The sequence below is a fragment of the Antechinus flavipes genome, chromosome 3, assembly GCF_016432865.1.
Source record: "Antechinus flavipes isolate AdamAnt ecotype Samford, QLD, Australia chromosome 3, AdamAnt_v2, whole genome shotgun sequence".
Lineage (NCBI taxonomy): Eukaryota > Metazoa > Chordata > Mammalia > Dasyuromorphia > Dasyuridae > Antechinus > Antechinus flavipes.
In genome coordinates, this window is record NC_067400.1 from 556,506,138 (window position 1) to 556,613,143 (window position 107,006).

The window sequence follows — 107,006 nt, forward strand, 5'->3', positions numbered from 1 at the left end:
ACTTGAGTTAAAGAAAACACAACAGCACAATAATGGTGCTGATGGTAGAATATACCTTGATCAAGAAATAGGAAATATAAACGTTTAGAAATAGACATAATTTTTACAAATGTATTTATTTGCTTATATAAGTACAAATATGAATAGATGTATAGATATATGCATATATACACATATTTTTCTATACCATGAGCAGGTATATGTTTGAATGTTGAAAGAAAATTAGATTGCCTTCAAGGCCTGAATCAGAAACATTAGGCAGAAGTTATACAATGGGAATATCAATCTGATGACTTCCCCTTAAATTTTATGGAATTGCAGACATACAGTTGCAGTGGAGAATGTCTCTGGTAATTTACAGTGATTGGCAATTGAGTAACGATAGTAATCAGAAAAAATGACGCCTCTATAGTCTATGAGAGTGAGTTGTGAAATGGTTACCCTCTTTTGAATTGTTTCCTTTAATAGGTTGTTTCCACCTTCACCTTCCAGTTTATAGTACATAAGGATGTGCTTCCTACCTCAGGAGCAAAAAGGGTGACTTGTAGGAGATTAGGACATGAAACTTTTATTTGCTTCAAGGAGTCTGAAATTTACATTCCTGAGATTTTTATCCAAGCACTACCAACTTTCTTTTTTCCCCTTCAGTTCTCTTTTCTGAGTATGGTCAAAAAACAAACAATCTTGAAAATGAACATTTCCAGTCTTGGATTTAACTTGTAGCTAAACCCACATTCAAGAGTTCCAGAGACTAAATGTTCCTGTGTTCTATTCAGGAAGATTTCCTTAATAGAGTGATCGTCAGAAAAGAAAAGGACAACCAATAGGAGGATCTTATATTTGGATGATTAATTCATTCCTTAAGGAGGCTTTTCTGATATCATTGTGAAAGACTTGGTCAGAACAGGTCCATCATGGATGGAAAATATTTGTGTAGAAATTTCATAATGTGTCTTTAACTCTTAAGGGAAGGATAGTAAGCAAAATTGTTCTTTGTATGTTAAAATATTTGTATAGTGGATAAAATAAAAAGAATCTTATAGCTGATACTCAGATCGGACTTGAGTGCTTTTACAACAATTGAGGAGTTTAGTATCTTCTTTGGATGAAATATTAATCAGAAGTTATAACTAAATTTTGCTTCAGAAATTTTCTAGAAGACCAATTCTTAAATTATAGTCTGGAAACCTCTTGGGATCTCTGAATTCCTCTCAGGTGAGCTGGGAGGTGAAAACAACAACAAAAATAATCTCAACAATAATTTTCAGTTAGGGTTAGTATCACAGAAATCATCTACTTGTTCTGCTTGGTCCCAGAGGGTATAAGTGCATATAAATGATCCTATGCTAAAAAGTTATATTTGGATCAATATAAAGAAGAAAAAAATAATAATTAGCAGTTTCCAAAAATGATAAAATCTACCACGAAGAATCAAAATTCTCTCTGACTAGAGGTTGCCATATGGAAGCTGTGAAATCACTGGATGGAAATTTTGTAGAGGAAGTTCACACATTAGGAATGATATGGAGTAGATGATTTCTGTGATACTAACCCTAACCCTAAATTGGCGCTTCAGGTTCTACTTCCCTCTCACAACAGGGAATTCTTTCCTTGCTTACAATGCATCTTGTTTACTCCTCAAAAACTCAACAAACATACCAGTGACTCATTGTAAGATGGTTCATCTACAATCTCAAAGTTGTCTTCTCAGAGACAACTGTAAATTATCCCCTAAAAGACATACCAACTGTCCCTCCCTTCTCTCTAGGTAAGATTTCCGTGACTCAGAATTATTTATTCCCTCCAAGTAGCTTAGAACTAATCATAGACTCATCCATGCAGTTTGAAGTGAATCTTAGGGCTCATCTAGTACATTGGTACCTGAGGAAGAAGGCCTAAATACTTTTGAAAATATTTAATTTGGCTGCTGTTGTTTCAAAACTACAACTGCAGCTGCCTCTTTTCTCTCTCCCACAGTCACATAGGAAAAATCAGGGCCTCCCAACATAGTCTCTCCTTTTAATCCTATTTATCAGTCTCCTATTTTTTATGTTATTATTTATAACCTATCTTTTTACAACATGTATAAATTTCTACCTATCTACTTATGATCTATTTAGGTCTGTAAGTTTGTGTCAGAGTGGAAGATTTAGAGTTAAGGTCTTTCTATCAGGATGAGATTCATTCAACAGATTGAATATATGTTCCTATATTGGGAGCATCAGGCAACCTCTTCACGTCTTTATCTTATGTGACAGCTAGCAGGACAAATCCAGCAGTAGGACATCAACACTGACTGAGGGAAAGAAGAGAAATGGGAGGGGCTAAAGGAAAAAGTGAGAAATATTAAATAATTGATCATTGGTTGGAGTGGGACGGGATTGGAGATTATAGTTTGTGAAATGAGAGAGGATTAATAAAGGTAAAGGGAGAAAATGAGAAAATGTGTATCTGTGTGTTCATATACCTGTAAATCATGTGATGTGCATACCCTAGTGGATTAAAAAACTTGGGCTAAGGGCAGACAATTCCCCACAGAAGAAACAAGAGACCAAAATATCCAGAAAAAGGAAATATCTTTCCTTAGTTCTCTAGACCCATCATGGGATGGAATATCTATAAGAAGGATGGGTATGATCCAAAGGACTTCTTAGAGGCAGGAGTTGGGACTAGCTTCCCTTCCAAGAGCTCTAAGGCATACTTAACTAGAGCTGCTTGTGAGGTGTTCCTTCCCCATATCCCCAACCTGATATTATACTGCACCTCCCACCCAACCCCCATCCCTTTCATTTACCTAAGAAGTAAGGGCAGCAGAGCAATCTCTGGGATCTGAGAAAGAAATAAAAAAGAAGGGTTTCAAGGATCTGGTGAAACAAATACCTTGAAATATGTGGCAAATGTATACCTCTTGTTCTTTATCTTAGTTTGTCCTCTTAGTTTCTCAAATTGTTTTTCTCCATTATCTCTGGTTCTCCCAACTCCTATATTTCTAGATCTTTTCTCTCCCCTCCAATTCTCCTTTTCCATTCCCTCTTATTTCTTTAATGACCCCAAAGAGAAAGGAAAGAAAGCTACAAGAGACACGGTGGACTGAATGCAGTTTATATATGGGCTATACTTTTAGAGCCCAATCCCTTTCGTTCCTTGTACAGAAGATAGACAGCATGGAACACAGTGGACTCAGCAGGCTGAAAACTCCAAGATGCACAGGGGATTAATGGTACTATTGGGCCAGGGCACTGGTCACTGCTTTGAGCTTCTGCCAGGCAATCCTAACCTCAGGCTTTTGCCAAAGTACTCAGTCAGGCAGCTTACAAGGACCCCCAGGAGATGTGGAAAAAATAGGCAGAAGGATACAATGAATCTTTGAGAAGAGCCACTTCCTAGACAACACATCTATATTCCATCTCATGCTATATCCAGTCTTAATTCTTAGACCATATTCCAATAATGGGTTTTGAATTCTCCACCTTTGTCCTTTTCTTTACAATGCCCCACTAAATACCCTATATCTACCATTGTTTACCTGCTCCTGATCTTTCTTTTTACTGTTCTGCAGATGTTACTTTGCCATTAGACTATTTAGAGGTATTTTTTTCTCTCCATAAGTTTTCCTATCACTCTCCCCCTTTTATTCTGCATCATTTATAAAAAAGCAGTGAAACTTTTGAAAACCTCATAAATTCCAATGGGGAGAGATGAAGGATTGAAGAGTAAACTAAAGAATCTGGTAAACCTAATGAACTAACCAAGGAAAAGGAAATTAGCGAAACAGAGGAAGAGGGAAGGGAAGGAAACAGAGAGAGATTTGATGAGACAGAGAAGTTAAAATTAAAGACAAAAGGAAATTAATTAGAGAATGAGAAATGAAGCAGGGGGAGAGAAGTTGAACAGAATGAAATACAAGGAAAAGAGTACATATAAAGGACTTTGGAAAGAAGGCATCAAGGGAAAGTGAATGGAAGGATTGTGAGAGAGTAAGAATGCAAGATCTGGAGAACTATCTGCAAATCAATGATAATATTATAGCACAAATTTTGGAGACAATCTAAATGAAACCTTTTTTATTTTGTATGTTAAAACAAATCCATAAGTTCTAGAGCTACAAAAAGACATTGCAACTTGTTGTTCCCTATCTAGCATCAGCAGGTCAAGCAAATTCTTTTTCACTTACCATCAAGAAGGAAAAGAAACAAAAGTCCAATGGAGAAGACAGATAACTTTATTATATATACTCAGTTCTCAGAAACTCAAAATTCATCAGTGTCCCAGCCAAAAAGCTATTTGTCACTCTCTAGTATCAACACTTTAGTCACCCATGTTTGGAAATAGTTCCCTCAAGCTAGCACATTAGATTGGTTGCAGCTAAGAAATATTTACATATGCTCTATATAACCCACCAAGAAAGGGAAGATTTGAGCATGCTCTAAGAATTCATTAGCCAAGCCTTCATTATAATTACTTTACTTCATTTTACAAAACAAGCAGAACAAATCTCCAAAAAGACAACAGATTTGTTCAACATCATGGAGTTGATTACGTGGTAGCAGAGCTGGGATTTACAGCTAAGTGATGATGCCATGATTTTCAAAATTTTTTATTGCATTAAATAAGAGTATTCTATACTTTTTGATCTTTTTATTTTTGTCTCAATAGGACAAGACTAAGTAGTCCCTTTGCATGTCTATGAAGTACCTAGTGTCCTCTATTGTTCTGCTTCTTTAAATACAGGTAGGCAGCTTTCAAGACTCCTTGCCACCAAAAAGTTTTCCCTTTTCTGGAATAAGATCTCTAATTGAAATGGCAATAATGGCTTAGTTTTCCATTTCCTTTTTTTTTTAATTTTAAAAATGTAAACTTAATTATCAATAACAAAAAATAAACATTATAATGCAGAAATAAGAATTTCATCACTTTCTTTCTGTGTATATATATATATCTGAAAATTTTAAATTGTTATTTATAGTTCAGTTACAATTATGCGAATATGGGGGAAGCTAGTTATTGTAGTGGATAGAACACCAGCCCTGAAGTCAGGAAAAACTGAGTTCACATTTGGCCTGAGACACTTAACACTTACTAGCTATATGACCTTGGGCAAATCACTTAACCCCAATTGCCTCAGCAAAAAAAAAAAAAAATGCCAATATGGCAACAGCTTTGTAGCATAGTAGATATAGTACCAGTCCTGGAGTCAGGAGAACCGGAGTTCAAATATAGGCTTCAGCACATGATATATAACTAGTTATGTGATTGTGGACAAATCCAAGTCCAATTGCCTTCTCTCACTGTTTCCTTCCCCACTATGATGAAAACTTTAGTAACATTTGAATTTTCCTGAAGACCTTAAAAATTATTGGTAAATCATATGATAGAATTATCTTGTAAAGTGGGAATGAGAGTACTTAATCTCCCTGAACAATTATGAATCTTCGATTTCATAATTTAGTTGCACCATTTGATATTTCAATGAACACTATTCAGTGTCAGACCTTAATCACAAAGGAGTGGGGTTGAGCTTCCAAGGCTTCATTTCTAAGGAACTGAGGACATTATATACAACACAACTAAACTGTGCTGATGCATCTGGAGTGTTTTGTTCACTCCTAGAGACCAAATTTTATGAAGAATGTGGATAAGCTGTGGAGCAGAACTTGGAAATTGAACAAAGGGGATTGAGTCTATGCCATAGGAGTATTTGTCGAAGAACAGGGTGTTCAGCCTGGAGATAAGAATCTGGAAAGCAGTATATGGAGAAGAGGAGAGATTTATCTTGCTTAGCTCTAGAAAGTAGATAGAGAAACAGTAGATAGGAAATGCAAAATGAAAAAAATTTTGTTACACTTAACAATTAGATCTTTCCTCCACAACTCTACAAAAGAAAGGGGAAAAAAAGCATGATCTGTCTTACACCTTAATGAATTCTCCCTCACAGAATAAACTGGAGGGAGAGTAACCATTTGTGGTCACTATCAGGTAACTCCTGTTCAATATCTATATGACTTTTAAGTTCATTTCCAAACCTAATATTTTGTGATTCTATAGAGCTCATAGTTCACTGAAATTTCATGGCATCTTAGAGCATCTAGTTTAAGCGCAGCTTCCAGGTTCATAAATGGAATCCCTGTAATAAAAAAAAAAGATAAATAAGACAATTTTGGAAGTTTTGGTCAGCCCTTCCTCATCTAACCCCTGGCATAGAAAAATTCCAAAATCATATCCTTATCCTCTTAACCTGAAGTTTGACTTCCTAGATTTAGGTCATCCCTATCACTAACATCATCACCATCCACATTTCTGCTATCATCATCATTATCATTAATAAATTGCATAGCACTTTTAGATTAAAGCAAACTGATACCATACATTATCTCTTTTTGGCCCTCACAACAACCCTCTTTCTCTTCCCTATCTCTGATAGGCCTACCAAGGCTAATAAGACTAGCCCTTCCTACAATACACACTTACTTATACACATACTTTTTACAGGCTGAGCTCTGAAGATAATCCACTAGTGAGAGAAACAAATTCCTAAATTTAGGGAAGGGAATAACTTGAATAAAGTACAGAGAATGGAAGGCTGGTGATGACTTGAAAGCTTTGAGGAATAATTGTGGTGCAAAACATTAACAGACACTTTGTATCAGCTAGAACCTGCTTTTATGTAACAGCAGGAGAGACTGAAGTGAGAAATTACAATGAATTTCCTTATTGCAAAAGGTGTGAAAGTCTTTCAGGTTTATAAGCTCTATCTGTTAGATAAAGATGAACCTTTGACCTCAACTCTTACTGTTCCTCAAATGATACAGGGAATTCTGTAGCAGCTGAGACAATGACTGGGTGGTGATGGGAATAAATGAAGTGGAAATTGCTTTAGGTCTCTCTACCTCATTCCTCATCTTATCCCTATTTTGTGACATAGATAACATACAGTTTACAAAGTAAAATATATATTTTCTTACTGTATCCTCACAACAATCCAATGAGGCAGGGCCATAATTATCTACATTTTACAAATGAGGTAACTCAGGATGAGAGTAGTTAAGTCACTTGTCTAAGACTGAAATTCAGCTAGTAAGGGTCTGGGAAACAATTTTAATGCAGGGCTTCCTAAGCCAGGACCTATCCAGTAAACCACCCAGTTGCCTTTTGATAGTTTCAAATTGAGCCAGATCAAACAAAACCAGCTAAAAATGGGTTGTAGTGAGAATCAGTGTGTTGCCCTCTTGGCACTTTGAAAGGTAGCCATTGTTTAGGAAAGAGGGGAAACAAGCAATGTGGACCACTGAGAGAATCAGAGGAGGTCAGAACCTCTTCTTAAACCTCTCCCCTGACACTCCTATATACTAGAAACTCAGTGCCTGTGATGAAAATAAGAAAAGTTTTCTCCTGGGAGCAAAACTAGTCACAGAGCACTCTTAGATAAATATTCCCTATTGTTCTTCAGGTAGACATCTCTTCCATTCTAACCACAAAGCAGGAAAGGATGCTGCCCAGGAATCTCAGTGAGTTTTCTGATTAGTCAGTATTTTTAAAAATCAATTCCACTTTAATAAGCTGCCTTAGATCTTTGTTTAGATAGCTCTCTTGCCTTTCTCTGTCTTTGTTGCAAGCACTAAAAGCCTACTACACTGAGGCTTAAGGGTCAAGTATAGAAATTTGATGAAAAGTGGATTTTTGAAGATGGTTCAAAATAAAAAGCAGCAAGATAATTTCAGACTGCATAAAAAACACTCCAAAACAATGTAGCTAATAATAAGTCTGGGAACACAGTGGTGTGCTGAATGTTTCCTTTTGCACTCTCTAAATGTGTTTAATTTTCCATTTTTTTCATAATAGCATGAAAAAAAATTGACACCTCTCTTTGTCTCTGTCTCTGTCTCTTTCTCTGTCTCTCTCTGTCTCTGTCTCTCTCTCTCTCTCTCTTTCTCTCTCTCTCTCTCTCTCTCTCTCTCTCTCTCTCTCTCTCTCTCTTTCTCTCTCTAAGTGTGTGTGTGTGTGTGTGTGTGTGTGTGTGTATATATCTGTCTGTCTGTCTGTCTGTCTCTGTTCCTCCCTATTTTAAATCTTTTTTGCGATATGTAGTATTGGTATTTTTTGATCAAAGGGAATCTATTGCCCTTTGAATATAATTCCAAAATGCTTAACAGAATAGTGATGCTGTCAAGTGCTAACCTAGTTCTATGTATGTCTACCCTATCTGAAATTCTGGGACTTTTGTGGCTTAATCTTTTTGACATCTACTTCTTTGAATCCTGTTTTCATTCCAAATAGTAATGCTTATATGCAATTTGGAGAAGACTAAGAAGAAAACTTTTATCCTGTTTCTTTCCCCTTAAAAATCAATCAATAATCAATCACAGTCTGGTCTCTTTCAGTGGTCTCACTACATAAAACTGTTAAGCAGCAAAATAATAAAACTAATTCCCTAGGTCATTCCAGTGTAAAAGTCTTTCCAAGTCCATTCTTCCTAATTCTAGCAAATCAACAAGTTCTATATCTTATCCAGTTTTGTGATTATATGACCCACTTTTTTTTTCATCTTCCCAAAACTATTAGGAAAAAGTATAAAATGCCTTGTTAAAATTTGGATTAGCTACATCTACAGGAATTCTCTAATGCCTCAATTTTGAAACCTGGCCACAAAACAAAGACTTACATTAGTAATCTGGTATGGCCCTTTCTTGAGACAGACACACTGGTTATTTTTGATTAATGTTTTCTTTTCCTGTTGCTGCTGTTACTACTGTTGCTATTGTTGTTGTTTTTGTTATTTATCTTTCATTCTTGAAGAGGACCATGACATTAGGGAAGGGATGCCATGATTTGCAATTGATTTGGATTTAAGTGAGAAAAGGCTATGCAAGATTACCTGCCTTACTTTCCCTTCCAGGGCAATCTGAGATCAGTGGCCACATATGATCAAGACAGCTGAAGATGGTTCTTGCTTACTTTTCTAGAAGTTCTCTAATCATTCTTTTATTAATACATTTTAGAATTTTGCAAAAATCAAAGTCAAGATCACTGGTGCATGGCATATGGATTCTGATTTTGAAAATGAAGTAATTTGCCAAATTCATTCATTTTTACAATTCCCATTTATAATCAACTTTTAAAAAACTACTGGGAGGTAGTCACAAAGCACTTGCATTTATCCAATCATTAAGAACCAATATATATATATATATATATATATATATATATATAATATATATATATATATATATATATATAGCATTTCCAGTATCAGATAGCAAGATACTCTTTTATTCTTTTTTTGTATTTATCTGAAAATCATATCATTTTATCCATATTTGTTCAACCCCTTCCTGTTTTTTTTTTAATTCCAATTGAAAATTTCTTTCTTGTCTTCAGAACTTTTAACTATTTCAGCATTCTGGGTTATAGTTTGTCTTGTCCTATTGAGATGGTGCTCCTTTACTCTCTTTCTCTTAATCTTAGATTTCAAACTGCCAAGTTTCTTAATGCCTGGTTTGGTACATATTTTCTACTATATTATTTTTCCTTTTCTAGATCATGGCAGAGAAAATCAAGTACCCATATTTGTATTTTTTTCCAGATTTTAACAGTTAAAGTCATATCAAATGAAATTCTACCACTTCGGGACATCTGGGAAATTAATTGAAATCTGTGATTGCAGTCCCTAAAAATAACCACAAATTACACATTTCTCATTTGAAACTTTTTCTGAAGACAGCCTATCCCACTGAAGTCAGTGGCATATATAGCTCAATTTTCTTCCCCCCTCCACTTAATAGTATTTTATTTTTCCCAATTGCATGTTAACATAGTTTTAAACATTCATTTTTACAATATTTTTAATTCCAAATTTTTCTCCCTAACATCCTTACCTCCTCCCTCTGCAAGATAGCAAGCATTCTTATGTAGGTTATACAAGTACTATCACTTTAAACATACTTCCATATCACTCATGTTGTGAAAGAAAAATCAGAACTAAAAGGAAAAACCACAAGAAAAAAAGTTACTTTTTATTGAAAGTAGTATGCCTTGATCTGCATTCAGTCTCCATAGTACATCCTTTGAATGTAGATAGCATTTTCCATCACAGATGAAGATGAGAACTGCCTGTATCTGTAGCAGAGTTAACTTTGCATCTTCATTTTGTTGTCAGGAAGTATACCTCCAGGATTCCAATCATTTAATTTTTTAAGAACTTTTACTTGACCTCTGCTTTATTTCACTTCTATTAGAAGTATTAAAGTTTTGATAAAATGTTCATTTACCTTAAAGAAATTGAAGTTTTATAATGGATATAAAAATGGGCTTATTCTTCTTGACCTCAGAATAGTATTGAATTATTGTATTGCTGAAAAGACTTAAATCTATTACAGTTGATCATCCCACAATCCTTGCTGTTATTCTGTACAATACTCTCCTGGTTCTTTTCATTCCACTCAGCATCAGTTCATGTAAGTGTTTCTAGGTTTTTCCAAAATCTTACTGCTCAGTATATCTCAAAGAATAATAGTTTAGAAATGTATTTCATTACTGAGCTTTTGTACCTCCTTTTCCTTTTGGCCAATTCAAATTTTGAAAGAGTCCTTTTCTTCAGTGAGCTTTTGTATATTCTTTTTCATTTGGCCATTTCCCCTGGAAGGGTAAGGCAAGACTATGACCCAGATCTGCATACAGGCAATGCAACAAAGTCCTTCACCCAATACCAGCAAATGGACCCTTGTAATCTCCTTGTGACCAGTACTCTGAGCCCATCTGTGGGCTGAGAACTTTGGAAACCAAGATGCAGTTTTAGGTCACGCATCCCCAATGCCTGCTGCTGGTTTTCTGGGAGAAGACCTGTTCTGGTGCAGCCTATGCTCTACTACTCTCTAGAGGGACAGATTTTTCCTACATATGTTTTAAGAGCCCTGGGCTTAAAAATTGTTTCATTCAATCCTATTGTGCCTTTGGACTCTCTAGAATTTCTTTCAAGGTTTTATTTTAAAATTATTTGGAAGAGAATTTCGGAAAACTCAGTCAAGTTCTTACCTTTACTCAGCCATCTTGGCTCCCAAAGAATATTTTTGAAGGAGAGTAGTAAAACTAAGTTCAATTGCCAAGGCTTAATTGATTTTGCACAATGGTAATAAGGTAAAGAATGGCTTGGCAAAGGGAATTTACTTCATGTAAGACAACACAAGAGGGCATAAGCTAAAGTTTTGCAAAAAATAAAAGTACAAATCTATCTCTCTTCCAACAGGAGCTTGTTCTGAGAAGGACTTGCTGATAGACTCCAATTAGAAGAGGGTGTTAAATTGGATGAATTTTCTATGAGAGCTGCATGTCCTGTCCTTCAATTCATCAAGACAGTGGCTGTAGACATGCTTCCTTTCATCACTTCCTAGTCTAAATTTCCCCCCATATTTTTCAAAGAAACTTCATGGATTCTGTGTCTCAGATCTCTTTTATGACAAATTTTCATGCTTAAATTCTTCCCTTTGGGTCTCTGGATTAATGGAACTGCATTACCACTCCATGGACAAATAGATTTAACTTTGAGTCTTGTGTTAAAAAAAAAAAAGACTGAAGAGAAAAGAGACAACAATATTACTTTGTGTGGAATTGCGATATATGGCATTGCAAGTATGAAGTGGCTCTTGACTAGCAATTTCATAAATAGGCATAAATAGCAAAGTCCATAGCCCCAACTTTTTTATATCCAATCCAGTCAAGGTACTACACCAATATCTCTGTAATTCTTACTCTTCATGTAGCTGTGACTACTGCCTCCATACCACTGTAGTCTCAGGGACATCGGTAGGGAGCAGGAAGATGAAGATGAGAACAGACAGTATCTGTAGCAGAGTTAACTTTACATCTTCATTTTGGTGTCAGGAACTTTTCCTTCAGGATTCCAGTCATTTAATTTTTTAAGCACTTTTACTTCACCTCTACTTTACTTCACTTCTATTAAAAGTATTAAGTCAGAGAAATCATTCTTTTGAAAAAAATGTTCATTTACCTTCAAGTATTTGAAGGATTGTAATGGGTATAAACATTGGATTTATTCTTCCTAACCTCAAAGGTTAGAACAAGGAGTTAAAGATAGAAATTGCAGGGAGACAAGTTTCATTTTCATACAGGATGAATTGGCTAACAAGAACGGTCGTCTAAACATGGAAGAAACTGCTTCAGAGAGTAGTAGGTTCACGTGAGGGCTCTATAAGAGGTTGGACAGTCATTTGTCACATACACAATAGAAATCATACTGCTGTGGTGGAAGAGGTTGAATGACCTCTTTAAAGGTAAAAAAAGTTCTCTTAATTCTGAATTAGTCTACCTTTTGTTAGCAAGTGGATATGTGCACATTTCCTCTACAATTCTAACATCATGTCCATTGCACTGGTTATCAATTCGAGTTCTAACTTTCTGCTGACAGGTTTCCCTGGCCTGGAGTGGGCCCACCACTGGATCTCTATCCCAGTCTTCTCAGTTTACCTGGCTGCCATATTGGGCAATGCCACAATCCTTCACATTGTCCGCACTGACCCCTCCCTGCATCAGCCAATGTATTACTTCCTGGCAATGCTGGCAAGTACAGACCTAGGCCTGTGTGTGTCTACCATGCCCACGGTACTGGGGGTTCTGTGGCTTGATCTCCGTGGCATCCACCTCTATGCCTGTGTCCTTCAGCTCTACATTGTGCACTCCTTCTCCTACATGGAATCAGCCATGCTTTTTGCCATGGCCTATGATCGTTTTGTTGCCATCACCAACCCACTGAGGTATCCCACCAAGCTCACCAGCTCCCGGGTGGTGAAAATCACAGTAATACTTGGGCTCCGGAGCACCATGATTATCATACCTCCAGTTGCACGACTGCTCTGGCTCTCCTACTGCCGCCATAACACTCTCTCCCACTCTTATTGTTTGCATCAGGATATGATCCGCCTTTCCTGTTCCAATACAAAATTTAACAATTTTTACGCCTTGATTGTGATCTTTCTCTCCATGGGCTCAGACTTCCTCTTCATTCTGCTCTCCTATGCCATGATCTTTCGCTCAGTTTTGGCCATTGCTTCCCATAAGGGACAGCTCAAGGCCATTAACACATGTGTGTCTCACATCCTGGCTGTCCTGTGTTTCTATGTCCCGGTGTTGGGCCTGTCCATCGTGCACCGGTTTGCTAAGCATTCCTCACCCATAATACACATTGTGATGGGAAATGTGTACATCCTCTTCCCACCACTAATGAATCCTATCATCTATAGCATCAAGACCCAACAAATTCGCAGGGCAATTATCAAGGTGATTTCTCTGAGACAGGCCAGATAATTATATATATTCCCTTCAGCTCTGAGAATAACATTCAAAACAGTTATTTGGTGAATTATCATAGGAATAAAATAAGAGAAACTATGTCTTATCAGCCATTCTCATTCTTCCACAAATATAGAAAGTAGATGAGAGAAAGAGCGACATAAATGCCCTGAAAAACTACAAAGCAGTAGTCAAGGTATACAGTGAGAAGTGCTGGGCACATGAATAGATACAAAATTCTCATTTCTCACATAGCAGAGCAACTGACTGAGGTCTTCTAGTGACCTCATTGAATTGCTATCTTGTTGGTGTGTTCCCTCTGTGTCATTGCTTTGTATTTTGACTATAGTTGCAATTCAGCTATCCTATTATTTTCAGGTATGTCTAACATGCCATCCAATTTCCACCAGTCCTATTCATATTAGTAGGTCACTCTTTTGTAGAAAAAAAAATGTTAAACTGTTAATCTGTTAATGGATCTTTTAATCAGCTAGTTCAACCTCTTCATTCACTGAGGAGTCCAGTTTTTTGTTTATTATTTTAGCATACTTTTGCCCTTCAAGGAAGAATCTCAGTTCTTTTCTTTAAGATCTTTTAGTTTCTTATTATACCTAAGCTACATCTTTAACTGCAGTGAGGTTTTGAACACCACCTGCTATTCTGTCCTTTTACCCACTGTGGAATGTTATGGTTAATAAGCCTTTTCACATTGAGAGGAAGAAAACATATCTCTTTAATCACTTCCTGTAACCAATAACTAATGACATTCAGACTAAGATCACATCCTATTGTTTTTTAACTCTTCCTTGAATTGTTTTCTACTGTTTCCTTTGACTTCCTCAATTCTATTCCATTCTGACTGTTGGGAACTCTTTTTCCTTATTAGACCTTCTCATATGCACTTATAAGGATCTGGATGCAATTGATAAGGAACTGCTTTTTACCTTCCTCATGATGGTCTTTTTTCCCCATCCAAATGGCAATGCTTGTGCAAGTTGAAGAAGTTTGAAAAGAAGAATTTCACAGTTTTCCTCCAGGGGAAAAAAAATAACATTCTACACTCTCTGTATATAAAAGTGTTAAGAAGTAAAACATTTAGAACAACTTCCTGTCTTACTCCAATGTAGAACCTTTTTCATTTTGACTCTTCCTAATTGAAGTTAGTCAAGTAGTTCTGTATCTTAATCTTCCTAAAATTACAAGAAAAAAACTTTTAAATGTTTCATTAAAATCTAGATCAAATACATACACAGCAATCTACCAATTCCTCTATCATGTAACCTAGTCTAAAATCAAAAACTAACATTGTTAGTAATAGTAATAAAATGCAGCACTTTTTGAGTCAGATGGTTAAATACTCTTTCATTCTTTTTTGACTCATTTTTTCTTACTCAACTTATCAACTTATTTTTATCCATATTTGTTCAATCCTGTCTTATACAAAGATAATGCTACTTGATTAAAAAAATGCAATCCAAGATCTGAATGAAGAGGTTTTTGCTTGTTAATAATCAGTTTCATTCAATTAGAATGATTGCTTATTTAGAAGCATTCAATATGTCTATCTATCTAACATCTACCTATTCATCCATTCCATTTATCTATCATCCATCATCCATCAATGCTTCTGTCCATCCATCCATCCATCTATCAATTTATCTATCGATCTATCTATCTATAAGTAGATAGATAGATAGATAGTCTAACTCTTTGTGTATCTATCTATCCCCTGCCATTTTGCTGTTCTTGGCATTTCTTTCTAGCTTCAGCTACCTCACTATAAACTTTCTATATTCTGATAATATTCTTCCAGCATCATATCATATTTTTGTGTTTATCTACTGTCACCTGCTTATATTAGCTATGCAAGAATCTTAATAAGCTGATTATTGATTCGCTAATGCAGATTTTCTCTTTCAATATCAAACAGGTTAGATAATCCTTTTTTCTTTCCTTTTTTGCCTCTTGAAAACTTCTCTATTTTTGTTTCTTTATTCTTAGGAGTTTTACTCCTCGTTCAACTTTCTCCAAGTTTGTCTATTGGATCTGCATTAAACTAAAGATAAGTCATTAGTGGAGTGACTCAAGGTTTTGAGCATTACTCTATTTAATGCATTATTTTCCACAGTGAATTAGATGGAAGTATAATGACTAACTTATAAAACATACAGGTGCCACAATGCTTCAAAGAACATTTAAAATGACAAATTACAGATTTTTTCAAACAAGTCATTTCTTATAGCAACAAAAGTTTTGGGCTCAGAGAAAAGTAATCTCTATTGTCATTCATTTGCCACATGTTCATTGAAAAATTGCTTAATTTTCCTTACTCAATTGTCTCATAATTAAATAAGATGCTAACAAAACCCTATGACAACTCACAGGGTTGTTGTATGACTCATATAAGATTCTGTATATTAAATTCTTCATAAATTTTAAAGTATTAAATAAATACCAATATTATTAGTTTTTTATTATTGCCACTATTTTATTATTATCATTAACTTAAATGAAATCATTTTTAATTGATTAATTTTGAGTTATTAATTAAATTTGAGTTGATTTGAAATAAATGTGAAATTCTTCACTTGAGTTAAAGAAAACACAACAGCAAAATAATGATTCTGATGATGGAATATACTTTGATCAAGAAACAGGAAATATAAACATTTAGAAATAGAAATAATTTTACAAATATGTTTATTTGCTTATATAAATATAAATATGAATAGATGTATACTTTTATACATATACAAAATTATTTTTATATATGAACACACCCATAAGCAGGTATGTGTTTATAAGTTGAAGGAAACTACCTTAAAGGCCAGAATCAGAAACATGAGGCAGAAATTACACAAGGGGAATAACAATCTGATGACTTCCTCTTTCAATTTCATGGAATTGCAGGACATACAGCTACAGTGGAGAATAAATATCTCTGGTCATTTACAGTGGCTGGGAATTGAGGATGGACAGTAGTCAGACAAAATTACTCCTCTATTGTCTATCAAAGTGATCTGTGAAATGGCCAGCCTCTTTTGATTTTTTTCCTTTCAAAGATTCTTTCCACATTTGCCTTCCTGTTCATAGTACATAAGTGTGTGCTTCCTACTTTAGGAGCAAAAAGGGTGACTTATAGGAGATTAGGACATGAAACTTATACAAACTTGATGAGTCTGAGATTTACATTCCTGAGATTTTTTTCCAATAACTACTAACTTTCTTTTTCCCTTTCAGTTCTCTTTTCTGAACATAAGTCAAAACACTAACAACCTTGAAAATGAACATTTCCAGTCTTGGATTTACCTTGTAGACAAACCCACATTCAGGAGTTCCAGAGACTGAATGTTTCTGAGTTTTATTCTATAAGAAGATTTCCTTAATAGAGTGATCCTCAGAATAGGATAAATCAATGGGAGGATCCTATATGTGGATGTTTAAATTCATTAAATAAAGAGGCTTCTCTGATATCATTGTGAAAGACTTGGTCAGAACAGGTCCATCATAGATGGAAAATATTTGTATAGAAATTTCACAATGTGTCTTTAACTCTTAAGGGAAACATAGTAAGTATAATTGTTTATATGTTATAATGTTTGTATAGTGGATAAAATAAAAAGAATCTTATACCTGATACTCATATCATATTTGAGTGCTTTTATAACAATTGAGGAGTTTAGTATCTCCTTTGGATGAAATCTTAATCAGGAGTTATAACTAAATTTTGTTTCAGAAATTTTCTAGAACACCAATTCTCAAATTATAGTCTGGAAACCCCTTAGGATCTCTGAATTTCTCTCAGGTGAGCTAGGAGATGAAAACAACAAAAATAACCTCAACAATAATAATGAAAATGATAACCTTCAATTTCTATTATAATAAATGTTGCCAGATCTAAACCATATTTGAAAAGGCTTTATTTAGGCATACTCATTAAACTTTAAGAGTATTAGGCAACCTAAAATGAAAAAGTTTGAGAATTAATGTTTTAGAACAGACCTGTAGGGATATAATGAAAGAAGGACTGATCCCACCTTGATATCAGGTCCCCAGAGTCAAATCTGGTCTAGGTAAATCCAGAGTCATGGTCAGGGAAAGAATAGCAAACTGGCCAATCCAGTGACAAACAGGCAAATGTATTCTCTTTACAAAGGGAACAAGTAACGATTTCCCAAAGGAGAATAGGCTGCCTCAGGAAGCAATGGCATTTTTGATCATTTGTGATTTCCATTCAAATGTTAGAAGAGCATTTGTTTTATGTATTTGTGGAAGGAATACTTTTTCCCTTGAGGAACAATGAGGCAGACAGGATTAGCTAGCTTCTGCAATCCCTGCTACTTAAGAAAGTCTTGAATTCTATGATATTTAGAGAAACATGCCTAGAGAGCATTGTTGAAATTGTGATTTAAATGCAATTTGGGATTAAATAAATAAAAAACATAATATCAAGAGAAGAAATGATAGTCATGTTATATTGCTCCCTGTTCAAACTACATTCGGAGTGGGCTGACCACTCTTGAGTATCATATTTAAGAAGGATATTAACTGAAAAGTGTGTAGAGTCATAATAATATGAGGTCATAACAATAAGAATTTAAGATTATTTCAGTAAAGGGAATAAAGAATATTGTTCTGAAGAAATGGACAAAAATAGAAAAGACAGTTTTTTTTCATCTATAAGAAGGATTGACATGTAAAGATGAGATTATATTTGTTCTGCTTGGTCCTAGAGTGTATAAGTAGGATCATTTATGTGCAAAGAAGCTATATCTGGATTAATACCTAGAAGAAAAACTGTAATAATAAGCAGTTTTTAAAAATGATAAAATCTATCATGGAGAATCAAGAATTCTCTCTGACTAGAGGTTGCCATATGGAAGCTCTGTAATCACCAGACAAAAATTTTGTAGTAGAAGTTCATATATTAGGAATGACATGGACTAAATGACTTCTGTGATACCTTCTAAGTCCACTATCATCTTTCTATTATGTTTCATGTTCTACTTCCCTCTCACAACATGGAATTCTTTTCCTGCTCACAACCCATCTTCTTTACTCCTCAAAAACTCAAGAAACATCTCAGTGGCTCATTGTATGATGGTTCATTACAATCTCAAAGTTTTTCCTTAGAGACAACTGTTAACTATCCCCTAAAAGACATACCCACTGTCCTTCCCTTCCCTCTAGGTAAGATTTCCTGACTCAGAATAATTTAGCCCCTCCAAGAAGCCTAGAACTAATCATAGACTGATCCATGTATTTTGAAGGGAATTTTAGGGCTTATCTAATACAATTGTTGTCTGACCAAGAATGCCCTAAATACATTTGAAAATATGTAATGTGGTTGTTGTTTGAAAACTACAACTGCAGCTGCCTCTTTTCTCTCTCCCACACCCAGATAGGAAAAATCAGAGCCTCCCAGCATAGTCTCTCTTTTTAATCATATTTATCAGCCTCCTATTTTTATGTTATTGTTTATTGGCTACCTTTTTTCATCTTGGATAAATTTGCTACATATCTACTTACTATCTATTAGGGTTGTACATTTGTGTCATAGTAGAAGGCTTAGAGTCAAGGTCTTTATATCAGGATGAGATTAATTCAATAGATGGAATATATGCCCATAATGGGAGTATGAGGCAACCTCTTCAGGCCTTTATTTTATATGACAGCTGGCAGGATAAATCCAGCAATAAAACATCTGCACTGAATAAAGGAGAAAAGAGAAATGGAATTTTGAGTGGGGTCTAGGGAGGGAAAAAAGTGAGAGATATTAAATAATTGATCATTGGTTGGAGTGGGGAGAAGGTAGAGATTGTAGCTTATGGAATGAGAGAGGATTTGTAAAGATAAATGGAGAAAAGGAGAAAATGTATATCTGCGTGTTCATATACCTGCAAACCATATGATGTACATATCCCAGTGGATAAAAATCTTGGGCAAAGGGCAGGCAGTTCCCCACAGAAGAAACAAGAGGATAAAATATCCAGAAAAATGAAATACATTTTCTTAGTTCTCTGAAAAAGAAATAAAAAATAAGGGGTTCAAGGATATGGTGAAACAAGCACTTTGAAATATATGGCAAATGTATCTCTTGTGCTTTCTCTTAGTATGTTTTCTTTGTTTCTCAAGTTTTTTTCCCCCATTACCTCTGAACCTCCCATCTCCTATATTTCTAGATCTTTTCTCTCCACTCCAATTTGCCTTTCCCACTCCCTCTTATTTCTTTAATGACCCCAAAGAGAAAGGAAAGAAAGCTATATGAGGCTCAGTGGACTGAATGCAATTTATTTTCAGTTGCTATGCCCATAAAGCCAGACCCCATTCTTTCCATGTGCAGAAGATGGACAGCATGGAACACAGTGGACTCAGCAAGCTGAAAGCTCCCAGATGTGTAGGGGATTAGTAGTACTATTGGGCCAGGCATTGGCCACACCAACTTTGAGTTTCTGCCGGGCAACCTTAACTTCAGGGATGAAATCCTTGACAAAGTGCTCAGTCAGGCAGATGACAAGAACGTTCCCCAGGAGCTGTGGAAGAGATAGGCAGAAGGATACAATGAATCTTTGAGAAGAGCAACTTGCTAGATAACCCATCTGTATTCCATCTCATCCTAATCCAGTATTAATTCCTAAATCATATTCCAATAATGGGCTTTGAATTCCCCACATTTGTCCTTTTCTTTACAATACTCCATTAAATACCCTACATCCACCACTGCCCACCTGCTCCTGATCTTTCTTTTTACTGTTCTCCAGATGTTACTCTGTCATTAGACTATTTAGAAGTATCTTTTTTTCTCCATAAGTTTTCCTATTTCTCTCTCCCCCCTTTATTCTTTATCCCTTAGCAAAAGGCATTGAAGCTTTTAAGAACCTCATTAATTTCAATGGGGAGAGATGAAGAATTAAAAAGTAAACTAAATAACCTGGTAAACCTAATCAACTAGCCAGGGAAAGGAAAATTAGGGAAATAGAGGAAGAGGGAAGGGAGGGAAACATAGAGAAAGACTTGATGATACAGAGAAGCCAACGTTAAAGAGAAAAATAACTTAATTAGGAAACAGAGAGAAAGATTTGATGAGACAGTCAAAATTTGATGAGAAGTCAAAATTAAAGAGAAAAGAAACTTAATTAGAGAATGAGAAATGAAGGAGGGGAGAGAAATTGAAAAGAATGAAATACAAGGAAAAGAGTATATAAAGCACTTTGGAAAGAAGGCAGCAAGGAAACATGAATGGAAGGATTGTGAGAAAATAGGAATGCAAGATTTGGAGAGCTATCTGAAAATCAACAACAACAGAGCACAAAATGAACTTTGGAGACAATCTAAATGAAACTTTTTTTTTTTAACTTTGTATGGTAGAACAAATCTATGATCCCTAGAGCTACAGAAAGACATGGCAACTTATTGGGAGAAAACTTGGTTACCTATATACCATCAGCAGCTCTTTCTCATTTACCACAAGGAAGGAAAAGAAACAAAGTTCTAATGGAGAAGATAGATCACTCTATTATATACACTCAATTCTCCTGCTCAGAAACTCAAAATTCATCAGTGTCCCAGCCAAAAAGGTGTTTGTCACCCTCTGGTTTCAACACTTTAGTCACTCATGATTAGAAGTAGTTCCCCCAAGCCAAGATTGGTTGCAGCTAATAAATATTTACATATGGAGGGTGGAGCCAAGATGGCGGAGAGAACACATGTGTTTTTCTGCGCTCTCCTCTACACCCAAACTATTTTACAAAACTCAGCCTCTGAATTAGTGCTTGACTGTCAGAAACCACAAATATTGGGAGTACAACACATTACCAACAGAAGATAATCTTTAAATTTGCTAGAAAAGGTCTGTTTTTGCTCATGCACAGGGATGAAATGGGGCTAGGTCAGGAGCATACTCAGACAGGCAGTGAGAACACAGAGAACAGCTCACACTGAGGAAACAGGAAGGGGGGTGGGTGGTGGGTGGTGTTCTCTGCTGGTAGAAAACCTGCTGTGAGAACTCTACCAAATTGTTGGCTACTCTTTTCTGGTAGCAAACCAGTAGATCAGCAGAGAAGCTATAAACACAAAGGGTAAAGAGTATAATCCCAAAACACTAGAGTCTCTAGGGACCTGGCCACACCCACCCAACACTGGGAGGGGGATTCAGCATGATCTTCTCAAAACCACTAAATTCAGCACAGCCACTGCTGTCCTACTGCCAATTCACTGCTACTTCCTGTTGTCTATAGAGGTAGCTTGGAAATACCTCACTGCCCCATAAGCAGACTGCAGCATTGTTTTTTTGTTTCATTTTGTTTTTGTTTTCTTTGTGTTCCAAATGGATAAAAAGGCAAAGTGGGCTCTAAGTATAGATAGCTTCTATACTAAAAGAGATCAGATTTCAAACCATGAGGAGACTAAAAACAGTTTATATCTAGATGAAAAACCAAAGGTGGATATGATCTGATCCCTACCACACAAAGCTCTCATAGAAGAAATTAAAAAGAATCTTTAAAGAGACCTAGAAGAAAAATGTTGCAAGGGGTCTGGATAAGGCATATCACTCATTAAAAGATAGAGTGGAAACAGAAAACAACTCCCTGAAAAACAAAATTTCTGAATTGGAAAAAAGAAAATAACACCTTAAAAAATAAAATTGGCAAAATGAAACAAAAAAACCCATAGAACAAAACAATTCATTTAAAAAAGTAATTGGACAAATACAAAAAGAAATAAAAAAAGTAAATGAAAATAATTCATTAAAAATCAAAATTGAACAAATGGAAATGAACGACTCGAGGAGACATCAAGAATCGGTCAAGCAAAAGCAAAAAGATGAAAAAATAGAAAAAATACATTAAATATTACTTGGAAAAACAACAGAATTGGAAAATAGAACTAGGAGAGATAATCTAAGGATTATTGTACTCCCTGAAAATCATGATGAAAAAAAAAAGAGCCTAGACATTTATGGTTAAAACTACTAATTCTGTATTTCCTGCCATCTTGTTATCCCCAGATTATGCTTTTCTCTTTCCTTTCTCCCTTACTCCCTTCCCCAGTATTAAATCATCAAATCATCATCAGGAAATCATCAAAGAGAACTGCCCAGATGTCATAGAATCAGTAGGTAAAATATACATTGAAAGAATTCATTTATCTCCTACTGAAAGAGATCCCAAAATTAAAATTTCAAGAAATATTGTGGCTAAATTCCAGAACTATCAGACCAAGGAAAAAATATTACAAGAAGCTAGAGGAAAAAAATCAAATACTGAGGAGCCACAATAAGGATCACTCAGGATCTAGCAGCATCCATATTAAAGATCAAAGGGCCTGGAATATGATATTCCAAAAGGCAAAGAAACTTGGTATACAGCCAATAATAACTTACCCAGCCAAATTGAGCATTTTCTTCCAGGGAAGAAAATGGACACTCAATGAAATAGGTGAATTCAATTTATTTCTGATGAAAAAGCCAGAGCTAAACATAAAATTTGACTTCCAAATATAGGAATCAAGAGAAGCATAAAAAGGTTAAAAGAACTTGTGAGCACTGGATTTCTGTTATGGGTATACATAAAGAGTAAATGTATAATTTGGTTTTACTGTTATAATATAAAAAAAGATCTAGTAGAGGAAAGGAAATTGTACCAGAAAAAGGGAAATGTGAAGGTACAACATCTCACAAAGAGGCAAAGGAAAACTATTATATTTGAAAGAAAGAAGGGAGGAATATGAACACAGTGTAAATATTAATCTCATCAGAACTGGCTCAAAGAGAAAATATTAGACATATTCGATTTAGAGAGATACTTCTCCTACCTCATTGAAAAGTGGGAGGGGGAAAGTGAAAAGGAAAAGGTTAGGCTAAATAAAAGGAAATACAGAAATTGTAAGGGAAAGGTTTAAGAAAAGGGGAAGGACTCTAAGGGGAGGGATGGATGTCTAAAGAGAGAGAGCTGTGTGAGGCAAGTGGTGCTCACAAGTTTAATACTGGGGAGGGGAGTAAGAGAGAAAGGAAAGAGAAAAGCATAATCTGTGGATAACAAGATGGCAAGAAATACAGAATTAGTAGTTTTAACCATAAATGTGAATGGTGTAAACTCCTGCATAAAACAGAGGTGGATAGCAGACTGGATTAAAAATCAGAATCCTACAATATGTTGTTTACAGGAAACATACTTGAAGCAGGGTGATACATACACAGTAAAAGTAAAAGGCTGGCACAGAATCTACTATGCTTTAGGTTAAGTCAAAAAATCAGGGGTAGCTATCCTGATCTCAGATCAAGCAAAAATTAATCTAATTAGAAGACATAAGGAAAGGCACTATACCTTGCTAAATGGTAGCATAGATAATGAAGCAATATCAATACTAAACATATATGTACCAAGTAGTATGTCATCTAAATTCCTAAAGGAGAAGTTGAGAGCTGCAAGAAGAAATAGACAGCAAAGCTATAATAGTGTGAGATCTCAAGCTTCCACTCTCAGAACTAGATAAAGCAAACAACAAAATGAATAAGAAGTTAAAGAGGTAAATAGAGCACTAGAAAAGTTAGGTATGATAGATCTTAGGAGAAAACTAAATGGAGACAGAAAGAAGTACACTTTCTTCTCGGCAGTTCATGGAATCTATACAAAATTTGACCACATATTAGGACATAAAGACCTCAAATTCAAATACAGAAAGGCAGAAATAGTAAATGTATCTTTTTCAGATCACAATATAATAACAATTACATTCAATAAAAAGCCAAGGGAAAATAGACCAAAAAGTAATTGGAACTATATTATCTCATCCTAAAGAATGAATGGGTGAGAGAGTAAATCATAGACACAATTAATAATTTCACCCAAAAGAATAACAATGATGAGATGATATACCAAACTGTGTGGGATGCATTAAATAGAGAAAGAGAAAATCAATGAATTAGGCTTGCAATTAAAAAACCTAGAAAAAGAGCAAATTAAGAACCCCCAATCAAACACTAAACTTGAAATTCCAAAAATAAAAAGAGAGATTCATAGAATAAAAAGTAAAAAAATACTTTTGAATTAATAAATAAAACTAAAAGTTGGTTCTATGGAAAAAACCAACAAAATAGGTAAACCCTTGGTAAATTTGATTAGAAAAAGGAAAGAGGAAAATCAAATTATTAGTCTTAAAAATAAAAAGGGAAAACTTTCCATTAATGAAGAGGAAATTAGAGTAATAATTAGGAGTTACTTTGCCCAACTTTATGCCAATAAATTTGATAACTTAAATGAAATGGATGAATACCTTCAAAAATATAGCTTGCTTAGATTAACAAAAAAGGAAGTAAGTAAGTTGGAGTAAGGAAGAAGTAAATTGGTTAAATAGTCCCATTTTAGAAAAAGAAATAGAACAAGCTATTAATCAATTCCCTAAGAAAAAATTTAGTGGGGTGGAGCCAAGATGGCAGAGGGGACACACACTTCATTCTGGGCTCCCTTCTCCTCTCACTACTGATTACCAAATTCAGCCTCTGAAATAGTGCTTGACTGGTAGAATCCATGAATATTAGGAGTAAAACAAATTACCAGCCAAAGATAACTTGGAAGATTGCCGGAAAAGGTCTGTGTTGATTGGTGGGAGGAGGCTAGCTCAGGCTAGCCTCCATGTTCTGCCTCCTTGCCAGTGTTGGCTGAGCTTAGGCTGAGCAGAGGGAGTGAGGGGGATAGGATGTGGTCTCCACTGGTGGAGAATTTGCAGGGAGGACTCTACCACAGGTTGGCTATTCTGCTTTGGTTGCAAAGCAGTAGATCAGCACAAAAGTCACAAACACAAAAGGCAGAGTGTACCCCAAAACACCAGAGTTTTACAGGACCTGGTCATACCCAGCACTGGGAGTGATTCAGCATTACCACAGTACAGGTGCAAAGCCATTCTGTAGCACAGGGTTCTGACCAGCACAGTCACACTTCAGCATAGCAGGGATCTTCCCAGGGTAGCAGCACTCCTGCAGCTCGTCCTCTCTTTGCAGCCCATTCACAGGAAAGCTATTGTCCATCTGTCCCTGTTCTGTAGAGGAAGCTGGAAACCTACTTGCCCTGAAGGCAAACCACAAGGGCTTTTTAAAAAATGAGTAAAAAAGCAAAGTGAGCTCTAACTATAGATAGCGTCTGTACAGAAACAAAGCAATTCCCAACCCTGAGGAGACTAATAGCAGACAGTCTCCAGAAAAAAAACACAAAAGGGGATATAATCTGGACCCCATCACACAAGGCTTTCCTAGAAGTAATTATAAAAGATCTTAAAAGAGAACTAGAAGAAAAATGAGGAAAGGAAAGAGAAGTTCTGCAAGAGAGTGTGGAAAAGGCATAAAATTCACTAAAATAAAAATTAGAAAAAGAAGACAACTCTCTGAAAAATGAAATGAAAAAGGTAAAAAAAACTCCCAGGGAAACAAAACTTGTGAATTGGAAAAAAATAAAGAATTCCCAGGAAAGTAGGATTTGGGAATTGGAAAAAGAAAATAACTCATTAAAAAAATCAGTGAAATGGAAGAAAAATTCCATAGAGCAAAACAACTCATATAAAACCTCAACTGGACATATACAAAAAGAAGTAAAAAAAAAAAAGTTAATGATTAAAATAGCTCATTAAAAATCAGAATGGAACAGATGGAAATGAATGATTTGTTGAGACAGCAAGAATCAGTCATGCAAAACCAAAAAAAAAAAATTTTGGAAAAAATGTTAAATATCTACTTGGAAAAACAACAGACCTGGAAAACAGATGTAGGAGAGATAACTTAAAGATTATTGGGCTCCCCAAAAACCATGATGAAAAAAAAAGAGCCTAGACACTATTTTTCAGGATATCATCAAAGAGAACTGCCCAAATATAATAGAATCAGAAGGTAAAATAGGCATTGAAAGAATTCATGAAACACCATCTGAAAGACCCCAAAATAAAAACTCCAAGGCATATTGTGGCTGAATTTCAGAACTATAAGACTAAGGAAAAAATATTAAAAGCAGCCAGAAAAAAAAATTCAAATACCGAGGAGCCACAACAAGGATCACTCAGGGTCTAGCAGCTTCCACATTAAAGGACTGAAGGGCCTAGAATCTGATATTCTGAAAGGCAAAAAACTTGGAATGCAGCCCAGAATGAACTACCCAGCTAAGCTGAGCATTTTCTTCCAGGAAAGAAGATGGACATTCAATAAAATAGGTGAATTCCATTTATTTCTGATGAAAAAGCCAGAGCTAAAAAAAAAAAAAAATTGACCTTCAGATATAGGATTCAAGAGAAGCATAAAAAGGTAAAAAGAATTCTTAAGAACTGTATTTCTGTTACAGGTATATATAAAGAGCATGCATATAACTTAATTTTACTGTTATAATACCAAAAAAAAAGGGAATTAGAAGTGGAAAGGGGATTGTATCAGAAAAAAAGGGGGAAATGGAGGTAAAAAGAGGGAAATTACATCTCACAAAGAGACAAAGGAAACTTATCATATCTGAGGGATTAAGACAGGGGAAGAACATTGTGTGAATCTTATTCTCATCAAATTTGGCTCAAGAGAAAATATTAGACATTTGTTTTACAGACTAACTTCTCTTACCTCATTAAAAAGCTGGAGAGGAAGAGGGAAAAGGAAAAGAATAGAATAAATAGAAGGGAATACAGAAAAAATTAAGGGAAAAGTATAAGGAAGGGGGAGGGACTCAAGGAGGGTGGGAAGGATCCTAAAGAGGGAGAGCTGCATGAGGCAAGTGGTGCCCATAAGTTGAATACTGGGGAGGAGATGGGGGGGGGGGGGAGAAAAAGAAAAGTACAATCTCAGGATAATAAGATGGCAGGAAATACAGAATTAGTAGTTTTATCTGTAAATGTAAATGGGATGAACTATCCCATAAAATGGAGGCAGGTAACAGACTGGATCTTAAGCCAGAATCCTATAATATATTGTTTACAGGAAACACATTTAAAGCAGGGTAATACGTACAGAGTAAAGGTAAAAGGCTGGATCAAAATCTATTATGCTTCGTGTGAAGTAAAAAAAAAGCAGGAGTAGCCATCTTTATCTCAGACCAAGCAAAATAAAGTAGGATTTATAACAGAAATGCAGGGCTGCTTCAATATTAGGAAAACTATTAGCATAACTGACTATATTAATAACAAAATTAACAAAAAATATGATCATCTCAATAGATGCGGAAAAAGCATCTGATAAAATCCAACACCCATTCCTATTAAGAATATAAGTATATTGAGAGTATAAGAATAAATGGACTTTCCCTTAAAATAGTCAGTAGAATCTATTTAAAACCATCAATAAGCATCATATGTAATGGGGATAAACTTGAACCATTCCCAGTAAGATCAGGAGTGAAACAAGGTTGCCCACTATCACTATTACTATCCAATATTGTATTAGAAATGCTAGCTTCAGTAATAAGAATTGAGAAAGAAATGAAAGGAATTAGAGTAGGTAATGAGGAAACCAAATTATTACTTTTTGCAGATTATATGATGAATCCCAGAGATTCTACTAAAAAGCAATTAGAAATAATCCACAACTTTAGCAAAGTTGCAGGATACAAAAAAATCCACATAAATCATCAGCATTCTTATACATCACTAACAAAATCCAACAGTTAGTGATATAGAGATATAAAGAGAAATTCCATTTAAAGTAACTGCAAATAGTATAAAATATTTGGGAATTGATCTGCCAAGGGAAAATCAAGAACTATGTGAGCAAAACTACAAAATACTTTCCACACAAATAAAGTCAAATCTAAACAATTGGAAAAATATTAAGTGCTCTTGGATAGGTCAATCGAATATAATAAGGATGACAATACTACCTAAACTGATCTATTTATTTAGTGCTATACCAATCAGACTTCCAAGAAACTAATTAATAACCTAGAAAAAATGATAAAAAAAATTCATCTGGAAGAACAAAAAAATCAAGAATTTTGAGGGAATTAATGAGAAAAAAAAATCAAATGAAGGTGGCCTAGCTGTACTTGATCTAAAATTGTATTATAAAGTAGCAGTCACCAAAACCATTTGGTATTGGCTATGAAATAGACTAGTTGATCACTGGAATAGGTTAGGTTCACAGGACAAAATAGTCAATAACTATCACAATCTAGTGTTTGACAAACCCAAAGACCCCAACTTTTGGGATGAGAATTCACTATTTGACAAAAACTATTGGGAAAATTGGAAATTAGTATGGCAGAAACTAGGCATTGACCCATACTTAACACTGTACACCAAGATAAGACCAAAATGGGTTCATGATCTAGGCATAAAGATTGAGATTATAAATAAATTAAAAGAACATAGGATAGTTTAACTCTCAGACCTGTGGAAGAGGAAGGAATTTATAACCAAAGAGGAACTAGAGATCATTATTGATCACAAAATAGAAAATTTTGATTATATCATATTGAAAAGTTTTTATACAAACAAAACTAATGCAGACAAGATTAGAAGAGAAGCAATAAACTGGGAAAACATTTTTACAGTTAAAGGTTCTGATAAAGACACCATTTCCAAAATACATAGAGAATTGACTTTAATTTATAAGAAATCAATTCATTCTCCAATTGGCAAATGATCAAAGGATATGAAGAGACAATTTTCAGATTAAGTAATTGAAATTATTTCTACTCATGTGAAAAGCTGTTCAAAATCATTATCAATGAAATACAAATTAAGTCAACTTTGAGATATCACTACCCAGCTGTCAGATTGACTAAGATGACAGGAAAAGATAATGACAAATCTTGGAGGTGATGTGGGAAACCTGGAACACTGATGCATTGTTGGTGAAGTTGTGAATGGATCCAACCATTCTGGAAAGGAATTTTGAACTATAGTTAAAAAGTTATCAAATTATGCATACCCTTTGATCCAGAAATGTTATTACTGGCCTTATATCTCTAAGAGATATTAATGAAGGGAAAGGGACCTGTATGTGCAAAAATATTTGTGGCAGCCCCTTTTGTAGTGGCTAGAAACTGGAAATTGAATGGATGCCCATCAATTGGTGAATCGCTGAGTAAATTGTGGTATATGAATGTCATGGGATATTATTGTTCTGTAAGAAATTACCAGCAGGATGAATACACAGAGGCTTGGAAAGACTTACATGACCTGATGCTAAGTGAAAGGAGCAGTATCAGGAGATCATTATATACTTCAACAACAATACTCACTTTATGCGGATCAATTCTGATGTAAGTAGATATCTTCAACAATAAGAGGATCCAAATCAGTTCCAATTGATCAGTGATGAACAGAACCAGCTACATCCAGCAAAAGAACACTGGGAAGTGAGTGTGGACCACAATATAGCATTTCCACTTTTTTTGTTGTTGTTTATTTGCATTTTTATGTTTATTCTCAGAAGTTTTTTTTAACCTTCTTTCTAAATCCAATTTTTTGGGAGCAGCAAGATAAGTGTATAAATATGTACACATATGTTATATTTAACATGTATGGGACTACCTGCCATCTAGGAGAGGGGGTGGAGGGAAGGAGGGGAAAAGTTGGAACAGAAGTTTTTGCAAAGGTCAATGTTGAACAATTATCCATGCATATATTTTGTCAATAAAAAGCTATAATAAAAAGGGAAAGAAAAAAAAGAAATATTTGCATATGCTCTGTATAACCCACTTAGGAAAGGGAAGATTTAAGCATGCTTTAAGGACTCCTTAACCAGGTCTCCTTCCTTCCAAGGACTTGACTTTACTTATTTTACAAAACAAGCAGAACAAAGCTCCAAAAAACAACAGATTTTTTCAACATTATAGAGTTGATTACATGATAGTAGAGCTGGGATTCACAGGTGAGTATCATAATGCCTAGATTGTCAAAAACTGTTATTGCATAAAGAGTGATCACTACTTTTGGATCTTCATATTTTTGTCTCAGTAATCCTCCCCACTTACTTTTTCTTTACTACAAAACTATGTAGTCCCTTTGCATGTCTGTGAAGTGCCTGGTGTCCTCTCTTAATAACTATGGTTTTCCTCTTTGAATACAAGTAGGCAGCTTTCAAGACTCTTAGCCACCTAAAAGTTTTCCCTTTTCTGGAATAAAATCTCTAGTGGAAATGACAACTTTGGCTTAGTTTTCAATTTCCTTTTTTATTATAAACATGTATACTTAATGACCAATAACAAAAAATAAACATTATAATGCACAAAGGAAAATTTCATCATTTTATATATGAAAATTTAAAATTGTTATTTATAGTTCATTTAACTGGTATCTGGTATGGGAACAACTAGTAGTGGATAGTGGATAATGCACCAGCTGTGAAGTCAGGAGGATTTGAGTTCAAATCTGGCTGCAGGTACTTAAGACTTCCTGTCTGTGTGACACTGGGCAAGTTATATAACTCCAATTGCCTCAGGGGGCAAAAAAAGTATGCTAATATGGCAATAGCTAAGTAGCATAGTAGATATAGTACCAGTCCTGAATCAGGAGAACCTGAGTTCAAATGTAACCTTCAGCATTTGGTGTTTAACTAGTTGTGTGACTGTGGGCAAATCACTTGTCTTCCCTCACTGCCTCCTTCCCCAATATGATGATAACTTCAGTAAGGTTCAAATTTTCCCTAAGGCCTTAAAACTATTGGCAAAACATAGGATAGGATTATCTTACAGAGAGTGAAGGTGAGTACTTAATCTCCTTCAACAATTATGAATCTTCAATTTAATAATTTCCTTGTATATCTGAAATTTGAATGAACACTATTCAGTGTCAGACCTTGACCACAAGGGGATGATATAGAGCTTCCAAGGCATCATCTCTAAGGAACTGAGGATGTTCTTTACAACACAGCTGCACTGAATTGGTTTAACAACACCTGGAGTGTTTTGTTCAATCCTAGACACCAAATTTTGTGAAGAATGTGAATAAGCTGTAGAGTAGTACTTGGAAATTGGACCATATGAGCATTTGTCGAGGAGACAGGATACTAATCCTGGAGACAAGAATTGGGAGAACAAGATAAGTTTTCCTTAGATATAAGAAGGAGAGAAGAAGAATTAGATTTATCTTGCTTACCTCTAAAGAGTAGATAGAGAAACAGTAGACAGGAAATGTAGAATGAAAGATTTTTGTTCTACCTAACAATTAGATCTTTCCTTCACAGCTCTGGGGTGGGGGGGGGGGGGGAAAGAGCATTGTCTGTCTTAGAGATTCCCCTCCCAGAATTAACCCAAGGGAAAATAATCACTTGTAGTCCCTATCAGGTAACTCCTATTCAATATCTATATGACTTTTAAGTTCCCTTCCAAACCTAATATTTTGTGATTCTGTAGAGCTCATAGTTCACTGAAATTTCATGGCACCTTAGAGCATCTAGTCTAAGTTCATCTTCCAGGTTTATAAATGGGATACTTGGAAGAAAAAAAAAAGATAAATAAGAAAATCTTGGAAGTCTTGGTAAGACCTTCCTCATCTAACCCCTGACATAGACAAATTCCTAAATCATATCCTTATCCTCTTAACCTGAAGTTTGCCTTCTTAGATTTAGGTCATTCCTATTACTAACATCATCACCATCCCCATTTCCACTATCGTCATGATTATCATTAATGTTTACATAGTACTTTTAGATTAAAGCAAAGCGATGCCATATATTATCTCCTTTGGTCCTCATACCAGCCCTCTTTTCTCTTCCCTGTCTCTAATAGACCCACCAAGGCTAATGAGACTTGCCCTTCCCACAATACACTTACTTACACACATATGTAGTTTGAGTAGTGAAGATAATCCACTAATGAGAGAAACAAACTTCTACATTTAGGTGAGTTCATAAACAACTAGAATTAAGTACAGAGAATGGAAGGCTGGTTATGATCTAAAAACTTTGAGGAATAGTTGTACAAAGCATGAACAGTCACTCTGTGTCCACTAGAACATGCATTTATGTAACAGCAGGAGGGAATGAAGTTAGAAACTTCAATGAATTTCCTTATGGCAAAAGTTGTGAAAGTCTAGGTGAACCTTTCAGCTTTATAAGCTCAATCTGTTTGATAAAGATGAACCTTTTCCCTCAACTCTTCCTGTTACCCAAATAATACAGGGAATTCTGTAACAGCTGAGACAATGACTGGATGTGAGGAAAGTTGTGGGGAGAAGAGGGTGGTGATGGGAATAAATAAATTGGAAATTGCTTTAGGTTTCTCTCTACTTCATTCCTCACCTTGTCCCTACCTAGTGACATAGATAACATTTATACAGGATTTTAAAGTTTGCAAGGTAAAATATATATTTTCTTATTTTATCCTCAAAATAGTCCAATGAGGCAGGCCCCTAATTATCTACATTTTACAAATGAGGTAACTCAGGATGAAAGTAGTTAAGTCACTCGTCTAAGATTATTCAGCTAGTAAGAGTCTGGGAAAGAATTTTAATGCAGGGCTTCCTAATTAAGGTCTAAGCCAAGACCTATTCACTAACTCACCCAGTTGCCTTTTGATAGTTACAAACTAAGCCTGGTCAAACAAACTCAGCCCAAAATGCTTTCTAGTGGGAATCAGTGGGTTTACCTCTTGACAGTGCACTTTGAAAGGTGGCCATTGTTTAGGAAAGAGGGGAAAGAAGCAATGTGGACCACTGAGAGAATCAGAGGAGGTCAGAACCTCTCCTCAAACTTCTCCCCTGACACCCCTATACACTAGAAACTCAGTGCCTGTAATGAAAATAAGGAAAGTTTTCTCCTGGGAGCAAAACTAGTCATAGAGCACTCTGAGATAAATATTCCCTGTTGCTCTTCAGGTAGACATCTCTACCATTCAAACCACAAAGCAGGAAAGGATGCTGCCCAGGAATCTCAGTGAGTTTTCTGAATTGTCAGTATTTTTAAAAATCAATTCCACTTTAATTAGCTGCTTTCCATCATTATTCTCTCTTTAGGTACCTCTCTTGCCTTTCTCTGTCTTTGTTCCAGGCACTAAAAGCCTACTACACTGAAGCTTAAGGGTCAAGTATAGAAATTTGATGACAAGTGGATTTTTGAAGGTGGTTCACGGAAGAAAGCAGCAAGATAATTGCAGACTGGACAAAAAACACTCCAAAAGAATGTAGCTAATAACAAGTCTGGGAATACAGTGGTGTGCTGAATGTTTCCTTTTGCCCTCTCTAAATGTGTTTAATTTTTCATTTTTTCCATAATTGGATGTAAAAAAAAATGACACCTTTCTATGTGTCTCTCTGTCTTTTTCTCTCTCTGTCTTTCTCTGTTCCTCACCATTTTAAATCTTTTTGGCATATCTAGTATTGATGGTTTTTGGTCAATGGGAATTTATTGCCCTTTGAATATGACTCCAAAATTCTCTACAGAATACTGGTGCTGGCAAGTGCTAATCTAGTTCTGTGTATATCTACCATGACTGCAGTTCTGGGAGTTCTGTGGTTTGATCTTTTTGGCATCTACTTTTTAAATCTGAATCCTGTTTTCATTCCAAATGGTAATGCTTATTCAAGTTGTAGAACACTAAAAAGAAGACTTTTATCTGGTTTCCTTTCCCGCTAAAAATCAGTCAATCAATCATAGTCTGGTCTCTTTCAAAGGTATCTCTACATAAAATGTTAAGCAGCAGAATAATAAGGACAATTCCCTAGGTCATTCCAGTGTAAAAATCCTTTTAAGTTCAGTCCTCCTAATTCCAGCTAGTCAACTAGTTCTAAATCTTACACAGTTTTCTAATTTTATGACCCACTTTTTCCCCCATCTTCCCAAAACAATTAAGAAAAACTATTAAATGCTTTGTTAAAAATCTGGATTAGCTACATCTACAGCAATCCTCTAATCCCTCAATTTTGAAACCTGGTCAAAAAACAAAGATTTACATTGCTAATCTTTTATGGCCCTTTCTTGAGAAAGAGACACTAGTTATTTTGATTAATGTTTTGTTTTCTTGTTGTTGCTGTTGTTGTTTTTCTTATTTATCTTTCATTCTTAAAGAGGACCATGTCATTAGGGAAGGAATACCATGACTTACAAGTGATTTGGATTTAAGTGAAAAAGGCTATGCAAGATTACCCACCTTACTTTCCCTTCCAGAGCAATCTGAGACCAGTGGCCAGATATAGATCAGGACAATTAAAGATGGTTCTTGCTTACTTTTCTAGATGTTCCCTAACCATTCTTTTATTAATATGTTTTAGAATTTTGCCAAAAATCACAGTCAATATCACTGATGCATGGAATGTGAATTCTAATTTTGAAAATGAAGTAATTTGCCAAATTCAATCATTTTTAAACCTCCCATTTATAATCAGCTTTTAAAAAATCACTGACAGTCACATAGCATTTGTATTTATGTATTTAGTAAGAACAAAAATTATATATATATGTGTGTGTGTGTGTGTGTGTGTGTGTGTGTATACACACACACACACACACTATTTCCAGTATAAGATAGCTAGATAATCTTTACTTCTTTTTATTTATCTGAAAAATCATGTCATTTTTATCCATATTTGTTCAATCGCTTCCAGTTTTTTTTTCATTCCAGTTGAAAATTTCTTTATTGTTTTCAGAACTTTCAACCATTTCAGCATTCTAGGATGTAGTTTGTCTTGTCCTAGTGAGATGCTGCTCTTTTCCTCTCTTCCTCTTAATCTTGGGTTTTAAACTCCCAAATCTTTTAATGTCTCATTTGATATACTTTATACAATATAATATTTTTCCTGTTGCAGACCATGGCAGAGTACAAGTGCCCATATTTATATTATTTTTTCTCCAGATTTTAACAGTTATCATTACATTGAATGAAATTTTATCACTTCAGGACATATGGGTAGTTAATTGGAATTTGTGATTGTATCCCCTAAAAATAATTACAAATTACACATTTACCATTTGAAACTTTTTTCTGAAGAAAGTCTTTCCCTGAAGCCGATGGCAAATGTATCATGGATAACTTAATTTTATCCCCCCCCCCACTTGATAGTATTTTATTTTTCCCAATTGCATGTTAACATAGTTTTAAACATTCATTTTTATATTTTGAGTTCCAAATTTTTTCTCCCTAGTACCGTTACCTCCTCCCTCTGCAAGAAAACAAGTAATCTGATGCAGATTATACATATATCGTCACTTTAAACATATTTCCATATCACTCATATTGTGAAAGAAAAATAAGAACTAAAAGAAAAAGCTACAAGAATAAAATGAAAGTAGTATGCCTTCATCTGAATTTAGTCTCCATATTTCATTGAATGTGGATGACATTTTCCATCACACGTCTATTGGAATAGGATTGGATCATTGTATTGCTAAAAAGAGTTAAGTCTATTATAGTTGATAATAATCTGTCCTGTTACTGTGTAAAATATTCCCCTGATTTTGTTCATTTCATTCAGCATCAGTTCATGTAAGTGTTTCTAGGTTTTTCCAAAGTCTTACTACTCAGGATAGCTCATAGAATAATAGTTTACAAATGTATTTCATTACTGAGCTTTTGTACCTCCTTTTCCTTTTGGCCAATTTGACTTTTTAAAGAGTCCTCTTCTTCAGTGAGCTTTTGTATATCCTTTTTCATTTGGCCATTTCCCTTGGGAGGGTAAGCCAAGACTTTGACCTAGATGTGCATACAGGCAATGCAACAAAGTCCTTCACCCAATGCCAGCAAATGGGTCCTTGTAATCTCCTTGTGACCAGTAGTCAGAATCTATCTGTGAGCTGAGAGCTTTGGAAACGCAGATGCAGTTCCTGATTCAATCATTCCCAATTTCTGCTGCTGGTTTGCTGCAAGAGCTGTTATGGCGCAGTCTATGCTAAGTTTTGCTCTATTACTCTCTAGTGGGAAAGATTTTTCCTACCTATCTTTTAAGCTGCCCTAGGCTTAAAAATTGTTTCATTCAATCCTATTGTGGGATTAGATTCTCTAGAATTAGTTTCAAGGCTTTTTTAAAAAGTTATTTGGAAGAGAATTTGGGAAAACTCAGTCAAGTTCTTACCTTTACTCAACCATCTTGGCTCCCATAGAATGTTTCTGAAGGGGATTCAGAATTAAGCTTAATTGGTAAGGATTAATTGATTTTTCATAATGGTAATAAGGTAAGGAAGGGCTTGTCAGAAAAAGAATTTACTTCATGTAAGACAACAGAATAGGGCATAAGCTAATGTTTTGCAAAAATAAAAGTACAAATCTATCTCTCTTCCAACAGGAGCTTGTTCTGAGAAGGCATCACTGATAGGCTCCAATTAGAAGAGGGTATTATTGGATGAATTTTCTATCAGAGCTGCATGTCCTGTCCTTCACTTCATCAAGACATTGACTGTAGACATGCTTCCCTTCATCACTTCCTAGTTTAAATTTCCCCCCAATCTTCTTTCAAGAAACTTCATGGATTCTGTGCCTAAGATTTCTTTCATGACTCATTTTCATGCTTAAATTCTTCTCTTGGGCGTCTGTGGACTAATGGAACTGCATTATCACTCTATGGACAAAGAGATTTAGCTTTGAGTCTTGTGTAAAAAGAAAAAAAAAAGACCAAAGAGAAAGAAACAACAATATCATTTTGTGTGGAATGTGATATATGGCATTGCAAGTATGAAGTGGCTCTTGACTAGCAATTTCATGAATAGGCATAAATAGGGAAAGTCCATAGCCCCAACTCTTTTATATCCAATCCAGTCAGTGTACTACACCAATATCTCCATAATTCCTACTGTTCATGTAGCTGTGACTATTGCCTCCATACCACTATTGTCTCAGGGATATCAGCAGGAAGCAGGAAGGTGAAGATGAGAACAACCAGTATCTGTAGCAGAGTTAACTTTACTTCTTCATTTTGGTGTCAGGAACTTTGCCTCCAGGATTCCAGGCATTTGATTTTTTAAGCACTTTTCCTTCATGTCTATATTACTTCACTTCTATTAGAAGTATTAAGTCAGGGAAATCATTCTTTTGAGAAAATGTTCATTTACCTTCAAGTATTTGAAGGATTGTAATGGATATAAACATTGGATTTATTCTTCCTGACCTCAGAGGTTAGAAAAAGGAGCTAAGGATAGAAATTGCAGAGAGACAGGTTTCATTTTCACACAGGATGAATAGGCTAGCAAGAAAGGTCTTCTAAAGATGGAAGAAATTGCTTCAGAGAGTGGTAGATTTACCTGAGGGTTCCATAAGAGGTTGGACAGTCATTTGTCACATATACAATAGAAATCATCATTATTATGGTACAAGAGGTTGAATGACCTCTGAAGTACTTTTAATTTTTAATTATTCTACATTTTGTTAGCAAGTGGATATATGCTCATTTCCTCTACAAACCTGACATCATGTCCATTGCACTGGTTATCAATTCGAGTTCTAACTTTCTGCTGACAGGTTTCCCTGGCCTGGAGTGGGCCCACCACTGGATCTCTATCCCAGTTTTCTCAGTCTATCTGGCTGCCATACTGGGCAACGCCACAATCCTCCACATAGTCCGCACTGACCCCTCCCTGCACCAGCCAATGTATTACTTCTTGGCAATGCTGGCAAGTACAGACCTAGGCCTGTGTGTGTCTACCATGCCCACGGTGCTGGGGGTTCTGTGGCTTGATCTCCGTGGCATCCACCTCTATGCCTGTGTCTTCCAGCTCTATGTTGTCCACTCCTTCTCCTTCATGGAATCATCCATGCTCTTTGCCATGGCTTATGATCGTTTTGTTGCCATTACCAACCCACTGAGGTATTCCACCAAGCTCACCAGCTCCCGGGTGGTGAAGATCATAGGAGTACTAGGGTTCCGGAGCATCATAGTTACCGTACCTCCAGGCCTACGATTGCTTTGGTTCTCCTACTGTCGCCATAACACCCTCTCCCACTCTTACTGCTTGCATCAGGATATGATCCGCCTTTCCTGTTCCAATACAAAATTCAATAGTTTGTATGCCTTGACTGTGATCTTACTCTCCATGGGCTCAGACTTCCTCTTCATTCTGCTCTCCTATGCCATGATCTTTCGCTCAGTTTTGGCCATTGCTTCCCATAAGGAACAACTCAAGGCCCTTAACACATGTGTGTCTCACATCCTGGCTGTCCTGTGTTTCTATGTCCCGGTGTTGGGCCTGTCTATCGTGCACCGGTTTGCTAAGCATTCCTCACCCATAATACACATTGTGATGGGAAATGTGTACATCCTCTTCCCACCACTAATGAATCCTGTCATCTACAGCATTAAGACCCAACAGATCCGCAGGGCAATTGTCAGGGTTATTTCTCTGAGACAGGCCAGATAATTATATATTCCCTTCAGCTCGGAGAATAACATTCAAACCAGTTATTTGATGAAACATTGTAGTAATAAAATAAGAGAAACTATTTCTTCTCAGCCATGACCTCATTCTTCCACAAATATAGATGTATTTATTGAGAAGAGAGTAAAATAGATGCCCTGGAAAGCCATAAAGAGGTAGTAAGGGTATACAGAGAGAAGTGCTAAGCACATGAATGGATAAAATTTGTTTTTTCTCACATTACAGAGCAACTGATTAAGATCATCTGTTGAATTGCTGTCTTGTTAGTGTGCTCCCTTTCTGTTGCTCTTATTGGACATCACATTATGACTTTAGTTGCTACTCAGCTATCCTATTATCTTCAGGTTTCTCTAACATACCATCCAATTTCCACCACTATCTTGGAATTAAACGAGGATCTATTTATCAACTAGTTCCAATCACTTCCTTCATTCACTGAGGAGTTCTGTTTTTAGTTTATGATTTTAAGATATTTCTATCCTTCAGGGAAGAGTTTCTAGTCTTTTCTATAAGATCTTTTAGCTTCTTACTGTACCTAAACTACAGTCTTTAACTGCAGTGAAATTTTGAGTACCACTTACTTCTCTCTCTACTTATCCACTGTGGAAATGTTATAGTTATATAACTATATATATAACATAGTTATATTTAATAATCCTCTCTCCACTGAGAGAAGGAATACATATCTCTTTAATCATTTCTTATAGCCAACAGCTATTAACATTCTTCTTAAGCAGTTTGCTAGGGAAAATGTAATAGCTAAACAGGCTAAGCCACATCCTAATTTTTGAACTCCTTTTTCTTCTACTGTTTCTTTTGACTTCCTCAGTTCTGCTCCAGTCTGACTAATTCTTTTTAGTCCTTAGACCTTCTCATATACACTTATTACAAAATCTGGATGAATTGTTAAGCAATTTCTTTTTACCTTATCCATTATGGTATAGTATAAAAATCTTATTTTTAGTCTTCTCCAACTTGCATAAGCACTGATATTTCTTTCCAAATATCAGTGCTTATGCAAGTTGGAGAAGACTAAAAATAAGATTTTTATACTATGTCCCTCCTGGAAAAAAAATCCACATTCTGGAATCTTAATTTTCTCTCTACATAAAATTATTAAATAATAGAACATTTAGTTCAATTATCTGGATTACTCCAATGTAGAAGCCCTTTCAATTTGAGTCTTCCTAATTCAAGCTAATCAATGTACCTTATCTAGTTATGAGATTGGGTGATCCATACTTTTTTCAATCTTTCCAAAATTACAAGAAAAAACTTAAATGTTTGTTAAAATCTGAATTAACTATATATATACATATATATAGATAGATAGATAGATAGATAGATAGATATAGCAATTCCCCTATCCCTCTATTTTGTAATTGAGTCAAAAACCAAAGACTAATATTATTAGTCTAGTGAGGTTCTTACTTTTTTATTTTTGTTTTCTTGAGGCAATTGGGGTTAAGTGACTTGCCCAGGGTCACATAGCTAGGAAGTGTTAAGAGTCTGAGATCAAATTTGAACTCAGGTCCTCCTGACTTCAGGGCTGGTGCTCTTAGTGTGACTCTTTCTTGACAAAGACATACTGGTTATTTTTTTTTATTGGTGCTTCTTTTTCTAGATATTCCCTGACCATTTTTTAATTAATACTATTTAAAAATTTGCCAAAAATGAAAATCAAACTCAATGAATCATATATGGATTCTGATTTTGAAAATTAAGCAATTTATCTAGTTCAATCATTTTTATATCTTTCATTTATAGTTGACTTTCAGAAATCACCTACTGGCATGGACATAGCAATTACATTTATTCATTCATTCAGAACCAAATTAATAATTAAATCAGCATTTTCTGAGTCAGATAGTTAGACTCTTTCATTCTTTTTTATCCATATTTGTTCACTCCTTTCCTATCCAAAGGTAATACTCTTTGGCAGAGCAAATAAACATAACCCAATACCTAAACAGAGAAATTTTTGTTTGTTAATAGTCATCATTATCCAATCTAGTTTTAACAGCAATTCAATCTCTATTTATCTCTTTATCTATCTTTTTCTCCACCACTTAGCTATTCTTAGCATTTCTTTCTAGCTTCAGCTACCTCACTATACCCTTTAGATCTTTTGATTGTATTCTTCTAGCACCATATCCTGGTTTTGTGTTCACCTACTATCACTTATTTCTTTAGATCTATTACACATGAATTTTAATAAATTAATAAATAATAAATAAATTGATTATTGATTTCTTGACATCAAAAACTTTAGATAACCATTTTTTTATTCTTTTTGGAAAATTCTTCCTTATTTGTTTTCAGAATTTCACTCTTAGGAGTTTTGCTTCTCTCATATTCTTACTTCCCCCAAAGTATGACTAATGGATCTGCATTAAGCTAAAGATGAAATTTTTCATGATAAATGTGGAACTATGTTTAGAAGAACTGCATATGTTTAACTTATATTGGATTGCTAACTGTCTAGAAGAGGAAAGAGGGAGAGAAGAATGAGAGGGAGAAAAATTTGGAAGACAAGGTTTTGCAAGAGTGAATGCTGGAAACTGTCTTCGCATGTATTTTGAAAAATAAAAGCTATTATTATTTTTTTAATTAAGATGAGTCTTTAGTGGAGTGAGTGAAGACATTTTTTACTCTATTCAATCCAACATTTTTAACTATGAATTAGATGGAAATATGATGACTAAGTTATAAAATTTGTATATGCCACAATGGTGGAAAAAATACTTGAAATGATAAATTATGAATTTTTCCAGATTAGTTATTTCTTATAATAAAGTTCTAGACTGAGAGATAGGTAGTCTCTGTTGTCACTTACTAGCCATGTGAGCACTGTTAAATTGCTTAATTTTCCTGAATCCATTGCCTCAGGATTAATTTGAGGTATTATTAATACCCTATGACCTAACTGACAGGGTTGTTATATGGCTTTGAGTTCATGTTTATAAAATGCTTCATAAATTTTAAAGCAATATATATATATATATATATATATATGTATATATACATAATATTAGTAGTGTTGTCATTTTGTTATTATTATTATATTGGATTTCAAAATTTCTTGTTTAACTAGAAATATGATTGGAATCAGTTAGACATTTAGAGTGTGGCAATTGAAATGAAATCAGTTAAATTAAAACTTAACTGAATTGAAATAAATGTAAAATTCTTCATTTGAGTACCAAAAAAACAACAACAGAAAAATAATGATTTGGACAGTAGAATATACCTTGAATAAGAAATAGAAATATAAACATTTAGATATAGACATATTTCATACACATATGTATATTTACTTATCGAAGTATATATATGAAGCTGTATACTTATATAAATATATTCACTTATATTTCTATATGCATACACCCACATGAGCAGGGATGTATTTGTATTTTGAAACACAATCAATTTGTCTTGGATGTTAGGATCAGGAACAAGAGAGAGAAGTTATATAATGAACGTATCAATTTAATGATTCCTTCTCTTTCCTTCCTATTCAGAAGAAATTTTTCCTAATAATGTGATTTTCAGAAGAGAAAAGGATCACCGACAGGAGAATCCTGCATCAAGAAGATTAAATCCTTTCCACAAAGAGAGCTTGCTGATATTATTGTGAAAGGCTTGGTCGGAATAGGCTCATCATGGATGGAAAATATTTGTATAGAAATTTCACAATGTGTCCTTAACTCTTAGGAGGAAGATAGTAAATATTTTATTTTTTTTGGGGGGGGGGGGCAGTATTTGTCAGTGCCAAAGAATCCTTTGTGTGTTGTGATTTTTGTATAGTAAATAAAATTAAAAAGTCATATATCATATTTATATTGTAATTGAGTTTTTATAACAATTAGGGAGCTGATTATCTACTTTTGACAAGATCTTATTGAGGAATTACAACTAAATTTTGTTTCATAGATTTTTTTTTTAGACACACCAGTTCTCAATTATAGTCTAGAAACCCCTTAGGATCTCTGAGTTGCTCTTAGGAGATCTGTGAGGAGAAAGCAAAAACAAAAACAACCTCAACAACAATAACAATAACAATAATGATAATGATAAACTTTGCTATCCAGTGCAATAAATATTGACAGATATAATCCATATTAAAGAAATGTTTGTTTAAGCATAATCATTAATCTTTAAAAAGATTAAGGATTCTGAATGAAAAGTTTGAGAATTGCTATTTTAGAAAAAATGGGGGGGGATAAAAAGGGGGAGGGATATAAGCTAAAAGAAACTGATCCAACCTTGCCATCAGGCTCCCAGGGTCAAATCTGCTCTATGTAAATCTAGAGAAGATCATAAGAATAATGACTTAAATTTATTCTAATAAAAGTAATAAAGATTATTATTCTGGAGAAATGGCCAAAGTATATAAAATAGTGGTCTTCAGCTATATGAAGGATTGACATGTAGAAAAGAGATTATCCTTATTCTGCTTGATCCTAGAGTATATAAGTAGGATCAGTGGGTGGATTTTCAAAGAGGCTATATTTAGGTCAATATATAGAAGAGAAAAAAAACCCAAATCCAAAAATGACATATGCTTACATGGAAGATTAAGAATTCTCTATGATTAGAGGTTTCCATATGGAGATTGTGTAATCACTGGATGGAAATTTTGTAGAGGAAGGTCACACATTAGGAATGACATGGACTAGATGAGTTCTGTGTTATCTTCTAAATCTAATATCCTCTTTCAATTCTGTTTCATGTTCTACTTCCCTCTTACAACAGGGAATTCTTTCCTTGCTCCAACCCATCTTGTTCATTCCTCAAAACTCACCAAACATCTCAGCAACTTATTGTACCATGGTTCATCTACAATCTCAAAGTTGTCTCCTCAAAGACAACTGTAACTAACCCTTTAAAGAGATCAGTGCTCCCTCTCTTCCTTAATCATAGACTGATCCATATAGTTTGAAGGGAATCTTAGGGTTTATCTACTACAATTGGTACCTAAGAATGCCATAAGTAGTTTTGAAAATATTGTGGTTGCTATTGTTATTGTTTTAAAACCACAATTGCACTGCCTCTTTTCTCTCTCCCACATCCAAATGGGAAAAATCAGGGCTTCCCAGCATAGTCCCTCCTTTCAATCCCCACAGCCTGAACAGAATATGAATTACTATTTTTGTGTTATTGTTTATTAATCATATTTACTCAACATATAGTAATTTGCTACTTATCTAATTATTACCCATTCAGGATTGTGAGTTTATGTGAGAGTGGACTTCTTGGAGTAAGATTTTTATATAAGGCTGTGACTTAGGTCCCTATTCTTGGGTATAATTTTAATTCTTTAATAGACTGATTATATATTCCTGTAATAGGAGCATGAGGCAACCTCTTCAGGCTTTTATTTTACATGACAGCTGGCAAAACAAGCCTAGCAGTAGGACATCCACACTGATTATGAGAAGAAGAAGAGAGATAAAATTTTAAGTTGGGGGCTAAGTGACAAAGGAAAGATGGAGAGATGTGAAGTAGAAATGGGAAGTTGGCTATGACTGTAGTTTGTGGGATGGGAGAGGGTTTGTAAAGGGGAAAGGGAGGAAAGGATAAAATGCGTATCTGAACATTCATATACCGGCAAATTATATGACCATATATACCCAGTGGATAAAAATCCTGGACTCAGGACAGAAAATTCTCCACAAAATAAACAAGAGATTAAAATATGGAGGAAGAGAGAATATCTTTCTTGAGCCTCTAGATCCATCATGGGATGGAATAACCATAGGAAGAATGGACATTATCTAAAGTGCTAAGGCAAGTCTAACTGGAACAACTTATGAAATATTCCTTCCCCACATCCTCAACCTGACAGAAACCTGCATCTCCCATTCCCACTTCTTTCAATAGCCTAGGAATTAAGGGCAGAAGAGTAATCTCTGAGAGTGGTATAAGGAAGTAATTAAAAAGAGAAGGAGTTCAAGAGACTGAGGAAAGAATTACCTTGAAATAGGTGACTCTTTTCCTCACTATCATTAATCCAATTGGATAATGGAGAGGTAATGTGGAAAAGACCTAAGGAAAGAATATGAGAGAGGCTGGAGTTCCTCCCAAAGCTACTGGCAGCTGTTTAGTGATGGTGACTGCCTTTGGTCCATAAGATCTGAGAAGTTCCCATCTCCTGTCTCCCACTACCTTGAGTTAGATCTGATTAGCCTGGGAGAGAAGAGGGAGCCCTAGATGCACTGCAATGAAAGTGGAGACAGTGTCTAGAGGAGGTACCAGAGGTTTTTTTCAAAAGGTGTCTCCTAGAATTTGGGGATTCACATTTCCAAGACTATGGGAAATATTACCCTCAGTTTTTCATTCATTCCTTTATTTATTCATTATTTCACTAGCTTACTCATTCAAGCAATATTTACTGAGCAAGGATCTTTGTTTTTGGTATAATGTGGAAAGGGGCTCAAGAGAAGTTGAGAAGTTATGCCCATACCATTATAAATCTGGGATTGTCTCCCCTTTGAATTTTCTACCAAGAATCCTCACAACCTGGTTTCTAACCCTCTTTAGTGAACTGGAACCATTAGTTTGAGCATGAAGAACAAAGTAAAGACAAATGGATACCTCTTGTGCTTTCCCTTAAGGTCTTTGTCTCCTTAGTTTCCCTAAGTTTTCATTTCTCATGACCTCTGGTTTTCCCATCTCCCATATTTCTAGATCTTTTCTCCCCCCCCCCATTCTACTTTCCCATCTCCTTCCATTTCCTACTCCCTCCCCAAAGTGAAAGGAAAGAAAGCTATATGAGGCTCACTGGACTGAATGCAGTTTATTAGTCAGGGGCTATGCCCATAGGGCCAGGCCCCATTCATTCCATGTGCAAAAGATGGACAACATGGAGGACAGGGGATTCAACAGGCTGAAGGCCCCCAGATGGGCAGGGGTTTAGTGGTACTTGTGGGCCAGGGCAGTGGCCACACCAGCCACGAGTTTCTGCCAGGCAGCCTGAACTTCAGGGGTGAAATCTTTGCCAAAGTGCTCAGCCAGGCAGATCACAAGGATGTTCCCCAGGAGCTGTGGAAGAGATAGAGAGAAGGATACAATGAGTCTTTGAGAAAAGCAATGTCCTAGACAACCCATCTGTATTCCACTTCACTCCAATATCCAATATCCAGTCTTGCTTCCTGGATCATACTCAACTAATAAATAGATTTTGAATTTTAGAGCCTGGTCCTTTATCTTCATAATGTCTCACTGAATTCCCTACATCCTCCAGTGTCCACCAGGTTCTGATCTTCTTTTCTATTGTTCTACAGATGTTACTCCATCATTAGAGTATTTAATTTCTCACTGAATAGAAGGATCCTTTTCTCACTTTGACTTTTCCCCTTACCCCGTCCTTCCCATCCCTGCTTTTATTTGGGTCCTTTAGCAAAGAACAGTAGAGTCTTTGAGATGACATAATTCCCTAAGAGGAGAGGGAAGAATTGAAGGGTAAACTGAAAAGCCTGGTAAACCTAATGAGAAAAGGAAAATAGGGAAATAGAGGAAGAGGGAAGGGAGGAAAATAAAGAAAGAGATTTGATAAGAGACAGAGAAATCAATATTAAAAAATAAAGGAAATTTAATTAGGAGAGAATGAGAAATGAAGGAATAGAAGAGAGGTAAAAAAGAATTATGCACAAGATAAAAAGAGAATGTGAAGTACATTGCTCAGAAGACTACAAGAGAAAATGAAAGAAGGTTGGTGAGAAAGTAAAAAGGCAGGACATAGAAAGATAATTAGAATTTTTTAAAAGGACAGTGAAGGAGAAATCAACAGAAAAAGTGAGAGACAGAAAGACAGTGTGAATAAAAGAAGGGTACGATGGGGATAAGAGAGAGGGAAAAGAAATTAAGTAAAGCTAGATATAGGAGTACAATAAGTTCTTACCAATCTTGAGAAAGTCATGGGCCCCTACTGAGCTCTGCTTCTAACCCTTCTTCCTGAGTCACTATCCTTCAGGACCTTGTCAAGGCAAAGATCTGACTAGCAGTTTTCATGTCTATAGTAAACAGTCTAGAGAGGAAAATAGCTTAATATAACAACTCAGTGCAGTTTCAATGGATTTGGAGTCAGAAGGAATGGATTCAAATTTTATGTTGTTCATTCACTGTCTATGTGGACTTGGACCAGTCATTCATTATATCTCAGCCTGTTTCCTCATGTGAAAAATATAGGCAAAGGATTTCTGAAATTCTTTCTAGCTTTATATAGGTGATTCTATGAATTTGTTATTCATTATATGAAAATAATATGAGAAGAAACTAAGAAAAATTATCAACACATCTTGGTAGTTTCCAAAATAATGAATAATTCTTTTAAATTTAGCACTGAACTTAGTTACTTTTACCTGATGGAGGGAATTGTACATATTTAATGCTTCTTGTTTAAATACCAGTGTCATGAGGCAAAACTTCTATTACCTACCCTAGTTAGAGCTTTGTATGGGAGCAATTCTCCTATTGGGGCTCCTCAAATGAGCAGGCCCAGAACTTACCCTGAAGTTCTCAGGGTCCACATGCAATTTGTCACAGTGGAGCTCACTCAGCTTGGCAAAAGTACCCTTCAGGTTGTCCATGTTCTTGACAGCATCACCAAAGGAGGTCAACACCTTAGCGCCATGGGCCTGGACCTTAGCATTTCCCATGATACTCTTGGCAGAGGACAGGTCACCAAAATGGTCAAAAAACCTGGAGGTCCAGGGGTAGACGGTGAGCAACCTTTAAGAGAGAAAGAGAAAAAATGAGATGAAGTTTATAACTGTTCAGTGGTCCCTATTCCTTTCCCTTCTCCTTCATCCCTTCTCCATTACCCCTGCCATTTACCTCCCAAGGGCCTCAGCTCCAGTCTGATCAATGGACACCTTACTCCATATGGCGTTGATGTGGCCCTTCTCTTCACCACTCAGATGCACCATTTTGACAAGTTTATGAGTTAGCTTGTGAACAAACTTGGGTCAAAAGCAATGTGATGCTTCAGCTGTCTCAATTTTGCCTTTTATTCCTAGCCTGAAAGCCCTGCCCTTTAGGTTTCTAGTTGTCTATTGGTTCTGGTTGGGGTGCGGCTAACCTGGAATGAAGCCAGTGGAAGAGAGGGTGGTGCATGTGTTGGGAAGGGGGGGGGAGGTGGGAGAGTTGGGAGGAGATGGACTCCTGTCTGTTAGCTCAGTCACCACTTTAGATTGGCACCACTTCAAGGAATGGGACTTCCCCAAAGTTCTGGGCTGAGACGTAATTCACTCCTTATCTCCTGTCTCCTTCTAGTTAAGACATTAATAGCAAAACATATTATGAACAGCTATGACACAACTTAAAACATAACCCCATTATCCTGAATATTTGCTTATGGTCCAGCAAGGGAGCTGGCTTTTCTTTGCCCTTGAATGCTTCTTCCCATGACTAATTTTTAATCTTGAGAAATTTGGATATAGTAAAAGAAAGTTTGCTACCTGGGTGACTGATCAAATTAATTAGCTTTTCTGAGTCTGTTTCCAAATCTGGCAAATAGAGCTAAATAATAGGTGTTCCACTTACTTCCCAGGATTATTATGGGGATCAAATGAGAAAATATGCATGTGAGTTTTTTTTATAACTAATTTTCATTCAAAATAGGCTTTATGATTTATTTTTTTTTCTGGTTCAGACCTGTAATTTCATGGGGGAAGGGAGATGGACTTTCTTAGGTTCCCTAGATTCTTCTTCCCTTCTGAGGTTACCTGCAATCTAATTACCAATCCCACTTACTTTCTCTCCTTTCCCTATTCTTCTGTTTTTTACTTTTCCTTTCCCTGGCTAGATCATTAGGTTTACCAGGTTCTTCAGTTTTCCCTTCAATCCTTCATCACTTCTATGTACATGTGTACATATATACACCCATGTGTATATGTATGTACATATATACACATATATAAATATAAATATATATTATATATACACAGAAAGAGAAAGGAGAGAGAGAGAGAGAAAGAGAGAGAGAAAGAGAGAGAGAGACCCATTTATATATATATATATATATATTTGGACTTTTTAATATATTATTTGCAAGGGAGATAATCTGAGCTGGATAAATTATGAAGTTCTTGCTCATCTCATCACACTTTTAGAGCACTCTGGTGAAATCACCCTTCTTCCTAGAGGATTTTGATTTTTTTCAATTCAGATGGCATCTCCTTTCCCTATAGTCAACCCCAAGGGAGTCAATTAAGTGAATAAGAAGAACGTTAAGGTCTTTCTTCCTCTGAGACTGTCTTCCTTGAGTCAAGCAGAAAGGCTAATCCAACACTCATTTCCTTTCCTCAAACACCCATGCCAAAGGACACCCCATTCTTATCAATAATATGAAATTTCTACAATATAAACAAACAGCTAGATGCAAATATTCAAGTTTATTTCCTTATTCTCCTAACTTTTGTGTTCTGGCTCTAAGTGTTTCTCTAATTGGCCTTAAGGCTTGAATTGACATTCATTCTTTCTCCTAGACCATACCTGAACCTAGAACTAGGAAGTTCCTACAACCCCACTCCACCAAGTAGGTTCAGCCTTTTCTTTTCCCAGTGTCTCACAATATTTAGAATTCCATCTCCTCAAGAAATCATTTTTTTTAAATTACTGATTAGAAGAGGTGAAAAGCTTTCCCACCCCTGCCTACTCCTTTTTTCTTCCAAACAGAAAATTCAAAAAATTACTCTCCTTTAAACTCTATAACTCACTGATTATTCTTCTCCAATTTTTTACTATGTTTATAAAGCATTGATTCACTCCAGTGTTTCAGCTACATGTTTCTGCATATTTATTTCATACTGTCACTCTAGAGTATGAAGCAGAGAGAAAGCATCAGTGGACCTTCCTAAAACTAAATAATTTTCATAACATTTAGTTAAATTTTGTAAAATGGTAGGAGAAACAAAGTTGGCTTTGTTACTAAAGGTGAAGAATATAAACTCTGGATGAATCTTCAGAAATTAGCTAGTCCAACTTCCCAAACATTTGCCATCCAGATGCTACTTTAAGAGTCTGAATGAATGATAGCTAAGCCAGAATAACCCACTGCTGGTCAGCTTAAAACTTCGGAGTATTCTTCGTAATATTGACTCTACATCTGCTTTTGTATAAATATCTCCCTTTTGGTTCAAGTTCTGTTATCAGAGTCTCCTTTTCTCCCTACTTTCCTAACTCTTCACATAACTCTTCCAAGTTCTCTCTCTCAGGTTTGCCAGAAGAGACTGGTATTGATATGGTACCAAGAGCTTCTTGGAAGGGCAGCCATAACAACTTGAACTTTTTTTCTCCCAAGTAACAAAAGAAACACCTACAAGTCTCACCCTGAAGTTCTCAGACTCTACATCCAGCTCACTCAGTTTGACAAAGGCATCCTTGAGATTATTTGGATTATTGTTAGCACTCTCTTATCATAGGCATGAATATTAGGGTTATTTACAACAATTTTAGACTGGGGCCCAAAATAGACAATGAGAAATCTAATGTTATTAAATACTTATTAGAACATGCTCACTTTTCCCTATTATTCTACCTCTTTTTTAAATATATGTGTTGCCAAAGTAAACACCTATTATTCTACCTCTACCATGGTATTGGTCACAAATACCTATGAAGCAAAGGTATTGGGGCCTAGAATTTCTATATCCAAATATTTTTCATGAAAGACTTTTTAGCAATTTAGTTTAAGCACAATGTCATCTTTGTAAGCTTGCTCTTAAGCAACAGTGTGTTAGTGACAAAGAGATGTGCATATATGTGTATGTGTGTGTATACAAAAATTTGAACAGCAAAGGGCTTTTACTTTTGCCCTTGAGGCCTTATTTTCAGAATCCCAAAGGAGTAATGATTTTGGCTAAGCCATAGACTGTGGGGAGTATGGCTAGAGAAAAGCTGGTAAAGTTTCTGGAATGACTTAGAGGGAGCTGTTTAACTGTGTATTACCATATCAAAACCATATTTTAGTTAAATTGAAAAATATAAAGGAATTAACTATTTCTCTAGTCTTAAAATCCTTTCTAAACTTTTAAAAAATAACACTTCCATCAATCCTTTAAAAAAAAACTGGAGTTAGTGGAGGAAATTGTTTCTAGAGAAATTTCATTAAATATCAAATAGATTTCCTTCCTTCAGGTGATTCTGGAAAGGACTGCATACAATGGAAAAAAAATTCTTAAAATTTTCATTTCTACTAAATAGGAACTCTTTATATGTTTCTATATCTGTATGGAAACTCCCTATATGATCTGCTGCAAATCTTGTTCTTTCTCATCTAGAATTTGGTAATGTTTCTTATGAGAAAATTATACCCTCTCTCCTTATTTCTCATCCCTCTTTGAGTCATTGACAGTAGTAGCATCATGCTGAAGCCTCATCTCCTAAATGTAACAAAAGTTGATAAACTAATTTTATAAGATGTATAGATATTGGTGACTATCCGTGTAAATAGACAGACATATTGTCTATTTCTTTTATAAGAAAACCCTCTTAGGAAAATAGTTCTTTTTCTTTCTTTCTTTTAAAAAATATGTGGTCTCCCTATTTCATCCAGGATGGAAATAGAAGAAGCTGAACAGCATGGGAGTTTTGCTCAGTTCTTTTTCCTACCTGAGCCAGTTTACCGCTTTCATATGTAGCTTGGTGCCCCCGAGACCAGCATAAAAGTAGAAATATTAATGTATATGTACTTTTAAAGTATATATACTGTTTTATAGTATAGATTTTTCAAAAGCATAAAGTTATTTTGTACTTTTAGCATTGTTTTTCTTCAAGGTAATACTTTAAAAGATCTGATATTTATATACGTAGGAAGGAATACTACTCCATTTATTTTAACATTGTTTTTAGCAGTTGCTCTGTCCAAAGATATCTTTGATTTTAAAGAATTACAAAATGTCACCACTTAAAGGGAACTCAGAGACCACTTAGTCCAAACTATATTTGGTATTCTCCATTGCATATCAGTAAAGAGTCATCCAGGCTCCCTAAAGTTGTTCTTCCTTCCTTCTCACCACAGTTTGAGTGTGTGTGTGTGTGTGTGTGTGTGTGTGTGTGTGTGTGTATGTGTGTGTGTGAGGGAGAGAGAGAGAGAGAGAGAGAGAGAGAAGACAAACAAAGAGACAGAGACAGAGATAAAAAGAGGGAACAGATCTTCTCTACTTCCACATTCTATCTTCAGGGGCCTTTTTTGTGTGCCATGGACCCTTTTGGAGTATTGGTAAAATCTATGAATCCTTCTTATAATAATGTTTTTAAATGAATAGCATAAAATCATAGGATCACAAAGACAACCACTTTTATCGAAATATATTTCTCTCTCTCTAATATACATATATTATATGTATGCACATATTATAATTATTAGATAATTTCTCCTTATATTTAGCTGAAATATTTCTCTCTGCTACTTTTGTACTTTTCTCTCTTAAACCAAAGAGACAAAAGTGAGGGTTTGTTTGTTTTGTTTTGTTTTGGTTTTTTTTGGAAAAACCCTTTTGAAATTTGAAAGCAATTGTCATACGTTTTGGCCAATTTTCTTATCCAGGTTAAAAAGCTCCAGAACTTTCCCTTAATCCTCAGAGGGTCACTACTATTCTAACTTTCTTGGTCATCCACTAATGAATATAGTCTAATTGGGAGGGGGTTCTTATGAGCAAAATCCTAAAATTTCTCTTCTCCATCTCTACGATTTAGATTTGTATACTGACAAATTCCCTCCCTACAACTACTCAACTCTATTCAAAGAAAAAAGAAGAGCAATCACAAGTTACTTAATTTTCAGATTGAGCAGAAATTGCCTAAGAAGAAAGAGTAAATTGGAGAAAGATTCCTGATAGCCATTATCTTCTGACTTCCATCACCACTAAATGACTGGCAAGAATGTTAAGCTTGAGCCTTTCAGACTTCCTTAGTTTACATTGTAACCAACCTCATTAAGTTGGAGATGATACAATCAGTGGAATTGTCATCAGTAGGAAAGAAACATGACCGAATAGAATAAGGCAGACTCCATCTGCCTCCATTATCTATTAAGTATATACTCTATGCAAGGCACAGTACTATTTCCTTGGGATACACATTTAAAATAAATCTTGTCCCTGTCCTCAAAATTACCAAGAAAACAAATAATAAATAGGTAAATACAGAAATGAAAATGTGTGAAAGAATAAAGAAACATAAAATCAAATGATGATGTCCAGTTTGGGGGAGCAGAATTAATGATATTTATTTCTTTGGGATCCCTATTCTGAATCACAGTAATCAAAGAGCCTGATTAGCTTCCTCCCTTCTGATTCCCTTTCTTTAATGTTACTGAGGCTTCCTCCTGATTTCCTTTTGTGGACATGTCTTCCCTCTTTTAACACAGATTATTCTTATCTTAAGGTCCTTTTGGCTCCCTACTTCCTTGTAAGGATTTAAACAGATAGCAAAATTTAAAAAGAGTCAACAGTGCATCATAGACTTTGACTGCATAGGTCTCAGCTTTTGTTGGGTATTATGCCTGACAGATATTCAGACACAGACACCTATTTGCAAAAATTTTTCCCATTGACCACAGATATGGGATGCATAGGAGCCAGTTGAAGAAGAAGTTTCTTTGGGCTGGTTGCATTTGTGCATGCGTGTGTGTGTGTGTGTGTGTGTGTGTGTGTGTATCTGTTTCTGTGTAAGTCTGTCTATCTATATGGATAGTCGCCAACATCCATACAACTGAAATTAACTCAATTTGTAGCTCAGTAATTTTGTGAATTTACTTATTGATCTGTTTATATCTCAGTCTGATTTTCATATTGCCATATAGATATTGATTTAAGTGTGTAAGGGGATTGTGAGAAATGATTATAAATAACCAGTTGTGGAGGTCTGGGTTTATTCCCTGTCCTATTTCCTTTAACCTCCATCACAGATTTACCTCCATCACAGATTTACCCCACTTAAACTATCTTATCTAGGGTGAATTCCTGCCTATTGCATTTCATTCAAGCAAGTTTAGGTAAAAGTAGATCCTTTGTGTATAATGTCTAAGCCTAGAGGTCGTCTGGATGTAGAGATAGTCTATTTGTCCAAAAGTGACATAATGTCACTCTCTTAACCCATGTCTTACTTTGATATTCATTTGCTCATTATTTGTTAACTTATCAGAATTGATTTCCACTCTCTGGAACACCCACTTTTTCAAGGGCATATAAGTCATGAGGATCTTTGGCATTTAAGAGGCTGCTGACCTCTTATATTAATAAAATGCTAGCATTATTAATGATTAATTACTCAGAAATGAAGTCTCTTGATCTATTTAAATGTCACAAGGTAGTATGAGTATGGTTTCATGGGCAATTTCATCCTTTGCTGCTCAGTTCCCTGCTTTAAACTTTGGGCATAGGAACTCTATCATGCTGACAGGACTCAAAGGAGGCTAATTAACACAGTGGGGTATGCTAAATTTCCTTTTTCCCTGCTTGGTCATTTCTGTTAATAGCAAAATCTGTTCAATCTAAAAGGAAGATGCACTGGATTCTTTTTCTTTAGAAGGAGGAGAATGAGGTATGTAAGTGAATGTGCAAGAGCTTTAAATTAAGTTTATAGGCTAGTAAAGCAAGACTAAAATAGACACAAGACACTCTTAGAATCATAAATCTAGACCTAGAGAGGACCTCAGAAGTTAAGTCAAGGAAGGCCAAGTAATTTAATCAAGATTATCCAGGGAGTATCAGAGATGGATTTAAATGAAGGCTCTTTGATCATAGGTGAAGTGCTTCTACATAGATGTAGAAGAAATACTATGTTATTGATATATAACAACCTAACCCTGAATCAATGTATTTTGGTTGAGATAAGTGGTGAATGGTGACTAAGATATAGAGTTGAGCAATTTCTTAGAATCTAAACTGTATCCTGCCCTCAAATTCTCATGCCACTGAATCACTCTTCTCTTCCAAACATTAAAACTAGATTCTTTGGGTCTCATATAAACTAGTTATGACCCATTAGCTGCTATCATGAGAAAAAATGTTGGATATTTATATAGTCAGAAATATAGTCAAATCCTGCTTTTGACAATTATCACATGTGATGGCTAAATGACAAAGTCCCTGAGTCTCACTTTCTTCTTCTATAAAATAACATGTATGGATATGAAGACCTCTTAGGGACTCTGCTCTGAATCTGTTATCATCTGATTGATTTGACCACATTTTCTCTAATGGCCCAGTACAGACTTTTACTCTATTGGCACTAGAGAAAACTTTACCATGACATTCCCACCCTCTCCTCTGCTTTCCTCTTAAAGTATGCTGCATGAACAAATTAGTTTCATAAAGAAAGAGATCTACAGTACTCTACTGATCTGGGATTGTCAGCAAATTGTGCTTCCCTATCCTTCCCCCATGCAGGTAATGGGCTCCTGGAATTGTTCCTTTCTCAGTCAAAAGCCAGTCCACCAACATGCAGTATCCCAGTGACATTTATGGCCCAAAACAGAAGCCACTCCAGCCTCAAGCTTCTGCCAGATAGGAGAGAATTTAGTGCTATATTTTCATATAGGATAATCACCAAGACATTTCTCAAAAGCTGTAAGAAATATAAAGGTACACAGAGACTTCAGCAGAAGAATTCTATAGCTAGGTCTCAAGGGAAATCCAAATATGTCCAACCACATTAATCAATGTAAGAACCCCTTTTGTATCTTTTAATTTCTAAAGGAACATTTCCTGTGACAAGGAACTCTCTACAGAGAACCCTTTATTCATGAAACCCCAGTAGAGACTACCACATTCATACAAAAAGTCCTACAGAAACCAGCAGATAGATATATATTATAATTGATTGGTAGAAGAAGAAAGACAATTGAATGAAAGGAGGAAAAAAGGAAGAAAGAAATGAAAGAAGGAAGAAAAGAAGGAAAGAAAAGAGAATTATAGCATTTTTATATGACTATAAATAGTTTTCATTACTTCATCTGAAAACTGTCCATATCTTTTGATCATTTATCATAAGGGAAATGGTTCTTATTTTTTTTATTTTTTAAATAAATCTGACTCAGTTCTTCATATGTTTGATAAATGAGGTTTTTATCAGAAAAACTTGTTTTGATTTTTTTCATAGTTATTTAAACTAATTGTATTCCCTTCCATCCTATACGCCTCCATTTATTGTATTCTCTCTCCTTTTATCCTGTCCCTCCTCAAAAATGTCTTGCTTTTAATCATCCCTTTCCCCAATCTGCTTTCCATTCTACCAATCTCCCCACCTTCTCTTATCCCCTTCCCCTCCTACTTAGGGTAAGATAGATTACTATACCCTATTGAGTGTGCATATGATACATACTATTCTGATGACAGTAATTTTCATTCCTCCTTATTTTCCTCTCTTTCTCTCTGCTGTGAAAGCTTTTTCTTGTTTCTTGTATGTAAGATAATTTGCCCCATCCTACCTATCCCTATCCCTTTTCCTTTCTCCCATTACATCCCTCTCTCACCTCTTAATTCTATTTTAGATGTCTCTTCTATTCAATTTATACCAGTGTCCTCTGTCTATATACACTTATTCTAAATACAATAATAATGAGAAAGTTCTTACAAATTACAAGTATCTTCTTCTCATGTAGGAATGTAAACAATTTAATCTTATCAGGAGCCTTATGATTTCTCTTTCCTGTTTATATTTTTGTTCTTTTGAGTCTTATACTTGAAAGTCCAATTTTCTATTCAGTTCAGATCTTTTATCAAAAATGTTTGACAGCAAGATAATTAATGAAAGAAATGCAAATGAAGCATCACAAAGCAGTGATCATCAAAAGCTTTTGTTACTGGCTGAGAAATGGAGTAGCTGATCAGTGGAATGGGTTATATTAAAAGACACAATAGTCAATGAATATAGTAATTTAGTATTTGATAAACCCAAAGATCTCAAATTCTGGAATAACAACTCACTATATCAAAAAAATTGCTGATAAAATTGAAAATTAGTATGGCATTAACTAGGCATTGACCCACACCTAACACCCTAAACCAAGATAAGGTCCAAATGGGTTTATGATTTAATCATAGTGATACTATAAGCAAATTAGGAGGACAAAGGATAGTTTACCTCTCAGGTCTGTGAAGAAGTAATGAATTTGTGATCAAAGAAGAACTAGAGTACTTTATAGAATGCAAGATGGATAATTTTGTTTATTTTGAGTTAAAAAAAATTGTACAAACAAAACCAATGGAAACCAGATTAGAAGGGAAGCAATAAATTGGGGGGGAAATTACATTCAAGGATTCTAATAAAGGCTTCATTTCTAAAATATATAGAGAACTGACTCAAATTTATAAGACTAAGACTACAAGTCATTCTCCAATTGATAAGGTCAAAAGATATGAATAGACAATTTTCAGATGAAAAAATTAAAAACATTTCTAGTCATATGAAAAGATGATCTAAATCACTATTGATCAGAGAAATGCAAATTAAAACTACTCTAAGGTACCACTACATACCTCTCAGATTGGTTAAAATGACAGGAAAAGATAATGATAAATGTTGGAGGGGATATGGGAAAACTGGGACACTAATACATTGTTTATGGAATTGTGAACTGATTCAACCATTCTGGAGAGCAATTTGGAACTATGTCTAAATGATTTTCAAACTGTGCATACTCTTTGATCCAGCAGTATCTCTACTGAGCCTTATCCTAAAGAGATCACAAAAAGGGAAAAGGACCCACATATGCAACAATGATTGTAGCAGCCTTTTTTGATGGCAAGGAACTATGAACTGAGTGGATGCCAGTCAATTGGAGAATGTCTGAATAAGTTATGGTATATGAATATTATCGAATATTATTGTTCTATAAGAAACAATCAGCAGGATGATTTCAGAGAGGCCTGAAGAGACTCACATAAACAATGCTGAGTGAAGTGAGTAGGACCAAGAGAACATTGTGCACAGCAGCAACAAGATTATATGATGATCAATTCTGATGAATGTGGCTTTTTTTTTAGTAGCAAGGTAATTCAGGCCATTTCCAATGATCTTGTGATGAAGAAAGCCATCTGCACCTAGAGAGAGAACTATGGGCACTAAATGCGGATCACAACAATTTTCACCTTTTTGTTCTTCTTTGCTTGCATTTTGTCTTCTTTCTCATTTTTTTTCTTTTTGGATCTAATTTTTTTTGTACAGCATAATATTTGTGGAAATGCATATAGAAGAAATGTACATGTTTAACATATATTGGATTACTTGACATCTAGGGTAGGGATTGGGGAGAGGGGAAGAAGAAAAAAATTGAAACAAGGTTTTGCAAAGGTGAATTTTGAAAACTATACATGTGTTTAGAAAATAAAAAAGCTTTAAAAACAAAACAAAAAATGTTTGAAAGTCCTATAAACCGAATATCCATTTTCTCCCTTAAAGATTATACTCAGTTTTGCTGGATGAGTGATTCTTGGTTGTAATTCCAGGTTTTTTGCCCTTCAGAATATCATATTCCACTCTCTCCAGTCCTTTAATGCAGAAGTTGCTAAATCTTGTTTTATCCTTATTGTGACTCCATGATACATGGTGATTTCTTTCTGGCTGTTTGTAATATTTTCTCTTTGACCTGGGAATTATGAAATTTAGCTATAATATTCCTAGAAATTTTCTTTTTGGAATCTCTTTCAGAAGATGATAGATGGATTCTTTCAATTTATGTTTTACCTTCTGGTTCTAGTGTATCAGGGCAGTAGTGCTGAGAAAGTTTGTGGGATAGCTTTTTTTGATGAATAGACAAAGGTTATTTCTTAAGCCTCTTCTCAGAGGAAATTATTAATAATTATAGCAACACTCTGGAGCTTGGAACAACAAAAAGTCATCAGTGTGGGATGACAGTCAAAAAAAGAGCACAATCTTGTACTGCTTTAAAGCATGACAGAGGCTCCATAAGTCAGGAAGTGATAGCCGTTTTACTCTGATCTGACCATGTATGGAGTTTTGATTAATGCACCATAGATTTAAAGTCAAAGGGACATTAGAGCTCTTGTCACACTTCTTATTCCATTTACAAAGAAAAAAAGAAGGAAATTGAGATCCAAAAAAATTGTTACTTAATTAAAGAACACACAGATAGCAGGTAGCTCAGTTGGGATTTAACTTTCAGGTATCTAATAAAAATGCAATTCTTTCTCCTGCTCCTTGCTGCTTCTAGCTTCTGGATACCACTGTTTAAAAGGGACATGGCGATGCCCAAAGAGTTATCAAACTGTCATACCCTTTGACCCAGCAGTGTTTCTACTGGACTTATATCCCAAAGAGATCTTAAAGGAGGGAAAAAGATACACATGTGCAAAAATGTTCATGGCAGCCCTTTTTTGTAGGGGCAAGAAACTAGAAATTGAGTAGGTACCTATCAGTTGGAGAATCATTGAATAAATTAAGGCATATGAATGTTATGAAATATTATTATTATATGAGAAATGATCAGCAGGATGATTTCAGAAAGACCTGGAGTGACTTGCATGAACTAATGCTGGATGAAGTGAGTAGAAGCAGGAGATCATTGTATATGGCAATAATAAGATTACATGATGATCAATTCTGATGAACATGGCTCTCTTCAACAATGAGATGATTCAGATCAGTTCCAGTGATCATGTGATCAAAAGTACTACATAATACTATGTACTATATAGAGTACTATAGGAATTGAGTGTGGTTCACAACATAGCATTCTCACTCTTTTTGTTGTTCAATTGTTTTAGTCATGTCCAATTCTTCATGACCTCATTTAGGGTTTTCTTGGTGAAGATACTAGGGTGAGTCACCATTTTCTTTTCTGGTTCAGATTAGGAACGTGAGGCAAACAGGGTTAAGGGTCACACATCTAATAAGTTTCTGATGCCAGATTTGAACTCAGAAAGATGAGTCCTTCTGACTACAGGCCTGGTGCTTTATTCACTGTATGACTTAGACCCTAGTGAGCTTGAAATTCATTAAAACTTTCAGATCCTTTTCTTTTTAAATTTTCAAAGTTCTGCCTAACTATTCTTGTACTTGGGAAGTTGTATGTTATTAACCCAAGACTTTACATTTATCTCTACTAAATTTCATCTTTTTAGATTCAATTTAATACTATAGTCTCAAAACTTGTTTTGTTTTAACAAGTTTTAATCACTACTCTGTCCTCCTTAAACCAAACAAAGGTCCTGGAACTCCACTGGAGTCTTCCTCCCAAGATTACTTTAAATCATTAATCACTGCCTTTGGATTCTAAAAATTTAACCAATTCCATCTATTTGTTCTAATAGACTTTTCTTGATCTTTTCCACATGATTCAAATGAAATACTTTTTAAAATCCTTCACTCAAATCTGGACACCATATCTATGGGATTTCCCTGGTCTTAGAGTGTAGCAACTATACCAGTAAAAGAAATGAAAAAATGAACTTACCTGGGAATGAACTTATCTATAAAATAATAGTTCTGGTTCTTTGTGATCACCTCTTCCATATCTATATTTTGACTGGCAATTTATTTAATCCATCATACAATTTTCCAAGGTAGGAACTGATGTGAAATTCACTGCACTTATAGATCATTTCCTTCTTTTGAGCGTCAAAACAGTTATCTTCTAGGCTTTTGGTAATTCTTTGGTTTTCAATTACTTTTGAAATATCATTGATAGTGGCTCAGTATTTACATTGTAGATCTTTCAATACTATAAAATATGATTCACTTTGTAGTGGCCAGAAACTGGAAACTGAGTGGATGCCCATCAATTGGAGAATGGCTGAATAAATCATGGTATATGAATATTATGGATTATTATTATTCGGTAAGAAATGACCAACAGGAGGATCTCAGAAAGGCCTGGAGAGACTTACACAAACTGATGCTGAGTATAATGAGCAGGACCAGGAGATCATTATATACTTCAACAACAATACCATATGATGACCAATTCTGTTGGACCTGGCCATCCTCAGCAATGAGATGAACCAAATCAGTTCCAATGGAGCAGTAATGAACTGGACCAGCTACGCCCAGCGAAAGAACTCTGGGAGATGACTAAGAACCATTACATTGAATTCCCAATCCCTATATTTTTGCACTCCTGCATTTTTGAGTTCCTTCACAGGCTAATTGTACAATATTTCAGAGTCCAATTCTTTTTGTACAGCAAAATAACAGTTTGGTCATGTATACTTATCATGTATCTAATTTATATTTTAATATATTTAACATCTATTGGTCTTCCTGCCATCTGGGGGAGGGGGTAGGGGGAAGGAGGGGAAAAATTGGAACAAGAGGTTTGGCAATTGTCAATGCTGTAAAATTACCCATACATATAACCTATAAATAAAATTAATTAATTTTAAAATAATAAAAAATTAAATTAAAATAAAAAAAGAAATTTTAATGCATATGATTTTGTTTTTTTTTAAGAAAATAAAGTATTTAACTTTGTGGGGGAAAAACAAAACAAAACAAAAAAATAAAATATGACAAAACACCAAGAACACTAGATTTTTAGACAGCAGATTTCAAAGCATCTCAGTGAATAGGAATAGGATGATATCAGTTCAGAAAGAAAAAAAAATATCTAAAATGAAATGTCTCTCTTATCTGAAGACACAAATAATTTTTATATGAAAAAAATTAAGGGAGGTACCTACAAAAATAGTACTCTGAGATCTCACCATCAAATTTAAAGTTGGAAGAAATATGTAGAAAATATTGAAGGAAGATAAGGCAATATAGCATAGAAGGAAGATAATAGAGGTAATAGAAGATGGTGAAGTATTTTCAGCAGTCAAGAGTACTAAAAATTATAATAAGCAGAGCCAAGAAAGGAAAATCAAAGGGGAAATGGGGGTGGAGATAGAGACAGTGAGGGAATTTAAGTTATCCTGAAGAAAAGTTGAATAATGAAAGGGATATAATTATTGACCATGGTGCATCAGAAAGAAATCAGAACTGATCAGTTATTTTCCTCTTCTATTTTCTTTTACAAAAAGAATGAAAATTAAAGCTAAAAGACACAACAAAAATGTTGAATGCAGCTTTTCCACACAGTGTCAGATAAACTATATCTTCAACTTCTAAAAGAATGGACAGATATGATGGCTGATGATAGTTTTAAGATTGTGGAAAAATAACACATTAACAAGATAGATAAACAGTTGGTTTTAGCAGCCCTCAGAAATCAGAAAAAAGAAAAAAATGCTTCCCACCTTGTTGAACTGAAAAATTAAGATAAAAAAATACCCAAATAAAAACTTAGGTTACAATCAGAAAAAAATAACAGAGTTTATGAAAAAGCCAAAAGGAAAAGGTGAATTAAATCTTAAAAAGAATCCCTACTATAGTGAAAGAATATTAGCATGTGAAAGAAATTGCACAAATATCTCTAGATGAAAAAGACAATTCAGTAGGCTCCCCATGATCTGGGAAGGGCAGCTGGGAATTTCATTATGATTCCCAAGGGAAATAAAACTTGTCAGAGAAGAAATTAGAAATGAAGGCAAGTCAAAAATCAGAACTCTCAATTCATACTCAAAAAATCCCACCACCAATACAGAAAAAAAAAAGTGAATACAAAAAGTACCAAAATCTTACCAAAGTACCTTTGGTTAGTAGTGGAATAAGAGACAGACAGAGACAATGAGAGAGAAAAACAAAAACAGAGAAAGAGACTAACAAATCTGAATTTTAAAAATACAGAAATAGAAGAAACTTTTTGCAGAAGAAAAGTAAAAGTAAAAAAAAAAAGAATTCTATATAAATCAAATGAACTGATATTGAAGATAACATGCATAATAATATGAGTGATGTCTCTAAAAATAAAATGACAGATCAAAAAATTTTAGTAGCATATTATAAGAAATAATTAAGATGAAAAATGTTCTTGTTATTTCTGAATACTAACAATGTAGATCTAATCAAAAGATCCAGTGTTTACTATAGTATCTGGCAGAGTAGATACTTTGAAAATGTTTATTCATTGATTATTTCAATAGCATACAAATATTACCATTAGAAAAAACAAAACAACATTCCAGATTCAAAGGTATGTAATAATTAAGTTCTACAATTAATCAAAAAATGTTTAGATATGAATGAAAACCTATTTAATAGGTTTTTCACAGAATTTTTCAAGTCATAAAAACATTAGAGAAGATAAAGGTATGATATACTCCAAAAGAGTTCAAGCTATAACCCAAAATAACATATTCTGAAAACTTGACAAAGGAAAATCATTTGAAATAGTCCCCTCAATCCTCCAACCAAGAAAGAATGAGAAAACTAAATATATTCAATTAGCAAGAAAATATGCTAAGTAATGAAATTAGTTTCCTTATATTTATATACTTTTGGTTTTTTTAATAATTTACAGAGGAGGTGAAAGAAAGAAAATAAAGGTATCATAGAGGAGAAAATGGACCCCCAAGGAAGTAAAGATTTAAGGAAAATTTAAGAACTGGGCAAAAGAATGGCTGAAGTATTGATTTAAAATCCTATGGGTAAAAGGCACTGGACCCCATACAGGTAGGGACCTGTGGGAAGTAATAACAGAATGGGAATTTGCTATATCAGAAAGGGGAGAGGTAAGTGATAGAAGAGAATGGGTGATATACCCTTACTAAGGCAAAAGGTAAATAGTGAAGAAATGGTGATTTTTATTGTTTCCATCAATAATGGAAACTGTAGTCTACAGGATAAAAGCAATGGAAGTAAGTACTAGAATATGGGAATGGAGAAAGGGGGGACTCTCTCCCAGAAATCAAAAGAAAGAGGTTCCACTAAAATACGTTGGGAGAATAAACACATATATGAACATGTGAATACATATGTAAGCATATTCAGGGGAATAGGAAGTAGAAATGGATAGAAGGAAACTAGAAATTTCTTGAAGTCAGGTGTTGTGAATTATCTTAAAATGCTGATGATGAATAAACAAATAAATGAGTTGTTATATTGTCTTGGGCAGTTTTTTCTCTTGATTCTCTTATACTCCAATTTCTTCCACCATAAATGACGTGAGGATGATGGTGAAGGAGGCATCTTTAGGGAAGCAGAAAGAACAGAACTTTCAGTAGCTTTTTGGAGAAGTTAGCTCAGAATTACTATTGTTATATGCTTCTTAGAGCATATATGTATGGACACATGTGTATAATATATATTTATATGTATGTATGTGTGTATGTGTATGTATATGTCTCTGCCTCTTGCTTTCACTATGCCTGCTGACCCCCACCCCCAACTTTTTTATACCCTTTAGTTTATGCCTTCCTTTTTTTGTTTTGTCATTTTATATCCTATAGGTTTTTATCCTTTTATAGTTTTGTATATTTACTTCCACCATAAATTGGTTAAGAAAAAAGTAGGGTTCAGTCTTGACACAGGACAGATTGAAATTGGAGGGTCCATTCTTTTGGGGTCTCCTAATAGTATCTGCTCCTTTATTCCTGCACTGTATTTATACTCATATATTATGCCATTCTTCTCCTCCAGAAAACTAATTTTCTTCTTTTTTCTATCCTAGACTATCTTCCTCAGGAAGGCATCATCTCCCTATTGTACATCCTAGGATTATGGGATTTTAAGATAGAAAGAAAATTTGAAATTATTAATTCCCCAATACACATATTTGACAGATGAGAAAGTGGAGGTTTAGAATGAGGAAAATAGTATTTCCAACATTACATAGGTAAGAATAGATAGCAAAGCTGGGCTTCGACCAAAGTCCTCTCAGTCAAAATGGACACTTTCTACTATTCTGTAGCCTATCTCCCTTTCCCCCCATTATTATCTTATCATTTTGTCTTCAAAATGTCTTCACAAACCTTTCCTTCATTTCCATTTCCTTTGCCTATATATTCCTTACCAATCATCTGATTTACTGTAACAACTGACTAAAAATATTGCATTACAATGGAAGTAATAGTAGAATTAGGTTTGTATCTCAGTAAAACTCCTAGCTCCACCACTCAATTCCTATCTCTGTGACCTTGGATTATCTTAACTTCTCTGAGCCTATTTCCTAACTATAAAGTTTCAGTGTTGAACTAAAAGACTTCTAAGATCTTTTCCAATTTTAGATCCTATGATTTTATGGTAGAAAATATTTACATTAGGTCTCAAGGCTTTCCTCATCCAATCCCTTCTAATATTCCAAAAGCAAGGTTCTAGTTGCATCATAACTCCTATTCAACAATCTTGCATAGTTATTTATTCATTCATCAGCAATGAAGAAAACAAGATGCCTCATTTCTTGGTTTGGGGTATTTACTCTATCAGTCCTCCACAGATGTTCTCCCTTCTCAAGTCTACCTACTGACTTCTTTGGCTTCTTTTAAGTCCCAACATAAAATCATCTTTTACAGGAAGCCTTTCTTCCCCCTCTAAATTGTAGTTCCTTGTATAATGTTGTTTCTCTCTCCCCACCTCTCCCCACCATATTCTGGCCAACACACACACACAATTATATTGTAAGCTCCACCAGAGCAGAGGCTGTCTTTTGCCTCTTCCATAATACCTAGCACATTGTAGGTATTTAACAAATGTTTGCTGATTGATTAATTGCAGAACTCCTCATCCTGTCATTAAAATCTGCCACAATTTGCACACAGTCAACTTGTTCAACCTTATTTCCCAGTACTTCTATCTTACCCCTCTGTTCCAAACAGATCTTTGTCCCTTGTATCCCTTAGATACACCAGATTAGTTTTTCATCTTAGAATAAGTATGAAGGAAGGGATAAGAAAAAAGACTTCCTTGGGTCCTTAGGACTGATCCTATCCCCATCTATGTCACCATCTCCCAGTAAGGATGATTAAAAGTAAAATGCAATGACAATGAACTGCAAGGCCAAAAGCACTTTATTAGTTAAGGGCTAGGACTACAAGGCAGTATGAATACCATTGATCCCTTTCCTTTGCAAAGATTGGGCTTCCATTTGCCCATAGACCCCCACCACAAATAGATCTACATTTAGTGGTACTTGTGAGCCAAAGCATTGGCCACACCAGTCACCAGCTTCTGCCAAGCAGCCTGCACTTCAGGAGTGAAGTCCTTGTTGAAATGAGCAGCCAGAACAATAATCAGAACATTCCCAAGGAGCTGTAGGAGAGAGAGAGAAAAAGAAAAACTCAGGCACCTTATAAGGAAAAAGCTCTAGTCAGGATACCTGGGAAGTCTACCCATGTTCTCTTAATATAATACTACTACTATAGAACTTATGTTCTCTTACCCATGTCCAGAACTGTTCCCAGGCTACCTATTACAGAGTAAGATATCATCTGTTCCTGTTGTCCTTAGTTCTTTATTCTAAAGTACTCTGTCTCTTCCTCTCCAGCTCTGCTTGTCCTCAGACCCACATAAGATACTCAGTTCCATTTCTGTCCTAATTTATTTTCTTGGGTTTACCTTGCTTTCCTCTTCCTACTTAAAAATCCTTTCCTCCTTGCCCCCCAAAACGTCCTCAACCCTAAACCTGCTTCTCATAGCCCAAAGTTTATAACACTAAGATAAAAGACTTTAAAGGCCTAATTTATTAACTTGAAAAGAACTAATTGTAATGGGAAAGAGGTTGGAAAGGAAAGGAAAAGATAAGGGAAGAGAGAAGAGGAAGGAATGAAAAAAATGAGAATGAAGAAAAAAGGAAGAAAAATATATAGACACATAGAAGGTATGTAGAAGTCTAGTACAGTCCTTTATTTTGTAACTGAAGAAATAGACTCAGGTATAGAGTGACTTTCATAAGATCATAGAACTAGTAAAGAAAAACCTGCATTTGAAACCAATATTCCTCACTCCAAAATCAAGGCTGCATATTTAATGCAAACAATATGATTCCCGATTTAAAAAGATAATAAATGGAGATGTAGCATTGTTTTTGCAAGATTAAGACATGAGACTTCCATGGGTACTAATCAGAATTGGGGTATCAAGCAGAGATAGAAGATGATGAAAGAGAAGCAAAGGTCCACGAAAAGCACAAATTAGAGGAAAAGCAATTAAAGCAGAACACCAAATCATCCCACTTTTCAAAAGCAGAAAGGCTACTTGGGAATTATGTATCCAGTGAAAAGGGATGAGAAACATAAGGAGAATATGAATGTGTCATAGCAAAATGGTTAGAGGGAAAGAGAAAATGGGGCAGCTGGAGAAAAATTGAAAAAGAATAATCACTAAAGAAAAAAAAAACAGAAAGGATGATAGGAGAAATATTAGAAAAAGTAAACAAAAAGAAGAGAAAGAAAAGAACTAAAAAAGAAGCAATGAAGGCCAAAAAAAAAAAAAAAAAGAATGTATGATGAAAGAGAGATGGAAAGTTCTGTCAAGAAATAGAAAGAAGAGGATGTAAAGTTATAGTTGGAAAACAGATCTCCTTTGATATCTGAAGTCATTCATGACAAGCTTAGGGATGATCTGCTTTGTTTTGGCCCTGGCCCTTTTAAACACTCAGTTATTTCAAGATCCTGTGGTTTAGTCCACCCATGACTAGCTTGCTGAGCTGTAGTGCTCAAGACTTACCCTGAAGTTCTCAGGGTCCACATGCAGTTTGTCACAGTGCAGCTCGCTCAGCTTGGAGAAGGTAGCCTTGAGATTGTCCAGGTTCTTGACGGCATCCCCAAAAGAGGTCAGCACCTTCTTGCCATGGGCCTTAACCTTGGGGTTTCCCAGGATAGCAGAGGCAGAAGAGAGGTTGCCAAAGGAATCAAAGAACCTCTGGGTCCAGGGGTAGACAACCAACAGTCTATAGAAAAAGAGAAAAATTAGTCCAAATGTGTAGAAGACCCATCCAGAAGCTATCAGATATCCTTTGGGGAAGTCTGTGGCTCCTGGGCTTGACTTCAATTTCTGCCCCTAGTACTTACCTGCCTAAAGCTTCCCCACCAGTCTCTTCCACATTGACCTTGCCCCAAGTGGTGGTGATGGCGTTCTTCTCCTCAGCTGTGAAGTGCACCATGATGTCGGTTTTTGTGAGTTTGCTTGTTAACACTGATGTGTGTCAAAAGCAGGTTGATGTGGCAGCAAGACCTAGGCTGCCTTTTTATTTCCAGCCGTTGACCCCTTGGGCCCCTTTGTCTCACCAAACTGCTGAAGCTATTGGTCAGAGTCTTTTGGGGGTGGTGCTAAGAACAGGAGTAGCGGTTATCAGTACTGGACACTCAGTTGGTCAGTGTCTCTGTCTTTGGAGACCTGTAGGGGTCTCCTGTCCTTGCATGCTAATTCTCTAAGCCAAATAATAGTGTCCCTTATATAAATGGAATAGATTAGAAACACAAAACACAGTCATAAATATAATAATCTACTATTTATAAATCAGACTAGCCACTAGGATAAAAACTCACTATTTGTCAAAAAACTTTTGGAAAAACTGGAAAATAGTATAGAAGAAACCATGCATTTCACACCCATATATAAAAATAAGGTAAAAATGAATCCATAATTTAGATACAAAGGGTGATACCACAAGCAAATTAGGAGAATAAGAAATAGTTTACCTGTCAGATCTATGGATAAGGGAAGAATTATTGGCCAAACAAGAAATAGAAAACATTATAAAGTACAATATTTTTATTATATTACTTTGATGTAATAATTTCATTACATTAAATTAAAATGATTTTGCACAAATCAAAAAAAAAAAACACACAACCATGATTGGAAGGAAAGCATAAATCTGGGGAACAATTTTTAGTCATTATTTCTGGTAATGGCATTATTTATAAAATAGAGAACTGAATCAAATTTATAAGAATACAAGCCATTCTCCAACTGATAAACAGTCAAAGGATATGAACAGACAGTTGAGATGAAGAAATTAAAGCCCTCAATAGCTATATGAAAAAAAAAATGCTCTAACTGTTTAGTGAAATGCAAACTAAAACACCTCATATTCATCAGATTGGTTAATGTGAAAAGAAAAAGGAAAATTATAAATATTTGAAAAGATGTAGGAAAATTGGGACATTAGTGTATTTATAATGAAGTTGTGAATGTGTTTCACTATTCTAGAGAACAGTTTGGAACTATGCCCAAAAGGCAATTAAACTGTGAATACTATTTGACCTAACAATACCACTATTAGGTCTCTAGCCCAAAGGAGATTTAAAAAAAAAAAAAAAGAAAAGAAAAGGACCTATATGTACAAAAAATATTTTTAGCAATTCTTTTCTGAGGGCAAAGAATTGGAATATGAAAGAATGCTTATCAATTGGGGGAATGGATGAATAAATTGTGGTATGTGATTATTATGAAATATTATTGTGCTTTAAAAATGATGAACAGGATGCTCTCAGAAAAACCTGGAAAAATTCCTGTGAGCTATTGAAAAGTGAAATGTACTATGCACAAAGTAATAATAATATTGTAAGAAGATCAGCTATGAACAACTTAGCTGTTCTCAGCAAAAAATATATATATAATGTATGTATGTATGTATGTATGTATAGTGCAAGACTAGTCTGAAGGACTTAAGATAAAAAATGCTATGTAACCCAAAAAAAGAAGAGATGGTATCTGGATACAGAGTGAAATATACTTTAAAAAACTTTATTTTTCTTGAGAGTTTTTCTTTTTCTTTTTGGTCTATGTTTTCTTTTACAATATGACTATTATGGAAGTATTCTGCATGACTCTACATGTATAACTTATTTTGAATTGCTTGCATTCTCAGTGAGGGGAGTGGAAAGAGGGGAGGAAGGAAGGAAGAGAATCTAAAATTTAAAAATTTAAAAACAATTATTAAAAAAGGTTTTTATATGTAAATGTGGGAAAATAAAATGCTGAATAGAAAAAATATCCAACAACATTGTGCAATAATCAACTATGAGTGATTTAGCTTACTCACTTATGATCCAAGAAAGTTTCAAAAGACACAAGATGGGAAACACTATTCACATTCAGAGAAATATCTAGGGAATCTGAATGCAGATCAAAGCATACTATTTTCACTTTCAAAAAAAATGCCTTTTGTGGCTTTTCCTTTTTGTTCTGATCCTTCTTTAACACCATAACTAATGTGGAAATATGTTGACAAAATTGCACATATATATATAACCTATATCAAGTTATTTGATATGGGGGGGATAGGGATGGGAGGAAGAGAGGGGGAAAAGTGAAGCAAAACCTTATTAAAAATGATGAAAACTATCTTTACATGTAATTGGAAAAATAAAATATTATTTACCAAAAAAGTAATATCTCTCATGTTCCCTACCTCTTGTTGGTTAGCTTTTCTCCTTCACCAAAAAGGTCAGCAGGTTTTAGTGGAGCAGAGGCCCTCTAGGCAGATTAAAAATAAAAATTATTAAGAAGAGAACCAAATGAAAGGGGAAAGTTTGAGGGTGAATCAATTCAGTCATAAAGCATATGGCTACACCAAAATATCTTTTAAAAATTAAATTAACTCTTTATTAACAGAAAAGAAACAACTGGTTACAGACTAGTCATTTCAAGCTAGAACAAAGGTAAATACCAAATACCAAAGGATAAAGATAAAAATGGAAAGATGAAAAGTATGTAAAATTTTAACAGTTCCAAAAGAGACCTTTTGAAATAGAATATCTATTTGTCAGAGTAGAAATACAGTTACAGCAAAAAGTTTTAAGCACAAAATGACAGGAAAAGATGACTAATATTGGAAGGCATGAGGGAAAACTGGGACACTGATGCATTGTTGGTGTAGGTATGAATGCATCCGACCATTCTGGAGAGCAATTTGGAATTATGCTCAAAAAGTTATCAAACTGTGCATACCCTTTAACCCAGCAGTGTTACTACTGGCCTTATATGCCAAAGAGATATTAAAGAAGGGAAAGGGACCTGTATGTGCAAAAATGTTATTGGCAGCCATTTTTGTAGTGGCTAGAAACTGGAAATTGAATGGATGCCCATCAATTAGAGAATAGCTGAATAAATTATGGTATATGAATGTTATGGAATATTATTGTTCTGTAAGAAATGAGCAGCAGGATGAATACAGAGAGGCCTGGAGAGACTTACATGAACTAATGCTGAGTGAAATGAACAGAACCAGGAGATCATTAAACACTTCAGCAACAATATTATATGATGATCAATTCTGATCGAAGTCACTCTCTTCAACAATGAGAGGATCCAAATCAGTTTCACTTGATCTGTAATGAATAAAACCAGCCACACTCAGAGAAAGAACACTGGGAAATGAGTATGAACCACAGCATAACATTTCTACTTTTTCTGTTATTGTTTGCTTGCATTTTTGTTTTTTCTTCTCAGATTATTTCTACCCTCTTTCTAAATCCGATCTTTCTTGTGCAACAAGATAACTGTATAAATATGTATATATGTATTGTATTTATCATATACTTTAATATATTTAACATAAATGGGACTAGCTACCATCTAGGGGAGGGGGTGGAGGGAAGGAGAGGAAAAGTGAAAACAGAATTTTTTGTAAGGGTCAAAGTTGAAAAATTACCCATGCATATGTTTTGTATATAAAAAGCTATAATGAAAAAAACTTATGATTCTAAAAAAATAAGTTTTAAGCAATAAGCAATGAGATTAAAGAAGTTCAAAAATAACTTCAGTCATCATTAGTAAGAACACTCACTTTGGAGTCATATTTGGAGATATGAATTCAAAACATGTTTCTTACAAGTTGTGTGATTAGTAATGCAAACAAAAACCTAATGAATATTTGATGTTTAAATTCCCTTATAATTTTAAATTCTATCATCCTGTAGTCATCAGTATTTTCTGACCAATGCTTAGTCCTAGATCTTTTTCCATTCCTACCTTTCGCTCAGACAGGCTCCAAAACTTCTTTATTTCCTATTTTCAGACACACAGAACTGTCCCATAATCCTCATGCTCATATCCATTCTCACTCTAGTTTCTTAGGTTTTCAAAACGATACTTTGTGACCCTCTTTCTCCTCTAAGAACTTTCCTTTCTCTTCCCTTCACATCTTCTAATCTTACTTCTTCCTCCTATAGTCAAAGGATTTCTTGCCTCAATTGAGAAATAAAGAAAAAGAATGGAACCCTAAAAGCAAACATCACAGAGCAGTTAGAGAAATAATATTCAAACTCAGAAAATAGCTTTAAAATTACAGAATACTTTTTAAGTATTAGATTATGAGGTTCAAATTCCAAAATTTAAAGGAAGAGATCCTAGGGAGAATTGAGAAAGGCTATAAGAAATCTTTAAAGTTAGCCTATTTGTATTTTCTGCCATGTTTGCTTGCTGACCTCAAGGCCTCTTCCTGGTAGCTCTAGTTAAGGCTCCTACTTTCTCTGTGTCTCTATGTCGCTCCCTCTCTTTCCATCTCTCTATCTTTCTGTCTCTTGTCTATCTCTTTGTCTCTGTATCTCTGTATATGTGGCTATCTGTCTCTTTCTTTCTATTTTTCTCTCTCTTTCCTCAACTTCCTGTGTCTTCATGATTTTGTCACTGTGCATCTCTTTCTTTTTCCCTATGTATAAAAATGAGGTTTTATTCTTCAAAGTACCTCTGTGTGGAGAGTCTTTTGAGTGGAGTAAGGAGTGGCCATATCTAACTCATAGATATCTCACTTTATAGAGCCTTCCAACCAATCCTTCATGAAAAAGTCCTTTCCTGTCCCCCAAATTCTGTCTTCTTTACTCCCCCAAAATCCAAGCCACTACTTCCACCTCCACCCCCACCCCCAACCTCTGCATCTCTTCAAATTATGGAGGAAACAGGTGCTTTCTCTCAATTTCCCAGACACCTCCTTCCCCACCTACCTCCAAATCCCAATGCACAAAATAAATCCCAGATCCCTGAGATTAGAACTGGATTTGCAATCTACCTGGAGGGAATTTCTTTGACAAAAGAAACACCAATCACAAAGAATGTTTCTATAGCGTTTTGATGTCTGTGCACTACAAAATCCACTTCCTATTTCTCTGAACTCAAAATTCCATCTCTTATCTCAAAACCATTTTCTAAACATAAAATGCATTTCTTCTTTATTCTGTCTTTTACAAACCTTATCTTTCAAGGCTCAAATATAATGCCCCCTTCTCCATGAAGTCTGTCCTGATTCCTCCCAGAGGTGGAATCCCTCTTCAAATTTCCTCTTTCAATTAGATGAATGCTATTGTCTCTAAAGAAATGTAAGCCCCTTGTGGACAGGAACTGAATCATGGGATGATGGATTTGGGAGTAAAAGGAATCTTAAGAGTTCAAATCCACATGCCATCCCTTCATTTAAAAATGGGGACACTGAAGCCCAGAGTTGTCAGATAAATAATAAATGCTAGGTTGGGATTCAAACCCATGGTCTTCAACTCCAAATCCAGTGTGTTTTTCACCATACCATGTTACTTCCTCTTGCTTACTATAATGTGTTATTGAATAAATGCTTGCTGAATTGATTTATGTTCTTGAATACTTGAATCTCCCTTTGTTTTGCTTTCTTCATGTAATTGGTATTCTCAGGAACCTGGTTTAATCTATTTTTTTTTTCAGCCTGGATCATTTAGAAATTCTCGCTTCCCTCCCAGCTCTACAATCTCTCCTCAGAGAATTAAAAAAACTCAGTCATTCCCTCACATCTATCTAAATGACTATTAATTAGTAAAATAAGGGGCACTTTGAGTCAGTTTTAACCTTCTTAAAGGAACAGAAAATAATCATGTGCTCATTCATTTTTAACTCTTTAATAACTGAGTTTTTTGAATTGCTCAAATGAGCTGTCATTGGTTAATTTCTGAGCTTTAACTCCTCTAATGGTCCAGGATATAAGGACTTAGGACAATAGAGGTCAACCTTTAAAATCTGATCAGGTTCTTCTGTGGAATCAGAGTATGTAAATACCTAAAGGAGTATGGAAAATAATATATTTAGGAGAAAATCAGAGATGTGAGAACACAGCTTCAAGAATGACTTTAGGGATAGGATATTTGAAAAGTGAGGATGAGTCAAGAAATAGAAGTCATACCTTTGGAAAACTGGTATAGAAGCAATGTGCTATCTATCTATCTATCTATCCATAGACATATATATATATATGGATTGGATTGTGGATTGGATCAAAGTTGCAAAGAGGCAGATTTTAGTTTTATATATGGAGAAACGTCCTAATAATTAGACCTATCATTTTGATCTGCTTAAAAAAGGAATGGGCTATCTAGTCTCCCAACATTAAAGGTCTTAAAATTGGAGACTCAAGTGACCATTTTGGGGGAGATATTATAGAAGCAATGTTTAATATCTTGAAATTCCATTTCTCTGTTTCAGCCTTTGATTCCAACAGAAGAGCAATTGAAATTATATTTATATACTAAGACTAATTACATAAAAAGGAATAAGCCTCATATGTACATAAAACTTTCCATGTTTTAATGTCTTATTTGATCTTCACAACTAGTGGCTTTTAGAGTCAAGATATTTAGCTGGAAGAAAACTTAGATGTTCATTGTATTTCAACTTTCCTCCACATTCAGCGATCATTTCTACAGATTCTCTTAAGAGGGCATCATCCTTTCTCTACTTGTACAGAGGAAATAGATCTTGTTTAATATTTTCTGAAGCAATCTATTCTAAGATGCTATTCTTGATCTTGAGCCAAAATCTAGATCTCTATACTCTACTCCTTGCTCTTGGTTCCTTTTTTTAGAGGCTAAGCAGAAGTTTAATAAATCAATCAACACACTTAATTGAGGTTCTATTAGGTGCCAGAACTGTGGTGGGTATAGGGATTGGATACAAAAACAAAGAAACAATGACTATTCTCAAGGAACTTAAATCGTATTGGACATGACCTGCTATGCAAGCTTGTACAAAATAAATGTAGCATTGATAAATATAAGGTAATTTCTTATAAAAGTAGAGAAAATAAAAGCATGCACAAACATAACAAAATAAATACAAATTAACACAAAATAGGTAGAAGATAATTTGGGAGGGAGGATGGAAATTTGCAGATGGGGGAATCAGGAAAGGCTTTATATAAAAAAAGATGAAGTTTGAGCTACATTTGAGGGGAAAAGGGATTCCATTAGGAAAAAAATGAGGAGTGAAAGCATTTTAGAAATGAGTTCTGAGCAATGCAAACATTGACTACTGTTAATAACAGAGAAAAGTAAAGTTAGTTGGATTATAGAGGGCAGGAATGGGAAAGGACTATACAATGAGGTTAAAAAAGCTAGATTGAAGTTAGATTGTAAAGGCCTTTGAGAACTAAATGAAGGGATTAATATTTTATTCTATAGGAAGTCATTGAAGTTTATTGAGTGGGAGAGTCAGATCTGTGTTTGAAGAAAATCATTTTTGTCACAGAATAGAGAGATTTAAATCAGGGAGATCAAGAAGGAGACCACTGCAGCAGAGAGGTGCACATGGCATGCTCTAAGATGGTGGCTAATATCTTTGCCAAGAAATCCTTTCAAATACTTAAATACAGCTAGAGTTGAAGGGAGACATGAGGATGCAGTTGTTATTTCACTGGGGGAATCTGACCAACCCAGACATTTCTTGATAAAGGAAAGACTGTCAATACCTACCCTTCTCTGCCCTATTCCCACTAAGACCATGAGGAAAAAAAATGACAGTGAGGGGTCAATATTTTCTACATTCAATCCAACAGGTATCTTGGGCCCCATTTTTCTCTCAGCCCCTTCCCTGGAATCAATAACTCCACCCAGTGATTTCCTATCATCAGTTTGCTGAATGTTTTTCTCCTCCAAGAACAGACCTGGGGTAGAGATAAGGGGTGGATGAATATGTAGCTGGAATATGCAGATAAATTAAAGAATTGAGGATTGAAAAAGAACATGGGGGGCTTTTACTTAGAGGGGATAGTTTGAAAAATTATCCTTTGCACTAGTCCCAAACCTTTACTTGGAAGGGGTGTGTGTATGTGTATGTGTGTGTGTTTATGTATCATGGAATCCATGTCAAGATTATGTTTTTTTTATAGAATAGCTGTTCATAAAAACCTGTGTGTGTTTCCTTCTCTCTTTTTCTGTAGCTCTCTCTTTCTCTCTCTTTTTTTGTCTCTGTCTGTCTCTGTTTCATACTCTATCTCTGTGCATCTCTCTGTCTCTCTGTCCATCTCTATGTCTCTCTGCCTTGTCTGAGTTCTCTCCCCCTTTTTCTCCTTCCCTCCTTCCCTCTCTCTCTCTCTCTGTCTCTGTCTCTGTCTCTGTCTGTCTGTCTCTTTCTCTTGTCTCTCTGTCTCTGTCTGTCTGTCTGTCTCAATCTCTCTCTGTCTCTTTCTTATTTTTCTCCTTTCTCGTGGTTTTTTCCAAAGAAAATGCACACTGTGTATTCTCAAAATATAGAGTAATAGAATATCACAACAAAGATAGATACTGAGAAATTATCTAGTCTCTTTTATTTTATAAACATGGGGGAAAGTGAGACACACAGTGAAAGTGAATTGCTTAAGATCACATATTGAATGTTGATTAAACAATTCCATCTCATTGCTCCTGGCTTGAGTCCAGATGCAATACGGAAGTCAATAGTTTCTGTCCTCCTCATCTTCTCTGCTAAGACTGTGCTGGTTGATTTAGATAGTGGATTCATCCCTGACAGGTAAGAAGCATCTGGTTTCACATTCCTTATGTTCCAGCACCTCCCATCCCCACACTCTGGCCCATCAGTAAGATTCAGTTAGCTAACCTGAGGCTCAGGGTTTGTGGGAGAATGTTCTGAACTCTTCAGAGTAGGGACTTCCCACTGAGCATTTCAAAAACTCTGAACCCAGGTCTTCTTCCACCCTCATTACACAAATATGCCACTGGAATAATTGGTGCCATGAGAATGGGGGGGGGGAGGGGGATTGAAGAAAAACCTTAAGAAAGTACTAGAATTTAGGAAAAGGGACAATCCCAAGAGGAGAAAATATTTGGGTACAAATAAGATTGAGCCACATACTTCTATGAATGCCTTCCTTGCCTGTGCACAAGCTGATCCCATGTCTGAAATACACTCCCTCATCATTTCCCCTTCTTAGCATCCCAAACATTTTTCAAGACTCAATATGAAGCTTACCTTGATCTATTACATTATGCTCCTAACTCTTTATAATGCCATCATCCCTGGAAAATTACATTGCATTTACTTTGGGGTGTACATGTTATTTCCCCAGGTTGAAATGCAGGCTCTCAGGAAGGAGGGAGCATTTGTGTTGTCTTGCATCCTTGACACACAGTAGGTACTTAAATGTTGAACAAATGAATGGTTATTAAGGCACAACTCTGTTGTTAATTATCTTATATCTATAATAGAAAAGATAATTAGCCAATAACAATAACTCAGATTTCTACATCAATATAAAATGTATTAAAAGTATTGTATCCTAAAGAACAAGGCTGGACATAGTGACATAGTGGATAGAGTTGAGAGCCTGAAATCAGGAACATTCTTCCCAAGTTGAAATCCAGCCTCAGACACTTTAGTTGCCAACTGAGCCTGGAAAAGTTATTTAACTACCATTTGCCTCAATTGTGAAAATCAGATGTGATAATAATTGCAAGACACTTAGTACAATGCCTAGTACATAGTACATACTTATCAATGTAAGTTGTTGTTATTATTATTATTATTATTATTATTATTATTATTATTATTACTTGGGTGTAGCTAGTTGGCTCAGGGTTTCAGGCCTGAATTCAGAAACATTCATTTTCATGAGTTCAGATCTGGCCTTGGACAATTACTACCCATATAACCCACGAGCATATCAGCTAACCCTGTGACCTCAGTTTCCTCAGTTGTCAAATGAGCTAGAGAAGGAAATGGCAAACTACTCCAGGACGTTTGCCATGAAAACTCCAACTGAGATCACAAAGAGTTGAACATGAATGAAAGACTGAACAAAACCAACAAAAATCTCAGGAAATAAGTCTCAAAGTTGGCAAATTTAGGGTTCAATTCTACCTTTTATACATATTGGCTCTGTAATTCTGGAGAAGTTATTTAACTTCTCAGATCTGGGAGAAAACTTTCTAATGCTTTAAGTTCCAGAGAAGATACAAATTTGCACTAATAATCACATAACCATGAACAGTAAGTACATAATAAATTAACATTATCCAATTTCAAATGGGTCCTTATTGTTGCTAGGCAATCTTTCCATTCTTCCATAATTCTCCATCTAATTTCCCAGACTTTTTCTTTTCAAGTCTCCCATTTCCTCCTTGGTTTCTTCTCTTTGAAGACTTTGCCTCTTACATTACTGAGAAAATTGGGACTATTCAACATGACTTGTCCCTATCTTGTCATTGTAACATCACTTAACATTATCTTCCTTTTTCTCTGAATTTCTTTTAGTTTCTAATCATGAGATAGTCCTTCTTTCCAAAAAAGATATCCTTGATTCTATTCCCTATTTTCTTTTCTAACAGATTGTAATACCTATCATTCCTTCCTCTCTAATTTTCAAAATTTCCCTATCTGAAAATTTATTTGCAACTTCCTTCAAATTTTCCCATCTCTCCCACACTTTGTTAAATCTTATAATTTTCTCAAGCTGTCATTCTATATATTTTCTCTTTTTCTCATCCATTTTAGTAGAAAAAGCACTCTATACTTCTGCTTTCACTTCTCCTTGAACTCCTCAATGCTTTGTAATCTGGTTTACACTCTCATCACTAAACTGAAACTTTTCTCTCCATTTATCAGTAAACCCTAAATTGACAAATCTGATTTTTTTCTCTCAATCTTTATCCTACATGACCTATCAATTACATCTGACATATTTGAAGACCCTCTTCTCCTGCATATTCTCTCCTCTCTGTGTTTTTGAGATACTACTCTCTCCTGGTTCTCCTTATACTTCTCCCTAATTGCTCCTCAATCATTTTTACTAGTTAATCTTCTTAGTTATGGATGTTCCTCAAGAGTCCATCTCTTGGCCTTTTAACTTATGTCTTCTCTTTTCTTTGTATGTCCACCAGTTAAAGTTCCTGGATCTGTTTAAGTTCTTAATAAATGTGTGTTTTTAGTGATTCATCTTTTCTTGCAGCTTAAATGATCTCTATGCTAGTAATTCCAAGCATTACATATCCAACTCCAATTTCTACCCAAGACATCAATCCTACAACATTGATTGCCTCTTGGATGCTTCATACTATATGGCCCACAGACATCTCAACCCAATATATTCAAAGCAGAATTCATTATTTTTCTACTTTTTTTTGAAGTTCTAATCTCCCAGATATGTAACTGGTCTTGTTCTTGACTTTTCACTCTTGCTCATCTCACAAATCCATTGCCAAATCTTGCTGGTTTTGCCAACACAACATCTTGCTCATCTATCCTCTTCTCTCTATTCATATAACAGAGATCAGGACCTCATCACTCATGACTTAGATTATTGCAGTGCCCTAATTGTCCTCTCATCTTCAAGTCTCTCTCCACTCTGGCCTACCTCCACCTTGCTTGCCAAAGTGATTTTCTGTAAACATGGATTAGATCATGTCACTCTCTTACACAATGAATTCTGTTTTCTTTTCCCCCTAGGATCAAAAATGAATGGCTATTTTTAACTTTTTAAAGGCCTTTAGGCCAGATGCTAATCTAGCTTTCCTGTCTTATTATACATTATTTCCCTTCTTTCACTCTAGGACCCAGTCAAACTAGTCTTTTCTTCATTCCTCTGTCTTTTTCATCTTTCCTTTTTCAGTCAGTCAAAAATCATTTATTAAGTATCTATTATGTGCCAGGAACTACATATAACTGTGGACTCCAAGAGAGAGGAAAAAAACATTACCTCTTCTCAATGATTTCACAATCAATTAGAAATGATAAAAAAGCAAACAAATATGTACAAACAAGCTAAGCACAGGCTAAATAGGAAATAATTAGCAAAATAGAGCAACTAGAATTAAGAGGATTTGGGAAAGACTTCCTGTAAAAGATGTGATTTTTAGCTGAATATTGAAGAGGGAGATGCCAGCAGGTTAAGATGATAAGGGAAAACATTGCAGACATTGGGGACAGACACAGAAAATATCCTCCGCATAAGAGTGGGGGCTTGATTATGGGGGCTTTGAACACTAAACATGGATAATAGAGAACCATTGGAGTTTTTTGAGTATAGGAGTTACATGATCATCCTTCACTTTAGGAAAATCACTTTGGTGGCTGAATGGAAAATGGACTAGAGTAGTGAGGGACTCTGGCAGGCAGATTCACCAATAGGCTATTACAATAATCCATGCACAAGGTGAAGAGAGCCCATACCCAGATAGTAGCAGTCATGCTTCTCTATGTTTTTGGAATGGTTGTCTCCCCTAACTGGAAAGCACTTTTTCTCATCTTCAGCTTTATAAAATCTTTCTTTTTCTTTAAGAATCAGCTCAAATACTACCTTGAAAATAAAGTTTTTCTTGTTCCCCTATTGCTAGTGAGCTCCCTTTCAAACTACCTTGTATTTACTTACTTTATATTTAATTGTGCTCATTTTCTTTATATTAATTCTGTATCTATATATATGTATATAATATGCATATATGTATATATAAATAGACATAGATATATAAATATATATACACACAAACATATCCTTATAATCATCATTAGAATATATCCTCCTTGAGAGTAGAAATTGTTTCATTTCACTGTATTTGTATACCCTATACCTAAGCACAGCATACTGAAACATAATAGGGATTTATGAAATACTTGCTAATTGATTGACTGATTGGTAGAGTCTAATAGACTGACGAGGTCAAGAGCAGAGGAAAGGGATAGAAGGAATGGGCTTCTCTCCATGACACTTCAGGTTTTTTACTTTACCACACTGGATAAACTATAGCTAGAGGAAGGGAGTTAGATCAAAAGTAGCAGATTGTTGTCTGAAATACAACCTAGAGATCTTCCTCCTTAATCTACCAAATGTGCTTTCTTATATATTATCTTTCTGTACTCTCTTTTTCTCTCCTGTCTTTTCTCTCCTCCTTCTTCTCTACTTCTCTTTCTCCCCTCATTTCTTCTTGCTTCCCTCCCTTTTTTTCTCTTTCCTCTATTCTTTTCCTCTCTCTTTTTTTCCTGTCTCCCTTCATCCCTTTCTTTCTTTCTTCTTCCCTTTCTTCCTTCCTTCATTCTTTCCTTCCTTCCTTCCTTCTATCTCCTTCTTTCTCTCCCTCCTTTCCTCCTTCTTGCTTCCCTCTCTTCCTTTTCTTATTCCTTCTATTCCTCCTACTTTATTTCTTTCCTCTCTCCCTCCTTCCTTCTTTCCTTCCCATTTTCCTACCTTCCTTCTCTCCTTTCCTATTTTATTTCTTCTCTTCCTCCTTCTTTCTTTCCATTCATTTTTTTCCTGTTTTGTGACCCCTTTTTTTCTTTCCTTCCCTCCAACTCCTCCTTTCTCTCCTATTTGCTTTTCTTACCTGCCCCTCTCCTTTTGTACCCTTTCCTCTCCTTTTGTACCTCTCTTTGTTTCTCTTTTCTTTAGCCTCTATGACCTCAGACATTTTAAAATATCATAGTCCTTCTGAAAGCATTGTGAAACATTTAATTAAGAAGATATTACTAACATCGTAGCTTAAAAGATCATGTAATAAAATATTTAATTCAGTGCAGTAAATATATATGCAAATCATAAACGTCCCTGGTGTGAATTTATGCAAACAAAATACAGGTACAAGACAAAATGAGAAAATCGGTATTAGTTCTACTTATCTGGAACAGAGAGTATTAAAAAAAAAAGTGGCATTAAATTAGATTAGAAAATTGGGTTGGAGACACATCATGGAGGGCCTTTAAACCCTGATGGAAAGTTTATATTTCATCCTATAGATAATAGGAGTTTACTAAAGGTTTTTATTCAGGGAAATTACCTACTCCAATATGGTCATTAGGAATATTTGGCAGCCTTGTAAAGAAGAACTCACATTGGGGAAGAGAGCAGAAAACAGGAAGAATAGTTTGGAGATAATTATAATGGTCTAGGTGAGAAATCATGAGCCACAGAAATAGGCAGTAGCTACCCAAGTGGAAGAGAAAAGAAAAAGTTTCAAGAGATATGATAAAAGAGGAATAATTGTTAGGAAGGTAAAATGAACACTAATTTTTTTTTTATTGATACAGTCCAATAATGTATCATCCATGTATATGAACACACAACTTATTATCAGCAGCTATACAAATGCTTCTAATTAATGTTTTCAAGAAATAATATATAGTGATTCCAGAGCCTTGAGATTCCAGAACCCTAACCGTATTCTGTGATCCTTCTCCCAGACAAAGTTTGTTGCCAACTACCTCAGCTCCTAGATCCAGTCTGCCCCTAGGAGCAAAGGGTTGGTGGGGGTGGGGTGTTGAGAGCAAGAGGAGTGTCATGTTGTGCTGGAGATGATTACCATGACTGGGCATTTGAATGATAGGTGCTGTTTCTCCGAGGCTACATAGCCTTTTACCTCCTTTCCCCACATACACACTCTTAGCCATGGCCTATACACGTATTCTATCTTCCTTGAAGGCTAAGGGCCCCACCCTGACCCTGCTTTCCTAACTTCTCTTCTTATCTCATAGCCTTGATCTGGGGAGGCCTCCCTTCACCACCTGTAGGACCTTGATAGTTCTAGCCTGCCCTGCCTTGGCTGTGGACTCTGATAGACAAGAGCACACTCTGCTTCCAGGCTCAGAGGTTTGCTGAGTCAGGCTCAATGAAGTTAGATCTTGGATATTAGAGGTCCAGCCTCTACTTCTTTCTCAGTTCTGTCTTTTGAGCCCCATTCTTAACCTCAGCTACAATTCTTGTTCTATTGCCCCTTCTAAGTAACAATCACTACAATTATCCAGGGTATTGTGGTATGAGAATGCATGAAAAAGAATGGTGGAGAGCAAATAAGATGACTTTTTTAAAATGAGACCTCAAGTCTGGTGAAATAGAAATTGAGAGAAACAGGACTTGTCTTTAAGTTCTTAAAGGCATAAAGCAAGTGTAAAGACATAGTTCTTTCTTTTAAAATTATAGCTTTTATTTTTCAAAATACATACAAAAATAGTTTTCTCCATTTACCTTTGCAAAACACTGTGTTCCATATCTTTCTCCCTCCTTCCCCACATCCTCCTCCCATAGATAGCATATAGGCTAAACATGTGTAAATTTTTAAACATATTTCTACATTTATCATGTTGCACAAGAAAAATCAGATCAAAAAGATAAAAAAATGAGAGAAAAAAAAAAACAAGCAAGCAACAACCAAAAAGGTGAAAATATTATGTTGTCATTCACATCCAGTCCTCATTGTTCTCTCTCTGGATGCAGATCAACACATAGTTCTTAAGCCTGGAGACTCAAGTCAGGACTGGTAGGCAATTAGAAGGAAGTGGTTTGAGAGTTCCAAGCCCAGCTGTTTCCCTCAACAAGGAGACCTTGTAGAAACCACATTTCCCCAAATATGAATGTGCTAGTATTAGGAACATGATTTAGATATAGTTGTGAAATCATTTAAACACTCTGAAGCTCAGTTTTCCCATGTTTAAAATGATGATAAGATTTATAGCCATCTAAGTTTATAGGATTGTGAGGAAAACATTTTATAAATATTAAGATGTGGTTGAAATGTGAATTACTATCATCACTGTCATTAATGAAATAGAACTGAAGAAACTCCTAGCTCAAAGGTATCTTCCTTATTCTCTGTGGATACCATTAAGAAGTACCATCACAGTCCCGTGCCCTCCTCTAGACCCTAGTATAAATAGATCCTTATAAGAATGAAGACTCTGGGATCTCCTAGATAATAATGACTATTTTGAAATTCATATAGTACTTTGCATGTATTATATTATTTGAGTCCCACAATTTTTCTGAGATAAGTAGCATATATAATAATATCCCAGTTACAATGAAGAAAATATGATGAAAGTTTATTTAATAATATGAAGGTCATCAGAAAATATTAAAGAGAAGTTGAAGTTGTAGGATGTGAAAGGAAGGGAGAAGAAGATTATTTGCCAAACTTAACCTTGGAGAGATCAGTATTAAAAAGGGAGAGTGAGGATTTGTCCACATTGGTATTTGGAATCAGAGGCAGTATTTAGGAATATCCTTAGATAGATGATTGTGGAATGTAAAATACATGGTTGTATTTATTAAATTAACTTCATAAATTATTTTTAAGAATATAGAATGATACAATAATTGGCATAGAACTGAAAGGGAACTCGGAGGATATCTAGTCAAAATCCTCATTTTAGAAATGAGGAAAGAAGTTCAGGAACCAGGATTTGATTGAAGGACTCCACATTGACTATACTTCCTTCACTCTTCATAAGCCTATCCTTCATTTCCCCTTTTCTACCCCTGGATCTATCTCTGCTCTTTTTACACTTCATTACTAACTAGAGTATCTCACGTTTAGGACTCTGTACCATCATCATAATCTGATTCAAGGCTTCATAGTAACAATAATTGAATCACCAAGTCTGTATTGAACATGTATGCATCCAACCCTATGCTAAGCTTTATAAAGGAAATGGGAAGAGATATGTTTATACAGTGTAGCACTTCTATGTTAGATGGTACTATTGAGCACAGCTTCTTAAACAGTTGGTTATGCTCCCAAATGGGGTTGTGTGACTGAATGTTGGGATCATGAAATCATTATTTATTATGAATAAATGTTTGATTTATATACCTATTTCATATATCTTTATATCTGGGGTCTCATAAAAAATTTTGGGGCAAAAGGGAATCATTAGTAAAAAAAAGTTTAAGAAGTCAGTATTAAATCCAATCCCTACCTCACATAATGATCCTTTATACTACATAGCTGACTGATGGCTTTCTATGATCTTCCTTAATTAACACAGTAATAAGAATTTCCCTAACTCATTAGGCAGCCCATAAAGCCTTTGGACAGCTTTGAGTGTTAAGAAAATCATGTTTAGGTTGACCCAAATTTGCTTCATAGTATCACAGAATTTCAGTTAGAATCTGAGAAAACATTTAATAGCAACCACATCTGAATAGAAATTCCCTCTACAACCTCCTCAACAACTTGCTCCTCAAATTCCGATTGTATTTCCAGGAATTCATTACCATGTGAGGGAACCCATTTCACTTTTGAACAATTCTAAGTTTCCCCATTAAGTGAGACTAATTATGCTTCTTTGCAGCTTCATAATTCTGCATCCAAAAGTCAACCAGAAGTAATCTGTCCTCTCTTGACAGACCTGCAACTAACCATAGGAAGAAAACTACCCTGCACTTATCTAAGTCATTTTTTCTTCAGACTAAAAAGAAACAATATCTTCTATTTAACCCCACAGGAGATAGGGTTTTTTTTTTTTTGCCTCTTTGCCATAATTTTCCTGTTTTTGATATATTTTGGTTTTGATATTATTCCTACTTCCTAATTTAAATTCTTCCCTCTGAAATCAACTCACAGAAAGTCTACATAACAGTCATTGATATTTTGGAGGTACAGAGGAATCTCAGAAAGGTTGCATGATTAAGTGAACTTCTGTGGGACTTTGAACCCTAGTCAGGAAAAAGAAAATTTGTCCAAACTTTAGGAGGTTTGCTTAAGTGAATCAGAACTGATTCTTCCCTGTACAGTCTTACTGGACTAGAACTAAGGGAACACTCTCTAAAGAAATAAGAACTATCCTTCACCCTGAGGCATTAAAGGATTTGGACAAAAAGCTGGATTTAAAGTCAGAATGTCTGGGTTTAAATCTTGATTGTCATTTGTTAACTACCTGACCTTGGAAAAATCACTCAATGTCTTTGGAGTTCATGTAAAATAAGGGACTTGGGTCAAATAACCTCTAAGGAGTTGTTCAACTTTGAATCTATGATCCCATGATCCCATCATGATAAGTCCACCTCAATGACCATTACTCAGCATATTTTTCTACTCAAGGGAGCTGATTCAATGCCTTTAATCTGAATTGTGACTTATACTAATAGGAGAATAAAGGCTCTGACTTGTGTCTCTAATAGTAGAGATGTTTTACAATGAGCCATCTACATTATTTTCAGGCAGTTTTGTAAAGGAATATACATTATATTAGGATCAAATGACTTGGGTTTGAATCCTGGTTCTATTACCTTCTACATGCAAGTCACATCAATTTGGGTTTTATATACAGCTCCTTGTAAAATGAGGGTATTGGACTAAGTAATCTCTAATAGCTTTTTCTCATCAAAAATCCTTTAAGTTCCACAAATTTAATTGATGTCTACTTTGTGCTTTTTATGGGATATTTATACATTACCTCAAACTGACTCTATCCTTGGAAGGGAAGGAAAGGAAATAAAACTCAGTTTTAGCAGAAGAGTATAAGAATATATGTCAAAAAGAGATTTTTTGTTTTGTTTGTTTCCTGCAATGAAGATCATTAGAATTATTAAGGGTGAGTGACTAAATGAGATCTGGGTATCCTTTTTTTGTACCACAACACACCTGTCAGATTGGCTAAGATGACAGGAAAAAATAATGATGAATGTTGGAGGGGATGCGGGAAAACTGAGAAACTAATGCATTGTTGGTGGAGTTGTGAACGAATCCAACCATTCTGGAGAGCAATCTGGAATTATGCCCAAAAAATTATCAAACTGTGCATACTCTTTGATCCAGCAGTGTTTCTATTGGGCTTATATCCCAAAGAAATACTAAAGAAGGGAAAGGGACCTGTATGTGCCAAAATGTTTGTAACATCCCTATTTGTAGTGGCTAGAAACTGGAAAATGAATGGATGCCCATCAATTGGAGAATGGCTGGGTAAATTGTGGTATATGAATGTTATGGAATATTATTGTTCTGTAAGAAATGACCAGCAGGATGAATACAGAGAGGACTGGCGAGACTTACATGAACTGATGCTAAGTGAAATGAGCAGAACCAGGAGATCATTATACACTTCGACAACGATACTGTATGAGGACATATTTTGATGGAAGTGGATTTCTTTGACAAAGAGACCTAACTGAGTTTCAATTGATAAATGACGGACAAAAGCAGCTACACCCAAAGAAAGAACACTGGGAAACAAATGTGAACTATCTGAATTTTTGTTTTTCTTCCCGGGTTATTTATACCTTCTGAATCCAATTCTCCCTATGCAACAAGAGAACTGTTCGGTTCTGCAAACATATATTGTATCTAGGATATACTGCAACACATCCAACATATAAAGGACTGCTTGCCATCTAGGGGAGGGGGTGGAGGGAGGGAGGGGAAAAAATTGGAACAGAAACGAGTGCAAAGGATAATGTTGTAAAAAAAAAAAAAATTTACCCTGGCATGGATTCTGTCAATATAAAGTAATTATTAAATAAAAATTTAAAAAAAATTTTTTTTAATAACAGTAGAAAGTAAAACAGGAAAAATCACCCTACTGATGACCCAGCTCCTTTTAAGTGCATAATAGTCTCAAAGATTGAAAGTTGGAAGGCATTTTTGAATCTACTAATTCTCATTTTGCACATAAGCAAAATGAAATACTGAGATGTTAAATAACAATAAAAATAGCTAACATGTTTATAGCACTTTAAGATTCACAAAGCACTTTAAAATTGTTATTTGACTTTATCAGTACAAAAACCCTGGGAGATAGATGCTATTATTATTATTCTCATTTTATAGTTGAGGAAACAAAGACAGACAGAGTTTAAGTGATTGCCCAGTTACACAGCTAATAAGTTTCTAAAATAGATTTGAATCTAGGGCTTCCTGACTTCCTATCCACTATTCCATACTGCTTTGAAAATTGCTCATGTGTAGACATGGGAGGGGGTAGAAGTCCTATTTGAATGAGGTGTCTTTGGGAAGGATATTCCAAACCAAGAAGTTTTTGGCTCAGCAACTCTTATACAATTAAGCATTAAAGATATGGGTAAGCTTATATCAGAAGTATCTCCAAGGAAAACACAGAACCAATCTAAAAATATCACAGAGAATGGTCAAATAATGACTAGTTAACTGAAGAAAATAACAGAATTCATAGGAAAGGATACCTTGGAGAGTGTTTTCCTTTCCCTACCTTATCTCTCCCCTTGCTTTGCCTTTACCCTGCCCTTCTCCTGTCCTTGAAGATAATCCTATCATTGCCCAACAGCCATCTGTCTCTGATGGCCAGAGTGTGGGATGAGTCAGCCAAATGAGATGGCCCCTTTCTGATATTGACAAGCCTGTGCCTAGGAGCCTAGGCCATGGACCAGAGTCAAAGGTGCTACACCTAAAATATATTTTAAAAATATATAAAAATATGTGAAAGGTCTACCAAATAGGTAATCTTCCCTCCATCCCTCCTTAAACCTTCCATACTTTCTTGTTATCCTCTATTCCATAAAAGAAAATCCCCCCAAAAAATTCTATGCTTAATTTTTTTTTACACAAGTCCCTCAGAAAGTTGTTTCTACTTTAGGTTAAACTGACCCCTTAGGATTCTGCCACCATCATCTTATTGACTTGAAGTTGCTTTCTTTAAAGTCTAAAGTTTGTGAAGTCAAGAAAGAGATAATTATAAGTTCTCAGACACTAGATTTTATCTCTCATGGAGTTGGAAAAAGAAATGATTTTATTCCCCAAGTCTATCTCTTCTCTATTGTGTTCTCATTCCAATTAGAAAAGGACACATTGGGTATAAAACAGATTTTACTTAGATTATTCTCTTTCTTCCTTAAGGTTGAGTACTGGAATATGCCCCTGTAGGCATATTTTGAAAGTAGAAATAAGGGTAAGAAGGTCATCTAGCCCTCCAACCAAAGGGCACCTACACAGAAAGTCCCTGGATCTGGAATGACCAAGAGGCCAATCCTAGTTGGGTGGGTGGTAAGGTCTCTGTTCTTATAAATTCTCTGTCCTCCTTGACATTTATCTTATACGATCATAGGATTTTAGAACTAGAGGCAGGAGGAATCTCATAGGTCTATAAAGTATATTCCCTTCCTTTTAAAGATGAGGAAAATAAGATCATAAGTTCAAAGAACTTAAAGAATTCATGAAGGCAAACAGATCCAATCCCTTATATAAATCCCTTATATATCCAATCCCATTTTATAAAAGAGGAAACTGAGTCTTGAAAACTTAAATGATTTTCCTAGGGTCACACAGCTAAGTAAGTGGCTAAGGCAGAATTCAAACTTAGGTTTTCTCTTGATTCCAAGTCCAGTGTTTTATACACTGTGCTGAACCTTGGTCCACAAAGGTTCTGACTTAATTGACAGTTCAAATTTTAGTCCCTCATTTTAAATTCTTTTCACTGCATCTTATTGCATTTTTCTTGGAGTTCTATGTGAAATGAGGTGCTCAGTTCCCTAAGAGGTGGGGGAAAACTTGGGATTTTTGAAGATTGGCATCCTGCATCTCCTTTTCATCTCACAACCTAACCCTTATTGGATATCTCAGGGAATCAAGTTCTAAAGACAAGATCTAGAGTCAGTCATTTCATGAATTTCCCCAAAGTACTAGGAAGCATGTGGAGTATATGGGGGGGGGGGGGTTGGGAAGGAGAAGTCAGCTTCCCAGGATAGCTTGCCAGACATCCTGAAGCTACAGTAACAGAGGAGGTTGTAGTAGAGTTTAATTCCAGTTTAGGAGGCCACAAAAATCTAGTCCAAGGGGCCTAGAGGAGATGTTTCTGTGTTTGGAGGGAGATTAGGATTTGATGGGTACAGAATGAGCAGAGATGGGGAAATGGCTACAAAGGTGCAGGAAAGAGAGAATTTTTGTCATTGATGCCATAATCAATTGTTTGTATTTCCCTGTTTTGTTGTTTTTTGGGGGGAAGACATGAAGAATTTCCTGAGGTATGGGGAAGGAAGACATTGGTTGGCCAAAGAATAAGAGTGTGAGGAGAGAAGGAAGTGACTAAAATATAAACATTCAATGAGTTAGCACTCAAAAAAAATAATGTTTGAATGAATGATGAAGGAATTTCAGCCAGTCTGGAGGGAAACACTGAGGAAAGAGGAAAAGGAAGAGGAAGAATACTGGCAAGAGAAAGGCAGACAGTGGTTTCTATGCAAAGAAGATTGTGATGAGAGTGACTTGCTAAGTACTTGGTAATAGATACTCAGAATATAGTTTATGGAAAGTGTCATGTGCATATCAGCTCTTATAATTTTGAGGGATCTTTTGGGAAAGGTAAGAATATCTATGTCCATCTTTGATAGTGTTCAGTTTTAACAGAACAGAATGTCAGAAATCTGTTCCAACATCCTCCTTTTTAAAAGGAGAAATCAAAGGCTGAGTGATATTAGGGCACTCCTCCAAAGCCAGAAAATGAATCAGCAACAGAATAACACCTAGATTCTAGGTAACCCTAAGGCTGTGGCTTTTTCTATTAGGTACCTCTACCCTATAGTTATTTGGGCCTTTCAGAGGCCTAGCAAAAGGATATAGAGCAGAAATTTAGGCCTTCATAACTCCTCTTTCCTTTTCTGCAACTTATCAGCAGTCTCAGAGAATATGGGGATATAGGAAGGAAGAAAAAAGGGAAGATTTGAGAGAACAGAGGAAATTCAAAAAGTGCAAATCTTTCATAGAAGGATTTGAGTAAAACATAAAATCAGCCCATCCTTTGTCCCCATTATAGGCTACTGTCACTAGGAGTAGCCTCCTGCCCAGTAGAAATGACAATAATAGTCCCCAGTGCTATAGAAATTTAAATTTTACAATCAATTCATTGTAGAACTGAAACCTTTCACTCCTGCTTGACCAAAAAGGATATTGAAGCTCAGATACTTGAAGTGATTTTTTTTTTCTCAGATCATGCTGTTAATAAGTATCAGTCAGATCTCTTGCCTCAGTGTAACTACACCACATTGTCTCTTAGGGTCCTCAGGCTTAGACTGCCATGTCTAGCTTTTGGTTCTCTTTCACCTCTCCTGATTTTCCAGAGGTTGGAATGATTCTATCAAGTTAATGTTTGATTCCACTGCGATTTTACCATAGGAGCAAAACAGGTGTCATATGGTAACCCCTGAAATGCATCCCTGATGGTTCATCTCTGATTTATTTTAATGTAATTTTGGGGGGGTTCTCTCTTACTTTAAATGACTTATACAATACATTTTTAGGTGGAATTGGATAAAAAAAATTCTGGATAAATTAAGAGGAATCTGACCATATTATCCAGATTTGATTTGTTTTTTGTTTTTATTTTTGTTTTTGTTTTGTTTTTTTGCTAAAAACTAGTTTTTAAGCTTTTGCTTCTGATGAATCCAAATGGCAGTACATTATTTATTTACTTCACTTTTATATTTATATTTTCCAGGAAAAAATATTTTAAATTGTAAATAGTTAACACATAATTGTTTCATATGCTGATCTGTGACTGTGGGCAATGTCAATCTAAGATGAAGAGAGAGAAAAATAGTTTTGTTTAGTATTAAAAAAAAAAAAACAACAACAACGGATGAAGGGGAAGCTAGGTGGTACGCTGGATAATTCAAATCTGTCCACAGACACTTAACATTTCCTAGCCATGTGACCCTGCACAAATCACTTAACCTCAATTGTCTCAGAGGAAAAAAAAAACAAAAAACAAAAAACAGGCATCATTCTATCCTTTTTTCCTTCTCTAGAATTTTGCCCTCTCTCAAGTTTTATGATCACTTCCCTTGTCTTAACCTCATTTCCTGCTTAAATACTGTGCAATAGCCACTTAATGGTTCTCACTGTATCCATTCTGCTCCTCCAGTTCATGCTCAACATGTTGCCAGACCAGACTTCCTAAAAATCACTTCACTCATATCTCTCCTACTCCCAGAATTATTGAGAGTTCCCCATGCCTACAGCTCCCCTAATATTTATTCAGTATTAAAACCACAGGGTAACCTAGGTCTATATCACATATTTGTATTTTCCTTAGCTGCACCACCTCATCAATAGCTAGTTTCATCGTGGTCTCCTTCTCTCTGCTCCGTTATTTTAGACTCAGTCTTTCTTCTGCATCTTCTGCTTTTTCACTTTTAATGGATCCTATTTTCCCTCCTCAAATCCTAGCTATCCATCAGATACATCTCAGCTCTCCAGTAAAACGCTCTTCAGAAGACTCTGATGGAATCAATCCTATATAGCCCAATTCAGCCCACTGTTCCTTTTCTTACATTATTTGATTAATTAGTGTCTTGGCCTAGAGCTATTTCTTTGACCATTATGGGCAATTAATATATATGTTAAAATATGAATTGGATTGGATTGAACAGAAACGTGGTAGACTTCTAGGACAGAATGTGTATACATTGTTGAATATGGATTCCATTGTAGAGTTGAGTACCTGTTTGTTAGTTTTGTAACAAAGGAACATTGGAAATGATTAATGTAAAGATGAACATCATCCATAAAATGTGCTTTTAAAAAAGATAGAAATGCAATTAAGCTCTCAGGACCTCAGTTCCTCTATCCTCAACTTGGAGAAGATAATTGCTTGTAGTTTGAATTCATAATTATAGTGATCATTGAATGAGAACTGAAATGAAAATTATCTGCAAAGTTTGGGAAATAGGATGCACTTTGTCAACTCAAGATAATTTTATTGGGTTTTTTTGGTTTTCTTTCTGCTACTATTCTTGGCTCAGAGAGGATGGGAGTCTTGTCTAAGGTCACATAGTGAGACATGAAACATGGGGAACCAGATACCAGAATTTTCTGCCCAGTACTGGTTTTCTTCAAACAAAAAAATATGGCTTCAGCTGAAGCCTCTTCTGGTAGCCCCACTAGGGATTTTTCTCTGATTTTGATATTGTCAGTGAAGGAAACACATGCTCCCTAGTGGTTATATATTTGATTGCAGGCTGCTTCTATGACTGGGAAAGGAGGGGAAGGGGAGGAAGGGGAGAATAAAATAAGAAAAAGAGTAAAAGAGAAAGAATGGAGAGAAAAGTCAAAAAGCAAAGACAAACTGGGAGTAAGTAAATGATTTATTTATAAAACCTTTGTAAAGGATGTAGAAGTATGAAAATTGTTTACAGATGAGGAAACTAAGGATAGCAATTTTTCTAATAAGGAAAGGAGGATAATAAAAATTGAAATAACAGATGATAGGAAGCATTTTATGCTATACAAAGAACTTCAAATATGCATGAAATTAACTGTGTTGTAACATATATAATGTTACATCATTGCATTTACTAACAGTTATTCTATGAAAAAATCAACATAAATGTAATTATTCCCATTTAACACAGAAGGACATGAGAATCAGAAAGATAATGTGAATCGTCACATAGTTATTAAGTACAATTATGGCAAAAAATGTCAGTACCAGCATTCAAATTCAGGTTTTCTGGTTCCAAATCCACTTTTCATTATGTCAGGCTGAAAAAAGCTGCTTAACATTTTAATCCAAGCCCATCCATATGCAACTTTCCAGAAGCTTTGCCACTATTATTTTGTTGACTTCTGAGAAACCCATCTTGAGGAGAGTATTGACAAGTTGAAGCAAACTAATGGAAAGGTAAGCAGAAACTTAAGGAATGAGAGGTCATATTATACACAAAGACTGATTGATGACACCAGTTAAGCCAGGAAAAGAGAAAATTTAAGGATTGATGACACCAGTTAAGCCAGGAAAAGAGAAAATTTAAGGAGGTTATGGTAGCTATTTTAATGGCTCTGGCTTGCTGTTATACTAGGTCAGTTTGTGCCAACATAGAGAGAAACATATATGGGCTGGTGTCCATATCACAGCCAGAATAGTGGCTTTCTTAATCATGAAAATCACATATAATCAGTGTTAGAACTTGGTTTGCCTGGTCACAGGTGAGGAATAATGGGAAGATTTTTTTTTTCATTTTTATGTTTGTTTTTAGCCATGTCCAACTTTTTATGACCCCAGTTGGGGTTTTCTTGGCAAAAATACTGGAATGGTTTGCCATTTACTTCTCTGGCTCAATTTGCAGATGAGGAAACTGAGGCAAACAGAGTTAAGTGGCTTTCCCAGGATCACACAGTTGGTATCAGAGGCCAGATTTGAACCCAGGAAGATGATTCTTTCAATTTTAAACAATTAGAGCTTTCCAAAAAGGGAATGAATTATTTTGAAGTTAACATGTTTTCTACATCTGAAAGTTTATATGTGTAAATAATTACATGTTGAGGTTGTTGTAGAAGAGATTCAAGTTGGGTATGATTGAGATAATCTTCCATGCATCCTTACAACTCTATGGTTTTGTTTTTAGTTTATTTTATTTTAAACAATTCTATACTGCTCCTTTGAAGATTGTCCCTGGGACCTATTTTCCCTTCATGTATTGATTTCTTCTTTTTTCCTTCCAAACAGAGTTCCATCGTCTCTACTTAAACCCAAATGTTTTGTTGAGGAAATTCTCTTGCTCCAAGTTTTTTGGTATTCTTTGTTTGAGATTCTTTCAAATTTATCAATATCCTTTAAAAATGTGGGTCCTAGAATTGAACATATGTCTAGATGTGTCAGATTTTCATTAAATAATCTGACATAGAGATTGTTAAAACAATTATTTTGGCAATTTCTTTCTTTTCCTGGCCTGCTATTATTCTTGTGACTACAATATTTAACTCCATTCTTAATACACTTTCCTCCGAGATAGAAGTCGGAGTATACTCTGACGGATCTGCTTGGTCTTCACAGTATAGATGATGGGGTTCATCACAGGAGGTGACAGTAGGTAGACATTGGCCATCACCACATGAACCAATGGGGAGGCATGCCGAGCAAAGCGATGGACCATTGACAGTCCTATCATAGGTACATAGAGGACAAATACAGCCAGAATATGAGAAAGACAGTTATTGAAGGCTCGAAGGCGTTCAGCCCGAGAAGCAGCATGTAAGACACTGTGAAGGATCAGTACATAGGAGAAAACAATGAGGAGAGGGTCAAGCACATAGATAACTATGACTAGTCCAAAGCCATACCAGCTGTTGATTGTTGTGTCACCACAGACCAGGCGAATCATGTCCTGGTGGAGACAATAGGAGTGAGTGAGTCTGTGAGATTGGCAAAAAGGCAGCCGCTTGAGCAGGAAGAGAGGGGGCAAGACTGCCACAACACAGCGGATAATTATGGCCATCCCAATCCTGCTGACAACCGTGTCTGTGAGGATAGAAGCATAGTGGAGAGGACGGCAGATGGCAACATAGCGATCAAAGGCCATGGCCAGAAGTACTGAAGACTCCATGAAAGAAAAGCCATGGAGGAAGAAAAATTGGACAAAGCAGGCTTCCAAGCTGATCTTACGAGCATTGAACCAGAGGAGACGCATGACTGTGGGCAGTGTAGTGAGAGTCAGACCTAGGTCAGTTAGTGTCAACATAGAAAGAAACATGTACATGGGCTGGTGGAGTGAGGATTCTGTCCAAATGACGGCCAGGATGGAGGTGTTGCCCATCATAGAAATCATGTATAAGCAGAAAAATGGGATGGAGATCCAGATATGCAATTCCTCAAACCCTGGAATGCCAGTAAGGATGAAATAGAAGGGTTCTTCAGTGGTGTTAGTGATGGCTGGGATCATAGTTAAATGTAGCTCCAGGGTAGGTATCTCTCTACAAGGAAATAGATTACGTATCATTCTAAAGCAAAGTTTTCAGTTTACAAAATACAAAATTACAAAATAATATACTCCACATATTATAAGGCTTTGAGAAACATTCACTTATTTCTCTTTCTATCATTTCTTTTGTAACATCTGAGGGACACATCATCACAGAGAATCTGTGGAAAAGGACAGAGCTAGTAAATTAAGCTAAATACCTTATCATTGGATTCAGAGCATATCAGATATCTTGCCTCTTCATGAGACTCAAAAGCAAGGAGGATCACATAGTGACAAAACAGGAACATAAATGACAGTCTATATAGGACCTCATACTATGAAAAAGGAAGAGAGGAACAGGAGAGAAGGCTGTCAGAAGGAACTAAGGTGAAGATTTCTTATTATTTTTTTTTTTAATGTGAAGATAACAGGATGATTTTAGGGCAATAGGAAATTGACAACAGTATTGTAACTAAAGATACTTGAGAAAAGGAGTTACGGGGTAGCTAGGTAACAGAGTGGAGAGAAGACTGGTCAGTGTTAGGATAGAGCTGAGTTCAGATTCTGCCTGAGATACTAGGTGTGTGGCCTTGGACAAGTCTTCCAATGTCACAGCCTCAGTTTCCTCATCTGTAAAATGAAGATAATAGTACCTAACTCACAGGATTATTGGAGGCTTCAGTGAAATAACCCTAAATAAAACACTTAAAACACAGTGTAATGTAAATTAAATATTGTAAACAAAGATTCTTTCCTTTTGCCAAAGGTAATGTACTACAAGGGTAGAATATTGCCTACACAGAACCAAGTACTTTGCTTATTTCTTTTATTTTACTTTTTGTTACTTTTATTATAACAATAATATAACATCAAGGCTTATTGGAAAATTACTAGAGTTTTGTTGTAGTTGTTGCTGTACATTGTTGTGATTCTCACATTATATTTCTTTAGGAAATGGTGTTTAAAAGACACAAGCTGAATTAAACAACCAAACAAACAAACAAAGAATTATACAGAAGAGAAGGGGAAAAGCAGGAACCAAGCCAGGCAGAGAGAGAGAGAGAGAGCAGCTCTGGAAGCCAGAAATATGGGAGGAATTACAGATTAGCCATCTGTAAATAGGAATGTAGGCGATATAGAGAAGCAATGAGTTGTGCATATTGCCTTCCCTGCCTTGTTCTATTCATAGCATAGACAAAACAAAATCTATCTATGGAAGATCCAGCTAGTTGGATTGCTTTCTTCTTCTACATGCATATAAATGGGTAGGTATTTATGTAGATCCCAGAGGTCCCTTCCAACTCTGAAATTCTGTAAATCAATGATTTCTGAGTGACAAAAATGTAAGCAGTATGGTGAAATGTGGTACACTCTGACTCTAGAGTAAAAGGATCTTTATAGTGTCACTCTGCTACTGCTTAGTTATGTGACTTTGGGGAAAGGACTTAACCCACTGAAACATAGTTTTCTCAAGTACAAAATGAGGGAATTGGATAAAGGACTCTGGCCTCCCTTCCAGCTCTAGGTCTATGATCCTATGAGACTAAAAAAGAATGCTGAAGCTAACTCCACATCTACTCAGACAAATGGATCAGCCCCTGTACCTCTGGAGTTCTTAGAGTCTCTTGTTTTGTCTGAAATACTATCATCAGCAGGTAGTATGGGGAAGGTCAGTGTAACTTTTTTTGAGCTCATTCCAAAAACATTCCAAATCTCAATCCCCTGAGGGCACACCATTATGCTAGTGCCCCAGGTTCACAATCTAGTTGTCATTCTTGACAACATCCATTCACTTATAAAATCCTGTGATTTGTTTTCATAACATCTTTTCAACAACATCCTTGTTAACACTATTCCCACCCTGGTTCAGGTCCTCATCACTCCATCCCTGAATTAGTGCTGTGATCTGCTAGTTGGTCTCTGTTTCTAACTCTTAATTCCAGTCATGCTTCACTCAAACTGATCTTCCCAAAACATATCTGACCATATTACCGCTCTTTTCAATAAACTCCAGTGACTCTCTATTACCTTTCAAATCAAATATAAAATCCTCTGTCAGGCTTTTACAATTTGATATAACCTAACCCCTTCATATCTTTCCAGTTTTTTTTTTTTATACTTTATCCCCTTCCAATGACTTTGTAATCCAGTGTCATTGGCGTCCTTACTCTTCCTTGAATACAACACTCCATCTCCCCACTCATTTTTTCACTAGCTCTCCACCATATTTAAAACACTTTTTCTGTTTATCTCCTCTAAGTGTGCTCTATTCATTTTCTGCAAGAAGTCTTTCCCACTCTTCCTTAATCTTAATGTCTTCCCTCTGAGATTATTCCCAATTTATCCTGTTAATATCTTGCTAGTGAGTAGCTGTAGTAATGTGTAGTGTGTAGGGGGTAGTGGTTGTATGTTGTTTTATATATACTCACCCTCATTTGAATTGAGAGTTTCTTTAGAGTTGGAACTGACTTTTTTCTTTCTTTGTATCCCTAAAATTTCAATGCCTGGAAATAGTAGATCCTTAATAAAGTCTAAGTAAATGAATTATATGGGCAGCCATCTAAAAATTCATTCATTCAATTCTTTCCAAATTCTAGTTCTGTTTGTGATCTGAGTTTTTTCCTTAGGAAATTAGTTACCTGTGCTTTAGCCCAGTTTGTGGGCTTCTTAACCTTCTTAACCTTCAGCTTGTGATTTTTATTAATATATTGATAATTGCATTTTGATATAATTTGTTTCCTTTTTAATCATAATTTTTTTTTATTTTATACTTTTAAAAACATTATTTCAAGGAGGGGACCATAGGTTATACCAGACTGCCAAAAAGATCATCCATGACACTCTATACTGATGTAATCTTTGTTCAGTTCCCCTTTCTTCCCATGTCTCTATAAATTTATTTACTTCTCTCATCACTTCCCTAGAAAGATCCTTCACCCTCTTCTAAGGATTTCCCTCCTCCTTCATGTCCTATCTATGTAGGAGAGGGACTCACCTGTATTTCTAGAAGTTCTAGATACCCTGTGCCCATGTAATCACCATCTCTTGCAAGTCTCTGATCTTCACCATGTGGTAAATAAAGCTGGAGTGCTCATATAAAGTATCCAAAGGTCCCTGGAGAGTAGAAGCCCAGGTTCTATATTTTAAAGCGTCAAGAGGATAGGGGCATTGATATAATCATTTATGGATACAGGATCTCCTTTGAGTATATTCATTTAGACACCAAGGTTATAGTTACTCGCTTCTGTTTAGGAATTCATTGAAACATTATAAAATCATGAATAGGTTATGATCTTCCTCAGCCCATGGAGCACACATGCAAATAAAGTCATAGATTCAGTTAAATGTATCTTTTTGCTTCCAACTTCTTTTCCCTCTCTACTGTTCAATGACTTTTTTTCCTTATGTTTTTAGTTGGATTAAAAGCTTGAAGAAATAGGTGCTTGATAAATATTCACCATTTTTTTTTTAAAATGAAAAATGGCATATCACAAAATACTAGTGCCTATCCTCAGATTCCTTCTGATTTACCCCTACAGACCTTGAATGTATGTAGTTGATTGTATACTATAATGTGAATTCCATAAAAGACAGGGAATGTATTTACCATTTTTGTACAAGCACATTTGAAGCAGTTAATATGTACTTTTTGAAATGATGTGACTTTGAAGGTAAGAAGCTGAAAATGATTCTTACTTTCAACGTTGCAATTTTTTGCTATAAATCAAATATTACATCAATATAAAAATCTCTCTAATTTTTACCTGGTATTCACTGAACCAGCCCTTTGTGAACTTGATCTTTCCCCTTCCCATTGTCCTTCTTTTTCATGAGGAAGCTATGTGATCCACATCAAATAGAAAAAAAAAAAAGCCATGGAAAATATGGGGAAGGAAATGAAAATAAGTGGCATTTTTCTTTCTCTTTTAGTTTAAATAAGACTTGGAATTAAGTATTTGTCTGACATCAAGTAATTTCACAGAACTACAACTCTACAGAATATATACTTGATCAAGTATTCAGAATGGGGAAGAATTGTTTAAATTCTGTGCCTTGGCCAAATCCTGTCTCTAACATACAATTCCCATTTTAGGGAACATATTGTCAAACTAGAAGGCTTCTAAAGGAGGGCAAGTGGGATAATGAAGGATATTGAGATCATATGATCATTACTCTGTTGAGGAAAGGGACATCAGAGGACATTCTTCATTGAAGATGAAGAATAGGAGGCTGAGAGTAAATAACTGGCTTGCCCATATTTCACAGGTAATGTGTCAGAAGGGGGATTTGAACCCAGGTTCCCCTTCTCCACAGACATTGCATATTTCCCTTTATCATGCTTCCTTCATCAACTAGTAAAAGGATTCGTTGAAGAACTGGGAAAGTAAAACTTAGAGAACAGAAGTGGGTTAAGGAAGAAGGGAGAGAAGAAAATATAATTGCTGTCTTTAGCTATATGAAAGAAAACTAATCATGTAAAAAAGGTAAAATACCTGTCCAGAGAACAGAATTTGGGGAGATGAAGGAGAATTGATTAGATGCCACTATGTATCAGGTAGTGTGCCAAGCATGCTACAAATATTATCTCATATGATTCTGAAATTGAGCAAATTTAGGGTATTATTATCCCAATTTTCATTTGAGGAAGCTGAGTCACAGAAGTTAAATGAATTACTTGGGATCACACAGCTAGCAAAGTTTCTGAGATCAGATTTGAATTCAGGTCCTCTTGACTCCAGACCCAGAATGCTATCCACTATACCACCTAACTTCCCTATGTGGAACAGTGGGGAGAAGTTATAGGAGAGCAGACAAATTGTAGATACACAGAAAAATTCTTATTGATTCGAGCTGGTGGAAAATGATATCAGCCTCTGGAAGCCCTAGCAGAAGAGATTTTTAAATGGCAGATGGTGGTTGACTCTTTATATATAGTTTTTATTTATTTTTATTTTACTATTTTTTTGCAGAGAGAGGAAGTGAAGTAGGGGAAAAGGAAAAGAAAAGGTTGTTGTAGCAAGATTTTCTAAAAGGACGCAAATTGGGCTAGATGGCTTCAAAACTCATTTTCTACCAATTTATCTCCTTGGTTCCAACTCCATTATTATTTTCATCATGTCCCTGTGCAGGCATGACTATAATTGACATTCCCCTCTGTCTTTTCTACTACCTTTTGTGTATTGTCTTCCTTCATTTAATTGTAAGTTTGTTGAGGGCACAGTTTGTCTTTCATTTTTTTATTTGTATCCTCAATACTTAACACAAGACCTTGAACACAGAAAGCACTTAATAAATGTTTATCTTACAGTAAACAGTAGCCTTAGTAATCTTTTAAAGGTTAAATATTCTATGGGAAAGATCCTGAGACTTTATGACAATCATACTATTTAGAAACAAAATGACCCCTCTTCTTTTTATGGGCAATCCAACAACACTATGCACATCTTAGTCTTACATGGAAGCAAAAGAATGCCATGCTGAATCTGCTTCGTCTTAATTCTGTTGCTGATGGCATTAGTAGAAAGAGAAAGTAGACATATAGACATGACTCATGACAATATGAACCACATATGCCATCGATTTCCAAAATGATGGATGAAAGACAAGTGATATTTGCATTGACCAGTGTGAAGACATCTTAGTAGAGGCACTTGTCAGTCTTCTCTAGGATATCAAACAACCCCATAGCAAAGAATCATAGAGTTACAGAATGAGGAAAAAGAACTCAGAAGACATTTAGGCAAATCCATACATGGGAAAAAAATCTTCTTTACAATATAACTGACAAGTAGTCATGCAGCATTTTTTCTGAAGACCTCTAGTAAGGGTAGGGTGAATTCTTTGTCTTGAAAGGTTGACCATGACAACTGTAGAAATTGAGATAATTCTAGATGTAAGGAATTTTTTCAATTGTTTCTTTCCTCATTTATTTATTTTTCCCTCCCTGATACCAAGACCAACTCTTTACAACTTTCAGCATTTATTCTTAGGTCCACCATCTAAGACCAATCAGGAGAAATCAAAAGTTTAGCTTGAACAAGAGAACACTCAAAATGTCAGTCTTCAAATTCTTAAAGAGGTGATACATGAAAGGGTTATTGGATTTGTACTGTCCATCTCCAAATTGCAAAAGAAGGAGAAAAAGCAAGGAGCAGAGAGATGCAGATTTTTAGAATGATATAAAAATAGAGTTCTTTAGAATTAGAGCTTTTGATTTTGTGAAATAGACTCTCCTGGGACACAATATCTCAATTTTATATCCTCTCCCATCATAGGAATAGGGCTCTTAAAACAGACATTGATTGTTTTAATGAGGGATTTAGTGGGAATTCAATTCATGTGTTTAATGTACTAAATGACTTTTGAGATTTTATTCAAATATACAATTCTGTGATTCTATAAAATTTACATTACTCATATAGTATCTGAAGGTATGGGTCACATGGAAATGAGTGAATCTGAATTGCTGGAAAACAGAAGTAAATCTTTCCCTCATGTCAGCCTGACCCCCAATCTTCCTACTACACATCTGGAAATGTCCAGAAATTGCACAAATTTAAAATATGACAATAACAACACATTATTTTATGTTCTTTGCATGATGATTAGAACTAACAATTTAAAGAGAATGGACATGGACATGCACATGTCACTACTTTCAGGAATCCTGAATTCGAAACGTGCATGGCCTGTACTATTAAGCACACTTGGTTAGGTGAAATAAAGGCCATTATACTCAAAAGACATTTGATTTATTAGGGAGGCAGGTTCTTTTTGTTTTGTTTGTTTGTTTGTGTTTTGTTTTGTTTTGTTTTGTTTTTTTTACTGGAGAATAGCTCACCCTAATGAAGCATATTAAATATCCTCAGAATATAACCTGAGCTTCAGTGGAGACTTTGTCCTCTTTTGGAATATGAAACAAAAAATTATTATGATTTTAAACTTGACTTATTAATCATTTAATTTTAAATTATTCAATCTCATGTCTCAGACCTAAACATAGCTCATCTCTCTGTAATGTGTTATGAAATAAATAAATCCCACCAAAGATTTCTTAGTGGCTAAATGTCTTTAGGAAGAGACATTGAGTGTTTCTAAGAGCACAATGAGCTTTTATTGGCAGTAAAATATTGACTCTACTTGCCTGCTAGGGGATTCAAGGAGAACTTATTAGATCTTGGATTTGCATGGAGAGAACATGCGAAGAATACCACTTTGAATCTGCTTAGTTTTGATGCTATAGATGATGGGATTCATTAATGGAGGGAAAAGGAAGTGAACATAGCTCATTGCAATATGAACCACACGTGGCACATGCTTTCCAAAACGGTGGATAAGAGACAAGCCAATCACAGTGACATAGAAAACCAGAACACAGTAGATGTGGGAGACACAGGTGTTAAGGGCTTTGGTTCTCTCCTCTCCTGAGGCAATGCCCATGACTGTCTTTAAGATCAGTATATAAGAAAAAAGGATGATTAGGGAATCTAGGAATACAGTAAATGAAACCAGAACAACTGGGTAGATGCGATTGAAGGTGATATCCGCACAGGCCAGTTTGATGACATCCTGGTGGAGGCAGAAGGCATGGGAGAGAACATGGGAATGACAGTAAGGGAACCAATGGAGGGGCACTATTGGGGGAACAATAGATATACAACCTCTTAGAAGTGCTCCCACCCCAATCTTTATCACTTTGGTATTGGTCAAGATAGATGAGTATCTCAGTGGACTGCAAATGGCAATGAATCTATCATAAGCCATGGCAAGTAGGACACCTGATTCCACTATGGCGAGTGAATGGATGAAGTAGGCTTGGGAGAAGCAGACCCCATGACTAATTTCCCTTTGATCTAACCACAGAACCCCTAGTACAGTGGGCATTGTGGTTAGAGTCACTCCAAGATCAGTGGCAGCCAACATGGCTAGAAAATAGTACATAGGCTCATGAAGATTGTGGTCATCTCTGATGAGGAAGAGAAGGCTGCCATTGCCCAGAATCACGGAGATGTACACAGCAAAGAAAGGGATGGAGATCCAGTGGTAGATTTCCTCCAGGCCTGGGAAGCCAGTCAGAAGGAATGGGGCTGAGCTGATATTGAACCACATATTAGAATTCCTGCAGATTGAGAAAAGAATTCTCTTATTGCTGTGATCACAGGAATACAGGTCTCTTCTTTGATCAATCTGACTTTTTTTTTTTTTTTTACCAATTTTTCATGTCAGCAATACACTTGATTCTGTTTTTATTTCTGACAAAAGGAAAAATAACAATATTAGTATAACACTTAAGGATAAGCTATGTGGCTCCTAATAGGCAGACCCTTTCTTTAATATTTTTACTTATTTACTCTATTCTGTTCCTATATATTTCTCTTCCAAAAGTAAAGAATCACAATCAAAGAGTTAGTAGCTGGAACTATAATGGATACCAATGGATAGGGCTTCTTGTATCAGTACTCATTTGCAAGCCTTATTTCATAATCATTATGTTAGAAATTGCAGTAAATATGGCAAGTCTGTATCTGTAAATCAATTTACTTACATTGTGGGTTTTATTATTTATATTATCTAGGTCTTACATATTAAAGTTTATGTTTATTTAGATAAAAGAAACTGATGCTGTTGTTACTTAAGAATTTAGCAGTATCACTTCAGGGAGTCAATCATACAGATTCATTAACTGCTCATACTTTCATGTGTAAGATTACATGTATGTAATGTAATTTACAATAATGTAAGCTACATTATTGTGGCGTCTTTTTTTTCAATATTGTTCAAACTGACCATATACACATATTTTGTTCTAAATGTGGACCCTCAAAAATTGATTTTTTTTTCTCTGTGGATCAGTTTCTGTAATGCTTTACCAAATAGAGAGTTCTATCATCTGTTCTCCTGTATGTCTTTTATATGGCCTGCATAAGGCTGAGTGACCAAATGAATAAGAGGGAAAAGCAGAATTTCTTGTATACTCTCTCCTTATCTGACATAAATAAAACATTTTAGCTTATTAAATTCAGGAACAATGATGATAAGATTAATATCACAAATTTATATAGCAAATTAATATTTATAGTGAGACTTTTTTAGACTTGTAAGATGGAGTTTCTAATTAAGATATCTAGGTCTTACCTAGACTTGTGATTTCTTTGGATTAGGGCAAAACTTTTTATTCCAGGCCTCATTAACTTATATGGGGTCTTGTAAGTGATTGTGGGGCTTGCAGAATTATGATTTATTATGAGTAAAGGTTTGATTTGTATGCCTATTTTATATTCCCATATATTTATGGTCACATAAAAATTTCTTACACAAAAAGATTTCATAAGCCAAAAAACTTTAAGAAATCTTGATCTACAGTTCCAATGATCTTGTGATAAAGAAAGCCATCTACACTCAGAGATAGGACTGTGGGAACTGAGTGTGGATCATAACATAGCATTTTCACTCTTTTTGGTGTTGTTTGCTTACATTTTATTTTCTTTCTCATTTTTTCTGCTTATATTTGATTTTTCTTGTGCAGCAAGGTGATTGTATAAATATGCATGCACATATTGGATTTAATATATATTTTACCATGTATAACATATATTGGACTACCTGTCATCTAGGGGAGAGGGTGGAGGAAGTGGGAGAAGTGGAGGAAATTGGAACACAAGTTTTTGCAAGGTTAATGTCAAGGAATTATCCATGCATATGTTTAGAAAAATAAAAAGCTTTAATAAAAAAAAAAAAAGAAGAGACCTTAGCCTAGTGAACTCTAAGGTGAAGAGACTCTATTTACAAATGTAAGTCATTATCTTCTCTCAAAATTATTGCCTTGATGTAAAAAACAAAAAAAAAAAAAAACTATAGCACAGAGGTGTTTAAATACAAGTACCAAGATTGCACAGGCAGTTATATATCAGATTCTAGGTCTTCTTGTTGGCTCTCTAGTCCCTATTCCCCAAAACATCATAGTTTGAGGAAAATTATAATCTTTTTAAAATAAAGGCTTTATTGCTCATCATATAAACATTAAACATGAAAATGGAGTTCTAAATATTAATAGTACTGTTCTTTCCAGTACACTCTAAAACTTTTCAAATGATTGCTCTTTGAGCCTGCACTGTATATATTTTCAGTGACCTGTAACTACACTTTGACATTTGATATAATCTAAGTCATTGACAATTTTCTTTGGCCTTTGTGTCTTTGTTATATAGAAGGAAAAACCTTCCCTTAATTCCTTTTCATCTTAAGATAGTAGACATTCTCATATCTTTTTCATTCATGGTCCTAATCCAGACCATCATTCTTGTCTCTTTTCCTCTGCCATTAGGCTCCCATTCATCTCTTCAAAGAACTCTAGGATAACCCTGCCATAAAATACATTTCATTTTGATTTCCTTGGGTTAGACAAAAAACTAGACCCCAATGAACTTTTTTTTTCTTCTTTTGTTGCTTACTTGTATTTCTTTTCTTCTCATAACTTTCTCTCCAGATCTTTCTTCTTTTCCTTCTTCTTTGTACACCTACTGTTTTGAAATTTGAATGGACAGGTCACATTTCTTGGTCTAGTAGATCTTTTCCCCTTGGCTGCTTCCCTCATAAGATATGACAGTGTAGTAGAAGAGAATGGATTTAAAATTAGAAGACATTTCAAATACTGCATCTGAAATTTCCTATCTCTATGGCCTTAAAAGTCAATTACTTTATCTAGGCTTAATTTTCTTATGTGTAAATGAGTGAGTAAAACAGATGATTTCTCCAGTCCTTTACAGTTCTTAATCTATATTACTATTAGCCTACAAGTTTTCATTCCCTATCTCTTCTTCTGCCATGCCTCTCATACCACTTTATTTCTTTGCCTTATATACTTTGCATTTATTATTTGATATCTTGATATTTATTTCTTTTGTATATGTTTAAAGACAGTGTAGTAGATACTATATAGAGAAAGACAGTGTTCAGCCAGGAAAAGCCTGGTTCATAACTTCCCCCTAAACATACTAAATGTATAACCCTGGACAAGATTCATTAACCTCTCAAATGATAGTCTTTGTAATAATTTATTAACACATAAACTGAAAAACTGACTCAATGACTATGACTTTAACTTGATTCTAAAATGGTGATGTCTGAATGAATGACTCAGATTGTTAGGATTTCTTTGGTGATCTTTCCTGCGTCTCTCACATCAGTTCCAAAGATGAGTGATCCTATGACTACTTGTGTTGATCAAAATATCTGAACAAAAACCAGGAGAGAGAAAACAATAATAAAAATGATTTGTGTGACTTGAGGGAAAGTTGTTTAAACTTTTCATTGCAAAATGAAGACAATAGTCAATGATCTTCTATAGTACTAAGCTCCTGATAGGATGCTTTTCCCAACTGTAATTTGGTCTATCAAAGTCATTTTCAGGAAAACCTTCTCCCTGAGTCCTAGGAACCTGAAGGTTATTATAAACCTCTTATTTCCAAATCAACAATGAATCTGCTTGGGCATCTATTCTTTCAACAAACATTTTTTTATGAAATATGTTTAAGTCTTTGTTCTAAATGATGTAGGAACAAGACAAATTAGATGTAATACAAGGAATAGAGTGAGTACCATGATGTATCTAAAGAGCATAAAGGGAAAGATAATAAGATAGAAGAGAATGGAATTGACAAACATTGAAATTCCCTTCAGGAGACTCACACCCTATTCCCTCTTTTAAACATATCATGACTATGTTCCCCTGTTCCATTTCCACACCTAGACAGTTTCTTGACCTTCTCCCCTAAGAAGAAAGAGAAATCTAGCTCTAAGAAGACAAGTCCAGCTCCTGAAAGGCATTAGGAGTGAGTAGGAAACCCTATGCCCATTCCAGTGAAGTTAACCTCTTACTTGTCCTCACTGCTTACTTATCCTTCAGTCCCATGAGCTACCCTCACACTACATTAAGCCATCAATTATAACCAAATCAGTAAGTACTCAGGCAATTTTAACATGTCTCCTCAGTGATCTAATTCTTTTCCCTAAGAGAAG

At 35.4% G+C, this 107,006-nt stretch overlaps 5 protein-coding genes across 7 annotated transcripts; 2 read left to right on the top strand and 3 right to left on the bottom strand.

The window, feature by feature from the left end:
• Nucleotides 1-12,369: 12,369 nt before the first annotated feature.
• LOC127555334 (olfactory receptor 51V1-like) lies at nucleotides 12,370-13,314 on the top strand. The gene has a single exon (XM_051987562.1). It carries the CDS (start codon nucleotides 12,370-12,372, stop codon nucleotides 13,312-13,314), a length of 945 nt encoding a protein of 314 aa, XP_051843522.1.
• A 6,258-nt stretch (nucleotides 13,315-19,572) lies between these two features.
• LOC127555337 (hemoglobin subunit beta) lies at nucleotides 19,573-67,523 on the bottom strand. 3 transcript variants are annotated; one of them, XM_051987565.1, is made up of 3 exons: nucleotides 47,399-47,548; nucleotides 47,071-47,293; nucleotides 19,573-19,832 (listed from the first exon to the last, which is right to left on the bottom strand). In XM_051987565.1, the coding sequence occupies exons 1-3, from the start codon at nucleotides 47,488-47,490 to the stop codon at nucleotides 19,671-19,673; spliced, it is 477 nt and encodes a 158-aa protein (XP_051843525.1). In that variant the 5' UTR covers nucleotides 47,491-47,548; the 3' UTR covers nucleotides 19,573-19,670. The 3 variants fall into 3 exon arrangements, with proteins under 3 accessions (XP_051843525.1, XP_051843528.1, XP_051843527.1); XM_051987568.1 differs by lacking the exons at nucleotides 19,573-19,832; nucleotides 47,071-47,293; nucleotides 47,399-47,548 and adding exons at nucleotides 45,345-45,604; nucleotides 67,073-67,295; nucleotides 67,417-67,523; XM_051987567.1 differs by lacking the exon at nucleotides 19,573-19,832 and adding an exon at nucleotides 45,345-45,604 and having other exon boundaries at nucleotides 47,399-47,544.
• On the top strand, nucleotides 37,598-38,542 carry LOC127555328 (olfactory receptor 51V1-like). Its single transcript, XM_051987555.1, has one exon. The coding sequence runs from the start codon at nucleotides 37,598-37,600 to the stop codon at nucleotides 38,540-38,542; it is 945 nt and encodes a 314-aa protein (XP_051843515.1).
• A 26,493-nt stretch (nucleotides 67,524-94,016) lies between the features above and the next one.
• Nucleotides 94,017-94,967, bottom strand: LOC127555324 (olfactory receptor 51Q1-like). Its single transcript, XM_051987552.1, has one exon. The coding sequence runs from the start codon at nucleotides 94,965-94,967 to the stop codon at nucleotides 94,017-94,019; it is 951 nt and encodes a 316-aa protein (XP_051843512.1).
• A 7,191-nt stretch (nucleotides 94,968-102,158) lies between these two features.
• LOC127555336 (olfactory receptor 51B6-like) lies at nucleotides 102,159-103,097 on the bottom strand. The gene has a single exon (XM_051987564.1). The coding sequence runs from the start codon at nucleotides 103,095-103,097 to the stop codon at nucleotides 102,159-102,161; it is 939 nt and encodes a 312-aa protein (XP_051843524.1).
• Nucleotides 103,098-107,006: the final 3,909 nt, after the last annotated feature.

Excerpts from the sequence above, each read along its gene's own strand:
- LOC127555336 (XM_051987564.1), bottom strand. The coding sequence starts at position 103,097 with ATGTGGTTCAATATCAGCTCAGCCCCATTCCTTCTGACTGGCTTCCCA.
- LOC127555328 (XM_051987555.1), top strand. The coding sequence starts at position 37,598 with ATGTCCATTGCACTGGTTATCAATTCGAGTTCTAACTTTCTGCTGACA.
- LOC127555337 (XM_051987565.1), bottom strand. The coding sequence starts at position 47,490 with ATGGTGCATCTGAGTGGTGAAGAGAAGGGCCACATCAACGCCATATGG. Across the intron at positions 47,294-47,398 it reads GGAGCTGAGGCCCTTGGGAG|GTTGCTCACCGTCTACCCCT; the intron begins GTAAATGGCAGG and ends TCTCTCTTAAAG. Across the intron at positions 19,833-47,070 it reads TGGACCCTGAGAACTTCAGG|CTCCTGGGGAACGTTCTTGT; the intron begins GTAAGTTCTGGG and ends TCTCTTCCACAG.
- LOC127555324 (XM_051987552.1), bottom strand. The coding sequence starts at position 94,967 with ATGATCCCAGCCATCACTAACACCACTGAAGAACCCTTCTATTTCATC.
- LOC127555334 (XM_051987562.1), top strand. The coding sequence starts at position 12,370 with ATGTCCATTGCACTGGTTATCAATTCGAGTTCTAACTTTCTGCTGACA.